General features: G+C 44.2%; 1 protein-coding gene across 4 annotated transcripts; it reads right to left on the bottom strand.

The window, feature by feature from the left end:
- Positions 1-43,537: 43,537 nt before the first annotated feature.
- On the bottom strand, positions 43,538-123,768 carry actr3b (actin related protein 3B). 4 transcript variants are annotated; one of them, XM_085987512.1, is made up of 12 exons: positions 123,583-123,767; positions 109,262-109,317; positions 100,362-100,486; positions 98,398-98,508; positions 92,087-92,182; positions 89,084-89,191; positions 68,596-68,739; positions 66,580-66,753; positions 50,547-50,639; positions 46,466-46,591; positions 45,232-45,315; positions 43,538-44,423 (listed from the first exon to the last, which is right to left on the bottom strand). In XM_085987512.1, the coding sequence occupies exons 1-12, from the start codon at positions 123,624-123,626 to the stop codon at positions 44,328-44,330; spliced, it is 1,257 nt and encodes a 418-aa protein (XP_085843638.1). In that variant the 5' UTR covers positions 123,627-123,767; the 3' UTR covers positions 43,538-44,327. The 4 variants fall into 4 exon arrangements, with proteins under 4 accessions (XP_085843638.1, XP_085843641.1, XP_085843639.1 ...); XM_085987515.1 differs by lacking the exon at positions 123,583-123,767 and adding an exon at positions 109,498-109,581; XM_085987513.1 differs by lacking the exon at positions 68,596-68,739 and having other exon boundaries at positions 123,583-123,768.
- Positions 123,769-144,179: the final 20,411 nt, after the last annotated feature.

The following is a 144,179-nucleotide window of genomic DNA, read 5'->3' as shown; positions in this document are numbered from 1 at the left end:
CAGTTTACTATTTCAGTGGATTAATTTGTCAAGAGTGTAAGGCTCGCAAAATTCTACAGATTCCCCCAAACCAAGAAAAGAAGAGATTTTGGACTGTTTCAAAAGAATATTGGACCAAAAGGGGGCTTAAAATCAAAACCCCAGGATTTTGGCTATTTTAAAAGGCATGTCCAGGCCTGTGGAAGGCTGCGACAAAGGAATTGGGATGGGCACTGTAGGACAAACAGTTTGAGTATTGGCAAAAGCCAGATTGTCTGGGAATGTTCTGGACCGTCTCAGTCATTCATACATAAAGACAATAGGCCTACGGTAGGACAGTTCCCACCAAAACCTACAGGGCCATCAAGAACATGAATAATACAGTACATGCCACTAATCAACAAAAGGGACCCTGACCCCAGCAGGAAAAGACAATCAAACAACAGTTTAAACTACTCACAGAGGAACATCCAAAACCACTTCACACACTTAAACTGATTTCGAAGCAATCCCAAAACTAGTTAAAAGTCAATCAAAAGTAGATGGGACCAGCCAGGAACCCATTAAAGAATTTAAAACTATTAAAGTTAACGAGCCCACCAAAATTAACAATGAGCCAGAGAAGATTTGGTGGGCAGATAAGTAAGGCCTCAAAACAGTATAATTGAGGCCTGCTTTTACACAGAAACAGCCAGAGAATTGAAACAGCAGTCAGAGAATTGAAGTCAGCAGTACAGTTCGGACAGACACAGAAAGAGGCACAGCTCATTCGAAAGACATCAGCCTCGGGACAATCAATCGGCGGAAGGACAACAGAAGGAGAACGGAAAGGAATCGCGGCAACCAAGGGCCCCAAGAAACAAACAACCAACAATATTACCAACAACTAGGTAATATTGGGCCACCGCGACCAACAAGAAACCAACCTGGAAGAAACCGAACATTTGCAAGTTTGTTTCCACTCTACAAACTATCCTGACTTACCCCTGGGTAAGATTTGACGAAAAAGACGGAAAACCCAACGCAGGTGCAGTCTTCTACCACGTCTGGGGTACGGCAGGCTCCAACCGCCACACCTAAGAGAACCCTGAAATCGCGAACCTCTACAACTGTCAAGAAAGTCGTTTGGTGAGTGTCGTGTCGGTACCTTTCTACCTAGACACAATTTAGGACTCAGAACTCAGAGATTCAAACATGAAGTGCTTTATTAGAAGGAAAGGAAGTTCTGGCAAGTTCCGAACAAAGAGAGCTAAACTTAACCGAGAGAAAACCAACCATTTATCTCCTGTGACAGCGCCACCACAGGTGGGAGGAGAACACACAATACATAACATTTCCTCCCCTCTTAAATGGAAGGTCCACATTATTCCTCAATAGGTAAGTTACTTTCAATACACTCAACTAACCTAGGGTAGAGGTAGACTGCCTCAAACCCTGACTTTACCCTGGGGTTTATTCTGCCCCAGTCTTGTGGGTAAGTCACTAAGCCTACAGATCCAAGCGTCTTGGAGGCCGCCGCTCTCTGACAGGATACCGGCGGTCATCACTGGCTTCCACAGCAGTAGGCATTGACACAGGCCTGGATGGAGAAGGTGCCTGTGTCAGTCAAAAGTCAGGAGTTTGCACAGGTGGAACAGTCTCTTTGACTTCCTGTGTTGGAGAAGAGCACTGTGGCAAAGGATGCTGGTTTGCGGTATCATTCGGAAACAGTTCAGGCCAACCAGCCGTTGGAGCCTCTGTGGCTGTCTCTGCTCCTAGCAACAGTTGATCTGTGTGTTTTCTCCAGACGACGTCCTCAGCAGTCTCAACCGTGTAAGACACAGGGCCCGTCTGCGTGATCACCGTAGCAGGAACCCATTTCGGTCCAGTGTTGTAGCTTTGAGCTAGGACGTGCTCTCCCGGATGAAACCGTCTCTCCTTGGCTCTTTTCTCTCTCTTTTCAACTTGAGCTTGTTGTTGATGATGGACAACCTGCTCTGCCCTTGGAGGTTTGAGTAAGTCAAAACTTGTCCGCAACTGCCTCTTCATCATGAGCGAAGCGGAGGAAGTTTTGGTTGTGGCATGCGGCTCGTTCCTGTAGGACAACAGGAAGCTGTTCAGACGTTGGTGGATTGAGCCCTGACCTTGCGATGCCTTCAAGGCGTGCTTCAAAGTTTGCACAAACCTTTCTGCCTGGCCGTTAGTAGAGGGATGATAGGGCGCAGACCTGATGTGTTGGACACCATTCACATGCAGGAAGGTTGCAAACTCCTGAGATACAAATTGTGGACCGTTGTCACTTACGAGTTGTTCCGGTGAGCCATAACAGCTGAACATCTCACCAAGTTTCTCAATTGTTTTCTCTGCCATGGTAGACCTCATCACAGCGACCTCTGGCCACTTGCTACGAGCGTCCATAACCACCATAAACATCTTCCCTTCGAAAGGACCGGCGAAGTCCACATGTACTCGCTGCCACACTTCTGCAGGCCAATCCCAGGGGTGTAGGGTTGCCAGCTGTGGAACATTCTGGACCCTTTGACATGGGGAACATGTTTTGGCTTTCTCCTCAATATTCCCATCGAGACCTGGCCACCAGAAGTAGCTTCTTGCCATTTCCTTCATCCGAACCATCCCACTGTGGCCTGTATGAAGTTGTTGCAGTATAGGTTCCCTCAGAGGTGGCGGAATGATGACACGGCGTCCACAAAGAAGACAACCTGCCTGGACGGAGAGCTCATTTCTTTTTGAAACGTAAGGTTTCAAACTAGGAGAATCTCCTATCGCTCTCCCTCGAATGACATCGTCCATTACCTCAGACAGGACTGGATCGTTGCGGGTGTACCTTCGCACCTGAACTGCAGTGACAGGTGCTCCCTCCACTTGTCTAAAGTAGAAGATGTCTATCTGACGAGGCTCTGGGGGAGTAACAGGCAAGGGTAGCCTCGAGAGACCGTCTGCGTTGCCGTGCAAGTCTGATTTGCGATATTTGATGTCGTATGTGTGTCCTGACAACAGTAAAGCCCACCTTTGCATCCTGCTTGCAGCGAGAGACGGAATTCCGGTGTGGGGCCCGAAGATTGAAGTCAATGGACGGTGGTCTGTCAGGAGTGTGAACCTTCTCCCAAACAGGTACTGATGAAATTTTCGAATTCCAAAAACGATTCCCAAGGCCTCGCGCTCGATCTGCGCATAGTTACTCTCGGCCTTGTTCAAGGTGCATGATGCGAAGGCGATAAGTTTCTCTTCACCCGAAGGCATGATGTGGGATATGGCTGCTCCCACACCATATGGTGATGCATCACATGCTAGCTGCACGGGTAGCTTTGGGTCGAAGTGTGTCAGGACCTCCGAATTCAGCAATGCTTTCTTTGCTTGGGCGAAAGCTTCGTTGCACAATTCAGTCCATTTCCATGTTTTGCCTTGACATAGCAACATTGCTGAAGCCGTTACATCAGTTGCTAAGTCTGGAATAAACTTCCCATAGTAGTTAAGTAGCCCCAGAAATGAACGTAACTGGCTCACATTCTGGGGTGCTGGGCCCTCCACGATCGCCTTGACCTTTGGCGGCGCCTTATGCAGGCCAGTAACGTCAATCACATGCCCCAGGTACTCAACTGAAGACTGAAAGAATTCACATTTGTCTTTACGAACTCTGAGTCCGTACTCTTTCAGTCATTGTAGTGTCGCATCCAAGTTCAGAAGATGATCCTCCTCATTTGTCCCAGTGACAAGGATGTCGTCCAGGTAGCACTGGACTCCTAGCAGTCCACTCAAAATCTGATCCATTGCCCTTTGGAATAGAGCAGGGGCCGACATAATTCCAAACGGAAGGCAGCAGTACCTGTATAGCCCCTTATGTGTCACAATTGTCAGCAGCTCCTTTGATTTGTCATCGACATGCATTTGTAGATAAGCCTGGCATAAGTCTATTTTGCTGAACTTTTGCCCTCCGGCCAGGCCCGTAAAAAGATCATCAATGAGGGGAAGAGGGTACTGTTCCACAGACAGCACCGGGTTAATAGTCACTTTAAAATCCCCGCAGATTCGAACAGATCCATCCTTTTTCAGGACAGGAACAATGGGTGTGGCCCATTTGCTCACGCTCACAGGCTCCAGGACTCCATTCTCGACTAAGGCCTCCAAGTTAGCCTCAACTTTTGGCCTAATTGCATAGGGTACAGGTCGGGCTTTGTGAAACTTTGGCTTGCTGTCAGGTTTAATGTCCAGTCTCACGCTGATCTTTTTCATGCTCCCAAGTTCCCCATTGAAGAGTTCTGCATGTTTGTTTAACACTGCAGTCAGACCTGACTCCCCTTTTGACATCATGCGGACTGCAGGCCAGTCCAGCGTGATTTTCTCTAGCCACGCACGTCCCAGTAGCGATGGGTAATTTCCCTTTACCACATATAGTGGCAGTTTTGCAGTCTGTCCGTTCAATTTAACTGTCACCTCAATGACGCCTCTCATGGCCACAGGTTCACCGGTATAAGTCTTTAGCACAATGTTTGTTGGCTGAAGGGTAAGATGCTTTAGCATTTTGTTGTAGACTGTGTCTGAAACAAGGGACACAGCCACGCCTGTGTCCACCTCCATCCGCACTGATTGTCCCTCCACCAGTGGTGACACCCAGTAGCCATTTGAACCACCTGCAACCGTCAGTATATGCACCTCTTCCTCCTCAGAGGTGTCGCTCCCCTCTGTTTTGCTTGTTCCATCATACTGCACTGAATGAACACTCTTTTTCCTCTCTTGTCCAAATACAGACATTTTGCTTCCATGCTTCCCAGCTCTGTCTGTTCTTTTTTTACCTCTACAGGCGCGTTCAATGTGACCCTTTTTGCCACAATTTCGGCATTCCAGCTCCGTACACCAGCAGTTATTAGCGTGATGGCCCGTTTTCCCACTCCCATTAGTGGGAGTGGTATATAGACCTCCCAACAGTAAGGCGAAGGTTGGGGATGGCATTAAAAGGGAAATTAAAGAAGCGTGCAATAAGGGCACAGCAGTCATCATGGGTGACTTTAATCTATATATAGATTGGGCCAACCAAATTAGTAACAATACTGTGGAGGAGGAATTCCTGGAGTGTTTACGGGATGGTTTCCTGGACCAATATGTCGAGGAACCAACCAGAGATCAGGCCATCTTAGACTGGGTGTTATGTAATGACAAAGGATTAATTAGCAATCTTGTTGTACGAGGCCCCTTGGGTCTGAGCGATCATAATATGATCGAAATCTTCATTAAGATGGAGAATGAAGTAGTTGACTCAGAGACTAGGGTCCTCAATTTAAATAAAGGAAACTATGATGGTCTGAGGAGCGAGTTGGGTAGGATTGATTGGGGAATGGCACTCAAAGGGTTGACGGTGGATAGGCAATGGCAAACATTCAAAGACCGAATGGATGAGCGACAGGATTTGTTCATCCCAGTTTGGCATAAAAATAAAACAAAAAAGGTGACTCAACCGTGGCTAACAAGGGAAATTAGGGATAGCATAAGATTCAAGGAGATGACATATAAATTGGCCAGAAAAAGCAATAATCCTGAGGATTGGGAGCAGTTTAGGATTCAACAAAGGAGGACAAAGGGATTAATTAAGAAAGGGAAAATAGAATATGAGAGTAAGCTTTCAGGGAACATAAAAACTGACTGTAAAAGCTTTTATAGATATGTGAAGAGAAAAAGATTGGTGAAGTTAAGCGTAGGTCCCTTACAGTCAGAATCAGGGGAATTTATAATGGGAAACAAAGAAATGGCAGACCAACTAAATTCATACTTTGGTTCTGTCTTCACAAAGGAGGACACAAGTAATCTCCCAGAGATGCTGGGGAACATAGGGCCTGATGAAAGGGTGGAACTGAAAGAAATCAGTATTTGTAGGGAAATGGTGTTAGGAAAATTGATGGGACTAAAGGCCGATAAATCTCCAGGGCCTGATAATCTACATCCCAGGGTACTTAAGGAAGTGGCCCTAGAAATAGTAGATGCATTGCTGGTCATCTTCCAGAACTCGATAGACTCTGGAACAGTACCCATGGATTGGAGGGTAGCTAATGTTACCCCACTATTCAAAAAAGGTGGTCGAGAAAAAGCGGGGAATTATAGACCGGTAAGCCTGACATCGGTAGTGGGGAAAATGCTAGAATCTATTATAAAAGATGTAATAGCAGAGCACTTGGTAAGCAGTGACAGGATCGGACAAAGTCAACATGGATTTACAAAAGGTAAATCATGCTTGACTAATCTACTGGAATTTTTTGAGGATGTAACTGGTAAAATAGATAAGGGAGAACCAGTGGGTGTGGTGTATTTGGACTTTCAGAAGGCTTTTGATAAGGTCCCACATAAGAGATTAGCGGGCAAAATTAAGGCACATGGGATTGGGGGCAAGGTATTGACTTGGATAGAGAACTGGTTGGCGGACAGAAAGCAAAGAGTTGGAATAAACGGGTCGTTTTCCGAGTGGCAGGCAGTGACTAGTGGGGTACCGCAAGGGTCGGTCCTAGGACCCCAGCTGTTCACAATATATATTAATGATCTGGACGAGGGAATTGGATGTAATATCTCCAAATTTGCAGACAGCACAAAGCTGGGTGGGAGGGTAAGCTGTGAGGAGGATGTCGTGAAACTCCAGTACGATTTGGACAGATTGGGTGATTGGGCAGAAACATGGCAAATGCACTATAATGTGGATAAATGTGAGGTTATCCACTTTGGTGGCAAAAACATGAAGGCAGATTACTATTTGAATGGCAATAGATTGGGAGAAGGGGAAGTGCAAAGAGACCTGGGTGTTCTTGTGCACCAGTCGCTGAAGGTAAGCATGCAGGTGCAGCAGGTGGTTAAGAAGGCAAATGGTATGTTGGCCTTCGTAGCAAGAGGGTTCGAGTACAGGAACAAGGATGTCTTGCTACAGTTGTACAGGGCCTTGGTGAGACCACACCTTGAGTATTGTGTGCAGTTTTGGTCGCCTTACCTGAGGAAGGACGTTCTTGCCATGGAAGGAGTGCAGCGAAGATTCACCAGGCTGATACCTGGGATGGCAGGAATGACGTATGAGGAGAGATTGTGTCGATTGGGCTTATACTCACTGGAGTTTAGAAGATTGAGAGGGGATCTCATCGAAACTTATAAAATTCTGTCAGGCCTGGACAGACTAGATGCAGGAAGGATGTTTCTGATGGCTGGGGAGTCCAGAACCAGGTGTCATAGTCTAAGGATAAGGGGTAAGCCATTTAGGACTGAAATGAGGAGGAATTTCTTCACCCAGAGAGTGGTGAACCTGTGGAATTCTCTGCCACAGAGGGCGGCGGAGGCCAGTTCATTTAATATATTCAAAAAAGATTTGGATGTATTTCTTAAGGCTAAAGGGATCAAGGGATATGGGGAGAAGGCAGGGACAGGGTACTGAATTTGGATGATCAGCCATGATCTCATTGAATGGCGGAGCAGGCTCGAAGGGCCGAATGGCCTACTCCTGCTCCTATCTTCTATGTTTCTATGTTTCTACGTGCCGTTCCGCGCACCTTTAGGCTCAGACGACACCTTGTGAACTCTCCCTGTTGAACTCAACTGGTGAGCCTCCTTTTCTGCCATCTCCATGGAGACACTAACTTCAATGGCCTTTTCAAGAGTAAGGTTGTCCTCAGTAAGAAGGCGCTTCAGTGTGGCTGTACTTTGCAGACCACACACAAGTCTGTCTCTAATGGTGTCATTCAGCACCTCCTTGAACTGGCAGTGTTCCGACAACCTTTTTAAAGCAGCAATAAACATCGTCACTGATTCCCCCTCCTCTTGATTCCGTTTGTGAAATCTAAATCTCTCAGCAATAACCAGAGGTGTTGGTGAAAAATGTGCTCCCAGAATTTCCACTCGTTGCTTATATGTTTTAGTTCCTGGCTTATCTGACTGCACGAGGCTGCGAAGTGAATTGAAAGTCTTCGGCCCGATTACACTCAAAAAGTTAGGCATGACCTTTTCATTTGCCACCGCATTCGCCAATACAAAATAGTCAAAACGTTCCGTATATGCGCTCCATTGCTCCACATTTTCATCAAAATCACCGATGTTTCCTAATATAGTAGCCATCGCACGTTTCAAATTAAATTTTCTGTTTACTCACTGCACCCGTAACGTACGCAGATTCATCCGCTCCTCGTTGCCACTTGTTGTGTTGGTACCTTTCTACCTAGACACAATTTAGGACTCAGAACTCAGAGAGTCAAACATGAAGTGCTTTATTGGAAGGAAAGGAAGTTCTGGCAAGTTCCGAACAAAGAGAGCTAAACTTAACCGAGAGAATACCCAACCATTTATCTCCTGTGACAGCGCCACCACAGGTGGGAGGAGAACACACAATAGAACACACAATACATAACAGTGAGCATTTCCTGGTCCTCTGGAATCCAACCTAGTTAGTGTAGTGGGATTGGGAGGGGTGAAGTATTCTGTCTATTGTTATTCTCCCTCTTATATTCCGAAGTGTTCCCCCTTTTAGAGTAATAAGATTATTGTGTTGTATATATTTTCTTGTCTCAAAAAAACCCCAAAGTTCTTGTATCAAATTCAGTTGTTTGCTGCAATTTCATTACAACGCCCAAATAAGTTCAGGTCTAGAACCAAGGGAGTGGGAGCGATTCGAACCGCTCAGGAGTCAGAGGCAAAGCTGACCACACACACCACCCCTTACAAGAGAAAGACAGACTTGCATTTAAATAGTGCCTTTCATGACCACCGGACGCCTCAAAGCGCTTTACAGCCAATGAAATACTTTTTGAAGTTGAGTCACTGTTGCAATGTGGGAAACGCGGCAGCCAATTTGCACACAGCAAGGTGATAATGACCAGATAATCTGTTTTTGTTATGTTGGTTGAGTGATAAATATCGGTCAGGACACCGGGGAGAACTCCCCTGCTCTTGTTCAAAATAGTGCCATGGCAGACTACTCCTGGGTCGCACTAAAGAATACTAGGATGGATCGACTCCTAAAACCAGAGCGTCTGGACTTGGATCCACATTCTGCTGAAGCATCAAATCAATTTGGACACTGGCTCAAATGTTTTGAACTCTTCGCGGGGGCCTCATCCGCTAGCGAGGTAGATAAACTGAGTCTACTGACTACTCGCGTAAATCATCGGATTTATTCGTTCATCCGGGACGCCACCTCTTACACGGAGACCATCACTATCCTGAAGGCCCAATACCAGAGGCCGGTAAACGAAGTGTACGCCAGACATCTGCTGGCTACACGCAGGCAGCGACCAGAGGAATCAATGGACGATTTCTTACAGGGCCTAAAGGACCTGGTCCGGGACTGTAACTGCAAGGCCGTGATGGCCAACGCGTACTCTGACGAATTGGTCCGCGATTCCTTCATCACGGGCCTCAAATCGAATTATATCCGGCAGAGACTGCTGGAGAAGGAGGTCCTGGACTTAAAAAAGGCAGTGGCCACTGCGCGATCGCTGGACGTAGCCCAGAAAAACTCTGACTCTTATTCTTCCGGCCATGCGGCCCTCACCGCCTCGTGCGCGCCGAGGGGGCCGCCATCTTGGAATCAGCCATCTTCCCCATCCAGGTCTCAGACCAGCTCTACGCCGCCGGAGTCCCCACACAGAAGTTCACCCAGGAGTCCTACTACAGCGGCAATGTCTCGAGGCCCGAAATGCTACTTCTGCGGCCAGGCCAAGCACCCCAGACAACGATACCCAGCGAAGGACGCTACATGCTTCAAATGTAAGAAAAAGGGGCATTTTAGCAAAGTCTGCAGGGGGAATCCGATTTCCAACTCTGTCACCGCCATCTTTTCCTGACTCAACGGCCGCCCAGGGCCCAACAGTGGCTTCGATCACGGTGGATCAATCCAGGCCACACCCGTTGACAAAATCCATGATGGACACACAGGTAAATGGGAATTTAACGAAATGTTTAATTGACTGTGGGAGTACCGAGAGTTTTATCCACCCTAGCCTGGTAGGGCGGCACTCATTAACGGTAACCCCTACACGGAGCAGAATTGCTATGGTTGCTAAGCCGCACACTTCGGACATTTTGGGCTACTGTGTGGTAACACTGACTGTAAAAGGCACGGACTACAAGGATTTTAAACTCCTCGTGATGCCAGAACTCTGTGTTAATTTAATCTTGGGCCTGGACTTCCAGTGCCACCACAAAAGTATCACGCTAGCATATGGCGGGTCCCAGCCGCCACTCACAGTCTGTGGCCTATCAACCTTAAAAATCAGCCCGCCCTCTTTATTCGCTAATCTCGCTCCGAACTGTAGGCCCATAGCGACCAAAAGTAGACGGTACAGTCTGGAAGACAGACACTTTATCAAGGCGGAAGTGGACAGACTCCTGCGGGAAGGCATTATTGAATGCAGTACCAGCCCGTGGCGTGCCCAAGTAGTCATAGTTAAAAATAGCGAAAAGAAACAGATGGTAATTGACTACAGCCAGACTGTTAATATTTATACCCAGCTGGACGCCTACCCTTTACCCCGCATATCAGAAATGGTCAACCAGATTGCGCAATACAGAGTCTTCTCGACTATCGACCTCAAATCCGCGTATCACCAGCTCCCCATTAGAACGGAGGACCGCCCATACACCACCTTCGAGGCGAACGGGCGCCTCTACCATTTTCTCAGAGTGCCCTTCGGAGTAACAAATGGGGTCTCGGTCTTCCAACGTGAGATGGACCGCATGGTTGACGAGAATAAACTACAAGCTACCTACCCCTATCTGGACAATGTCACTATCTGCGGGCACAACCAGCAAGACCACGATCTAAACCTTGTGAGATTTTTAAAAACTGCCCTAAAGCTGAATCTAACCTACAACGAAGACAAATGTGTCTTCAACACAACCCGTCTCTGTATCCTCGGCTGTGTGGTGGAAGATGGGGTAATTGGACCGGACCCGGACCGATTACGCCCCCTAAAGGAACTGCCCCTGCCACACAATCCCAAAGCTTTAAAAAGGTGCCTGGGATTTTTTTCGTATTATGCCCAATGGGTGCCCAATTACTCTGATAAGGCCCGACCCCTCATTAAATCGACGTCCTTCCCACTATCAGCTGAAGCTCGGGAGGCTTTCACCAGTATTAAACAGGACATTGAAAGGGCTGCAGTGTGTGCAGTGGACGAATGCATTCCCTTTCAAGTCGAAAGCGATGCGTCAGACTTTGCCTTAGCTGCGACCCTCAATCAGGCTGGGAGACCTGTGGCCTTCTTCTCCCGAACCCTTCAGGGACCTGAAATCAGGCACTCTTCTGTCGAGAAGGAGGCACAGGCTATAGTGGAGGCAGTGCGGCACTGGAGACACTACCTAGCCGGCAAACGTTTCACCCTGCTCACCGACGAGCGGTCGGTGGCTTTCATGTTTAATAACAAACAAAGGGGGAAAATCAAGAATGACAAAATACTCAGGTGGAGGATCGAACTATCCACGTTCGACTATGATATTATGTACAGGCCGGGAGCCCTTAATGAACCCCCAGACACCTTATCACGGGGAATGTGTGCCAGCATTCATACGGACAAATTACAGGGTCTCCACAACGACCTCTGTCACCCAGGGGTCACCCGACTATACCATTTTATAAAGTCCCACAATCTGCCCCACTCCATCGAGGAGGTCAGGGCAATGACCAGAGCCTGCCGCATCTGTGCGGAATGCAAGCCTCGTTTCTACAGGCCTGACCGTGCACACCTTATCAAAGCCACACAGCCATTCGAGCGCCTAAATCTGGACTTCAAGGGACCCCTTCCCTCTGCCGACCGTAACGTATACTTCCTCAATATCATTGATGAATATTCCCGCTTCCCCTTCGCCATTCCCTGCCCAGACATGACCAGTGCCACGGTTATCAAGTGTCTCTGTAATCTATTCTGCATGTTTGGCATGCCGAACTACATACACAGCGATAGGGGGACGTCATTCATGAGTGACGAGCTGCGCCAGTTCTTGCTCTCGAAGGGGATAGCCACTAGCAGAACCACTAGCTACAACCCCCGGGGTAATGGGCAAGTGGAAAGGGAGAATGCTACTGTTTGGAAGGCTGTCACGTTAGCCTTAAAGTCAAAAGGCCTTCCGACCTCCCGCTGGCAGGAAGTCCTCCCAGACGTGCTCCACTCCATAAGGTCTCTGTTATGTACTGCCACTAACGCTACCCCTCACGAAAAGATGTTAGTTTTCCCCCGGAAATCCACCTCGGGCATATCTCTACCCGCGTGGCTGATGTCTCCGGGGACAGTACTATTGCGGAAACACGTGAGAGGCTATAAAACGGACCCCCTTGTGGAAGAGGTACAGCTCCTCCATGCAAACCCTCAGTACGCCTATATCGAATACTCTGACGGGCGAGAGGACACTGTTTCCATAAAAGACCTCGCTCCCTCGGGGAGCGGAGAGAACGATGGGAGACTACCCGATGAAGACCTACACTACAAAGAGACAGGACGCCCAGAGGTATCAATACCCAACTTTAACCTGGAGGACACTGCAGATAACCTGGAAGATACTGCGGAGGCCCGGACAGCGGAGGAACCAGAATCCACTCCCCTGGAGGCACCCCAACCGGCTTTGCGCCAATCACGGAGAACTGCAAAACCTCCTGACAGACTCACTTATACCAACTTTTAAGAAACATCACCCCAATGGACTAAATCTATAGAAGGGGTGAATGTAATGAAATCTGTTTGTCTTGATCCTGTATTCATTTTGCACTCATGTATATTACCCTCCCCCACTGTGTATAGTTTCACTTCCTCTTTCCCGACTAACCTGGGAGGTTCCAGGTCTTGGCTCTTGGCTCCGCCCCTGACTTCTCTTACATAAAGATCCCAGGATCTGTATGACTCATTCCTGTGAACCAGTCGGCGTGTTGAGATGTTAGCTCTGATCTTAGTGATTAAAAGCCAACTTGTTTAAGTCTATAACTTCTAGTTTTGTGGTTATTGAAGGCCCATCATGTATCTTTTACTGTTTCTTCTGCTATTTGCTTTGATTTTGTGTCTGACACAGGCAGCGCAGCAGTGACCATACTCACATGAACATCCACGTCTTCTTCAGTAGAGCTCACATGACTCATTGTGGGTGCTCGGGATAGTGCATCTGCTAACACTATGTATTTGCCTGGTGTGTAGATCAGTTCAAAGTCATATCTTTGCAGCTTCATCATGAGTCATTGAATCCTTGGAGACATCTCATTCAGGTTCTTTTTTATGATGGCAACCAGTGGGCTGTGGTCTGTCTCAACTTTGAAGGTGGGAAGTCCATATATGTAGCCATGAAACTTTTCTAGTCCAACTACCAAGCCTAGACATTCCTTTTCAATCTGGGCGTATCGACACTCAGTATCAGTCATAGACCTGGAGGCATAGGCAACAGGCTTCCAATCTTCACCCTCTGCTTGTAGCAAGACCGCACCTAGGCCATCTTTTGATGCATCCGTTGACACTTTGATTCTTTTTGTTGGGTCAAAGAAGGTGAGTACAGGTGTGGCTGTCAGCACTGTTTTGAAGTTTATCCACACTTGTTCATGTCTTTCTGTCAATGCAAACTCATTTGTTTTACGTAGCAGGTCTCGCAGACAGGCTGTCAAGTTAGGAATGAACTTTCCAATGAAGTTTATCATCCCCATGATGCGTAGCACTCCTTTTTTGTCAGTGGGTCGGGGCATTTTGAGTATGGCGTTTACTTTTTCCATATCTGGCTCTATTCCTTTACCAGGTAGATTATCTCCTAGGAAAGTGACTTCCTGGATGCCAAACTGACACTTGGCTTTGTTGAGCTTCAGTCCATTCCGGCGTATGCTCTGTAGCACTTTAGTCAGTCTCTCATTGTGTTCACTCAGTGTGGAGCCCCAGATGATGATGTCATCAACATAGACCCGAACTCCTTCCAGACCTTCAATTATGTGTTCCATCGCTCTATGAAAGATTTCAGATGCAGATATTATCCCGAAAGGCATTCTGAGGAAACAATACCTGCCAAATGGTGTGTTGAAGGTACAGTATTTGGTGCTCTCTTCATCCAGTTTTAGTTGCCAAAATCCTTGTGAGGCATCGAGCTTTGTAAAGTATCTGGCACCTGACATTTCACTGGTGATTTCTTCTCGCTTGGGAATCTGGTAGTGTTCACGTTTTATGTTTGCATTTAAGTCCTTTGGATCCATGCATATTCTTAGATCATTGTTCTTTTTCTTTACACATACCATGGAGTTAACCCAGTCTGTTGGCTCTTCGACTTTCCTGATGACTCCTAGTGTGGTCATTCTGTCCAGTTCTTTCTTGAGCCGGTCACGCAGGGGTGCTGGAACTCTTCGTGGAGCATGTACCACTGGCTGAGCATTCTCCTTTAGCTGGATCTTGTAAGTGAATGGTAGAACTCCAAATCCTTTGAACACATCCTGTAAATTATTTACTACAGAATCCACCGAGTCATCTGGTCTGCTTATGGCACAGTTTATACGGTAGACTCTCTTGACTAGTTCTAAGTCTTCACAAGCTTTGTCACCTAGTAGTGAATCAAGTCTTTCAGCCACAACAGAAAACATGAGATGATGCACTTTGTCTTTGACTGTCACTTTAAGTCTGCATACACCTAAGCTATCTATTTTCTGACCATTATAGTTCTTCAGTAGTACTGACTTTTTCTGTATTTTGGGCTTTTCTTTCATGTTTTTAATGTCACTCATACTGATTAAATTTGCTTTTGCCCCAGTGTCCAGTTTCAATGTAACTAATGCTCCATTTATCTGCAGTGGGATCATCCATTTGTCCTCTTTTACTGCATTAACTTTATGTTCAGCATTGTCCATATCTGAGGGCTGCACATTTTCTGTATTCTTTTCTATATTGTCACATGACACCATTCCTACAAAAAATGTCTCACTTAAATCAGTGTCCTCAATTACATTAACTCGTTGCCCTTTCTTAGTTTTTACTTTTGAAAAGCATTGTTTGGCAAAGTGATTCTTTCCATGACATTTTGTGCACATTTTTCCAAATGCTGAACATTGTTTTAACTGGTGTTTGTAACCACAGCGTTTACAATTAAAAATTCCTTCCTCCGATTGCTTTTCACTTCTGTTCTGCCCATGTTTCTTCCCCTTGTAGGACACAGCACCGACAGCAGCACTTACTGCAATCGCATCATCATTGATTTCACTGAAAGTCTTGGCATGCTTTTGAGCTAGCTCGCTAGCTTGGCATATTTTCACAGCAATTTCCAATGTTAGTTCGGTTTCTCTCAACAGACGTTCCCTGACTTTTTTTATCATGAATACCAAACACAATCTGGTCACAAATCATGGATGCTTTCAGCTCAGAGAAATTACATGTCTGTGCTTTCAGTTTCAGATCAGTCAAAAAGCTATCAAAAGTCTCATTTTGCTGCTGTGTCTGAGAACGGAAGATGTACCTCTCATAGGTTTCATTCTTTTTGGGAGAACAATGTGTATCAAACTTCTTTAGCACATCGTCTAATTTTTCTCTGTTCTCCTCTGGATTAAATACAAATGTATTAAATACCTCTATCACCTGTGGGCCTGCAACCGTGAGCAGCAATGCTATTTTCCTTGCGTCTGGCTTCGTACCGTACCCGATGGCAGCAATGTAGAGTTCGAATTGTTGTTTAAAAGTCTGCCAATTGTAGTCGACATTTCCTGTGAGTTTCAAATGCTCTGGTGGCTTCAAATTCTCCATGTCGCGTTGCACAATATTCAGCAGATCTTACCAATCCTGGTACCATGTTATGTTCATTAATAACTAGTCGTTTTTATTAAGAACAGCTAGCTTTTGCTAGACACTTTATTGAGCACATGTGGACTAGGTACACTATCTGTAGAGGCCTCCATCTTCACTGCTGCCTTGTGGGTAGCCTAATGCATCATGGGTAGCCCACTCTTATATACATACAGCACCACCTAGTGTACCATTCCAGAATGACAGGTTATTGATCATTACAACTCCTCAGCCTTCTCTTTTCTAGAGAATAGAGCCCCAGCCTGTTCAACCTTTCCTGATAGTTATAACCTCTCAGTTCTGGTATCATTTTGTTTTGCACCTTCTCCAGTACCTCAATATCATTTTTGTAATATGGAGACCAAAAATATGCACAGTACTCAAAGTGTGGTTCATACCAGCCCGAGTCACTGGATAGCCCGATCCCTCGCTGTTTTACCCCTCCCTAGCCCGAGTGATGAGACCAATTGTTCTACTTTGGCAGAGATCAACCTCAGCATAAAATGGCGACAAAACCCGGTAGTTCTGTTTTTACAGCTCAGTTCCACATGAACCAGTGCACTCACTTACTGAGCCTTCAGGGCTGTGGCTACAATGGCTCTGAATTAAGAGTGATAAAATGTCCCATTCTCTTTCAAACTTAGATATAAAGTAACGTGTACATTTAGGTTCCTTTGCAAGTCTACTTGCATTGGGAGCAATATAGGCTATATTGAAGTTAAACATAGAAACATAGAAGATAGGAGCAGGCCATTCGGCCCCTCGAGCCTGCTCCGCCATTCAATGAGATCATGGCTGATCATCCAAATTCAGTACCCTGTCCCTGCCTTCTCCCCATATCCCTTGATCCCTTTAGCCTTAAGAAATATATCCAACTCCTTCTTGAATATATTTAATGAATTGGCCTCCACTGCCTTCTGTGGCAGGGAATTCCACAGGTTCACCACTCTCTAGGTGAAGAAATTCCTCCTCATCTCAGTCCTAAATGGCTTACCCCTTATCCTTAGACTATGACCCCTAGTTCTGGACTCCCCCGCCATCGGGAACATCCTTCCTGCATCTAGTCTGTCCAGACCTGACAGAATTTTATAGTTTTATAGGTTTAAGGCAACTTGTTCTTTCTTTGCTGGGAATCATTGCAGTGACCTGCCCACTGACGATGAAAAAACAATGGCCCCCAACCTAACATTGCCCTTAGTAAGCAGGAACCCTTCTCCTCCGCAGGCCATTCCAGGCTCAACCCATCCCCAGAGACCAAGAACAAACAAGTTTTCTCAACCACTTGACGCACGTTACTCGTAGTACAAGTAAGCACGGCCATGCCAAAAGCCCTGGACTCCCCCCGCAAGCACCAGGAAATCAAAATGCACAATAGCTTCATAAAATGGATGTCAACTTACACTTGATGAACTCATAAAAAAGTTATACAATAACATAAGAGCATAAGAAGTAGGCGCAGGAGTAGGCCATTCGGCCCCTTGAGCCTGATGTTGGCCTCAGCTCCACTTTCCCGCCCGCTCCCCATAACCCTTGACTCCCCCCGTAGCTCAAATATCTGTCAATCTCTGCCTGGAATATATTCAATGACTCCGTCTCCACAGCTCTCTGGGGTAGAGAATTCCAAAGATTCACGACCCTCTGAGAGAAGAAATTCCTCCTCATCTCTGTCTTAAATGAGTGACCCCTTATCCTGAAACTATGCCCCCTCGTTCTAGATTCCCCCACGAGGGGAAACATCCTCTCAGCATCCACCCTGTCAAGTAACCAGAGTTAAATCTATCGATTGTTCTTTAGACGAGCGCTAGAGGTCTGTGCTTGTAAATTGTAATTCTTAGCCATAGAATCATAGAATGATACAGCACATTCAGCCCATCGTGCCTGTGCCGGCTCTTTGGTAGAGCTATCCAATTAGTCCCACTCCCCTGCTCTTTCCCCATTGCTCTTTTTTCCCTTCAAGTACCTATCCAATTCTCTTTTGACTGTTACTATTGAATCTGCTTCCACCGCCCTTTTAGGCAGTGCGTTCTAGATCGCAACAACTCGCTGAGTTTTAAAAAATGTTTCCTCAAGTCACCTCTGGTTCTTCTGCCAATCACCTTAAGTCTGTGTTCTCTGGTTACCAACCCTTCTGCCACTGGAAACACTTTCTCTTTATTTACTCTATCAAAACCCTTCATGATTTTGAACACCTCTATCAAATCCCCTCTTAACCTTCTCTGCTCTAAGGAGAACAACCCCAGCTTCTCCAGTCTCTCCACATAACTGAAGTCCCTCATTCCTGGTACCATTCTTGTAAATCTCTTCTGCACCCTCTCTAAGGTCTTGGCAGCATTCCTAAAGTGTGGTGCCCAGAATTGAACACAACACTCCAGCTGAGGCCTAACCAGTGATTTATTAAGGTTTAGCATAACTTTCCTTTGTTGTTCAATCCTTTATTTCGGAAGCTATGCTGAAGCTAAACAATAATCTACCTCTCTCTCAAGACCGTGGCAAAAATAAGGCCCATCGAAGTGAAGAAGAATAAAGTGCTGTAGCTGTTCCAGGTACAAAGCTTAGCCTGCATCACACCATGCAGAATGGACACTTTTGACTGTGTCTCTTGCCTCTGACTCAAAAGGTTGTGTGTTCAAACCCCACTCCAGTGCTTAATCTAGGCTGACCCTTCTACACAGAATTCACAGAAATCACAGAAACCCCACAGTGCAGATAGAGGCCATTTCGGCCCATCGAGCCTGCACCGACACATATCCCACCCGATCCCCGTAACCCCTACACCAACACATATCCCACACCTATCCCCGTAACCCCACGTATTTAATCCCCCTAACACTAAGGGTCAATTTATCATAGCCAATCATCCTAACCCGCACATCTTTGGACTGTGGGAGGAAACCGGAGCACCCGGAGGAAACCCACGCAAACACGGGGAGAATGTGCAAACTCCACACAGACAGTCACCCGAGGCCAGATTCGAACCCGGGTCCCTGGCGCTGTGAGGCAACAGTGCTAACCACTATGCCACCATGCTGTCAGGGGAGTTGTCACTCAGATGAGCCACGTCTGCCCGATCAGATCGAATTTAAATCGGACAGAAGTACATGAAATGTGGTAGGAAGTTGCCCTGGCCAACATTCTTCCTTTAGCTAATATCGCAAGAAAAGCAGGTTAACTTGGTTAATTCAGAGTTAACGTTTCAGGTCGATGACCCTTCGTCAGAACTCTGTTTCTCTCTCCACAGGTGCTGCCTGACCTGCTGAGTATTTCCAGCATTTTCTGTTTTTATTTCAGATTTCCAGCAGCCACAGTATCTTGCATTTGGAACTTGGTTAATTCGTGATTGGTGCAGAACGACTGCCACGCTTGTCTGCACAACTCACAGCAAGCCAAGCATTTGGCTAGTTTTGGATGACATGATAAAAGTGCTGTAAAATCTCTCATTTCCTTCCTTTCTATTTCACAGTGAGTGAGCTGAAGAGCCTGACCAGGGAGTGCAGAATTCCTGGGAGACTGCAGTGCTGCAAGGGTTAATTTAGTTTAGAAACGCGTGCAGGTCGATTTAAATTTTGGTAAAAAAAAATAACTGGATTTAATTGAAATTTGATACCGCTCAGCACACTTGTGCAGAACAAATGTACCCTAATAGGATAACAGGATCATGATTCTGTAAAATGAAATTCAATACCTGCAGTAACTCAAAATAAGTGTTTTCCATTATAAAAGTGCAGAGAGCCATCAGAGCATTTCAGCACACATTTACGGAATAGTCACGTTGCAAGAAAGATTTTAACCCCGTACCAGAGAACAAGGACGCTCATTCGCTCCTCTTGAAGCAACCTCGTGATGTTACATCCTCTATCGAGCCACGATGCTGAGGCCTCTACATTCTAGACTGCAGAAGTGAAATGCAACCAGCCATTTAACAGTCGGAGGAAATTCACCACTGCTCAATAAATTCTTTCAATTCAGTCACTGAAATTGAAATTCACCCACTGAAAGTAGATGTTAAAAAAAAGAAAACTGTAATTGCTGGAGATACACTGCAGGTCACTTTGCATCTGAAAGAGAAAGGTGGGTAATATTTCAGATGTGAGCTCCGTCAATAGGCCCCCACCTCAAACATTAACTTGGATTTCACTTTCAGACTCTTAGTGACCTGTTGTGCATTTTCGGTACTTTTACCACTGAAGATAAAAACCAGATTCGTGATTGATAGTAATTTTCCATACATTACAACACTTCAAAAAGTACTTCATTGACTGTAGGGTGCCTTGGAACGTCCTGAGGTTCTGAAAGGCGCTACATAAATACAAGTCTCTTTTTTTAAACTGATCATGGTGCAGGTGTTCGTGCCCTTTTGTTTAAAGAACAAAAAAAAAGCCATGCAGCCCATCAACCTATTCCTTCTGCACATCACGGGCAGGATTTTCATTGGGCCGCGGAGGCGGGATTGGAGGCATGTGGGGGGTTAAAATCCCAAAATCGGGGGTCCCGAACCCATCCCACCCCCAACCCGCCTCCATGCCAGTTTCAAAGGAGGCGGGTACTCGCCCCGCACTGGGACCCGCCTCCCCGAGGCAGGAAGGGGATTAGTGCCAATTAACTGCCTGTTAACAGGTAGTTAACAGGCAGTTTTTAGCCTAATCCCTATTTTTAATGTTGAAGTGTGGGATTCCCAACGGTTCCAAACCACGCCAAGTTAGAAGAGGCGGACCGTCGGGATGAAGGGCTTGGAGGGGTCGCGATGTCCGGTGTTCAGGTGAGTGATGGGTGCATGAGTGCAAAGGTAAGTGAGTTAGGTGCGTGTAAAGTGTTTAAAGAAGTTCTACTAACCTTTACTTACCTTTACAGCCTTTCTTCCTTTAGGTCTCGGGAGTCCCTCATCTCACCGGCACAGAAAGCAGAATGGCTGCGAGCTGTCAAAAATTGCAGCATTCAGCTTTCTGTTCTGGGGAGATCTCTAAATCACCCTGAGAGGAAGGAATTAACTTAGAGTACAGATTGTCAGTGTTTGACAGCTTCAAACAGCTGTGAAACACTGATATTTCATCTGTCAAAAGGTCTTGACAGATGAAATTTCAATCTGTGACATCACCTGTTGCCAGGTGGCCCTTAATTGGCCTGCTGAGCCCGCTGGGTGGGCTCAACAAGGTCAATCAAGTCAAAATCACGTGGGTTGGCTAGAACTCGATGGAGGCGGGACTACAACCCCGAAAGTTGTAGTCCCGCCTCCTACCCGACTCCTCAATGAAAATCCAGCCCCATGTGTAATCTGCATTATCGAGGACTTTAACCAAGTTGTTTAATTTTCTGAGGGAAAGTCCTGCAAAAATGTCTCCCTGACCTCCAAAGGTGATTGTGCAACACACTGTAACATCTGTCTTTGACCTTGCAACTCACCAGCCCTGGTCAGTTGCCTTTCATGGTCCCAGCAGGGCAAGAACCATTAAATTCCATGGAGTAAACGATCATCTCAGTCTATACTCCTGACTGTGATGTCAAACCCTCCCTTGTTAAGGTCCTCCCCCTTGCCACATGTTGCCCCAGCAACAGTAGCCTCCTTAAATTCTATCTCTTCAACTGCACCTTCAGTCTTCAGGGAGCTAACCATAGGTAAAACGCTCAAGAAGGCAATGCTGTTAAATTTCTCCAACCTCTAAAGCAATCGTGCAAAAACATCACGACCCTGGCCAGTCGCATTTTACAGATAGTATTTCCTCAGTTGCAGTAACACCGGAGTCATCATGCTCTAAAGGGTATTTGCTTGTGTTCTTAATGATCTTTTAGGAGCTTTGAACCCATTGTTAAGCAGATATTTATCTTACTCCTTTTAAAAAGGAGTTAACAGAACATAATTAGTTTTGCTGAGAATCTGTTCCTGATCTCTACACAACTCCAAGCAGAAATAAAAAATATCCTAATCTCCAGTAACACTTTAGGCGTGTGTTAATTTTGTGCTCTTGTCCCTTAGGTCTGTAATCAGTCTAAGTTACACAATCTAATTATATCTGCATTATCTGCACCTCTCTGAATTTTCAATTCAATTCAATTCAATTTTATTTGTCATATATGCAGCAGACGTGTGTACTGCACAATGAAATGTTGATTTTTACGAGTCCTCCCAACATTGGAATAAATATGGCATAACAATGATAAAATACTAATAGAAATACAGTAATAATAAATAAAACAGTAATAAATAATAATAAATTATACGTTCATGAGTCTTATGGCCTGGGGGTAGAAGCTGTTTCGAAACCTGCTGGTACAAGACCGTATGCTTCGGTATCTCTTACTGGACGGGAGCAGGGCGAAGAGGTTGTGGCTGGGGTGGCTCGCGTCTTTAATGATTCTCAGGGCCTTCCCCCGGCACCTCTCGGGGTAGATATCCTGGACAGCAGGTAGTTTAATTCCTATAGTATGTTGTGCAGCTTTCACCACCATCTGTAGAGCCTTGCGGTCTGTGGCGATGCAGTTGCCATACCAGGTAGTGATGCAGCCGGACAGGATATTTTAAAGAGTCGGATTATGTCTCCTTTCCATCAGCTGTTCTCCAAAAAAAAACAAATTCACTTTTGTTGTACATCATCTGGGTTACTACTCTCAACAATGTTTTTACATTTATACACCACCTTTACCATGGAAAAAACATCACAGGGCAAAAGCAGATGGGGAGTCGTGTCCAGAAGCATGCTCAAAATGGGAGGTTTGGAGGAGCCTTTCGAGCAAGAGAGCCAGCAGAGGTGGAAGGGTTTGGGAAGACCCTGCCAGATTGTGGGACAAAGATGGCTGAAGGCTCCGCCACCGAAGGAGGAGAGGGTGCGGGACGCAAAAGAGGCTAGAGTCTGAACGCTGGATGGGTTTGCAGAGCTAAGGAGGGGCAAGGCAGTGGAGGGGTTTGTAAACTAGAACAAACATTTTGAATTCAATACTTTGGGAAATGGGAAGCCAATGCTGATGGAGTCATAGGGGATTGGGACTTGGTGTGAGAATGCAGGTGCCAGAGTTTTGGATGAGTTACAGAGTTTATCCAGATGGAACTCTTGAGGTTGATGAAGACGACATTGTACCTGAAGGTGGCAAAGGCATGGATGAGGGTTCCAGGGACAAGTGCAGGTGAGATAAGGCACAAAAGGCAGATGATGTTACAAAAGTGGAAATATGATCTTGATGGGGTTTGATAGGTCGCTCAGAATACTAAGGATACGTATAATTGGGTTCGGCCAAAGTGACCAGCCAGGGAGGGGATGGTTTTGGATTGGGGTGTGGAGTTCGTGACGAGAGCTAGATGGGATGCCTTTGGTCTAGCTGCTGCTAAATTGGACAATTTCTTGCTATCCATGACGACGTCAGACAAGCAGCACAATGGTGATCATGGCATAGACAAGTGTGATTTTATCTATATAAAACTTACAGCACTAGCTATTAATCACAGTCCTGAGCTAATGACACCAAAAAATTTTTACGAGACTCATTAATTAATTTGAAAATTCTACCCTAGCGGGGAATGAAATTGCTCTTTTGGAACTTGCTTTATTATGAGTGTGAACACTTCTTTGCTGGTACAATATGTGCCTTCATTAAGTGGGTCTTTATATGCTTCTATTGCAATTAACTTGCCTACTTTTGGGAAAGTCTAAAGAATTATAGTTTATGTGACAGTACATTTACTTATTAAATGATTTCAGTCACGTATGCTTGCAAAGGTGTTTACAGTATTAGAGCTGCGAGATAATATATTTAAATATACTAACATTGCTTTATGTCTACTTTCAACTTGATTTAAAATGGTTAATAGGTCATTCAGTTCAATAAAAATAAGTGTCTTTTTCAGAAGTATTTTCCGTACTTCACACTTTGCCAGAACTGTAGATGATTCTTCAGAGCTGAAATCTTGCAGCTTGTAATTTTGATTATGATCTACATCCACACCCGTCCCAAAATACATCCTTTCACTGCAATTAACTCGAATAGCAGTAAAGGACCTATTTGATTTGAAGGCGTGCCATTAAGTTCACATTCTCTTCTACCTAATTATTTCTGTCACTGTTAAAATTCTTGCAACTCCTTTTTGGCTATTAAACTAATTTCATGGTAAATTCTCCATCGATCTTACCTGAAAGCACTTATCCAACTATTATACTCGTGATTCTCCTTTCACAGCCTGATACTGAAGCTATTCCTTGTCTCGTTGGATCTTGAGTTGCAACATCTTCCTAGTAGCTAGTGTCTATTTACACTGGGGGGAGGGTAACACAGCGCAGAATTAGATGCTTCTACCCATAGTCAGAAGACAGCCATCTCCGAGGAAGTTGCTGAAATCTCCTGTTAGTATGATGCATAGCTGGGCATTGAATTTGTTGAGCTGCTGCTCAACTTCTGCAAGTTGCTTTCATTTAAAAAGAATCACGGAATTTTAGAGTACAGAAGGAGCCATTCGGCCCATCATGCTGCGCCTGTTCTCTTAAAGAGCTAGCCGCTTACTCCCTCTGCCCACAAAACTTTCTTTTTCGATATTTACCCCACCTTCCTTTTAATAGCTGCCATGGCTTCTAGCAGGACATTCCGGGTGGACTTTCTCAGGGGGGAAACTGCCTGCTTATGGACAGTCCCTGGGTAGACAATGTAAGGAAATGGGGTGGGGAGGCTTTCCACCAAATTCCCACCCCTAAAAATGCTCGCAGATATCTTCTTCTATTAGTTCCCCCCTCGCCCCACACCCCAGCCCCCACATTGCTCACTCTGCCATGTGCAATTGACAGTGAGTAGGCGGCGCCTAGGGCTCATCATATTCAACTCCCAACCCATCACTGCTCTGCCTCCATTCACCCCGCGAGCCTCTTCCGCCAAGAGGTGATAGGACTTCTTTTGAGGTAGGAAGCCAAGCTTTGCAGCCCATTAGAATCTCTCAGCGATGTGCTGCGTTCGGTCTGGAGTACTGCTCACACTCTGCCCCCACCCCAAAACGAAAGTTTCCCAGGTTCCTGCTCATTGATTGGCCTCTGCCATTTTAAGAGGCACTGCTGGCCGGTCACGTGAAGCCGCTGGAAGGCAGCAGCACAGAACAGCACTTTCCTCCCCCCAGAACATTTCATTGACACCCACCCCACCCCCAGCCCAGGAAAATGCACCAGGGAACACCGCCACCTCCAAGTTCCCCTCCAAGTCACACACCATCCTGACTTGGAAGTATATCGCCGATCCTTCATCGTCGCTGGATCAAAATCCTGGAACTCCCTCCCTAACAGCACTGTGGGAGTACCTTCACCACACGGACTGCAGCGGTTCAAGGCGGCAGCTCACCACCACCTTCTCGAGGGCAATTAGGGATGGGCAATAAATGCTGGCCTTGCCAGCGACGCCCACATCCCATAAACCATTTTTTTTTTTTTTTTTTTAAATGAGCCACGCTGCAGAAGACCCACTCGCATTTTGCATTTTCTTTTCTGAAAAGCAACACTCTACCGAATGATCATATGCAATGCCGGTTTCTGAATTTATTTCAAGCAGACATTGGTTTAAATTAAATTCGTCAAAACACCACTAGATGAAGAGTACAGCCAGGATCAGGCATAAACTTTCTTCAAATAGGAAGCTCATATTTATCAGTATTGTTGTTTTGAAATAATCACATTTTTAAAAAAAGATTGTATGTGAAGCCGTTTAACTAAAAAATGTTTTAAAATAGATTGAAATCATAAGCCACTCACAAACAAATAGACAAATAAACAAATAGGATCAATTTTCTCATTTTTTTTTTTTAAAGTTTGTAAAAAAAAAAATCAATTTTCAGCCTAAATATATTCTACCTTCATCATCATCACAATAAATTGTAGAAAGGTGGCTGGTTAACATTGGCTCTTAATCAAAACCCATCTGACTGCAGTAGATTTAAACCGCACAGGGATACAGTGTATTTATCTTCCATACGACCAGAGAGGATTACACTCCCATAATCTAAATCTTTCAGACAGTCACTGCTGTGTTTTCAGACGTGACTTACACTATCTGATTATCTTGCCCCTGCAGTGGATGTGTGCGCTGCAGGACTTTCTCTTTGTGCTAGGATTTTAAACACCGCATTCCTGCAGACAACGCTGTAATTTGTTTGTATTGGTCATCCACTGCTGAAATAATAAAAAAAAGCAAGGCACCGTTCTCACGTACCGAGCAATTAACCCTTTTCATACACGATCTCTACTGAATCCCGCTGCAGCTCTGCAGGAACTGAAGAATTGGACTTTGGCTGTTCCGATGCCGAAGTAGATATTTCTCTTCCAACTTGCCCATGTACTAATGGTCACTGTACTGCCAACAGAATCAAGCGTAATGTAAAAAGCACGGAGACATTTCTAAGTGAAAGGCGGTATATAAATGCAAGTATAATTCTGCGACTCTAATACCAGATCTGCACCAATTGTTCTTCACTATAAACCCCTGTTGGTCTATATTTAGGGGGAGAAAGCAAGTTGCATTATAATGTACCATGACTGGAGATTGCTGCAATGTGTGTGGTCACTTTTGGGATGGGATAGTCAACACCAATATAATTTGCATATATATTTTTAGAAGACCAGTGGCTCGCCTGTGGTCTTGCACATGGTAAGTACCCCTTACTGTTGGAATGACATTCTTGCTCCGAACACCTCTTCAGGTTCTTAGCAGCTCATTGTCACTTACTGATGGTTGGCTGCCAGGACGTTTCTGTGGTGGAGGATTTTTTTTTTAATGATGTTGGCAGTGTGGTGAAAAGAGTAGAGCCGGGTAGTGCTGGGCAGCAGGGCTGCAAAGAGGTTCAAACGGCAGTAGTAGCTCCTCTCGGCCAGGCCACGAAGAGCAAACGGAAGAGATAGAGTGATAGGATTTGAGCCGCGTGAGGCCAAGCAAAAGAGGCCTAGCAATGAGGGGGCAGAGCAGGGAGAGGGGTCCTGTCAGGTAGAGCAGGCAGGAGGCAGCAGAGAGACAGTCCAACAGAGTGTCAGCCTAGTGGGACAAGGCAGAGGAGGCCGAGAGGTGACACCGCAGAGCAGGGAGAAGAGTAAATAAATGACAAGACCACCAAATTTCAGCAGAATGGTGGGAGAATGACCTTTCCTCCAACATAAGATCAGAAATGGGGATGTTCGCTGATGACTGCACAGTGCTCAGCACCATTCACGCCTCAGATAATGAAGCAGTCTATGCCCGCAAGCAACAAGACCTGGACGACATTCAGGCTTGGGCGGATAAGTGGCAGGTAACATTCACGCCACACAAGTGCCAGGCAATGACTATCTCCAACAAGCGAGAATCTAACCACCTCCCCTTGACATTCAATGGCATTACCATCGCCGAATCCCCACCATCAACATCCTGGGGGTCACCATTGACCAGAAACTTAACTGGACCAGCCACATAAATACTGTGGCAACAAGAGCAGGTCAGAGGCTAGGTATTCTGCGGCGACTGTCTCACCTCCTTACTCCCCAAAGCCTTTCCACCATCCGTGGTTAACTAAAAAAGTTAAAGATAGTATCAAGCTTAAAGAAAAAGCATATAATTGCACAAAAATGGGTGGCAGGTTAGAAGATTGGACAGCAAAGAATGACTAAAAGATTAATGAGAGAAAGCTAGCATGAAATATAAAAACAGATAGTAAGAGTTTCTATAGATATTTTAAAAAGAGTTAACAAAGTGAGCGTTGGTCCTATAGAAAGTGAGTCTGGAGAATTAATAATGGAAAATAAGGAGATGACAGTTGAATTGAACAGGTATTTTGCATTGGTCTTCACTATAGAGGATACAAGTAACGTCCCAGAAATAGCTGTAAATCAGGAAATGGGAGGAACTCAAGAAAATTACAATCACCAGGGCAGTGGTGTTGTGTTCGTGTGTTGATAGAGACACTGAAGACAGGAGTTGGTTTCACATGTGTTTACTAAACAAAGTCTGGAGGGGAACTAACTGATACAACACAAAATACAGGCTTATATAGCCCGAGTGGCCATTACCGGCATTACAGTACACATGGGGCTCTTAAAGGCACATACACTACAATTCCTCCCCTTTTAGCCAACCAGTACATAATATTTTTAAGTAATCATTAATTACATGTTACAAGAAAAATAATCTACACATTGCTGTAGTTAATTAATTATAAGTCAGTCTCTCTGGAGGCTTCCTGACTCGGTCCGGATAATGCCTCGGTGGTGTAGTAGTTTCTGGTGGTGTAGTAGGTTCTTTTGGCAAGGCTGCTTCGGCTTGAATGCCAGTGTCGGGTTCATCGGGTTCCAGTATCACCGGATCGGAGGCAGATATGGGTATCTCTACTTCATCATTAGGCATATAGAGTTGTGGTGTAGGTTGTCCCTTTTCGGATGACTCTATGATCTGGTCAGCATGGCGCCTTATTATGCTTTCTCCGATGTCCACGGTATACATCAGCAGTCCTAGTCGTGTGCAGATAGTTCCAGGCTGCCATTTCTCGGTACGGTAGTCCCGGGCCAAACCTTGTTGACCTATCTGGAAGGTTCTAGTTGGCCTTTCATTCATGCCTTGAAATTGCCGGTTCTCCACGTCCCTTCTGATGTTGGGCTTGATCAAATCCAGCCGGCATCTTAGGCTTCTATTGAAAAACATCATGGCGGGAGTTTGGTTTGTAATCATATGTGTTGCATTCCTGTATGCGAACAAGAAGTTATCCACCTTGTGCTGAAGTTTTATGTCTTCATTACCCATGGCCTTTATGGCCTTCTTGAAGGTCTGGACAAACCTTTCAGCCAATCCATTGATGGCAGGATGGTATGGGCCGGACGTGTAGTGCTTAACCCCATTGTTTAAGAACTTCCTGAATTCTTCAGACACAAATTGCGGTCCATTATCAGAACAGATCTGTTCCGGCAGCCCATTCCTGGCAAATATGGTCCTTAATACTGTGATGGTTTTTTCCGTGGTGGTGGAGGACATCTTTATTACCTCCGGCCACTTGGAGTGTGCATCAACCGCGATTAAGAACATTGAGTCCATAAATGGACCAGCAAAGTCGATGTGTACCCTTTGCCAGGGAGATGAGGGCCACTCCCATGGATGTAGAGGGGCTGGTGGTGGAGCGTTTTGGACCTTCTGGCATCCTAGGCAGCTCTTGGTCATTTCTTCGATGTCTCCATTGATACCTGGCCACCATACAAACGCCCTGGCTAGGTTCTTCATTTTCACTCCACCCAGATGCCCCTCGTGAAGCTCCTTTAGCACTTTATCCTGGAGTTTGGGTGGAATCACCACCACTCTGGATCCACACATCAAGGTTCCTCGGCACACTGACAGCTGTTCTCTTCTTTGCAAGAATGCTGGCCATCCCTTCACTGTTAAATCGTAGACTCGAGAGAGAGTCGGGTCATTTCTAGTTTCCCTTTCAATGGCAGAATTTGTTACTGGTAGACATTCGACTATGGTAGAGTGGAAAATCTCCACTTGTCTACGGTAGGTGCTTCTTCTACCATTGGCAACTGTAGGCGCGATAACCCGCCAGCATTCCCATGCTGTTTTGATCCTTTGTATTCTATGTTGTATTGGTGTGCCCCTAGAAAAAGGGACCACCTCTGTAGCCTTTGCGCTGTCATAATGGGAACACCCTTTTTAGGGTTGAATATGGAGATGAGGGGTTGATGGTCAGTCAACAAGGTACATTTTTGTCCGTGTAGGTAATGGTTGAATTTCTTCACTCCCCATACCAGGCCGAGTGCTTCCCTGTCGATTTGGGCATAGTTACGCTCAGCTGAGTTCAATGAGCGTGACGCAAAAGCTATCGGCCGTTCCGAGCCATCAGGGAATTTATGTGATAATACTGCTCCTATGCCGTAAGGGGATGCATCGCACGCCAGTCTGATTGGCAGTGATGGGTTGTAATGAGCCAAAACTTCTCTGGACGTGATTAAGTCTTTGCATTTATGGAAGGCACATTTACAGTCTTCGCTCCATTTCCAAATTACTCCTGTTTGTAGCAGTTCATTAAGAGGGTGTAGAAGAGTTGATAACTTCGGTAAAAATTTATGATAGTAATTTATGAATCCCAGGAACGACCTTAATTGTGAAACATTTTCAGGTGCTGCGGCTTTTATGACCGCTTCAATTTTTTCAGGTGACTTATGCAACCCTTCCTTATTAATTTTGTGGCCACAATATGATATTTGATTTTGGAAAAATTCGCACTTGGGGCGATTTGCTCGTAGGCCCCGTTCTCTCAGCCTAGTGAGCACCTGCTCCAAATTGGCAAGGTGCTCGTTGTCGTTTTCTCCTGTTACAAGGATGTCGTCTAGGTAGCATTGAGTCCCCGGAATCCCTTGGAGGACTTGCTCCGTAGCTCTTTGCCAGATAGCTGGAGCGGATGCTACTCCGAAAACCAGGCGATTGTACTGGTACAGACCTTTGTGTGTATTTATCGTGAGATATTTTTTTAGAGGCCTCCTCAACCTCCATCTGTAGATATGCCTGTGCCAAGTCAATTTTGGTGAAACGTTTCCCTCCGGATAGTGAGGCGAAAATATCTTCTATCCTCGGAAGAGGATACTGTACCGTGTGAAGGACCGGGTTTACAGTCACCTTGAAGTCTCCACAGATGCGAATTTTTCTCTGTTCTTCAGATTTATCATTATTCAATGCTTTCTTCATGACTGGGACGATGGGTGTTGCCCACTCGCTCCAATCTCTCTTGGATAATACACCTGCCTTTTCCAAATTCTCAGCTCTGCCTCGACTGCTGGACAAATTGCGTATGGCACCGGTCTTGCCTTAAAAAACTTGGGAATTGCTGCATCTTCCACTTTTATTGAGGTGGTGATGCCTTTCAAGGTTCCTAGTTTCTCTTGAAACACTTCTTTGGCGTTGGCCAAGATGTCTTTTAATCGTTCAGGTATGACGTCATCATCGTTTTTTTTCTTACTGGTCACCGTCAGTGCCTGAATGGAGTGCCAGTCTAAACGTATTTTCCTGATGCATTCACGTCCCAACAGCGGTGGACCACCATCTTGTAGAATGTATAAATACAACTTTTGTATTTCCTTGCCGTTGTATACAACAGGCACCCTTATTTTTCCTTTGGGGTATACTTTCTGCCCCGTATATGTTTTCAAGATAATGGATGTGTCTTTCAAAGGCATATGCGGAAATAGCCGCTCGTAATCCCGTCGATTTATGACGGTCAGAGCTGATCCTGTATCTAGCTCCATTTTAACTGGGGACCCTGCTATCGTGAGGGTAACCCAAATGGTCTGGTAATCATCTTTGGCAATTACATTATGTAATTTGAGACAGCTTAGTCTCTCGTTTTCGGAGTCGCTATTGCTCTTCTGCTCTTCGGAGCTACTATCCATCATCATTTGTACCTTTCTGTACTTTATTGATTTTTTTTTTTTCCTGTCCGTGGATTTTTTTTGTCCAGATCGGCATACTCGTGCAATGTGTCCAATCTTTCTGCATTGCCTGCATGCTTTGTCCTTGAACCAGCAGTCCCTCTGGTCATGGGTGGATCTGCCGCAGCGATAACATCTCTCGAAACCCTGTGTCATTTCATGGGTGCCGAAGTCCTGTGTCTTTTGTTGTATCTCTGCAGCTCCTCTTGCAGCTGCTTCGTATGATACAACCATACTGAAAGCCTTGTCCAGTGTTAAATCTTTTTCAGAAAGCAGCCTTTTCTGTGTTCCTTCACTTAGGAGACCGCAGACGAATTTGTCTCGAAGATAATCTGCCAGTCCTGCCCCGAATTGGCAGTGTTTTGATAGCTTTCTTAATTCGGTGAGGTAATCAACGTTACTTTCATTCTTGTGTTGATTTCTCTTGAAGAATTTGAATCGTTCCGCTATCAGCAGCGGTGTTGGGTTTAAGTGCTCCTGTAGGGTATCAACAATTTCTTTAAAATTCTTGTCCTTTGGTTTGGCTGGAGTGATTAAATTTTGTAACAGCCCGTATGTCTTTGTGCCCATTAGATTTAGCAGTACTGAAGCTTTTTTTTCATCTTCTATTCCATTTGCGGTGCAATATACCTCCACTCTTTCCACATATGTGGTCCAATCCTCTATCTCGTTATCAAAAGCATCAATATTGCCAGACTTACGCAATCCTAGAAAAAAAATGGCGCTTCCCGCGCTTTTCTTTCTTTTCTGCAGAAAAGATATGGCGCTTCCCCGCCGCTGCTTTTTATTTATTTATTTACAGGTGGAGACTGGTTCCCGCCGGGCTCTCTCTCTCGGTCTGAACGCTGACCTGCTTGCAGCGCCGGCCGTCTCCAGAGTGCTCCCTCCCCGTCTGTTACTGCCTGCCTCCGCCTTCGCTGCTTGGCCTAGCTGCAGAGCCAGCCGCTGGAGCCCCAGTCCGACACCCAGGAAGGATTATTGCAGTACCTGCCACCAGCTTGGCTAGCTGGTGAAACCACAGCTTTTTCTTTTTCTTGATTTTTCTTCAACTTTGGACGCCAGAGGAATCGATGTCCTTGAGGTGCTGCCGAATTGCAGGCAAGTACGTTTCCAATTCGTCGCCCCTGTTGTGTCCGTGTGTTGATAGAGACACTGAAGACAGGAGTTGGTTTCACAGGTGTTTACTAAACAAAGTCTGGAGGGGAACTAACTGATACAGCACAATATACAGGCTTATATAGCCCGAGTGGCCATTACCGGCATTACAGTACACATGGGGCTCTTAAAGGCACATACACTACAAGTGGTACTGAGCAAATTGTTGGAGCTGCAGGCTGACAAGTCCCCGGGTCCTGATGGACTTCATCCTAGGGTCTTAAAAGTGGCTAGTGAGATAGTTGATGCGTTTAATTTTCCAAAATTCTAGATTCGGGGAAGGCTCCTTTAGATTGGAAAATAGCAAATGTAACTCCTTTATTCAATTGGGAAACAGAAAGCAGGAAACTACAGGCCAGTTAGCTTAACATCTGTCATAAGGAAAATGTTAGAAGCCATTATTAAAGATGTTATAGCAGGGCACTTAAAGTTCAAGGTAATCAGGCAGAGTCAACATGGTTTTGTGAAAGGGAAATCATGTTTAACCAATTTATTGGAGTTTTTTGAATGGCGGAGCAGGCGCGAGGGGCCGATTGGCCTACTCCTGCTCCTATTTCTTATGTTCTTATGTTAAGTAACAGGTGCTGTGGATAAAGGAGAACCGGTGGATGTACTGTACTTAGATTTCCAGAAGGCATTTGATAAGGTGCTACATCAAAGGTTATTGCGAAAAATAAAAGCTCATGGTGTAGGGGTAACATATTGGCATGGTTAGAAGATTGGCTAGCTAACAGGAAACAGCATAAGCATAAATGGGTCATTTTCTGGAACGAGTGGTGTGCCACAGGAATCAGTGCTGAGGCCTCAACTTTTACAGTTTATATAAATGACTTGGATGAAGGGACCGAAGGTATGGTTGTTAAATTTGCTGATGACATAAAGATAGATAGGAAAGTAAATTGTGAAGAGGGCATAAGGAGGCTACAAAGGGATATAGATCGGTTAAGTGAGTGGGCAAAGATCTGGCAAATGGAGTATAATGTGGTAAAATGCGAAATTGTCCATTTTGGCAGGAAGAATAAAAAAGCATATTGGCCCAGTAATTCCAGTCCCAACGCGTGAGTACGGACGGGGTACTCACGCATGGGCCCGTTGGAAGTGCCGGATTTCAGCATGCACAGCGCATGCGCGGAAAACCGGCATTTCCTCTCTTCTGAACCAAGGGGTTAAGAGGCGGTTCCCGTGCGACGTTTCAGGCAGCGCGTACGCGTTGAACTTCGTTTTTTTTGACAGGTTTGTCTGTGCGTGAAGGCCTCCACTTTTTACGAATGTAAAAAGCAGATGTAAGGACTTTGTTTTAAAAAGGTAAGTGGTCTAATAATTAAAGTTAGAAATTTTTTTCCACAGGTTTATTATTTTTAAAGAATTTACAGTAAGGTAAGTGTATTTTTGGACCCGATTTCTTGAAAAAAAAATTTTGGCAGAAATTTGAATAATTGTTTAAAATACTTTTTTAAAGTTATTAATAGTTAATTTAATTAGTGGGTTTTTTAAAAAACTTTTATTTAAAGTTTAAGTACTGTTTTGGGTGCCCGGAGTTTATGAGTTTGACAGGTCTTATGTCTAACTCATGAATGGACTTTTGTAAACTCCCATTGGTTGCCCAGTGCTCACGTGCTCCCAGCTGGCTCATCGCACTAAGTACGCCGCTGGATCACGCACACACAGCGCGCCGGGAGCTGAACCGAGCCACAGACCGGAAATCCACGCAGGCCCAGTCTTCAAATGTCAGCGCAATATGCAAGTGTTGGTCAGGGGCTTGCACCCGCGGGAAGCCCCCAACCCGAATTTCTGGGCCATCTAAATGGTGAGAGATTGCAGATTTCGGAGATGCAGAGGGATCTGGGTGTCCTAGTGCATGAATCGCAAAAGGTTAGTATGCAAGTACAGCAAGTAATTAGGAAAGCTCATAGAATGTTATCATTTATTGAGAGCCAAGCACCGCCTGCCCCACCTGTGACAGAGACTGTAGGTCCCGCATTGGACTCATCAGTCACCTGAGAACTCATTTTTAGTGCGGAAGCAAGTCATCCTCAGCTCCGAGGGACTGCCTAAGAAGATCATCGTTTATTGTGAGGGGAATTGAATACAAAAGTAGGGAAGTTATGCTTCAGTTATACAGGACATTGGTGAGACCACATCTGGAGTTCTGTGTACAGTATTGGTCTCCTTATTTAGGGAAGGATGTAAATGCGTTGGAAGCAGTTCAGAGGTGGTTTACTAGACTAATACCTGGAATGGGTGGATTGTCTTACGAGGAAAGGTTGGACAGGCTAGACCTGTATCCGCTGGACTTTAGATTATTGGAAAAAATTCTGAGGGACAAAATTAGTCTCCACTTGGAGAGGCAAGGATTAATCGGGGATAGTCAGCATGGCTTTGTCAAGGGTAAATCATGTCTGACAAATCTGATTGAATTTTTCGAGGGGGTGACTAGGTGTGTGGATGAGGGAAATGCTGTGGATGTGGTTTACATGGACTTCAGTAAGGCTTTTGACAAGGTCCCGCATAGGAGACTGGTCAAGAAGGTAAGAGCCCATGGGATCCAGGGGGCCTTGGTGCGTTGGATCCTAAACTGGCTGAGTGGCAGGAAGCAGAGGGTGATGGTCGAAGGTTGCTTTTGTGACTGGAAGCCTGTGTCCAGTGGGGTACCTCAGGGATCGGTGCTGGGTCCCTTGCTGTTTGTGATCTACATTAATGATTTGGATGAGAATGTAAAGGGTATGATCAGTAAGTTCGCGGATGACACGAAAATTGGTGGGGTGGTAAATTGCGAGGAGGAAAGCCTCAGGCTACAGGACGATATTAACGGGTTGGTCAGATGGGCGGAAAAGTGGCAAATGGAATTTAACCCGGAAAAGTGCGAGGTGATGCATTTTGGACGGGCAAATAAGGCAAGGGAATACACAATGAGTGGTAGGACCCTAGGAAGTACAGAGGGATCTTGGTGTACATGTACATAGATCCCTGAAGGCAGCGGAACAGGTAGATAAGGTGGTTAAAAAGGCTTATGGGATACTTGCCTTCATTAGCAGAGGCATAGAATATAAGAGCAGGGAGGTTATGATGGAGCTGTACAAAACGCTGGTGAGGCCACAGCTGGAGTACTGTGTGCAGTTCTGGTCGCCTCACTATAGGAAGGATGTGATTGCTTTGGAGAGGGTGCAGAGAAGATTCACCAGGATGTTACCTGGGATGGAGCGCCTCAGCTATGAAGAAAGACTCGACAGGCTGGGGTTGTTTTCCTTGGAGCAAAGGAGGCTGAGGGGGGACCTGATTGAGGTGTACAAAATGATGAGGGGCATAGATAGGGTAGATAAAGAGGAACTTTTCCCCTTAGTAGGGGGGTCAATAACAAGGGGGCACAGATTCAGGGTAAGGGGCAGGAGATTTAGGGGGGATTTGAGGAGGAACTTTTTCACCCAGAGGGTGGTTGGAAGCTGGAACTCACTGCCTGAAAGGGTGGTAGAGGCAGGAACCCTCACAACATTCAAGAAGCATTTGGATGAGCACTTGAAATGCCATTGCATACAAGGCTATGGACCAAATGCTGGAAAATGGGATTAGACTGGACAGGGAGGGATGGGCGGCGCAGACACGATGGGCTGAAGGGCCTCTTTCTGTGCTGTAAAACTCTATGACTCTAGAAGAGTAAGAGGTGACTTGATTAAAACATAAGATCCTGGGGGGGGTCTGGACAGGGTGGATGTGGAGAGGATGTTTCCTCTTGTGGGAGAATCTAGAACTAGACGTCACTGTTTAAAAATAAGGGGTCGCCCATTTAAGACAGATGAGGAGAAATTCTCTGAGGGTCGTGAGTCTTTGGCACACTCTTCCTCAGAGGGCGGTGGAAGCGGAGTCTTTGAATATTTTTAAAGGCAGAGGTAGATAGATTCTTGATAAGCAAGGAGGTGAAAGGTTATGGGGGAGGGGGGTAGGCGGGAATGTGGAGTAATCAGATCAGCCATGATCTTATTGAATGGCGGAGCAGGCTCGAGGGGCCGAGTGGCCTACTCCTGCTCCTAATTCGTATGCAAGTAAGGAGTGTGATGGAATACTCTCCACTTGCCTGGATGAGTGCAGCTCCAACAACACTCAAGCAGCTCGATACCATCCAGGACAAAGCAGCCCGCTTGATTGGCACCCCATCCACCACCTTAAACATTCATTCCCTCCACCACCGGCGTACCGTGGCTGCAGTGTGTACAACTACAAGATGCACTGCAGCAACTCACCAAGGCTCCTTCGGCAGCACCTCCCAAACCCGCGACCTCTTCTACCTAGAAGGACAAGGGCAGCAGGCGCATGGGAACACTACCACCTCCAAGCCACACACCATCCTGACTTCGGAGTATATCGCCGATCCTTCATCGTCGCTGGGTCAAAATCCTGGAACTCCCTCCCTAACAGCACTGTGGGAGTACCTTCACCACACGGACTGCAGCGGTTCAAGGCGGCGGCTCACCACCACCTTCTCAAGGGCAATTAGAGATGGGTAATAAATGCTGGCCTAGCCAGCAACGCCCACATCCCATAAATGGAAAAAAAAGGAAGCAAGGTATGGTAGAGCATGGAAGAGAGATCAAGGCCACAGTGGGCAGAAGGATAGGTGAAAAGGATGAAAGTTTGCAGGAATAAAGTTCAAAAAAAGTTAAGAAAATAAATTAAACTTACCTACAGAGAAGGTAATATGGGATAAAGAAAAATGGGAGCCTGAGCGTAGCCACGTGCAGGGCGGACTGAATAGCAGGCATTACAGTGTCAACTATTAGAAGTAATACATAAGAATAGGAGCAGGAGGTGGTCATTTGGTACCTCGAGCTTGCTCCGCCATTCAATAAGATCACAGCTGACCTAATCTTGGCCTCAACTCCATTTTTCTCCATGTTCCCCATAACCCTAGTTTTTGAACGCCTGTCGTTCAAAAATCTGTCTATCTCAGCCTTGAATATATTCAATGAGTCAGCCTCCACAGCTCTCTTGGGTAGAGAATTCCAATGATGCACAACCCTCAGAAGCAATTCCTCCACATCTCCGTCTTAAATGGGTGCTCCCTTATTCTGAAACTATGCCCCCTAGTTCTAGATTCCCCCATGAGAGGAAACATCCTCTCTGCATCTACCCTGTCAAGCCCCCTCAGAATCTTGTATGTTTCAATAAGATCACCTCTCTTCTAAACTTCAATGAGTATAGGTCCAACCTTTCCTCACAAGACAACCCCTTCATCCCAGGAATCAACCAAGTAAACCTTCTCTGAACTGCCTCCAATGTAAGTATATCCTTCCTTAAATAAGGTGACCAAAACTGTACGCAGTACTCTAGGTGTGGGCTCACCAATGCCATGTACAGTTGTAGCAAGACTTCCTTACTTTAATATTCCAACCCCCTTGCAATAAAGGCCAACATTCCATTTGCCTTCCTAATTACTTGCTGTACCTGCATGCTAAATTTTTGTGTTTCACGTACAAGGACACCCAGATCCCTCTGTACCGCTGCATTCTGGCAACTGTTGCCACGGGCATTAGCAATATTACAAAAGCATTACTAAATTGTAACAAAATCTTGCCATCACAAAAAGAACTATATATATATTTTTTTTTTTTTTTAATAAACGAGGTGCGTGGCAGCTGTTGAAATTTAATAAATCATATATCCACAGTTGCCACTTTACCAACGTGCCTCGTCAGTTCACCAGAACTATTCAACTCTGCAAAGAAAGAAATGGCCTCAAATAGTGCCCAAGATTAAAGTGGTAATTTCCTCCAAATACAAAAAGAAAAACTGGGCAGTAAGTCAATTTAATCAAAGCTTTCTATGAGGACAGAACGGACAGGTAAACAAAATGAATGAATGGACAAAATGAATAGTAGAATTGCGCCACTTCCATTGCTCCAAGGTGGCAGAATGGGAACCAGGGCGTTAATATATGTTAATGTTCCCAACATCGTGCACAGCTTGCTGGATTAACAGAGCCCATCTTTTCCATGAGAAAATGGCACAAAGCTCACCACTGTGCCATGTACTAGACATTAGATTTTCTGCCAACATAAGCCGACAAGGTCTGGTTCCACTTAATGGCTTCATTGCTTGAGGTATCAAATCTATTGCATGGAAATTAAAGTCATATATTTCACTGTCCAGAACTGAGTAGTTACATTTACTTCTGGAATTAATATGTTTTTTACTCAATGTGTACCGAGAGAGTTAGAAGGGACCATTTACTTGTAATGATTTGAACAGGACAAATATTAAAGCTGTTATGAACTGTTGGACAGCGCTCTTTATTAATAGTTTTATAAAGGGCTGAGTTATCAATCTTAGAAGCCTTTAGGGTTCCAGTTCATTAAAACCTCTTATGGATCATTTGCTGAAGTTCACGATTGCTGCAAGACATTCTTAAAGAAATTGGCCCAAACAGCAAAAGGTCCGACTAATCAATTTTTTTTTTTTTTTTTTTTTTTTTTTTTTTTTTTTTTTTTTTTTTTTTGAGGGGCTGAAATCAATTACCTGAATATTGCAAACGCTTCATATAAAATTTGAACAGAAAGTGAGGGGGACAGGGAGAAAGCATAAATTATTCATCATCGGCAGTGTCATTCTTGCCATCCTTAATAAATGGGAGATAACTTGTCAGCAGTCCCTGTGGAATAAGTGAAACAAAAGTAGTCCATCTGCGTGGCAAGATAATCCAACACCATGAAAGGCAGAATACTTCAGGAAAAAGAAAATGGTGTAGAAAAAAAACAGTTAAATAGTTTGCAATTTTATTCCCTGGATAATTCTGATATTCAGCATTCTGTAACATTACTTTCCGAGATAGCCTCTCGATGGCCCGCAAACATCTGCATAACTGTTGAAGATTAACTGATAGACATAGAAGTCAGCTCACCGGAGGATGTATATATTCACTAAATTGCAACACCGTCTCCGTATTAGAACAGAAAACAAAAACCTGGCAACTAATCCTTGGCACGTACCTGTTTCGTAATAAAACTTCAATCCCAGTTTTGAATACTTCAAAAGTTTCACAAATTTGAGTTTCACACTTTATTTTCTTTAAGTTGCCCACTTTTACTCCCTGCCGCCTGCACAGCTCCTTTGCACCAGAGATCTAGTCTCTTCCCACAACTTACTATAATATTTTAGGGAGGTAAGCAAGCAGTAAGCAGGCCAGCCAAAATGTCAATTCACATCCTCCTATTCTCTCTCTTGTAAGAATGGCAGCTGTCTCTCATTCTGCCAGCGGATTTCACACCTAATCTAGAGCCGTCTTTTGTTTCTTTACTAGTCCCATCACCATCTCGTCTGGTTTTGAATACCTCTTAATGTCTCTTCACTTCTCTTTTGTTCTTTCACCCCCATTTCCCAGCCCCCAAACTGGCCTTTTAATCTGTTTAATTTCTTGTGTTTTCAGTCCTGACGAAGGGTTTCGACCTAAAACGTTGACTCTATTTCTCTCTCCACGGATGTTGCCTGGCCTGCTGAGTTTTTCCAGCATTTTCTGTTGTTATTTCGGATTTCCAGCATCTGCAGTATTTTGCTATCGTACGAGTGAAATGACCTGTATATTGATTGGCGCGTTGGACCTCTAGTCTGCACTGGGATCAGGAAGTACATCACTTTTGGGTAAGCTCTTTACCTACCACTGTCATCGACCGTCAAAGTATGCTCCAATTTAAAGAGCTTTCAATCATGTGTAAAATCCAAATATATGGCACCAACCACAAATCCTAGTAGTCAAGCCAGAAAAATAGGAGTGCCAAGAAATCCATTTCTCAGGAGTCCAAACATCACCTGTTTGTCCCTGGCAGTAAAACAGCCCAATTTATTAAACTTGCAGGTGGCTGGAAGCCAAATAAATACTGAAGTATATTATTTTGTTTAAGATATTTAAGTAATAAGTAGTAGGGTACTGAAATGGTTTACAGTCGGCTCCTGTTAATTCAAAGTCAATTAATTCAAGTTATTGGATAATTCAACATTTTTAGCACTAATATATCCTTGTGCTGTTTTAATTAAGATCCTTAATTAGAATCACGTCAGATATTTTCAGAGCAAAAACAGTACTAGACTGTAAATATCCACTAAAGACAAGACCTTATAGAAACATAGAAACATAGAGATAGGAACAGGAGTAGGCCATTCGGCCCTTCGAGCCTGCTCCGCCATTCAATGAGATCATGGCTGATCTTCGTCTGAGATCATAGCTGATCTTACCAGTTCAGTACCCCGTCCCCGCCTTTTCTCCGTAACCCTTAATCCCCTTAGCCTTCAGAAATATATCCAATTCTCTCTTGAAAATATTTATTGAATTAGCCTTCACAGCCCTCTGTGGCAGGGAATTCCACAGGCTCACCACTCTTTGAGTGAAGAAATTCTTCCTCATCTCTGTTTTAAATGATTTGCCCGCTATTTTTAGACTGTGGCCCCTGGTTCTGTGCTCCCCTGCCATTGGAAACATTCTCTCTGAATTCAGCCTGTCCAGGCCTGCCATAATTTTATATGTTTCGATGAGATCCCCTCTCAATCTTCTAAACTCCAGTGAGTACAAGCCCAAACTATTCAATCTCTCCTCGTAGGTCATTCCCGCCATTCCAGGTATCAGCCTGGTGAATCGCCGCTGCACTCTTTCCATGGCAAGAACATCCTTCCGCAGATGGGGCGACCAAAACTGTACACAATACTCCAGATGCGGTCTCACCAGCACCTTGTACAGCTGTAGTAAGGTATCCCTATTCCTATACTCGAACCCCCTTGATATGAAGGCCAACATACCATTTGCCTTCTTAATCGCCTGTTGCACCTGCATGCTCTCCTTCAGTGACTGGTGCACAAGAACACCCAGGTCCCTCTGCACTTCCCCATCTCCCAATCTATTGCCATTTAGATAATAATCCACCCTCCTGTTTTTACCCCCAAAGTGGATAACCTCGCATTTATCCACATTATAGTGCATCTGCCACGTATCCGCCCATTCCCCCAACCTGTCCAAATCGCACTGTAGCCTCCTGACATCCTCATCAGAGCCCACCCCTCCTCCTAGTTTAGTGTCGTCAGCGAATTTGGAAATATTGCATCCAATTCCCTGATCCAGATCATTTATATATATTGTGAACAGCTGGGGTCCCAGGACAGATCCTTGCGGCACCCCGCTGGTCACTGCCTGCCACTCCGAAAACGAGCCGTTTATTCCAACTCTCTGTTTTCTATCCGCCAGCCAGTTCTCTATCCACGTTAATACTTTGCCCCCAATCCCATGAGCCTTAATTTTGCATGATAATCTTTTGTGTGGAACCTTATCGAAGGCTTTCTGGAAGTCAAGGTACACCACATCCACTGGCTCTCCCCCATCTATTTTACCAGTTACTTCCTCAAAAAATTCCAGCAGATTAGTCAAACACGATTTACCCTTTGTAAATCCATGTTGACTCTGTCCGATCCTTTCCCCATTTGTCAAGTGCTCCGCTATTTTATCCTTAATAATGGACTCTAGCATTTTGCCCACAACCGATGTAAGGCTTACTGGTCTATAATTCCCTGCTTTCTCTCTACCCCCCTTTTTAAATATTGGGGTAACATTAGCTACCCTCCAATCCACGGGTACTGTTCCCGAGTCAATGGAGTTCCGGAAGATGATCCTTAGAGCATCTGCTATCTCCAGGGCCACCTCCTTAAGTACCCTAGGATGTAGTTTATCAGGCCCCGGGGATTTGTCGGCCTTCAGTCCCCTCAACTTACCCAACACCATATCCCTAGAGATACTAATTTCTGTCAGCTCCTCCCTCTCATTAGTCCCTATGTTTGCCGATATTCCTGGGAGGTTATTTGTGTCCTCCTTTGTGAATACAGAACCAAAGTATGAGTTTAATTGGTCTGCCATTTCCTTATTCTCCATTATATATTCTCCCGAATCGGACTGCAAGGGACCGACTTGGGATTTTACCAGTCTTTTCCTCCTGATATACCGATAAAAGCTTTTGCAGTCTGTCTTTATGTTTGCTGCAAGTTTACTTTCGTATTCTATTTTCCCCTTCCTGATTAATCCCTTTGTCCTCTTTTGCTGTATCCTGTACTGCCCCCAATCTTCCGGTCTGGTGCTTTTTTTTGCCAGTTGATATGCCCTTTTTTTTTATTTTATGCTGTCCCTAATTTCCCTCGTTATCCACGGTTGAGTCACCTTTTTAGGTTTATTTTTATGCCAAACCGGTATAAACATGTTCTGGAATTCTTCCATTCTATCTTTGAATGCTTGCCATTGTCTATCCACTGTCAATCCCCCCAGAAACACCACCCAATCAATCTTACCCAATTCCCGTCTCATACCCTCGTAATTCCCTTTATTTAAGTTCTGGACCTTAGTCTCTGATTCAATTTCCTCACTCTCCATCTCGACTGAGAGCTCGATCATATTATGATCGCTCTGACCCAAGGGGCCTCGTACAAGAAGATTGCTGATAAGTCCCTTCTCATTGCACAATACCCAGTCTAAAATGGCCTGATCTCGAGTCGGCTCCTCGACATATTGGTCCAGATAACCGTCCCGAAAACATTCCAGGAATTCCTCCTCCTCAGAATTTTTACTAATTTGGGTAGTCCAATCAATATGTAAATTAAAGTCACCCATGATGACAGCTGTGCTCTTATCGCACGCTTCTCTAATTTCCCTTTTTATGCCTTCCCTCACCTCCATATTACTATTTGGAGGCCTATATATCACACCCACTAACGTTTTCCTCCCCTTGCTATTTCTCATTTCTACCCATACAGATTCCGTTTCATCCGAGTTAATATCCTTCCTTTCCATTGCATTAATCCCCTCCTTTACCAGCAATGCTACCCCACCTCCCCTACCTTTTTGCCGATCCTTCCTAAATATTGTATATCCCTGGATGTTAAGTTCCCAGCCTTGCCCACCCTGCAGCCACGTTTCTGTAATCCCAATCAAATCATACTTGTTTACCTCTATTTCCACAACTAATTCATCCACCTTGTTCCTAATGCTTCTAGCATTAAGATACAAAGCCTTCAGGCTTGCTTTTTTCACACTCTCATTATGAATTAGTTTGGCCCTTTGTGTTTCTCTCCTTTGCTTATTGCTTCTCACCTTTCTACCATCTATTTCTAACTTCATATGACTTCCCTCTTTTCCACTACCTAGGTTCCCATCCCCCTGCCAAATTAGTTTAAATCCTCCCGAACCGCCCTAGAAAATATTACCCCGAGGACATCGGCTCCCTCACAGTTCAGGTGTTTTATGAAAGATGAAACAAAGTCCTGGAACATATGGATTGTGAAGTGCCTTTATTAGAATGGTGCATGGTAGCATTTCATCCATCTATTAAAATCTCAAAATATTTAACATTTCTCTCTCTTCCTGGCTCAAAAAAACACAACCCTGAAACACTGGTAATAAATAAATAACTATACAAGAAGCACCAACGTTTATAAGACATATTATAACCAATACTATCAACTGAAAACAGAATAATGGATTTAAGGGTAACTGTATTCCAAAAAAAGGTCCCAAGAGAAAACTTTCATATTTTTTTAAACAAATGGTAGATGCTAAGGAGTTCCATATTTCCAAGTCCAATTGCAAATATTAATACACATATCAGTATTGTGCTGAGAAACAGTTTCAGTCTTAGAATACAAAAAATTATTAAATATAAACATAACTCTGTCACATGATCTGCAATATATCTTTCCATATGTACAAAGGGAAACAAATCCCTTTAATTGAACCTTTTCATTCCTTCACTAGAGGGAGGATTAATGCTGCCAGCATTGCTTTTCAAAAACTACTTGAGTGTTTTGGATTTGAGGTATAGTACACTAATCTGTCCAGTAAGCTTAAATAAAGGGAATAAAGGGAAGTTGTGAGAACATAAATAGCTGGCACATGGTGAGCTTAGTAGAAATGACTCTAGACAGTGTCCAACCCTATAGTATAAGCATCCCAGGTACAAGTGTCCAGATTTCGATGCAGCAGTGATACAAACTTGTCAGTTGTTACACCCATCCTGTTCTGTAGCAGGCCCTTGGATTCCTATGCTGTAGTTACACACAGCTGCCATTATGACATGACGCCAAAAACCGGGTTGTGCCGACAGATACTGGGACCAAATTCTTCGTAATCTTTTTTTGTATGACACACTTGGTAAAACTCAGGCTGTTGAGGGGGGAGGAGAAAGGAAAATATGCAAGCATGATGGTGAATTATGACGTTAAAATATATTTTTTTAATTTTTATTTCTATCCCCTAATGTTTTCTTTCCCATCCCATCACCTCCAGGGGCTTCACACTCACAAATCATATAGTCCCAATTCTGGTTCACTTATTTCTCTAATCAGCCTCCAGCAAGAACAATCAATGACATCAGTTCTTTCTCCCCTCAACCCACTCCCCCCACCCCAATTTATTTTGTTGGGCAGGGACTAAAAAAAAAACCTCCCAAGGCAATTTTCATCTCTTGAAGAAATGTAGTTCCTCAATTTTTTTAAATAAAATTGCATGCTATGGAACTACGCATTTCTAAGGATGCGGCGATACCTCAGCACCCAGCTCAAAGCAGTATCTGTGATACCATCAATACTGGATAGTTAGTTTTTAATGCCAGGAGAACAGGAGTGCTTGCTACGCCTGCCTATATAATATTTTTTTTAAAGTCAAATATAGCTTTGCATCAGGCACAAGTTGTTGGGAATTATATTACACTGAAACTGTTTTGCATCAACTTGAACCTGGCACTGTAACTGAAGCCTAAAATGTTCAGTTGCACATTGGCCATATAAGATTATGACACAATATGTGTCCAGTGCAATGGCTTAGAGACAGTTAAGCATCCGGTCAGTACGGCAGCATTTAAAACATCAATATGACTTTGCTAAAAATGAAGCTGCTATACAGAAGCGATATAAAACATCCGAAACACAAAACTTTCTTACAAGCTTCAGTAAGAATTGTTTTGTCCACTTACCGTTGACGCAAGCATGGAGCCGCCGAACCAAACTGCATACCGCTGCATATGGTGGGTTACCGCCTGAACCTCAATTGGCTTAGGCTTATTGAATAAAATAAAAATCAAAAATCAGTCTTTAAAAGCATCAATTACAAGATTTCACTGTCATTACTGTAGGGTAACAGGGGAAAAAAATTGTTCAGTCGCATTTTTTGAACTCCCCCCCCATTTAACATTTGTTTCATCCAGCTTGCCAGTTTAATCAATGCAATTACATTTTGAACATTTGAAAAATTGGAGCTTTTTATTCGCAAAATTATCCTCCGTTCATTATACGGTCGCAGATTTCTGGACGATACGGTAGAAGTATTTCAAATTATGAATGGTTGGGACAGGGTAGATAGAAGCAGACTGGTTCCAGTAGTTGAGGGGTTAAGAATGAGGAGCCATAGATACAAGATTATACGTAAGAGATTTAGAACAGAAAGGAAGATAAACATCTCGAAACAGTTGGGAGGCTGCGGAATTCAATTTGAGTTAATGGTTGAGGCAGAAACGGTCAACATTCTAGATTATTAGATTAGATAAATGGATGAAGGAAAAGGGAACGAAGGGCTATGGGAACAGGGTGGGTAAATGTGAATTGAACTATTTCCTCAAGCAGAGGGCAAACGCAGATATGGACTGGTTGGGCCGAATGGCCTGTTTCCATATTGAAACTGTGTGTTTCTATGTATGTAGCAAAAGAAAACTGAAAATACTGACACCATAATACAAATTGGTCACGTTTTCATCACAGCCAGTTTGCCTCAACATATTTGAATGCTATTTCTTAAAATGAAATATACACACACACAAAGAATAAAATTAAATCGGAGGGAATCACTCAACTAGAAGATTAAACTTGCTCTTTTTTAAATAACTAATCTGTTCTTAAGCCAACTAAAATTCTCTTTTACAAACCAATAATGTGGATTTTAAAATAAGTCTGACAAAAGTACATATTAAATATCTCAAAGTTGAAAGTATTGTTTTAATTGACATCAATACACAGGAGTTGATTAATACATTTTTCTACAAGGCATGCCCATTTTAGTATCTGTAGTGTGTGTTTAATCGACTGACAGCTAATAAATCAGGCATTTAAAAAAAGGGGTTAAAAATATATATAAAAAGAATTATATTTATAGTTGGATTTTCTAAATTAATTAAACTTGTTAGAGGAAAACAATAGGATTAGACGTCAACTCACCTTTATTCGACCAGCGCTAAGTTCTTCACTAATTTTCAATCTTGCATCCACTACTCTTTTTAGATCTCTTTGCAGACGACGTCCAAAATCTCTAAACATTGTCGAACCTCCAGAAAGGACTATATTCTGCAAAAAATATTTAATTAAAAAAAAAAATTGAAGGGCTTTTATTTTTATGTGCGGCAAGTCATACAGCTCTTCACAAGCCCCTGACATACCCATGCATATAAAGAGAACACTAACAGTATACAACTGAAATGTCTGTATTTAAACCATATTAGCGAAAAGAAAAAACAAAATTGTAAATGATAAACTTTGCAATATTCTATTAAGGAGTTCACCAATAGTGCAGCAGTGCCACCTAGCTTTTGCATCACAAACCTGAAACAGTAGATAGGGAAAACAATCCACATAAAAGCCTTTCCTGAAGAGTAAGTGCACATTAGGCAATGTCCTTCACTTACTGGGCTGCTGCTGCTCTCAAGTCAAATTGCTTAATAAAATAAACCTTGCGGAAGCTCTTGTCTCTAGAAAAGTGAAGGCTGATAGAGATCTTTGAAATTATGAAAGGGTTTGATAGGGTAGATGTAGGGAAAATATTTTCCCTTGTGGGAGATTCCAAAACTAGGGGTCATAAATATAAGATAGGCACTAATAAATCCAATAGGGAATTCAGTACATGATTCTTTACCCAGAGAGTGGTTACAATGTGGAACTCGCTACCACAAGGAGTAGTTGAGGCAAATAGCATAGATGCCTTTAAGGGGAGGTTAGATAAATACATGAGGGAGGAAGGAATAGAAGGATATGTTGATAGGGTCAGAAGAAATAGAGTGGGAGGAGGCTTGTGTGGCGCATAAACACCGGCATTGACCAGTTGGGCCTAATGGTCTGCTTCTGCACGGTAAATTCTATGTAACGTCATTGGATCTGATGATCAGAATGCAGACCTACTTCAGGAATTAAATCCCAATGGCACAGCTAATATTGGTTTAAATACAAAAAGGTACGGTTTCTTTGTTTTAAATCTACTTAGTTTTACAATTCTGTCTAGCAGTGCTTATGCAGCCAGTAGTGGGTGGCAGAGCACCTGTATTTCAACACAAGGTGGTGTGTGTGTTCTGGTCCAGGACTGCCTGTCACACAAAAGTTTGTTCCCCAAAGCCTGCAAGTTCCAGCAACTTTTGACTGGGTTGTTGCATGAAGGGGCTCATGGGATTGGGGGTAATATATTAGCATGGGATTGAGGATTGGTTAACGGACAGAAAACAGAGAGTAGGAATCAACGGGTCATTTTTGGGTTGGCAGGCTGTAACTAGTGAGGTACCGCAAGGATCAGTGCTTGGGCCTCAGCTATTTACAATCTATATCAATGACTTAAAAGAGGGGACCGAGTATAATGTATCCAAGTTTGCTGATGATACAATGTTAGGTGGGAAAGTAAGCTGAGGAGGATGCAGAGGCTGCAAAAGGATATAGACTGGTTAAGTGAGTGGGCAAGAATATGGCAGATGGAATATAAATGTGGAGAAGTGTGAAGTTATCCACTTTGGTAGGAAAAATAGAAAAGCAGAATATTTTATTTAATGGAGAGAGACTGGGAAATGTTGGTATTCAGAGGGACCTGGGTGTCCTTGTACACAAATCACAGAAAGTTAACATGCAGGTACAGCAAGCAATTAGGAAAGCAAATGATATGTTAGCCTTTATTACAAACGGATTGGAGTGCAAGAGTAAAGAAGTCTTATTGCAACTATACAGGGCCCTGGTGAGGCTACACCTTGAGTACTGTGTACAGTTTTGGTCTCCTTTGCCTTAGAGGGAGTGCAACGAAAGTGCACTAGACCAATTCCTGGGATGAGGGGATTATCCTATGAGGAGAGATTAAGTAGACTAGGTCTATATTCTCTAGCGTTTAGAAGAATGAGAGGTGATCTCATTGAAACATATACAATTCTTAAAGGGCTTGGACAGGGTAGATGCAGGGAGGATGTTTCACCTGGCTGAGGAATCTAGAACTACGGGTCACAGTCTAAGAATATGGGGTCGGCCATTTAAAACTGAGATGAGGAGAAATTTCTTCACTCAAAGGGTGGTGAATCTTTGGAATTCTCTACCCCAGAGGGCTGTGGAGGCTCAATCATTGAGTATATTCAAGACTGAGAGCGATAGATTTTTGGATACCAAGGGAATCGAGGGATATGGGGATAGTGTGGGAAGGTGGAGTTGAGGTCAAAGAGCAGTCATGATCTTATTGAATGGCGGAGCAGGTTTGAAGGGCCAAATAGCCTACTCCTGTTCCTATTTCTTATGCTCTTAATAAGCATATTTTTTCCCTCTGGGAAAGGGAAAAGAACAGAGTTCCAATAAATTCCACACACATTTCCATTTACTAGAAATGAGAGCACAATAAGGCAGGGCGAAATGCACTGTGCAGGAGGACATTTGCATGCGCAGTCATGCGGGTTTTACAGCAGGAAAGAAAGTACCGACTCAAACCACCTCCACAAATTGATGACTTAAAGCCAAGTGTTTTATAAAGGGAAATGATCCGTGCATTTTTCCCCCCATTTATGCAGCCAGAATCTTCAATATAAAAAATGACTTGCAAATTGTAGTTTCAGCAACACAGCAGATTGTGCAAAGAACTTACTGAGCACAGTCTTTACACATAAAATTCACTTGGTTCAAAAACCCAAACTCAGTCAATAGGTTAGCGGAAAGGGCAGACAGGTGAAATTTAATGTGGATAAGTGTGAGGGCACACATTTTGGGAGGAAAAACAAGGAATGAGTATACACCGAGCAGGAAGACTCTGAATGCGGGGATGACCAGACACACCTAGGGGTTCAAGTACTTAATCTCCTGAAAGCCTTTTTTTATGGCTTTATCTACCTAAAAACACACCAACAGCATTTTGTGTTTTATAAATAGGGGTATAGAGTACAACAGTAAAGAAGTAATGATAAATTGTTTTAGAGCAATGGTTAGAGTACTGGGTGCTGTTTTGGGCACTTTTTATAGAAAGGACCTTATAGTCAAATACAGCATAGAAATCACCAGGATGATGCCAGAAATGGGAAACAAGTTACGGGAAGAGATCTGTTGTACCAAAACGAGATTTAATTGAGGCTTTTAAAATTCTGAAGGATTTTGATCAAGTGAAGAGAGAAATACTATTTCCTCTGGTTGGGGAGTCAGTGACGAGAGATCATCAATTTAAAATGGTTACCAAAAGTGGGGAGATAGTTAAAAGAAACTTCTTTACGCAATATGTTGTTGGAGTATGGAATGGCTGAGGCAGAGACTACGGCATCTTTTAAGGGCCAATTGGTAAATATTTGAAGCAGAGGAAGAAACAGGGAAATGGGGAGAGTGCAGGTTAGTAGGATTAGTTTTGGATTGCTCTAGCAAAGAGCCGGCACACACACAATGGGTCGATTGGCCTCCTTCTGTGCTGTTAACTTCGATGGCGCTACAAAATGCTGACTTCCCCAATGACCTGACAAGTTAATCTGGTGAATAACTGTCATGTATACCAGGTGTGATCAGTCTGTATCGAGTATGCTAATCTCAGTGCCCCCGAGCTAAGGAAGTGGAAATTCTGCCAATGTTCTTGCTCCTTGGTGTTAACTTGTGAACCATGCTGGAAATGTATATGCGCAGTTATCAGGGTAGCATCGGGCACAGATGTCATGGCCCTCTCCCCCAGTCAAACAGTCTACTGACATACACCATCCAAGCTCACACATGAATAATGGAAGAGGTACTGGGCACTGATTGGAAAGTTGCCAACTCCTTCAGGAAAGACGAACAGTGGTGGAAACTGGCAAGAAAAACAAAAATAGGAACCCAATGTTGATTTCTAGTATTTTATTGGCATCTTAAAAGAAAAAGATGAATTTCATGTGGGACTCTTCATTCAAACAGGCTTCTATTGTATGAAGTTATTCCAAGATTGCAATTTGTACATGTTGTCGGGCAATACATGAGGATCCAAGCTTTGCACTTGCCCTATGAAGTGCTTAGCAGAGGCACTGCAAAAAAGCATTTTTTTTTTAGGAAACAGTAATTTTATTACCTTATACAATGGACGTCTAACATCTATGGGACAGTTTTGTATTACTTCATCAACAACATCTGAAATCGGTTGCATAAAGTCCGGATTTGCAAACTGTGAAAGCAAAACACAATTTTAAGTTTTCATTTTTTACAAAAAACAGTGCATGAAACATCAACTGCAGTCACAATTAACTTCCAAACCAAAATATGGCATCTCTCTCTTTGGCAAAAGAAAAAGTATATGGGATACTAGATTTTATAAATACGGGTGCAGCACTGGATACCATAGGTAGCACTCCACTGCCTATTGTGGCTTCACCCCTCGGTTAGTACCATTACTCCCTCTCTGCAGCTAAATTCTATATTACTCTGGGGTCATCCTGTAGAACAACCACCCCCTTCATCATTAAACCTTCCCACTCTGTATCTTACATCTTTGTCTTGAATACTAAATGCGAGGAACTCATGGGCTTGGTTTCTAACACTGGGCTGGAAAAACAACAGCATGTTAGCAACTCACACCTTCATTAATGGGCAAATCAGCCAGCAAGTTCAGGAGATTAAGAGATATGCCACGAGTTGCGAATCTTCAGAACTTGCAGGTCGATTTCCACCACGCCACCATTTGCTTCGCACAAACAGCATCTCACCCTTAACCTCCCTGTTATTTTTAAGAACTTGATGGATTTGCACATTAATTGCTCATTAAACTCACCACAGATGTAAGGTTCGCAAGAATTTCGGAAAATTTCTACAGCCCCCGAAGATTATTTTTGATTAAAGAAAACCTGGGTGGAATGTACCTTAAAAACCCAGGGTATCAAAATGGCTGTCAGGCCTCGTGGCAGAAGACAAAGACAGCCTGCCTGTATCTCCCATTACTGGCTGACAAAGGATTTGAAAAAAATACCAGCCTGTGTGAATTTGTTGAAGTACTTGAAACTGTCAATCAACTGCGGTTTAGGAAGTTTCACTCATAGGACAAAGGGTTTGTTTGTTTACAAGCCCTCTACAATGTTGACTCAAGGGCTTAAGTACTTAAAGCTGTCAATCAGTTGCGGTTGGGCGGTGACCGCAGGACAATGGATTGTTTACAAACCACTTGAGTGCTGTTGACTGAACACTTAAAGGATTCAGTGAGACATTTCAAACTGGTCGCAAACCAGTCAAATGAATGGGTAACACATTCAAACCCATTAGTCAATGGGGACAGATCGATCCCTTCTGTATAGCCCAGATACATCCAGATTTGGGCGCGAAGACAACGGCTCCCAATGGGGTATAGAGATAGCCCCTCAGGAAGCCATTCTCTCTCTCTCTCTCTCTCTCTGCTGCCTCGCCTCCATGCCCTGCCTACAAGAGGAACAGCTCAGCAGCCCGCCCAAAGAAGTGGAATACCAGCAGTTACTTTTGAATTACTGGGGTATCTCTACTTCGGGGCGGTGAAGAATCCAAGACAGGACCGCAGGGGCACGGAGCAGGCGTTTACTGGTGAGCATAAGACTTTCTGGCCCATTACAAGGCAACCTAGATAGGTATAAGGGGTGGAAACAAATTGTAATTTTAGTCAATTTTCCCTCGATGTGTCCGTTTCTCCTCCCATTAAGCAAAAGTGTGCTGTATTAAGCAAAGGTGTGCTGTATTCATAATTATTTTACTGTATAGCAATTTATTCTTTATTTCAATAAATACTGGTCTTCTATGCACCCAACCACGAGTCTCATTTTGTCTATATCGCTACTGAAATAAGTCCGGCGGTCAGAACCAGAAAGGGGAACGATTCGAAACCGCACGGGGCCTGGAGCAGCTCAGATACGCCTGACTGGCCAGACAATAACCCCACACCAAAAAAAAACCTGTTTCTACACAGAAAGTTAGGTCTGGCAATTAAGAGCGCAGGTATCCTTTTAAAATTATAAAGTCTTGCATTTATATAGCACCTTTTAGGACCACCGGATGTCTCAAAGCACTTTACAGCCAATGAAGTACTTTGAGTGTAGTCACTGCTGTAATGTGGGAAACATGGCAGCCAATTTGCACACAGCAAGCTCCCACAAACAGCAGTGTGGTAATGACCAGATAATCTGTTTTTTTGTTATGTTGCTTGAGGGATAAATATTGGCCAGGACATCGGGGATAACTCCGCTGCTCTTCTTTGAAATAGTACCTTGGGATCTTTTACGTCCACGTGAGCGCAGACGGGGCCTCAGTTTAACATCTCATCCAAAAGACGGCACCTCCGACAATACAGCACTCCACTGGAGTGTCAGCCTAGAATTATGTGCTCAAGTCCCTGGAGTGGGACTTGAACCCACAACCTTCTGACTCAGAGGCAAGTGTGCTACCCACTGAGCCACAGCTGACAATTAATGACGTATAATTGTTAATGCAATGTCAATCAACCTTGCTGGCCCAGAAAGGGAATCATTTAAAGTGTTCAATCTCATTCCATGCATGTATTAAATTCTTAGAGATTTTTTAAATATTTACATTTTAAATTTTTAAATTTTTTCTTACTTTTCCTTTCAGTCTCTTTTTCTTCTCTCTCAATCCAATCTTTTGTTCCCTCTCCATTTCTCTTTCTGTACCTGATTTGACTCTAATTCACCCTCCTCTTCAGTCGTCCTGCTGTTTCTCTCCATCCTTAAATTATTGGTTAAGGAGATACACGGTTGGTCCCCGCTGTTCGTCAAGTTCCCAGATGGCCCATTGCCCTCTTGCTGTTATCAGCTCGTACTTCCAGCAAATTAAGACGCAAAAAAAATTGAGTTGAAAGGTGCAAGAAAATGTCTAACTAATGGCAAACGCCCGGAGATGCCCAGCTCCAGCAAGACTCGGCCCATTAAGTTCATCCACAGTTATCTTTTTCTGCTCCAGGGAGACCTCCTTCACATTTCATCCTCTTATCCCCCAGCTCTCATGAAAACCATCCCTTTCTCGAAATCCACCAACTGTTCCCTTGATCCTCCCCCAACCAAGCTCCCGAATACCCAACTTTCATTTTGTATCCCATGCTCGTTGACATAGTCAACTTCTCCTTATCCTCTGAAACTGTCCCAACCTCTTATAATGCCATCACCCCACTTTTCAAAAGCTGCCCCTTCTTGCTTATCCTTCCGCTCTCCAAGGTTCCCACCCAACTACACACTCACTTCTCTCTCTTCCAAGACCCCCCAATCCAGTCTCCAAATCACCAAAATGGAGATGGTCAGTGAAAATAAATTAATGATATTCTGTGGGATTGAACTTGATTTGATTTTCCTCCTCTAAATTTTTGCTGCTCCGACATCATTAAATACTACATTCTCCTCCACAGTCCATCTCCGGAGACTGATCACTTGTGGACCATGCTGTGATTATGTCACGACACAGCCATTGCTGCATCTCCCAAAAGATTTCTCCTCATAACGATTTCTCCTCTCGTAACTTTGCTGTCTAATTCATTCACATACTAATCTTGAGCAATCAAGTCCAAGGCTGTCGCTATACTTTCCAATTACCTATCCAAAATTTCCTTCAGTGCAAGGTCTGAAAAAAACTGAAGCCAACCTTTAAGCTCCCGTTGGCACCCATTTGTATCTGGCCCAAACTCCAACAACTTTCCCAGGCTAAATCCAGTGATATACAACCTCTGCGTCTAATTCCATCCGAGTTGAACTTTCCAACTCGCATCCAGTGCATCACCAACACTGCACTCTTCCACCTCTAGAACACTATCGAAGTCCTACCCCAACCCTCCCACACTGCTGCTGAATACTAAGACGTGCTGTCATCATCTAGAAGATTGACTTCTCTAATAATCTCATTAGCCCACCTCCACAAATTTCAGCTGGTCCACAGCTCCGTTACCCATAGCCTCACCGACACAAAACCCCACACACCCATCCTCTCCATCCTTGGGAGACTCCACATGCACCCTGTGCCCGAACAAATCAACTTCCAGACTATTGTCCTCAAGTCCTGCCATGGCCTGGTTTCATCCTTAGTGACGTTTTCTGGCTGTACTTCCCCACCGCACCGCTGACCCTTGATTACTGCTTATTCCAAATGCCGTCCTCTCCACCATTGCAGGGTGTTTATTCAATCATTACACTCTGCCCTCCAACTCTTTCCAAAAAGCAGGAAGAGTAACATCCCTCACTGCGTCTTCCTCATTCTTCAAATGAAAAGCACTTTTCACATACGTTTCCTATATTACAGCAGTGACTACACTTCAAAATGTACTTCTTTACCTGTAAAGTGCTTTGGGACGTCTGGTGGTCGTGAAAAGTGCTATATAAATGCAAGTCTTTCTTTCTTACTACAGAGATCTGACACATCACTGCTCAGCAGGAAGGTATCTCTTAGTTTAGACTTTCATTCAGAACAGAACGGTCAAACTGCAGGTCACCTCTGTCTGACATCCAAACAATGATAATATTTGGTAAAAATATGAAGAATTCACAGAGGTTGTCGACAGCAGCCTTTTATAAGTAGCCACAGCCCCAGTGGAAATAAACATTTCACTCTTTTAGGATGAATGCTTTCATCTGTCACTAACATTTATCTATTTTCCCTCTCCACTTTCATCGGAGTGAAGTTAAGGAAGGCAGAGCTTGACAAGTATACTCAAAGGCACGTGCACAGTGCTGCTTACTGCCTCCAAGTGCCAGTGATATTTTTAATGACTGGAAGGTGCTGACAGGCTACTCAGTTGCTCCCAAACATTGAAAAGCGAATCATGGTACAATCAAGCTGTCAAGAGTTTATTTTCACTTTTAAAAGCTTACCTTTTTTCTGGCGGAGCGCACACCAACTACTTTTATACTGCCCTTGTTGCACTCTCAGTGACATGAAATGTTGCTGCTCTACCCATTTACTGCGTACCACTGATGCCATTTCATCATGACCCAGCTGGCCATCATGCAGACACCAAAAGGCACTGTAGAAACAGAGTGAGCATTCTTGCAATCTCCATTTGGAAACACCCCAGTGCTTGTGTCCCATGTGAAAACTGCCTGGAATTCAGGCGTGACCTAGTTCTGTCATTGTAATCAAGATAAAAGTTCTTTTCACATTCACAGAATGGAATTTGCACTTTACTTCCAATTCGTCAAAATATGGAATAGGAATTTTGTTGCAGATTAAATTCAAGATTTAATTTGGACAAGAATTTAAGGCGAGGTCTAAAAAATACTAGTCCTCATGACAGATCAAAGATGCCCAATTAACCAGAGGTGACTGGAATTCATGAACTTCCCCAGGTGAAACCATGACTATCAAGATCTTGGTTTTCATGAATTCATTACATGAATTCATTAAGTACATTGTGGCGGAGCCACTAAGAGACTCAGAACATTTGAGAATAATCTCTAACTGCATTGTAGTGTAGCCACGTACTGCACCTTTAAACTGTTTGTTAACTATACTGTATGTACCTTCCTATACTCTGCATGATGACGTCATGACGCCGATCACGTGACCGCCAGTGGCGCGAAGAACGCGATGTCATGACGTCGGTTTCCAGAACCTTCCAGTAGTCTTCGAGTGCCTCGCAGCCTGAACAGACCTGTATACATCTTCTCCTGTAGCTTACTAGTTAACTTCGTTGTTATTAAACTTTGTTGTTTTGATTTACTGAGTCGAACTGCAATTATTCATAGGAACTACCGTTCCTACAACATACAAAATGCTATTGGGGAGCAGAAGGAATAATGGCTAAAAGGTGTTTCCCAAAGAAACCACTGTTCAGAGATATGTAAAAAATTATATACCCCTTCAGAGCGATGTTTCTAAACCCTAAAGCCCCAATTTTAACTCCGGAGGGGGTGGGGTGCGGTGGTGGTGGCAAGTGCAGCGTCTGAATTAAACTATTGTACCCAGACTTTTGAACATTTACGAGACCATTGCCTGCAGCAAGCACGGCATATGCCTCCTGAAACCTGGGAGTTAAACTGGCAATGGGTGCAGCGCAGCGTGAACGGGGCGATAAGTTCGCTACCCCTATTTCAATGGGGGGGGGGGGGGGGGTGTGGCGAGGTTAAAAATCAGTGCTTAATTTCAGAAAGTATTAGAAATACTTAAAAATCAAGATACTTCACAAGACAGCAACGTTAAGGGAAAAAGCACCCCATGACCATCAAGATCTTAGTTTTCCGTGCAAGAAATTCCATTTCTCAAGAATGCAATTGCTTAATTTTCCATGCGCTCTGTTTATAAACACCAGTCGTGTTACAACTTACTTTCAATTAGCAGCACTCTTGCCTCAGTCAGATCTTGAGGATATAATGGAACTTGGAAGAAGCACTGTGAGCACAGAATACACTCTGGGTGGGGGACTTCAATATCCATCACCAAGAGTGGCTCGGCAGCACCACTACTGACCAAGTTGGCCGAGTCCTGAAGGACATAGCTGCCAGACTGGACCTGCGGCAGGCGATAAGAGAACTAACAGGAGAGGAAAAACCTACTTGACCTCGTCCTCACCAATCTACCCGTCACAGATGCATCTGTCCGTGACAGCACTGGCAGCAGTGACCACTGTACAGTCATTGTGGAGACAAAGACCTGTCTTCACACGGAGGACACCCTCCATCGTGTTGTGTGGCACTGCCACCGTGCTAAATGGGATAGAATCAGAACAGATCTAGCAGCTCAAAACTGTCATTCATGAGGCGCTGTGGGCCATCAGCAGCAGCAATGTATTCCACCACAATCTGTAACCTCTTGCCCAGCATATCCCTCACTCTACCATTACCATCAAGACAGGGGACCAACTCTGGTTCAATGAGGAGTGCAGAAGAGCATACCAGGAGCAGCACCTAAAAATGAGGTGCCAACCTGGGGAAGCAGCAACACAGGACTACATACATGCTAAACAGCAGAAGCAGCATGCTAGACAGAGCTAAGCGATCCCACAATCAACGGATCCGTTCAAAGCTCTGCAGTCCTGCCACATCCAGTTGTGAACAGTTAAACAATTAACGGGAGGAGGTGGCTCGATGAATATCCCCACCCTCAATGATGGCAGAGCCAGCACGCGAGAGCAAAAGACAAGGCTGAAGCGTTTGCAACCATCTTCAGCCACAAGTGCCGAGTGGATCATATACATCGACCTCCTCCCGAGGTCCCCACCATCACAGAAGCCAGTCTTCAGCCAATTCAATTCACTCCATGTGGTATCAAAAAACAGCTGAGTGCACTGGATACAGCAAAGGCTATGGGCCCAGACAACATCCCGGCTGTCATGAAGACTTGTGCTCCAGAACTAGCCACGCCTCTAGCCAAGCTGCTCCAGTACATCTACCTGACAATATGGAAAACTGCCCAGGTATGTCCTGTCTACAAAACACAGGATAAATCCAATCCAGCCAATTACCACCCCATCAGTCTACTTTCAATCAGCAAAGTGATAGAAGGTGTCGTCGACAGTGCTATCAAGCAGCACTTACCCACTAATAACCTGCTCACCGATGCTTAGTTTGGGTTCCGCCAGGACCACTCGGCTCGAGACTGTAACGATCAATAACATGTCATTCTATAGTGGACACTAGGTGGAGCCGTAGAGCTGTATATAGCTGTATGTAAAATCAAATCAAATTTTATTGTCATTGTTAGTGCACAAGTGCAGTACAACGAAATGTAGGCTTGCGGCTCCCGAGAGTGTACAATTTGGATTAGGACACTTAAACATTTCAACATACATTTGTACATATATATTAGCATAAATATGACCATAATAAAGTGCATCGGCAGATGTGCAGGCTTTAGTGTTTATTTGTGGAGTTCAGTAGGATGACAGCCCTGGGAAAGAAGCTGTTCCTAAATCTGGTCGTACGGGTGCGAATGCATCTGTAGCGTCTTCCAGATGGTAGGAGGGCGAACAGACTGTGGCTGGGGTGGGTAGGGTCTTTGATGATGGACCGTGCCCTCCGTAGGCAGCGTTTCTGATATATATGTTCTATGGTCGGTAGCCGGGTGCCGGTAATGTTTTGGGCAGTTTTGACTACCCGCTGCAGGGCTTTCCGGTCATGGGAGCTACAGCTGCCGTACCATACCGTGATACAGTTTGTCAGGATGCTCTCTATAGTGCAGCGGTAGAAGTTAGAGAGGATCGGGGGTGACAGATTACATCCCTTCAGCCTCCTCAAGAAATATAGGTGCTGCTGGGCCTTCTTCACCAGAGAGGAGGTGTTGAGGGACCAGGAGAGGTCTTCCGTGATGTGGACTCCGAGGAACTTAAAGCTGGCCACCCTTTCCACCTCCGCCCCATTGATGTGGATGGGGGTGTGACTTCCGCCTTTGGACTTCCTGAAGTCCACGATTATTTCCTTTGTTTTCTTGGTGTTAAGGGCCAGGTTGTTGTCGGCGCACCACTTCACGAGGTGCTGGACCTCCTCCCTGTAGGCTGACTCATCGTTGTTGGTGATCTGGCCTACTACCGTGGTGTCATCTGCAAACTTGATGATGGTGTTGGAACCATTAACAGCCACACAGTCGTGGGTGAAGAGGGAGTAGAGGAGGGGGCTCAGCACACATCCTTGTGGGGCCCCCGTGTTCAGGGTCGGGGGGGGGGGGGGGGGGGGGGAGGTGTGGTTACCTAATTTAACAGACTGGGGTCTGTTTGTTAGGAAGTCCAGGGTCCAGTTGCAGAGGGAAGTGTTCAGGCCAAGAGTTTGGAGGCCAGCTTGTTGGGGACGATAGTATTGAATGCTGAGCTGTAGTCTATGAACAACATTCTGATGTAGGTCTCCTTACCATCTAGGTGATTCAGTGCAGAGTGTAGAGCAGTTGTGATTGCATCCTCCGTTGATCTGTTTGCCCGATAGGCAAACTGGTGTTGGTCAAGGGAGGCAGGAACACTGGCTTTGATGTGGACTAAGACCAGTCTCTCGAAACACTTCATTATGATGGGTGTGAGTGCGACAGGTCGATAAGTCGTTCAGACACGTCACAGCCGCTTGTTTAGGCACAGGAATGATGGTGGCGGTCTTGAAGCATGTAGGGACTACTGCCTGGGCCAATGACAGGTTGAAGATGGCGGTGAAGACATCAGCCAGCTGATCAGCACATTCCTCGAGTACCCGTCCAGGGATGCTATCCGGTCCAGTAGCCTTTCGTGTGTTCACTCTGCGTAGAGCGCCCCTTACGTCGGAGGTCGACAGAGTGAGCACCTGGTCTTCCGGGGGTGGCAAGGCTTTGGTAGCCGGCTCCTTGTTGTCCCTGTCGAAGCGAGCGTAGAAGTTGTTAAGCTCCTCCGGAAGGGAGGCGTCGCTGACCGGGGGACTGGTGTTTTTGCCCTTGTAGTCAGTGATGGACTGGGTGCCTTGCCACATGCGCCGGGGGTCCGAGTTGTTGCGGAAGTGATCCTCTATCCGCAGTGTCTGTTTCCATTTGGCAGTCCTGATACCCTTTTTTAGGTTGGTCCTAGCTGCTCTGTAAGCCGCCGCGTCGCCAGATTTAAATGCTGCGTCGCATGCTTTCAACAGTGAGCGGACCTCTCCGTTCATCCAGGGTTTCTAGTTGGGGTATGACCTGATATTTTTGTGGGTCGTGACGACCTCGACGCAGCTGTTGATGTAGAATAGCACTGTGGATGCGTATTCCTCGATGTCATTGTGGGCAAACATGCCCCAATCAGTGCGTTCGAAGCAATCCTGAAGCTCCGATACTGCCCCCTCTGGCCATACTTTCACTGCTCTCATTGATGTTCTCTCTCTTTTGATGAGCGGTTTGTATGCCGGGGCTAGAAACAGGGAGAGGTGGTCAGACTTCCCAAGGTGGGGGCAGGGAATGGCCTTGTAAGCATCTACAATGCTCATGTAGACTTGATCCAGTGTGTTCTCCCCTCTTGTGGGGCAGGAGACATTCTGGTGGAATTTCGGTAGTACAGTTTTTAGGTTTGTGTGATTGAAGTCCCCCGCGACGATAAAAGCTCCGTCTGGGTGCGCAGTTTGTTGTTCGCTGATGGCCCTGTAGAGGTCCTTCAGTGCTAGTTTGGCATTAGCGTGTGGTGGGATGTAGACCGCAGTGATGATAACATTCGTGAATTCCCAAGGCAGGTAGAAGGGTCTGCACCTTACCATGAGGAATTCCAAATCAGCCGAGCAGGATCTATCAATTATATCACTGTTGGTGCACCAGGCATTGTTGGTGTAAATGCACAAACCGCCTCCCTTGCTCTTACCGGAGTCTGCAGTTCTGTCGGCGCGGAAGACCGTGCGTCCTTCTAGTTGTATGGTGGTGTCAGGGATGCCATTGTTCAGCCAGGTTTCTGTGAAGATCATGGCACAGCATTCCTTTGTCCTTTTCTGTGTGGTGACTACACTACCCAGCTATATATTATATTAAGACTACACTACCCAGCTATATATTATATTAAGACTACATTACCCATGAGACTAGGGTACCCACAAGGCAACAGTCAAGATGGAAGCCTCTACAGATACTGTACCAGTCCACATGTGCTCAATAAAGTAACTAGCAAAAGCTAGTGGTGTTCATAATAAGAATGTCTATTTATTAATGAACATAACATGGTACCAGGGTGGTGAAAATCTGCTGAAAATTGTGAAAAGCAACATGGAGAATTTGAAGCCACCAGAGTGTTTGAATCTCACAGAAAAAATCGACTACAACTGTCAGACTTTTAAACAACAATTCGAACTCTACATTGCAGCCATCGGATTCGGTACGAAGCCAGACGCAAGGAAGATAGCGTTGCTGCTTACGGTTGCAGGCCCACAGGCGATAGGGGTATTTAATACATTTTTTATTTAATCCAGCGGAGAACAGAGAAAAATTAGAAGATGTGCTAAAAAAATTTGATGCACATTGCTCTCCCAAAAAGAATGAGACGTATGAAAGATACATCTTCTGTTCTCGGACACAGCAACAAAATGAGACTTTTGTTAGCTTTATAACTGATCTGAAACTGAAAGCACAGACATGTAATTTCTCTGAGCTCAAAGCATCCATGATTCGTGACCAGGTTGTGTTTAGTATTCATGATAAAAAAGTCAGGGAACGTCTGTTGAGAGAAACCGAACTAAATTTGGAAAATGCAGTGAAAATATGCCAAGCCAGCACGCTAGCTCGAAATCACGCGAAGACTTTCAGTGAAATCAATAATGATGCGAATGTAATGAGTGATAATGCTGCTGTCGGTGCTGTGTCCTACAAGGGGAAGAAACATGGGCAGAACAGAAATGAAAAGCAATCGGAGGATGAAATTTTTAATTGTAAACGCTGTGGTTACAAACACCAGTTAAGACAATGCCCAGCGTTTGGAAAAATGTGCACAAAGTATAATGGAAAGAGTCACTTTGCCAAACAATGCTTTTCAAAAAGTAAAAACAACGAAAGGGCAACGAGTTAATGTGATTGAGGACACTGATTTAAGTGAGACATTTTTGTAGGAATGGTGTCATGTGACGATATCAAAAAAGATACAGAAAATGTGCAGCCCTCAGAAATAGACAATGCTGAACATAAAGTTAATGCAGTAAAAGAGGACAAATGGATGATCCCACTGCAGATAAATGGAGCATTAGTTACATTGAAACTGGACACTGGGGCAAAAGCAAACTTAATCAGTATGAGTGACATTAACAATATGAAAGAAAAGCCCAAAATACAGAAAAAGTCAGTACTACTGAAGGACTATAATGGACAGAAAATAGATAGCTTAGGTGTATGCAGACTTAAAGTGACAGTCAAAGACAAAGTGCATCATCTCATGTTTTCTGTTGTGGCTGAAAGACTTGATTCGATACTAGGTGACAAAGCTTGTGAAGACTTAGAACTGGTCAAGTCTACCGTATAAACTGTGCCATAAGCAGACCAGATGACTCAGGTGATGAAGCAGAGAGCCCATCAAGGATGAAAAGGCCAAAGGATATCCATGTCTTCAAAAAGCCTAGTTTCTCCAAGAAGAAAGAAAAAGACTTTAAGGTCAAAGAGAAGCCAAAGGAAGAAAAGCACAAAGAGGAAAAACACAAGGAGAAAAAGTCCAAAGACATAACCGCAGCAGGTGTTGTTAAGCAGTGGAAAGAGAAAAAGAAAAAGAAGCCTGCACCAGAGCAGGAAGCAGTTCCGGTGGATGCTCCTTCTTCCCTCAGGCCAATCTTTGGTGTTCCATTAGCCAAGGCTACCGAGAGGACTATGCTGTATGATGGGATCCAGCTGCCAGCAGTTTTTCGAGAGTGCATTGACTACATTGAGAGTTATGGCATGAAGAGTGAAGGAAACACTGAAACCCTCTCTAAGCAAAGATCGCAAGGAGACCTCGATCTATACAAGAGCAGATTGATGACAATGCCGCAACTGCATCTTGTCATTCACCGCCAGAACAATCTCATGAAGACACATCAGACTTACCCGTTGAGAAGATCCACACGTGAAGTAAAAGAGCCCGATTGTACTCAAAGATTAAGTCTATGTAAAGCTTTGAAAATGTGTTGACTGTTTTGAAAATGTTTATGTTTATAGAGCTCTAACAAAAGTGTTACTGATATTATCTTTATTGTTTTCTTGAAAGTTGATTGATATTGATTTTGTTAAACCTCAAAGAAAGGGGGATGTAACGATCAATAACATGTCATTCTATAGTGGACACTAGGTGGAGCCGTAGAGCTGTATATAGCTGTATGTAAAAGACTACACTACCCAGCTATATATTATATTAAGACATTACCCATGAGACTAGGGTACCCACAAGGCAACAGTCAAGATGGAAGCCTCTACAGATACTGTACCAGTCCACATGTGCTCAATAAAGTAACTAGCAAAAGCTAGCTGTGTTCATAATAAGAATGTCTATTTATTAAATGAACATAAGAGAGACCTCATTACAGCCTTGGTCCAAACATGGACAAAAGAGCTGAATTCCAGAGGTGAGGTGAGAGCGACTGCCCTTGCATCAAGGCAGCATTTGACAGAGTGTGGCATCAAGGAGCCCTGCCAAAACCGAAGTCAGTGGGAATCAGGGGGTAAACTCTCCACTGGCTGGAGTCATACCTAGCACAAAGGAAGATGGTTGTGGTTGTTGGAGGTCAATCATCACAGCCCCAGGATATCGCTACAGGAGTTCCTCAGGGCAGAGTCCTAGGCCCAACCATCTTCAGCTGCTTCACCAATGACCTTCCCTCCATCATAAGGTCAGAAGTGGGGATGTTCACTGATGACTCAGTGTTCAATTCCATTCGCAACTCCTCGGACAATGAAGCAGTCTGTGCCCGCATGCAGCAAGACCTGGACGAAATTCAGGCTTGGGCTGATAAGTGGCAAGTAACATTTGCGCCACAAAAGTGACAGGCAATGACCATCTCCAACAAGCGAGAGTCTAACCACCACCCCTTGACATTCAACGCCAATACCATCGCCGAATGCCCCACTATCAACATCCTGGGGTCACCATTGACCAGAAACTTAACTGGACCAGCCACATAAATACTGTGGCTACAAGAGCAGGTCAGAGGCTGGGTATTTTGCAGTGAGTGTCTCACCTCTTGACTCCCCCAAAGCCTTTCCACCATCTACAAGGCACAAGTGAGGAGTGTGATGGAATACTCTCCACTTGCCTGGATGAGTGCAGCTCCAACAACACTCAAGAAGCTCGACACCATCCATGACAAAGCCGCTCACTTGATTGGCACTCCATCCACCACCTTAAACATTCACTCCCTCCATCACCAGCGTACCGTGGCTACAGTGTGTACCATCTACAAGATGCACTGCAGCAACCCACCAAGGCTTCTTCGGCAGCACCTCCCAAACCCACGACCTCTACCACCTAGAAGGACAAGGGCAGCAGGCGCATGGGAACACCATCACCTGAAAGTTCCCCTCCAAATCACACACCATGCTGACTTGGAAATATATCGCCGTTCCTTCATCATCGCTAGGTCAAAATCCTGGAACTCCCTCCCTAACAGCACTGTGGGAGTACCTTCACCACACGGACTGCAGCGGTTCAAGAAGGCAGCTCATCACCACCTCAAGGGCAATTAGGGATAGGCAATAAATGCTGGTCTTGCCAGCGACGTCCATATCTCATGAACAAATAAAAAAAAAAAACTAGGCTGACACTTCAGTGCAGTACTTGAGTGCTGTATTGTCAGGAGGTAGATTCTCAAATTACATTTTAAATCAAGGCCCAAATTACACATCGAGGTGAAAGTTAAAAGAACCTATGGCATTATTTGAAAAGCAGGGAGTTCTCACAGTGTCCTGACCAACATTCTTCCCTCATCCTCCTGCCCTTACCCAGTCTGTCCTATGTGACTCCAGTACCACACCAATGTGGTTGACTCAATACAGCCCTCTGAAATGACCCAACAAGCCACTCAGTTGTATCAAATCGCTACTGTAGCAGTTCAAGGCAGCAGCGGCTCACCACCACCTTCTCAGCGCAACTAGGGATGGACAATAAACGCTGGGCTTGCCAATGATGCCCGACATGAATCAGCCATTCGTGTGGAAATGACTTATGAAATAATACTGGGCGGCCTGCTGGTGGCGCTGCCCAGGGAGAGTATAAATACTCGGGCATGGGCCCACTTGCTCAGGACATTCTTTTACAGGAACTAGTGAAGGACACAACTAGATCTCCATGTTGAAAAACAGTCGATTAAAGCCTTGTTTAATACTTAGACCAAGTGCCTAGTAGTTTTCTTACGTCAATGCCCACATTCAAAGAATAATAAAAACCAACACCAAATAAATTTACTGGTCATTTATCTCATTACTGTTTCTGGGATCTTGCTGTGCACAAAATGGCTAATTGCTCCCCTACACAGCAACAGTGGCTGCTCTTCAAAGTAATACGGTATTTGAAATGCTTTCAGGTGCCTCAATAGACATGATTATATAAATGCAAGTTATTTTTTGCTTTCTCTAGACTCAAAGCTGCTAGTAAAGATTTGCCACCCAGCATTGCAAGGGGACTGCTCTGGGACAGAAAGACTGATCTTAGACATTACCATGTTGGGCTTCAGCAGTAGCTACTGCAAGCACCATGAAGGTCTGGCTGCATGTAACGTGTGCTCAAGCCCCAACATTTTGTAAAATCTCGAAAGGATAAATGCAAGCATCGAAATCAAAAAGCTTTCTGGGGGGAAAAAATGCATTTGACCACATAGCAACTGTAGTGGGAGTGATCCAACAATGGGCAAAGAACCAATAGATCAGCCCATGGAGAGCCATCTCTGCACAGTACAGAAGAGTCAAATGGGTACATTGCCAGCACTGTAATTTCAGACTAAAGAACAATTTTTCCTTACTGGGACTAGGTCAATGTTGCTACTCCTTAGGAACCCATTACATCAGGTTGTTTTGCTGCAATGGTAAGTGCAAGATAGGGAATGAGGAATGTGGGCTATATCTAGATGGATCACTGTATTTACTCAAGAGACTGTACATTAGGAAAATGATCATTCAGGAATTTCCATCCACAGATCAAGCACACATCTAGATCATGGCCTAAAAAGACATGCTAATCCAGGCCAACTTGAACAACCTACCACCAACCCATCTCAAATCTAGAAAGCCATTTTGGACCGTCGCCGAAGCCCTTCAGTGATCTCCCCTCAGCCTTGATGATCAATGGCGAAATACTTGGAAGAACTGTGACATACAGAATGGATTCCTTATAAGACGACCCCACAGTACAACCTGAAGGATCAAACCTTCCTCGCAAACAGTGGACAACTATCACCCGCCTCAGAACCGGTCATGGTAAATGCTGCCACCTTCTCGATAGATGGAAGATTAAAGCATCCCCATCATACGACTGTGGAGCCCCTGATCAGACCCTGGAGCCCATCATTGAGCACTGCCCTCGGAGAAAATTCGCAGGCAGCCTACAAGATATCCACGCTGTTGCACCGGAAGATTTGACCCGGATATCTGACCTAGATATTGACATCTGATTTGCTACCATACGAAAGATGATGATGATGGCTTAAAATTTGATTTCTACTTTTCTGTCAAATATGTAGTGGAATCATCAACAACATACAGAACCCAAAAAAACAAAAATAAATTCGGAACTATGGTAGATACTTTTCAATCACCTCAGGATGGAAGAAAATTTCAGGTCCCAGGAACCTCTCATAGCCCACATCGACAGCAAATTGTCGTTTGCTGATAGCATTGATACCGATGTACGGCTTGATCCATTTCCCAGGATCAGTATCATATTTAGTGAATTCCTTAACTATATCGGGGCAGATATAACAGTATCTCTCCTACAAAAAAAAATACAAAAGTTGATCAGAAAGTGTGAGCAAAATAAAGATTAAACACAAAATACCGATCACAACTGGGTATTCTGACTATATTCTATGACTGACGTGACATTGGTAAAAGTGCCTCATGACAAAGAGCAAGATTAATCTTGGTTCTAGCTAACTGACCAAATTGCTTGGAAGTTTCAATAAAAGTCTTTGTTTGTGCACAGAATCATCATCATGTACAATAAATTACTGAAACAAAAAATAATGTAAAATCAGGCATGAATTAAAAATAAAACTACCCCGGATAGCATTGTTGGGGAAGCTTTCCACTTTGACAATCCTGGTACATATTGGAAATGCATATCGGGAAATTGCGCACCCCAAAACTAGTGAATTTCCATCCATTCATTTCCTAATAAGGGTTCCCCAGCATGTGCCAGAATACTAAAGCTGAAATTCTCCCCCTATATAAGTGGTTCATCAAACCACTTCCATTGTGATATTGAAAGAAATAAACTGCCTACTTTTCAGGCCTCATTACAGTATTACAATTAAACAGATACAACAATTTAAATTTGAAAATAAAATCAGTTTTCTATCTTCTACTTATAATATATGGTCAGTGATTTTGGTTACATAAATGTCAGCAAGTAAGAAAATAAAAATGGGACTAAAACAGAAAATGCTGGGAAATACTCAGCAGGTCAGGCAGCATCTGAGGAGAGAGAAACAGAGTTAGTGTTTCAGGTCGGTGATCTTTCATCAGAACTGGAAGAAATGAGAGATTTAACAGTTTATAAGCAAGTACAGAGCCAGAAAAAAAGGGGGAGGGGGGTGTGAAGAACAAAATGGAAGGTCTGTGATAGGAGTGATTAAATGACTAAAGGGATGATGGTGCAAGGCAAAAGGAGACGGTAATTGGATAATAAAGAAACAAAAGATGGAGGTGTAAATGGTTCCAGTAGAACCATTACCATTACCAGCACCTGCTGTCTGAGAAAATGGGAGTGGTTGAACGCAAGTGCTGCGGCCAGAAGGCTGTACAGTGCCTAATAGAAAGATAAGGTGCTGTTCCTTGAGCTTGCATTGAGCTTCATTGGATCAGTGTAGGAGGCCAAGGACAGAGAGGCCAGAGTGGGAGAGGGGCAGAGAATTAAAATGACAAGTGACCGGAGCTCAGGGTCACGCTTGTGGACTGAACAGAGGTGTTCAGCAGAGCGATCACCCAATCTGTATTTGGTCTCCCCCGTGCAGTGGAGACCACACCGTGAGCAGTGAATACAGTATACCAAGTTGGAAGTAGCACGGTGGCATAGTGGTTAGCACTGTTGCCTCACAGCGCCAGGGACCCGGGTTCGAATCTGGCCTCGGGTGACTGTCTGTGTGGAGTTTGCACATTCTCCCCGTGTTTGCGTGGGTTTCCTCCGGGTGCTCCGGTTTCCTCCCACAGTCCAAAGATGTGCGGGTTAGGTTGATTGGCTATGATAAATTGACCCTTAGTGTTAGGGGGGATTAAATACGTGGGGTTACGGGGATAGGGTGGGATATGTGTTGGTGTAGGGGTTACGGGGATCGGGGATCGGGTGGGATATGTGTCGGTGCAGGCTCGATGAGCCGAAATGGCCTCTATCTGCACTGTGGGGTTTCTGTGATTTCTGAAGTAAATTGCTGTTTCACCTGGAAGGAGTGTGTAGGGCCCTCAACGGGAGAAGATTAAAAGGGCAGGTGTTGCATCTCCTGCACTTACACCTGGGAAGGTGTCAGGGGAAGGGGAGCAGGTGTTGGGGGTGATGGAAGAGTGGACCAAGATGTCGTGGAGGGAAATAAAAAGGGGCGTTTGTTCTGGATTCCTACCTTGATGGCCTTGGCCGTCTCCAGGGATTGTTCAGGTGGTATTCCTATTTCCCTTTCCCTTAAGAGCTGTTGAATGAAAAAGGTAATATCTCTACCTGCAACAGGGATGTGTTTAATACAACTTCCAATGACATAACCTTCAGCCTATGGTGTTTTTGTGAAAAAAAAGGGAAGAAAAATATAAGAAACATTAGAGAAATTTGCTTTGAAGTGAAAAAGATAATGTTACAATTAAATCTCATTGGCGCATATCACAATATGAAACCACTGGACAGTTCATTTGTTCTGATTATTAGATAAATAATTCCTTGTTAGTTAAGTTTTAGAAAAACCTGGGACCAACTAGATCATTATAGCGATCAAGGAACTGGCTTCAAATGTGAGCTACTGGCCATGAGACAGTTATTAAAACTCAATTGTTAGGAGTTTCCGAACATAAGACAGCATGTGGGAAGAAAAGCCCATTAAGTTGCTTCTTTTTGCAGGCTGTATATAATCTACCCTGTCATGGACTCTATCCCTCCTGTTTAACCTCCTTAGAGATAGTTCTTCACAAAGACTTGACCAAAGTAATCAAGTAAAATTCCAATATATTCATCCATCCTCACATTCCATTGACACCTCTGCCTCTTCAACCCCATATCCTCCCCCACCCCACAGAAAATCTTCACCTCAGGTTTTAGTTAGTTTGCTGATGGAGTACTATGCAATGGCGAAATATATCAGAAGAAAACTAGAGGGGGGAGATTTATAACAAGACACAGTCCAGTTTGCCCTTTCCTGAATTGTGCCCCTTGTTCGGGGAACACCGTGCAGCATTTATGCGATCAAAAGGGTTTATATGCAGGTAGCAGCCGACAAGAAAAGGGGCAGAAACAGGTTCCGAACATATCCCAATGAAATAGTGGCATTGTTGGCTTTGGCACAGCAACATAAACACATATGCTCACAACATGGCGGTGGACATTTCCGCGTTTTTCACTGAGAAACTGAAGTGGAGGGTCAAGGCCAAATAAAACCAGGTTAAAAAAAAAACTCAGCACCAAGGTTTAAAACAAAATAGGAGCGAGCGATGCCATGCTTTGGTTTTAAGTCTGATGCTTGTAGGATGAGGATGAAGGACTGAGGGAAATAAAGGAATCCTCAGTTCAAGAGTCTTGGGAAAGATTGAATTAGAGTACAAGACAGAGCGATGAGTCAGTAACAGGCAACAGTTTCAGGCAGGAAAACTTTGGTCCATTGAGCCCACCATATTCCCTTGATGCATTTCTAAATAACCCGGACTCCCATTTGACAAGTCTGGTTCCTTTTAGTAAATAGTTCATTTCCTATTTTCTTTTATTATCCTTAATTTGTATACATGACCCCCGCTGCTTAAATTCTGCACACGGCAGAAAAGCTTATTTGGATCGAATTTGTCCAAACCTTTCATGATCTTGAAACATGGGGGAATGCGAGTATATTTGGAATTCAAGAGGAAGAGGGGGGCAATGAGCACACTAAAATAGATCAAATGGATGTGGTTACAAGTGAGGGTGTGTTTGTGTGGAGGTTAGAGAAAGAGATTGATTAGTGGTGAGAGAGAGGCTGGTGATTGGAGGGTTAGAGATGAGAAGGATCACCTCCCAGATTGGCAGAACCTCAATGAGACAGAAATCAGCAGCAGTAACTAGCCAGTAGTTCTCTTATTTGTTTATTAGCCTGTGTCACATGATTTAATTACAAGGTTACAACACTTTTTAAAATCTAAATCTATACAGATTAACAGGCAAGAGGAGACTTCCAGTGCTTTATTTTCCATTAAATAAAACCTCCCTTGTGGGGTAACCCAACGTAATCAATTTAAAGAAAAGGCACTTCCTGCAAAATCTGAGTGCAACTGTTAAAATATTTCACGAGGCTCAAAGGCCACAGTCATGCTTTTTTAATAAAGTACATTAGAAATTGGATATCCCTGCTGGATAAATTTAATTTAGAACCTCAGGTATATAATAAACTAGAAACCAAAACACTTTACACCATAATCAATAAACCAAAACATATGTAATAATAACATTGGCTGAAAACAAGCGACGTGACTCAATACTTCAGTAAGAAATACTGGCAATTAGAGAAGAGCAGCGCCCCCTGGTGCAAACCCATGCAATTAGCTTCTTACTGGTTTCGAAATTCGTTTTCCATCGAGACTATTCTGTATGTGCCCTGCAATTTGGCCATAATCTACCGCAAATTACTTGTTGCAATTAGTCCATCATGTACATCACAGTCGCCCCACCATCAACATCCTGAGGATCACCAGTGACCAAAAGCTTAACTTGGCATAGGAACAGGAGTAGGCCATTCAGCCCCTCGGGCCTGCTCCGCTATTCAATTAGATCACTGCTGATCTGTATCTCAATTAAGTTTACCCACCTTAGCTCTATGTCCCTTGATACACTTACCCAACAAAAATCTATCAATCTCAGTCCTGAAAGCTCCAATTGTCCTGGAGTTGACAACTCTGGTTGGAGATTTTGTCGCATGTCCTTGCCCACATCCAGAGAACAATTTTTTTTTTTTTTTTTTTTTTTTTTTTAATATAAAAACAGGATTGGCGTAAGTAAAGGAAATGGCAACAGCTGGGAAACGAACAAAAGGGATCAACAGAAATTTCACCAGATAATAAAACTGATGTAAACAAGATGAGTTGAGAAGCAAGGTGGTGCAATTGTTGAAACATTGACTTCCTGATCTGGTCAAAGCAAGACTGTAGCACCCTATAATGCAGACATAAAACTATCCTTTAAGAGAAGTGTTCTCTACAGATTTTGTGCAGGATAGGATGCAAGCAGCACAGTTCATGTAGGGTGAATCCGGAGAGGCCAGCAAGGACGGTATTGGATACGTCAAGTATGGGAGGTGATGGAGACATTTATGAGGGTTTAAGTGGAGGTAAGGTGGGAACAGAAATAGGTGGTATTTCAAACTTGGAAGTAGACAGTCTTGGTGTTGGACTGGATATTGAGTTTGTAGCTCAGATCAGGGTTGAGCATTAAAGCAAAGTTGCACAAACATCGGCTGAGCTTGAGTGGGTATCCAGGAAGCATGAAGGATGAGGGGCACAGAGTTCTTGTTGGGGTGGAAGAGGATGGCTTCAGTTTTGCCCATGTTCAGATGCATGTAGTTCTGACTCATTCACAACTTGATGACAGACAGGCATATTTGTGGAATCATGCAAGACAGTCCAGAATTGAAACTGGGTAACATTAGCATACATAGGAAATCTGAGCCCATGCTTAGGGATAATGTCAGCACTGGGCAACATATAGTTGAGGAATAAGAGGGGACCAAGTGTAAAATCTTGGAGCACACCAAAGGTAACCATGCAACAACAACTTGCATTCATATAGCGCCTTTAAGGTAGTAAAACACCCCAGAACGCTTCACAGGAGTTTTATCAAACAAAATGACATTGAGCCACATAAGGGGATATTAGGACAGCTTGGTCACAGTGGTAGGTTTTAGGAAGCAACATAAAAGGAGAGGTAGAGAGGCAGAGAGGTTTAAGGAGGGAATTCCAGAACTTAAGGACGCGGCAACTGAAGGCACGGTCGTCAATGGTGAAGTGTTAAAAATCGGAGATGCGCAAGAGGCCAGAATTGGCAAAGCAATGCTGGCAAAGCCATTGTAGGAGAAATAATGCACAATTATTCTAAGATGCAACTGTGTCTCTTTAAAGCCACAAAGTCTAATTGGTGTTAAATAAACATAGCCTCAGATCAATCAGAAGTAGACAGACCGACCAATTTAATGGAATGCACTTTATATTATACTGTCTGCAATGGTGTATATAATGCAAAGGTAGGTACAGGAAACTCTTTTTCATCCGGCACCGGCGTGTTGCCGGTTTATTAACATTTCCGGATGACGGAGAGGGTTACCTACCAAGGTTATTTTTAACAAAGTAAAAAAAATCAAGAAATGTGCAGTATACAGTAATTGGGTACTCACCTACAGAATGTTGTGTTAAATGGATGGTGGAAGATGCTTGATTAAGTACAGTACTGCCAGTTGAGGGTAATGCAATGCCAAGACTACCAGCAGCGTGGGAGACACAGTACCCCTGTAAAATGGTGGATCAGAAGAGACTACCGGCAGCGCGGGAGAGTCAAACTCCTGTTACAGGGGTTTTGAGGTGTTCCGACTCCCGACAGCGCCAAGAAGCCGAGTAGTGGCAGTTTGGAGAACTACCCCCACTGACTAACTCGGCCACCGCAAGAGACTCGGACTCTGCAACATTGCCGGTTATTGAGGTGTTCTTTTCTGAGCGAGAATTTTGCCGGTTAATAGAGAATTCCGGATATTTAGGTGCCGTTTAAACGAGAGTTTCCTGTACTACATCAGTACACTAACATGTTTGACCTTAATCAGATTGCTGAAAGTACAAAAAAAGTACGTACGGTGAGTTACGATCCAACTTTGGTAAACTGAAAACACAAAGCAACTCACCAGCTTCTAAATAAATTGATGTGCTTATGACTCCATTGCAATCATAGTTTGAAATAACAACAGAAAATGCTGGAAGCACTCCGCTGCCAGGCAGCATCCGTGGAGAGAGAAACAGAGTTAGCGTTTCAGGTCTGGGACCCTTCATCAGAATTGGAAAAAGCTGAAGGTGTAACAGATATTAAGCAGGTGCAGAGGGGGGCGGAGGAAGGAACTGAAGGAACATTCTGTGCTAAGGTAGGGGGCAGGAAAGATAAAATGTTGCAAATGGGGATGGCAAAATCATAGCGCCTGAAAAATGGGGGCAAGGGTTATAGTCTGAAATTGTTGAACTCAATGTTGAGTCCAGAAGGCTGTAAAGTGCCTAATCGAAAGATGAGGTGCTGTTCTTCGAGCTTACGTTGAGTTTCATTGGAACAATGTAAGAGACCGAGGACAGAGGTCAGAGTGGGAGTGAAGCGGAGAAGTAAAGTGACAGGTGACCGGAAGCTCAGGGTCACCCCTACGAACTGAACGGAGGTGTTCTGCAAAGCGGTCGCCCAATCTGAGTTTGGTCTCCCCAATGTAGAGGAGACCACATCGTGAGCAGCAAATACAGTATACTAAATTGCAAGAAGTACAAGTAAATCGCTGTTTCACCTGGAAGGGGTGTTTTCAGCCATGGACAGTGGGAAGGGAGGAGGTAAAAGGGCAGGTGTTACATCTCCTGCGCTTGCATGGGAAGGTGCCGGGCGAAGGGCAGGGCTGTTAGGGGTGCTTGAGGAGTGGACCAGGGTGTCACGGAGGGAGCGGTCCCTTCGGAATGCTGAAAGGGGAGGTGAGGGGAAGATGCATTTGGTGGTGGGATCACATTGGAGGTGGCGAAAGTGGCGGAGAATGATCCGTTGAATGTGGAGGCTGGTGGGGTGAAAGGTGAGGACAAGGGGAACACTATCGTGGTTCTGGGAGGGAGGGGCAGGGGCAAGAGCAGGAGCAGAAGTGCGGGAAATGGAACGGACACGGTCAAGGGCCGTGTCAACCACAGTAGAGGGGAATCCTCGGTTGAGGAAAAAGGAAGACATGTCGGAAGCACTGGTATGGAAGGTGGCATCGTCAGAACAGACGCGGCGGAGACGGTGAAACTGGGAGAATGGAATAGAGTCCTTACAGGAAGCGGGGTGGGAGGAAGTGTAGTCCAGGTAGCTGTGGGAGTCAGGGCTTGTAGTGGAAGTTTCTCCGCCGCGACTGTTCCGACGATGCCATCTTCCATACCAGTGCTTCTGACATGTCTTCCTTTTTCCTGGTGTGGAGATGCCGGTGTTGGGCTGGGGTGGACAAATGTAAGAAGTCACACAACACCAGGTTATAGTCCAACAGTTTTATTTGAAATCACAAGCTTTCGGAGCGCTGCTCCTTCATCAGGTGAAGTGGAGAGATGCATAAAGACACAGCTTATATAGTCAGAGAATAATGCCAGATGATTACAGGTAATCTTTCTAACTGCCATTTATCACACCTCGGCAGAGAGATAATCACAGCAATCAAAGGTGTGAATGGTGTCCAAACAGGTCAGTCAGGAAAACATTACATCAAAGAACAATGAGGTGGGGTCACAAGGGGTCAAATGTTGCAGATGCTGGGGTCTGTATGAAAAACAAAAAACAGAGACAAAAACACTTTTTTTTGCTGGAAATCACAGCAGGTCCGGCCGCATCTGTGTAGAGAGAACAAGCCAATGACGACTCGAGTCTGGATGACCCTATGTCAGGTGGGGTTACATGTAGCGTGACATGAACCCAAGATCCCGGTTGAGGCTGTCCTCATGAGTGCGGAACTTGATTATCAGTTTCTGCTCTACGATTTTGCGTTGTCGTGTGTCTCGAAGGCCGCCTTGGAGAATGCTTACCTGAAGATCGGAGGCTGAATGTCCTTGACTGCTGAAGTGTTCCCCGACTGGGAGGGAACACTCCTGCCTGGTGATTGTTGCGCAGTGTCCGTTCATCCGTTGTCGCAGTGTCTGCATGGTCTCGCCGATGTACCATGCTCTGGGGCATCCTTTCCTGCAACGTATGAGGTAGACAACTTTGGCCGAGTCACATGAGTATGTACCATGTACCTGGTGGGTGGTGTCCTCACGTGTGATGATGGTATCTGTGTTGATGATCTGGCATGTCTTGCAGAGGTTGCCGTGGCAGGGTTGTGAGGTGTCGTGGTCGCTGTTCTCCTGAAAGCTGGGTAACTTGCTGCGAACAATGGTCTGTTTGAGGTTAGGCGGCTGTTTGAAAGCAAGTAGTGGAGGCGTGGGGATGGCCTTAGTGAGGTGTTCATCGTCATCGATGACATGTTGAAGGCTGCGAAGAACATGGCGTAGTTTCTCCGCTCCGGGGAAGTACTGGACGATGAAGGGTACTCTGTTGGTTGTGTCCCGTGTTTGTCTTCTGAGGAGGTCTATGCGATTTTTTGCTGTGGCCCGTCGGAACTGTCGATCGACGAGTCGAGCGTCATATCCCGTTCTTACGAGGGCGTCTTTCAGCGCCTGTAATGTTTTCCTGACTGACCTGTTTGGACACCATTCACACCTTTGATTGCTGTGATTATCTCTCTGCCGAGGTGTGATAAATGGCAGTTAGAAAGATTACCTGTAATCATCTGGTATTATTCTGACTATATAAGCTGTGTCTTTATGCATCTCTCCACTTCACCTGATGAAGGAGCAGCACTCCGAAAGCTTGTGATTTCAAATAAAACTGTTGGACTATAACCTGGTGTTGTGTGACTTCTTACATTTGTCCTTTTTCCTCAACTGAGGATTCCCCTCTACTGTGGTTGACACGGCCCTTGACCGTGTCCGTTCCATTTCCCACACTTCTGCTCTCATCCCTTCCCCTTCCTCCCAGAACCACAATAGGGTTCCCCTTATCCTCACCTTTCACCCCACCAGTCTCCACATTCAACGGATCATCCTTCGCCATTTCCCCCACCTCCAACGTGATCCCACCACCAAATGCATCTTCCCGTCACCTCCCCTTTCAGCATTCCGAAGGGACCGCTCCCTCCTCGACACCCTGGTCGGTCCACTCCTCGATCGCCCCTAACAGCCCTTCCCCTTTGCCCGACACCTTCCCGTGCAAGCGCAGGAGATGCAACCCCTGTCCTTTTAACTCCTCCCTTCCCACTGTCCATGGCCCCAAACACCCCTTTCAGGTGAAACAGCGATTTACTTCTTGTACTTGCAATTCAATATACTGTATTCGCTGCTCACAATGCGGTCTCCTCTACATTGGGGAGACGAAACGCAGATTGGTCGACCGCTTTGCGGAACACCTCCGTTCAGTCCGTAAGGGTGACCCTGAGCTTTCGGTCGCCTGTCACTTTAATTCTCCGCTTCACTCCCACTCTGATCTCTGTCCTCGGCCTTTTACACTGTTCCAATGAAGCTCAACGTAAGCTCGAAGAACAGCACCTCATCTTTCGATTAGGCACTTTACAGCCTTCTGGACTCAACATTGAGTTCAACAATTTCAGCCTATAACCCTTGCCCCCATTTTTCAGGCTATATATTTGCCATCCCCATTTGCAACATTTTATCTTTCCTGCCTCCTACCTTAGCACAGAATGTTCCTTCCTCCCCTCCACCACCCACCCCACTGCACCTGCTTAAAATCGGTTAAATCTCCAGCTTTTTCCAGTTCTGATGAAGGGCCCCAGACCTGAAACATTAACTCTGTTTCTCTCTCCACAGATGCTGCCTGGCCTGTTGAGTGTTTCCTGCATTTTCTGTTGTTATTTCCGATTTCCAGCATCCGCAGTATTTTACTACTGCAATCATAGTTTGCTTCACTGCTTTAGTGGTGCATCTAATCCCGCTACTGTTTGGTCTACTCTACTGGGTAGCTGCTTACTTGTACAAAAAGGTGCATTTTATTCCATTTTGAATTAGTTTTCTTCGATTATTAAAGTAGCAGGATGGAATCACAGTTGTCAGTGTAAAATACTATAATTCTTATGGTGGTGTAAATATTGTTAAATGGGGACTTCAATTTTGTATTTTTCTAAATTGACTATGCAATTATTTTTGAAACAATTGATTTGCATATTAGATTTTAAAGCGTGCCATGCTCAAGGAAACCTCATTACTTGCCCCTAAAATTGGATTCTGGTGAGCACAAAAACCCATCACCATGTTGAAGACTCACTAAGCCAAGTGACTGAAACATAGAAGATAGGAGCAGGAGTAGGCCATTCGGCCCCTTGGGCCTGTTCCGCCATTTAATATGAGATCATGGCTGATCATCCAAACTCAGTACCCTGTCCCTGCCTTCTCCCCATATCCCTTGATCCCTTTAGCCTTAAGAAATATATCTAACTCCTTCTTGAATATATTTAATGAATTGGCCTCAACTGCCTTCTGTGGTAGAGAATTCCACAGGTTCACCACTCTCTGGGTGAAGAAATTCCTCATCTCTGTCCTAAATGGCTTACCCCTTATCCTTAGACTGTGACCCCTGGTTCTGGACTCCCCCGCCATCGGGAACATCCTTCCTGCATCTAGTCTGTCTAGTCCTGTTAGAATTTTGTAAGTTTCAATGAGATCCCCTCTCATTCTTCTAATCGACCCAATCTCTTTTCATAAGTCATTCCTGCCATCCCAGGTATCAGTCTGGTGAATCTTCGCTGCACTCTCTCCATGGCAAGAACATCCTTCCTCAGATAAGGCAACCAAAACTGCACACAATACTCAAGATGTGGTCTCACCAAGGCCCTGTACAACTGCAGCAAGACATCATTGCTCCTGTACTCGAATCCTCTCGCTATGAAGGCAGCACGGTGGCATAGTGGTTAGCACTGTTGCCTCACAGCGCCAGGGACCCGGGTTCGAATCCGGCCTCGGGTGACTGTCTGTGTGGAGTTTGCACATTCTCCCCGTGTTTGCGTGGGTTTCCTCCGGGTGCTCCGGTTTCCTCCCACAGTCCAAAGATGTGCGGGTTAGGATGATTGGCTATGATAAAATTGACCCTTAGTGTTAGGGAGATTAAATACGTGGGGTTACGGGGATAGGGTGGGATATGTGTTGGTGTAGGGGTTACGGGGATCGGGTGGGATATGTGTCGGTGCAGGCTCGATGGGCCGAAATGGCCTCTATCTGCACTGTGGGGTTTCTGTGATTCTGTGATACCATTTGCCTTCTTAACTGCCTGCTGCACCTGCATGCTTACCTTCAGTGACTGGTGCACAAGGACACCCAGGTCTCGTTACACTTCCCCTTTTCCCAATCTATTGCCGTTCAGATAATAATGTCTTCCTGTTTTTGCCACCAAAGTGGATAACCTCACATTTATCCACATTATACTGCATCTGCCATGCATCTGCCCAATCACCCAACTGTCCAAATCATACTGGAGTTTCTCTGCATCCTCCTCACAGCACACACGCCCACCCAGCTTTGTGTCATATGCAAACTTGGAGATATTACATCTAGTTCCCTCGTCTAGATAATTAAATATATATTGTGAATAGCTGGGGTCCTAGCACCAATCCCCGCAGTACCCCACTAGTAACTGCCTGCCACTCGAAAAAGACCCGTTTATTCCAACTCTTTGCTCCCTGTCTGCCAACCAGTTCTCTATCCAAGTCAGTACCTTACCCCCAATCCCATGTGCTGTAACTTTGCACGCTAATCTCTTACGCGGGATCTTATCGAAGGCCTTTCGAAAGTCCAAATACACCACATCCACTGGTTCTCCCTTATCTATCCTACCAGTTACATCCTCAAAAAATTCCAGTAGATTAGTCAAGCAGGATTTACCTTTTGTAAATCCACGTTGACTTTGTCCGATCCTGTCACTGTTTTCCAAGTGCTCTGCTTTTACATCTTTTATAATGGACTCTAGCATTTTCCCCACTACTGATATCAGGCTTACTCTCTACCACCTTTTTTTAAATAGTGGGGTTACATTAGCTACCCTCCAATCCATGGGAACTGTTCCAGAGTCTATAGAATTTTGGAAGATGACCAGCAATGCATCTACTATTTCTAGGGCCACTTCCTTAAGTACCCTAGGATGTAGATTATCAGGCCCTGGGGATTTATCGGCCTTCAATCCCGTCAATTTCCCCAACACCATTTCCCTACAAATACGGATTTCATTCAGTTCCTCCCTCTCATTAGACCCTATGTTCCCCGACATCTCTGGGAGGTTATTTGTGTCCTCCTTTGTGAAGACAGAACCAAAGTATGTATTTAATTGGTCTGCCATTTCTTTGTTCCCCATTAGAAATTCCCCTGATTCTGACTGCAAGGGACCTACGCTTGACTTCACCAATCTTTTTCTCTTCACATATCTGTAGAAGCTTTTACAGTTAGTTTTTATGTTCCCTGCAAGCTTACTCTCATTCTATTTTCCCCCTCTTAATTAATCCCTTTGTCCTTCTTTGCTGAATCATAAACTGCTCCCAATCCTCAGGTTTGCTGCTTTTTCTGGCCAATTTATATGTCCTCTCCTTGGATCTTATGCTATCCCTAATTTCCCTCATTAGCCACGGTTGAGTCACCTTTTTTTATTTTTATGTCAAACAAGGATGAACAAATCCATGCGATCTTTAAATATTTGCCATTGCCTATCCACCATCAACCCTTTAAGTAACGTTCCCCAATCCATCCTAGCCAACTCGCACCTCATACCATCATAGTTTCCTTTATTTAAATTCAGGACCCTAGTCTCTGAGTCAACTACTTCACGCTCCATCTTAATGAAGAATTCGATCATATTATGATCGCTCCTCCCCAAGGGGCTTCGCACAACAAGATTGCTAATTAATCCTCTCTCATTACATAATACCCAGTCTAAGGTGGCCTGATCTTGAGTTGGTTCCTCGACATACTGGTCCAGGAAAATTTCTATTGTGTTATACAGGGCACTCTTCTCTTCTTCCCTTCTTTTACCACCACCCCCCCCCCCGCCCACTCCCAAATTCCCACACCTCCAGCAGAGAGGCACCTCACTTACCCAAATGGAGGTTGGCAAGCACAAAGGGATAGGAATCCTGCTGGAGATTAACCAGCTAAAAACCGCAGTTTACCAGCATAGTGCACAGGTAAGGTTCCCAGTGTTAGGATTCAAAAACAATTGTTAACTTATACGCGGGCAGAGCATTCATATTCAAATCAAGTCACCCTATTCTTGTTTGCATTTTTAAATTACATTTTCCTTTTAAACTACTACCTAATTAATTTTAAAAGGTGTCCATTAGAGACCTACAAACACAGAGCAACTCAACTCCTAATCAGTATTAACTTAATGTAAATGTGGGCTGCTTTGGAGAAATTAATGGAACGCCTACCTAAGGTTTGTTTGTTTTTTAAGCAAGGATATAGTGCACTAAAAAGGAACAAAGTCAGTGCAATTTTGAACAATAAATAATTGTAGAAAGGAACACACATTTTGTGATGCCAATACGTACTGTAACCTCATCAGCTACCACTCCGCCTACTCTGAAACTAACACCGAGTTTGGTCTTACACACGGAGTTTTGGAAATATACTTGTCACTATCAGAAGGGTTACAAATGAAACCGTAGACTATCTTTCTCTCGGGTGCTGTGTGACCTGCTATGCTTTTCTACAATTTCCTATTTTTATTTCAGAATTCCAGTATTCAGTCTTTTTAACTCCAAGTAATTCTAATGTTTCTAAATTGTTTCATATATATTAAATCAAGCACTAAAAATGTGAAGCCTACTTATCATCCTTCTCTGTGCTGTCAAACTTTTATCATACAATTAAAATTTTACACAAAATTACAAAGTGGGATTATAACAGAATTCACATCATGTAAGTAACTGTTTTACCAACAATAAATAATGGCTTCAACCTTGGTTAGGGAACCCTCAGATTGAAATATTATATTCCATCCACTAACAAGTTGGGAGGTAAATGGCTACAAGATGACATGCCTGGTGATGGTAGTTCAGAACCAAGTTCACCTGCTGAGGCATATTCAGTAGTTCAGAGCACTGTGGACCAGTCAGTCCAGTTACCAAACTGTACCTGGAGGGGTAGGCCTGTCACTAACATTCTTCCCCTTGCTCCAGATAACACTAAGCCAATAACCTAATGGCTAGGGTGGTCCTGGTTGAACAAGGAGCAGGAAACTTACCAGTGCTCTGCGCTGGTTAAACTCCAGCAATAGCCCTGCGCACACATTGGGGTCCCGAAGCCTTGGCTTGGCCCAAGCTCCTTAGACGTTGGCAAGTAGGATCTCTCTCTCCTCGGGAAGAGTGTGTGCACTCCGTATCAAGCAAACAGAAACTAGCGGTAGCTTGGTTTTGAGACTCAACATGGTGACGTGTTTCCACATGTCAGATTCAGGTAATCAAATAAAAACTAGCTAGTTACAAGTTTCTTTCTAAAGGCCTTTTACATTTCCACTTTACTCCCATGTGCCACATTCCCCTTTTATGCTTGTTCGACAGCCATCAGGCAACTGGTTTCCTGAGCCCCGATTACAATTTAGAGGTAGAATGGCAATAAAGTAGAATTCATTGTTATTTTTAAGGAAAAAATTATAAGCATTTTCAGGGTTATGAGGTAAGAGTGGGATGTGGGGCAAATTGGAGAGCTCTTGTAAAAGAGCCAGCATAGGCACGACGGGCCGAATGACGACCTTCTGTGCTGTAAGATTCTATGATTCTATGAAACATGATAGAAGTTGGCACTAAAGGAAATTATGCATTCAACAAAAAACACGGTCGCTGAGAGTAAATTGTGTCAGTTGTTAGGGTCAGGAGTGCAATGCCCAGCTTCCTGTATTTACTTTGCTTGAAGAGAAGGCCTTAGCTGAACGGCAGTTACCTAGACCATCATTTTTGTTGGTTTACAATGGCACTGGTTCCCTGCAGGTCAGGTGATTTACACCAAGGCGGAAGAACTGTGTGTCCACCACTCCTCTAATGTAAAAGAGCTTTCCTGAGCAAATCACCACCTTGGTGTCACCTTAAATGTCGTTCTCCCAATTTTATTTATTTTTTTTTTTTTTTTTAAAAACACCTTCATTTCCTTCACTTTGGTTTTTTTTAAACTTTATTTTGTACTAATTCTCATACTTTCTCAAGATATGATTTGATGCACAGTACATGCTATAATACAAGTTTCACAATGCTTACCAGTACATGGAATGTGGGTCAGTTAGTTATACAGTTCTATGCATTAGTGTGAGGGGTGCTCAGGTGACGGGGCTGGGTCAATTCTACTCGGGGGAAGAGAGGGAGAGGAGAAAAAGCAGGCAGAAATGGTGTCATACTTGGATCAGGTAGGAGCAGGTTCCTGTTGGAATTCAGCAGAGTGCTGGTAGTAGTGGGGCTAGTAAGGCTGGGGAGACTTCAGATGGGTGGGAGACTAGCCCACAGTAAAAGCCCATAAATGCTCTCGTTTTCCCAGCTCCGTGCAGATACTGTACTTTATTTGCTTTGATTGGCAACTGTCGCACACGTGGTGTTCCCACATTTGTTGTAGGGCACATTGATTTCTTGTTACCAGAAGCAAGATCTGCAAGTGGAGTTGGTTTTTGGGCATAACTAGACCAGTCATTGCTTCAGTGGCCTCCAGGACCTCTGTCCAGAAGGGGTGGAGGCTGAGAATGACAAAATAGTGTGCAAGAACATATCCTTGTGGCTACAATTTTTTCAATTACACATCTGCACAGATCATGTGAATGTTTCTAAATCTGTGCTGGGCAAATGATGGGAGTTGAGGGTACCGAATTGACCTTCTCTCATTCTGGTCAAACTAACGGTTGTGAAGATCAGTCTCCAAACTTCTTCTAGTCCAAGTCACTCTCCCAGGAGCTACATAGGTTTTTGATGCCATCTGGTACAGAAGTAGATTAATATTTGTTGGGGGGGGGGGGGGGGGGGGGGGCGGGCGCTGAGGTCTGCATGTTGTTTCACAATAATATGGTCACGTTATGTTGGGACTTTATAGAGGATTGACGGGGGGGGGGGGGCATGTCCTAGGTAGCATACCTGAAATTAGAAGCTAGGTAACTCCCCAAGGTTGTAGCAGAGTACGGTCTGTGGTTGTGGAACTTTGGCCTGGAGGTTCCCTTTCTTCTCCCAGCCCGGTTATTCCCCTCCGTACTGACTCCTTAACCCCCTACTGGTTTGCCAGATAGCTCAGCAATTGCTGGCAAGTTTTCAATTCCAAGATAGCATAGTTGATGCCCATCCCCTCCTTACCCATGCCTCACTGAGACATGTGGCTACAGTTTTGGCAAGAAATCTCTTCCTCGGCATTGGGAAAAATGAAGTGACCAAAATCCTCTCTTTCTCCCCTCTGCGCATTCTGATTCAGCGGACATACAGCAGCATGCAGGGGGATTCAAGATGGCTAATAATGTGCAACATCCCTAGTCACTGACATATGTGTTGAGGTACTGAGTGCTGCAGTATTAGATTTGCTATGCCAGGAGTGCTTCAATGCATCTGGGTGGCTTGTGCAGGTACCTCCTTGGATCTTGAATAGGAGTGGCTTGATTTTACCTCGACTTTCATCTATTGATTGTTGCCAGCTTGGAATGGCATTCCTCTGGGCATCACAGTTGCCATGTCTTGCAGGAAGGAGCTGGCGACCTTGGGGGTTCTCAAAGGGAATGGGAATCTGACGGGGTGCAATTATTCAATACTCTTGCTTCAGAGGGTTGTTTTAATACCAAAGGTCTTGCACCTTCATTAAAAATGTAAAGCCAGTTGAAATAGAGCCACCTGGTGGGCTACTGATGTATAATAATAATAAAGCCATGTGCAGTTGTGGAAATGCATTTGGCTCTTGGATAGACCATGATGATTTATTTTCCTTGGACGTTGCAGATTCCAAACTACTTTGGTGTGTTTCAGATTCAATGACATGTGGGCAAGTGCCCTGAGGACTCTAGATCAAGTGAGTTGACAAGGTCCAGTACAGATCATAGGGTTTCCTGGATGAAGGGAATAGGTCACTTTTTCCAAAGGTTCTCAGGGATCAAAGATGCAGATGTTGTTCCAATGTCCTTAGTTATCAAAGATAATTTTTGCAGTTAGCTTCTGTTCCATAAGTAGGTCACTTGGATGCTGATTTCTGCAAGGTCTCTATCTCCTTCCCTAGCACCTCCAAGGAGGTCCTGTGCTAGGGTGTTTACAGTGTTGAGTTTGTGGAATTCCATATGTATTGTGTTGAGAGGATTTGTAAAGTGGTCATCCAGTGAATAGGTCTGTATAGCTGGTTGGCCCCTACCTGGATCTCTCCTGGTTTCCAGGAGTACACTTTGTTGTAAGCGCTGTCTCTTTAACCTGAAGATGCGGAGAAGGGAGGGAGTGGCTGGCAAATGGCTACCGCAGGTGGGAGTCAAGAGCAATAGCTCGATGCTGCAGCAGCTTCACTCAACAGAGAACTACTGGCTGGATCTGCTTGGGGAGGAGAGGGAGGAATTGTTCATCTCCCCTGCCCTCAGAAGCAAGTACAGTTGGGGACAGGGGACTTCAGCAATAGTGCCTTTTGCCCGTGCACTGTGTCTCCTAGTCATGTGGCACCCATTTTTACACTTATTGCACTTTTAAACCTTTTGTTGGTAGATTAGCTGGGTTTCCACCCTGAACAGGAGGCGAGTGGGGCAGGGGATGCCGACCCTCCAGGTCACAATCTCTTTTTTTCGGTTCCATAGTGTTATTTCTTTTTTTTTTTGGCGCAGAGTGTTTGCTACAACCTAACTGTCTGACATTTTGCTGCTTTGTTCCATTTCTGGTATAGATTTGGGGGAAGCTAGAAGGAGCTCTCTCCTCAATCTGCTCTACTCCTAATGACACCGGAGGTCCCCCTCCCAATTTATCTAGCCTTTCAATGATTTGCTCGCTTTCCTTGCTGCATTTGATTTATTCTGGCTCAGTGGAGCTCTACCCTACCCAACAACTAGCTTTCTTAATGGCTAAAAGGGACATTTCATTCCTTTTAGCAATTTATTTCCTGTAATTAAACTAAATGCTTTCTCAAGTGAAAAATGAATTTAGGTAAGCAAAAGTGTCCTACTCACCAGCGAATAATTTAAAAACATCTTTCCAGCACTCTGTCCTATGAAAGAACTCCTTTATCTTCACTGACCTATATACATTTAGATTCCATTTACACATCATTAGTTCTCATCCAACACCTCCTCCACTCATTCTCAAATCACTTACCATTTACGCAACACTACTATAAATCTTGAAGTTTTAACACACTTTACTTTAACTCCTTAATGCACATCTTCCTTTTCTCTAGATTCCCTTGTTCTATTTTTACCTTTTGCAAAAAGGTATCCATGGAGACATGATAGTTAGACATGAGGACGCCAATTCAGCCCTTCTCAATTCTCCCATTGCTGCATCTAACTGATTCCAGGGTTTTTGCCTTCAGCGCTCTGCCTGGAAACCCATTCCAAGTGTTCATTACTCTCTGCGTGAAGAAGAACCTCCAGATATTTTTTTTGTTTATGGGATGTAAGCGTCTCTGGCAAGACCAGCATTCATTGTCCATCCCCTAGTTGCCCTTGAGAAGGTGGTGGTGAGCCGCCTTCTTGAACCGCTGCAGTCCGTGTGGTGAGGGTACTCCCACAGTGCTGTTAGGGAGGGATTGCCAGGATTTTGACCCAGTGACGATGAAGGAACGGTGATATATTTCTAAGTCAGGATGGTGTGTGACTTGGAGGTGGTGGTGTTCCCATGCGCCTGCTGCTCTTGTTCTAGGTGGAAGAGGTCGCGGGTTTGGGAGGTGCTGCCGAAGAAGCCTTGGCGAGTTGTTGCAGTGCATCTTGTAGATGGTACACACTGCAGCCATGGTACACCGGTGATGGAGGGTGTGAATGTTTAAGGTGGTGGATGGGGTGCCAATCAAGCTGGCTGCTTTGTCCTGGATGGTGTCGAGCTTCTTGAGTTTTGTTGGACCTGCACTCATCCAGGCAAGTGGAGAGTATTCTATCACATTCCTTACTTGCGCCTTGTAGATGGTGGAAAGGCTTTGGGGAGTCAGGTGAGACACTTGTCGCAGAATACCTAGCCTCTGACCTGCACTTGTTGCCACAGTATTTATGTGGCTGGTCCAGTTAAGTTTCTGGTCAATGGTGACCCCCCCCAGGATGTTGATGGTGGGGGATTCGGGGCAATGGTAATGCCGTTGAATGTCAAGGGGCGGTGGTTAGACTCTCGCTTGTTGGAGAGAGTCATTGCCTAGCACTTCTGTGGCATGAATGTAACCTGCTATCAGTCCTAAAATTACCTTTTACTATTATCTTATACACACGGAAAGACATAATTTTAGCCAGCAAATACGATGCAACAAAAGAACTCCACTTGACTAAAACTAGGTCACAACACATCCACAAGCTGATTTCCCAAGGTGTAAACATTCATTAAAGATCGATGTCGCTCATGCTTCATCATATTGCATTGCAATAGGAATAAATTGAGATTCTAATTTGTACTCTGAGGAAAAATCCACTTCCGTTTGCTACAAGCAAAAAGAGAATTGGTAGTCTTTAGTGCAGGTATGAATGCAGTTACTATAATATCAATCGCCCTGCTACAGTAAAGGACAAGAAATTATTTATTATTTCATCCAAGGCATCTTCCAAGCCTGGCTCTCAATCCAATTTATTTTTTGAATTAGGTCTTCAAAGTGGAGTGATTTAGCTGGATGGGGAATGGAATATTTTCAAGATTTTGCAAATAGTATTACCTCGAGCAGATTAGGTGCATTCTCTCTCTAGGCTGGTCAAAGAGTACAGCTTAACTTCTGCCTCACTCACTTACTGCACCAACAGAATACTTCCCACATCAACCTAAAAACTGACCTCTCCAAAACTGACAACTTCAGTGCTAAATTTAGGAAGTTTGTACTGTGAACTCACATCCACAAAGAAATGGGTTGTGACTGATTATATCCCCAAGGATAGTTGGTATTTATCCCACAGTGCTAAAAGAAACTAAGGAAAAGATTTGTGAAGCACTCACTATTATGAGGATGTACCAGAAGATTAAAAACATGCTAATGTGTTGCTCAAATTTAAAAGGGTAACTAAACAGGTACAGACAACTGCAGACCCATTAGTCTTAGCTCCATAAAACCCCAAGATTTTAGAATGGTCCCGGCGAATTGGAAGGTATCAAACATAATCCCGTTATTAAAGAAAGGAGGGAGAGAGAAAACAGGGAACTATAGGCCAGTTATCCTGACATCAGTAGTCGGGAAAATGCGAGAATCTATTATTTAGGGACGTGGTAACAGGGCACTTAGAAAATCATAACATGATTAGGCAGAGTCAACACAGATTCATGAAAAGGGAAATAGTGTTTGACAAATCTAAGAGTTTTTTGAAGTTGTAACTAGTAGGGTAGATAAGGAGGAACCAGTGGAAGTAGTGTATTTGGATTTTCAAAAATCATTCGATAAGTTGCCATACAAAAGGTTATTACACAAAATTAGGGCTCATGGGATTGGGGGCAATATATCAGGACGGATTGAGGATTGGTTAACGGACAGAAAACAGAAAGTGGGAATAAACGAGTCAATTTTGGGTTGGCAGGCTGTAACTAGTGGGGTGCTGCAAGGATCAGTGCTTGGGCCTCAGCTGTTTACAATCCATGTCAATTACTTAGATGAGGACAGAGTGCAATGTATCCAAGTTTGCTGATGATACAAAGCTAGGTGGGAAAGTAAGCAGTGAGGAGGATGCAAAGAGACTGCAAAGGGTTATAGACAGGTTAAGCGAGTGGGCAAGAAAGTGGCAGGTGAAATAAAATGTGGAGAAATGTGAAGTTATCCACTTTGATAGAAAAATAGAAAAGCAACATTTTTTTTTTTTTATAAAAAGGTTTGAGACTAGGAAATGTTGGTATTCAGAAGGACCTGGGTATCCTTGTACATGAACCATGGAAAGTTAACATGCAGGTACAGCAAGCAATTAGGAAAGCAGATGGTATGTTATACTCCATTCCTCTTGCAATAAAGGCTAAGAGTAAAGACGTCTTACTGCAATTACATAGGGCTTTGGTGAAACCACACCTGGAGTACGGTGTACAGTTTTGGTCTCCTTACCCAAGGAAGGATCTACTTGCCTTAGAGAGAGTGCCACAAAGGTTCACTAGATCGATTCCTGGGATGAGGGGATTGTCCTTGGAGGAGAGATTGAGTAGACTAGGCCTATATTCCCTAGGGTTCAGAAGAATGAGAGGTGATCTCATTGAAACATGTAAAATTCTTAAGGGGCTTGACATAGTAGATGCTGGGAGGGTGTTTCCCCTGGCTGGAGAGTCTAGAACCTGGGGGGGCGGTGGGTGGGGGGGGGTCACAGTCTCAGAATAAAGGGGTTTCCATTTAAGACTGAGATGAAGAGAAATTTCTTCACGCAAAGGGTTGTGAATCTTTGGAATTCTCGACCCCAGAGAGTCATTGAGTATATTCAAGACAGAGATCGATAGAGTTTTGGATCCTAAGGGAATTAGGGCATCTAGGGATATGGCGGGAAAGTGGAGTTGAGGTAGAAGATTAACCATGATCTTATTGAAAGGCGGTGCAGGCTCGAATGGAGTGTACGATCGTGTTTTTTTTTTTTTTAATTCATTCACGGGATGTGGCCGTTGTGGGCAAGGCCAGCATTTATTGCCCATCCCTAATTGCCCTCGAGGTGGTGGTGCGGAGCCACATTCTTGAACCTCTGCAATCTCAATTTTGAACACCTCCATCACATATCCTCTTAGCCTTCTTGTTCTAATAAAGAGTTCCCGTTTCTCTGGTCTCTCCATTATAACTAAAGCCTTGACCACCTTGTATCATCTAAAATTATACAATTTGTTGTATTTATATTGGGTTTTAATACTGATCTTTAGTCCTTAAATATTTTATAATCTTTAATTACCCAGTTGTAACATGTGTCGGATACAGCCTAAACCTCAAACTGGACCAAACCTTTTTCCTTTTACAGCAGGTATGATAAATATTTGTGTGTTCAAGTGTTATACTCACCACTGGAATACAATGGGTCACTCCATCACCACTGTCTATCACTATGCCCGTTAGTGTGCGTTTTCCCACCTGCCGTGAGGTCCAGGAAGCAGCTAAGGCTAGCACAGCCTGCAATTTAAAGTGAATCCTAAAAAATTACACATTGTTATAATATATGCAATACAATTATTCCATTTATTCGAGTAGTATTTTAGTAACTTTCTAAAAAATATAACTATGCCACGTTCGATTTTGTAATTCTAAAGTACTACATCAGAGAGAACACACCTTGTACTGAATTGTCCAACAATGCGGAGAGAAAGACTTGCATTTATATTGCCCCTTTCACATCCTCAGCAAGACCCAAGGCACTTCACAACAAACAAATTATTTTTTGAAATGCAGCCACTGCTTTATAGGCAAACGCAACAGACAATTTACACACAGCAAAGTTCAACAAACAGCAATGAAGTGAATGGCCAGTTAATTTGTTTTTGGAGGGATTGGTTGAGGGATGAATGTTCGCCAGGACAACAGGAGAACTTCCTACTTGTCTTTGGAAAAAATGCCATGGGATCTTTTCATCCACCTGAAAAGGCAGACGGGACCTTGGTTTCACATGTCATCCAAAAGACAGGTTTAACAGGGAAATTTCTGTCCTATTGTATACTTCAGAAACGTTCGTCAGAGGCAGCCTGGGAGGAGATTTTTTAATACAACTCTTGCTCCTGTAACACCATGAAGCTTTTCCCACTATTCCTTCACTGGGGATGGTGATTATCAATAGATTTGATTTTCTCCACTTGTCAGGAGGTAAATGTATACACAAAATGCCCACTTGCAAGCTGCATGCAATCAGCAGCTCTACAGCATGGAACAGAGGTGCCAAACAGCCCTACGATAGTCTTTATTTTAATTAGGATTAGGAGCAACTCAGTAGAATGTACTTCGTGACAACTTAATGAAATCAACTGAAGTATTTCAATCTGTCCTAGACGTGTAGCAGATCATTGCAACCCCAGACCAAAGAAAATATTTTTATTTTGCAAGAGATTGCATACTGTTTATTATGAGTATTTCAACTGAATCTGGATAATTAATTTCTTTCACATGAGTTGTGGATAACATTTCCAGTTTAAATAATGGATACTACTGTTTGAGTAGAAAATTTGATTGGGCTATTTTAAAACTTTTCATTTAAATATCTGTCAAGATCATATTCCTTGAACATCTTTAGCGACCCTCAAATAATTACTGACGCCTCTTTTTATTACTTTGCCTCAGTATCTTTTATTTACCAATTCATAACTGACCTATTTTCAGAGTAACACTTTAAAAAAAATAATTTCAGTAATCAATATTAAATGGCACGTGAACAATGTATATTATGGATCGCTGAAAGCAATAACACACAAGTATTCTTACATTTAGCATGGGTTTCATTTTTCAGCGATGTTCACCATTAATTGTTGTAAATATTAAATGCAGTAATTATGGCTTTCATAGAATTTACAGCACTGACACAGGCCATTTGGCCCAACTGCTCTGTGCCAGTGTTTATGCTCCACACGAGCCTCCTCCCAACTCTTCGTCATCTAACCCCATCAACATATCCTTCTATTCCTTTCTCCCCTCATCCGCTCATCTAGCTTCCCCCTTAAATCCATCTAAGCTATTCGCCTCAACTACTCCCTGTGGTAGCAAGTTCTACATTCTAACCACTCTCTGGGTAAGCAGGAGACTGAATTTTAAAATCTTGTGAACTCATTTTAAGACACTGGCAAATGTCAATTCAAAGCCCTATCCAACAATTTTTTTTAAATAATGCATTTGTAATAGCATTCTCTAAAAGATGTTTCAAGGAAAATCTACTAATTAGAAAGATGTGGGAGTACAGTTTGTGTCACTGCACTAGAATACTGCATTTCAGTTTCCATGGTTACAGGAGAAATCACTAAACTGGATAAAGGAACATTTCTCCATTCTGCTCGCCTCATTCCATCACACACTCAGATCAAGAACAAAAAAAAATAGGGAATATATGGTAAAGGCGAAGGCCACTCAAACCAACAGACTTAACAACAGCTAGATCACATCTGTAGTCCTCAAAGTCCCAACCTCAACATTCAAACTAACTAATCTGTTGAGCTCAGTTTTGAACCAATCCAGTTTCCATGTTCCTCATGCTAACTTCTAATTTAAATGAAGAAAACAAAATCATCTTTGGTATGGTATCTTTGACGTCATGCCCCTCTTCCATGTTTCAGTCATTTCAAAGAATTTAATTCTATTTTAGTAAGTATGGGGTACAGTGGTCATCATCCTTCAAAATTAGAATATCCAAGTGTCAGGAGTAAGGCAAGTCATGCACACAAAAAAAAATCAGGGACTTTCCAACTACCATCCAAGTGGTCCTTTCCTTACTCTGTCCAATATACCTATTTCAGCAGAAGCCTCACAAAGTGTAGAAGTGCACGAAAACTGTCCCTTCTGTTACTCTGAAGTAAATCGGCTCATAATAACAAAATTGTATGATGTGCCTAATTACTAAACAGCAATCCTTTACTACACCATCTCACTCTATGCATTTTTGTAGGCTTGCTTCAGTGACATAAACCTAAATTTGAGGACAGGTTGATGTTGTGAATGTGTGTGCTCCAAGGATTCAATTTAGCCTGCCAAAGTTTATTAATGTTAACTTCTGACCCGTAACAACCACTGGAGAAAAAAAGTCCATCACCCCATCTGCGCAAGCCAGATTTGACTAAATAGTGGAAGGACATATTCTAATACAATGATACAATGTACCTCTTGATTTTTAACAGTTTTAATTTTTTTCCATTACTTGATTGCTTAGGCAAAAAAAATCAAAAATGTACAGACACAGACACACAGAGACACACACAAGAATTTGCTGGGGTGGGGGAACTCTAGGCTGGCGCCCATATTGTTACAGTAACACACTCTGCCACTGTATCGCTCTCAAATACCAAAGTAACTTCTGCTATTTGCGAGCTCTTTTACCTGGACGGCAATGTAGAGCCCTGGGACATTAAAGGACTCAAACATGATTTCAGCGAGGTACTCTCGGTTCTCTGGTGTGTTGAGAGGTGGTTCTGTCTACAACAAAAGAGTAACAATTTTACACACAAGACAGTTCTTCAACAACACAGGCTTTGGAGAGAGGGTGAATTGTAACAACTACTTCATCCTGCTTTTGATAACTCCAGGTTTAGTACTTCATCCGTTAATATTTTTAACCTCATTATCTCCTCTGACCTCAGATAGAAGTCCCAGATTTCATCCGTTGCTAAAGCTGCCTCCAAAATGCTCGTTCCTTTCTTGCGCCAAACACTTCTCTTTTCTACAACTGACTTCTATAAATTCCAAGTCCCTCCTAAATTCAAACATGCTCCCATATCTGGGAAGGTTCTTCTTGCGCTTTAAAAAAAAAAGTAATGGCACCAAAAATCTCCTCTGAATTTTACTTGTGTTCCTTCTAAGCCCCACAGACATCGTTGCACACACTCTTATCCCTGCCTACATCTCCACTGTGCTGAATCAATACTCACCTAAGTTGAATCAAAGGCCAACTCATTCTTTCCCACAGCTTCAAAACTAGAACTTAACTTCTGCTGTCTTGCCTTCTAAAATCTTAAGGCTTTTAACAACAACCACCTTGCATATATATAGCGCCTTTATCATAGTAGAACGTCCCAAGGCGCTTCACAGGAGCATTAATAAAATTTTATACCAAAGCCACATAAGGAGATATTAAGACAGGTGAGGTAGGTTTTAGGGAGTGTCTCAAAAGGATGAGGAGGGAGGGAATGAGGCAGAGAGGTTTAGGGAGGGAATTCCAGAGCTTGGGGCCCAGGCAGCTGAAGGCACGGCTGCCAAGGGTGGAGCAATTAAAAATCGGGACTGCGCAAGAGGCTAGAATTGGAGGAGCGCAGAGATCTCGGAGGGTTGTGGGCTACAAGTTTGGTGTAAATTGATCACTAACTCTAGGTTTATCTAGTCTTTCCTCTTTAACCTCTGTCAATGGACCTTGGCCTTTCCCTTTGGTTTCTCAAAAAAAAAAAATCACATATTTGCCATCATTGGGACTAAAACAGAAATTCTGGAAATATAAAATGGATCCGTAAACATCTATAAAGAAAGGACAGTTCAACATTTCAGGTCTAATTCTTCCATCAGAACTGTCTTTTCTCCTAAAGATACTTACTGAACTACTGTGTATTTCAAGCAGCTTTGTTTTAGATTTGCAGCATCTTCAGGCTTTTTTACTTTTTTGTTAGTGTTTTAACAGGCAAGTTTCAAAGTTACAGCCAAGGTGTTCATGGTTTCCTTTTGCTTATTTAATTATCTTGATACCACAATTATTTAACTACACAAACTATAGAAAAGTAAAAAGGAATACATTAATTCTTGGGTTAATCTGATTTCAAAAATGTTCTGTGCTCTTTATTTCTGAAGTGTATGGTGATAACGACTCTTACACTTTATACGGGTTGAGTGCAATCTGTCTTCACCTGGCCAAGAAAAGCCAATTTAGCACAGGAAATAAAGGAGGTTTTCCTGATGTGTTTTAAGTAAAACATTTTCTGTTCTAGGTGCACAAATGTTCACAGAAAATTGATTTTATGGTGAGCAGTTTTTAAAAAGACATATTTTACTGTGTAATGCTTAAGTCAATTCATTAGGAAGGGATGATGTAGAATAACCGCAGCAACTACAGGCTCGTCACAGTCACAATAGCAAAATGGTTTTAAGTAGACTTATCATCATTCGGTCTGAAATACAAGGTGTACTAGTATGTGTACATCCTTTTTCAAAACAACAAGGTCTACAAAAAAATTTCTAGGGCACATTTATTTTTATATTCTGTCATATAAACAGAGAAATTGGATTCACAAATCCTGATTCATGCCACAACACAACCTATAAGCAACAAATGCAGTCCATGATTGACATCTAGAAAAGATGAATACATATCACACAAGTGTAAACACCATAGCAACAGTTATTACACAGTTCCCACCTATATCACATGTTTTACTACTAAAATAGTATATATATTTTTCACTACCAGCCCACATAATTACCACCTTCTGCTATTCCCTTTGCATTTTTCCGTTAGTTCTATTATTTTCTACTATCTTTCTTTAGTTCCTCTTCTCTTCCATGCTACACCAACAGCGCAATTCCCTGACCTTCCACCCTGCTACATTCTCCATCTCATACATTCAATTCCTACATTATCAGGGAAAAGAAGAAATAATGATTGATTATAATTATCAATTTGCATCACCCTCATCCTCTATGCATTTGCACCACAATCCAATTTCAAAACTGACAAGACATTTCACACCAATTATGCCATTTAATTGAATAATTGCATCCTGTACAAATGTTAGTGGTGAATTAGTCTGTACTCATCCAATAAAATCATGCGTTGAAAACTGAAGTTAAATAGATTTCTACCAACACTTCCAGAAATTAAAGTAAATTAAAATATTTATCTAACTATCTTCGAAATTTAGTCAAGGTTTAGCAAACCTCCCGAGAAAAAAAGTTTCAAGCTTTAAGCAACCACAAGGATTCCTGAACACTGTTCCAGTAAGATCTGTTTATTTGTTTTTGCCAATTTTTCCCCTCCCTTTCTTTAAGCCAACTCCACCTGGCATACAGTTCCATGGGCATCTAAGTGCCCATTCTTCATGTGTCGAGTCCAGGCAGCACCTGTCAGCAGACTATTCAATCACAAAAGGGCATTACAATTCAGCCCATTTCTGCCCTTGCTCGAAGTCAATACAACCTGCAGCTAGAGCTGCTAAACCGGGTTAAATAGGAACCCTGGTTATTTCCCACCCCCACCCCCACCCTCTCAGCCCAGAGAAGAGCCAACTGTAGATCCCAGCCAAAATCAATTAATTCAGCGTAGACTGGCAGTTAAATTTGGGACCTTTGGGTCTGTATGGCATAGGTGGGTAGTGTCTTTACCCACTAGACCATCATTATACTCCACAGCCTCAGGATAAAGGGTAGGCCATTTAGGACTGAGATGAGAAGAAATTTCTTCACACAGGGTGGTGAATCTTTGGCATTCTCTACCCCAGAGGGCTGTGGAGGCTCAGTCACTGGGTATATTCAAAACAGAAGTCGATAGATTTCTGACTAGTAAAGGCATCAAGGGATATGGCGATAGGGCCGGTGAATGGAGTTGAGGCAGAAGATCAGACATGATCTCATTGAATGGCAGAGCGGGCTCGAAGGGCCGAATGGCCGACTCCTGCTCCTATTTCTTATGTTCTTATTCTATGGTGAAAGGATATCGAGACACACATTCAAAACTGAATCAAATTAGGACTAGCAAATCAACTAGGGAAAATTTAGAATCAAAAGGGAAAACATTTGGAAGTTATTTTTTAATGAAGGTTTGTTTACAGAACAATACTGTGACAGAAGCAAGTGCATATCATACAATATACTGTGTAAGGCATTTCCAGGTTATCTGCTACAAAATTACTTTCCACATAAACCCAACAATTGTACTGCCAGATGACCAGACCACTGAATCCTATCCTACATCAAATGACAATGCCCTTCCACAGTTTCAAGCATCCATTTACCCCACTCAGTTTACAAAACATGAGAGAAAACTTATTGTACACAGTTATTAAACCTGCAGAAATTTCATCCCATGGCAGATGCGTGAAGCGCCTTCACTACTAGGGCATTCACACAAATGGAGTTGGGCGGTACAAAGTTAATGAAAAGAAAAAATGAATATCGTGTAAAGCCTCTTCCAGTCGTTCGTAATCAGGATAGTATGTTCCATAATAGTCCAACCCATCCAATTACCAAACCACACCAAAAAGGAACAATTCTTCTGGAAAACCTGTTGCTAAACATTCAGGAGAAGTGATAGAAGTATGCGTGTACACAGCCTTCAGAACCGCAAGCAAACCTCCGTTGCAAAAGAGCCAAGTGACGCGATGTAGCCCACCCGCCCCCCGCCACCCCCATCTGGGCCCGGTAAAAAATCGATGAGAAGCAATTCGAGAAGTAACTCGAGCCTCCCTACCCACTCATCTCCCCCCGCCCCCCCCCCACCCACCAACACCCTGTTCTCAATCCATCACCCTCCTCCTCCCCCGCCCCGCATCCTTGTCCTTCTATCATCTCTCTCTCTCTCTCCTCACCTCCTCTCTTGACTTGGTCCAGTTATTCCTATCCCTGCTTAATTCGAATACTGCAGTTGGTCTCAACTCCCCGTGTGCAATACAACCGAAGAGCAACTATTTATAGTTAAATATCAAAACTTGTGGCAATTTGGAAAGCAGAGAAATAATGGACAGGTACAAAGAACAATCAAAAAGGCTAATGGAATGCTGGCCTTTATCTCTAGGGGACAGGAATACAAAGGGGAGGATGTTAAGCTCCATTAGTAGAGCCTTGATCAGGCCACATATGGAGTACTGTGTTCAGTTCTGGGCACCACACATCCGGAAGGATATATTGACATTGGAGGGGGTGCAGCGCGAATTCACCACAATGATACCTGGGCTTCAAGGCCTAAATTATGAGGACAGGTTGCATAAACTTGTCTTATATTCCCTGGTGTAGTGAAGAATGAGCGGTGGTCTAATATAAGCATTAAAAATGATAAAAGGATTCAATGGAGTAGATAAAGAGAATCTCTTTCCTCGGGTGATGGAATCCAGAACAAAAGGGCAAAGCCTTAGAATTAGAGTCAGGCCATTCAGGGGTGCAATAGGGAGGCACTTCTTCATACAAAATGTCTGGAACACTCCCCACCCCCAAAGGCTGTAGATGCTGGGTCAATTGTAGCTTTCAAGACGGGGAAATCGATAAGATTTTTGTTAGGTAAGGGTATAAATGAATATGGATCAAAGGCAAGTAAATGGGGTTGAGATACAGATCAGCCATGAACCAATTGAATGGCTGAACAGGCTTGAGGCGCTGAATGGCCGCCTCCTGTTCCTATTTTTCTATAGAGCTATTTGGAGCAGAGTGGTTTCTTTGCAAACAGTGAGGATGATACCAATCAAATGCAGCAGGACATAGAAAGGCTAGCAGAACGGGCAGATGGAATTTAATACAGAGAAGTGTGAGGTGATGCATTTTGGCAGAAGGAACAGGGAGAGGCAATGTACACTTAATGGCACAGTTTTAGAGTGTGCAGGGATGGAGGGACCTGGGAGTTAATGTGCATAGGACCCTGAAGGTGGCAGGACATATTGAGAGAGAGTGGTTAGCAAAGCATATGGGATCTTGGGTTTCATAAATAGAGGTATTGAGTACAAAAGTAGAGAGTTATGCTGAATATCTTTATAAAAGCGCTGGTTAGGCCACAACTGGAGTATTGCGTCCAGTTCTGGTCACCACACTTTAGGAAGGATGTGAAGGCCCTTGAGAGGGTGCAGAGGAGATTTGCCAGAATGGTTCCGGGCATGGGGGATCTTAGCTACAAGGACAGGTTGGAGAAGCTGGATTTGTTTTCATTAGAGCAAAGGAGGTTGAGGGGTGATTTGATAGAGGTGTACAAGATTCTGATGGGTTTGGATAGGCTAGACGGGGAAAGACTGTTCCCACTAGTTGATGGTACAAGGACGAGGGGACACAGATTTAAGGTTTTGGGCAAGAGATTCAGGGGGGATGTGAGGGAAAACTTTTTTACGCAGCGAGTGGTGAGGACCTGGAACTTGTTGCTGACGGAAGTGGTGGAAGAGGAGATACTCAATGTTTTCAAGGGGAGACTGGATAGGCACTTGAAGGAAATAAACTTGCAGGGCTACAGGGATAGAGCAGGGGACTGACTGGATTGCTCTACAGAGAGCTGGCACGGACTCGATGGGCCTAATGGCCTCCTTCTGTGCCGTTATGACTGACAGGCTGAGGAGCTGGGACACATAAAACTGAAGCGCTGCATTTCCACCACTGGCTGGTGGTGTAATTAGTGCGTGGTAAGTTTATATACGCAGTTTCTGTTATAAATGTGGAAACTGGATTTTATACTGGAAAAAAATGTATGCAAAATTGAGACATAAACATAACAGGAAGTGAGTGCAGATGCAAGATTATGAATACATTATAGAGATTTCTGACATTTTCAATAGCTTGCTTGTCTCAGGACTACTGTAATTTAGATTGCATCAGGCATGAGTATTTGCAACTTAGGTAATACTCCGAATAATTGTTTGATAAAAATTGTGTAGAATACGCATAAGACACAGCCAACCTCAAATGAACAGAACGATTATGATTGGCTATTAAATACCATTAAAATGAGATATGGCAATAAGTACCATTAAAAAGTGATGATCTTCAGGTTCTGCTCGTAGATACTTGAATATCACATGTTCCATAAATCTCTCCATTAGATCCCAGTCTTCAACTATACCATGTCGAATGGGCCACTAGAAATAAAAACAAAAATCCAATGTCAGAAACAGATATTGCGCCTTTTGTAGCAATATAATTTTTTTGTTCTTTAATTTTCCTTGTAATTTCTAGATCATATAGCTTTACAATATACAGGAAACTTTGAGCTATCCGGAAGTTGAATGTCCGGCAACTTTGATCTAACGGCAGAAATCAGCAGCCGTTTTGGTTAGGTGTTTTTTTTTCCTCCTAGCATTCTTTTCACAGGCAGGCTCTGGAAAGCGTCTTTGTCACTTAGCAACAGCTTCAGAGACGCTGCCAAGCTACTGGGCCGAGTGTTTACAAGCTGTTGCTGAGCAACAGTGTTTGTGGTCAGATACTGCGATGAAAAGCTCCTATCTGATAACATTGACGCTGGTCTATCCGGAGCTTTTAAAAAAACGGCAGTAGCTCGGTCCCATGGGTGCCGGATAGCACAAAGTTTCCTGTATGCTGAACAGAAACAAAATTAATTCCCTTTGAAGCAGGATATGCACTCAAGCGATAAAAATCAAACAAGGGATTTTAAACACCTCTAATGCATTATTTGCCTTGGTGCTTTCTTACAAATGGTCAGCCTTGCTTCAGTTAATTACTTATTTGAATAGGAACTTTGGTCATGAAAATAATAAATGTATGTTATTGAGGGTACAACTACACTACAAAAAGAGGTAGATTATTCACCTTTGTATGTGTAATGGTCTTTCCTGTCAAAATAATGGTATACTTCACATACCAAGGGGGCAACACAAACAGAAAATAAAATAGCTGAAATGGTATTATCCCATTACGCTTCAAGGAGGGCCTGTGACTTTTACTTCCTCCTTTCATTTGTGCATCCAAAAAAAATCCTCAGGTCATCACGTTTACTTCTTCCAAAGGCACAGGGAATGTCTTGAAAAACCCTTCAGGAATCCTCTATCTCCATATACATATATACAGAGTGAGGACTAAGCCAATACAGATGTGGAGCCAAAGATTTTTATTTATACCCGTCAGCAGACTATCCATTAGGAAATGGCAGTCTGCCAGTTTAGGAGAGTTTCCAGGATTCCTCAACCTATGAAATAGAAAAGGAGATTCCTAGTCACATCATCAGGGCTGGACTTGTTTTGATGCTCCAGCACTTTCACCTTCCAACTACAAGCATCCAGTATTTAAAACCACATTCTCGAGTTTTAGAACCACCAGAATTCTTTCTGCATTTAATCGGATTACAGATTTCAGGATCCCCATGGGAAGAGGGTAGAGACACACAGATGGCACAGGTGAAATCAGACACAATGCAAAGCACGGGACATTCTCCAATGGGCGAGAGTCTCGGCCTTTACCACAATGTTAGCTTTGCTCCTGTGGGAATGATAAATCAGCAAGATAAAAACATTAGGAAATTCAGTAGGCTGAAATGATTAAAGTAGAAGTACCTAAACAGACAGATGTGCATTTTTTCATTCGGACATATTCACTTATCGATCTCCTGTTGCAGGATTTGTATGTAGCCTCTCTCGCTCTATATGATCTTGTCGCGCATTGTGGCAGCACTCATGCTCCCAGGTCTCTAAAATTGTGTTTTTTAATCAGCTTTGGGATACAAGTGAGAGAGGCTTGGACGGCCAGCCCTGTGGCGAAAATAGCTCATCACTGCTTGCCACACCGTCCTCACAGATCCGCCGCAATCATCATGGATATAAAGCATAGAGAAAAGAAATGAACACACCGAGGATTTTCTGACATTGTACCAGATTTGTATTGGTCTTTAGTAGCTTTTTGTCTTGCAACTTAAAAACAGGATATTTAGTTTGTCTCCCGCCATGTAATGACAGCAAGGAAAGTAAAATTTAAAAATTACCTTTGTGGCATACGTCGGTTTATCTACAGCTTCATCCCCTATATAAAAGTCTAGGTCATCCACTCCCCGCACCAATCTTCGTTGTGCGTGGTCACCTACCTTGGCTGACTCTTTGATAGCTATACCTGGTGAGATACAACATGCGGGAGGTCAATAAAAACCTGCATGCAATCAATTACACCCACTTAAATACAGTTAATGTGTTACCGTTATTGCAATTTGGCAGCCTCTTAAAAAGCTAATGGTTCAAGGTAACCATGGCAACTAATGTACATGACTGCTGGAAGCCAGCAGTAACTACTTGATATCTTGTTTGTTCAGTTTAGGAAGAACAAAATTAGATTTCATTAAATGGGCAAGATTTTCTACAAAAAGCAACTGGGGAGGAGAAAAGCCATGTCACTGCACATACTGAAACTCATCAGTAACAATATAATGTTCGTCGAAATGATCTGTCATAGCGCTTTACGCATGCAAGTTAGATTTGCCAAACAAGTTGATTGGCACCCCATCCACCACCTTAAGCATTCATTCCCTTGACCAATGGTGCACCGTGGCTGCAGTGTGTACCATCTACAAGATGCATGGCAGCAACTCGACAAGGCTTCTTCGGCAGCGCCTCCCAAACCCGCAACCTCTACGACCTAGAAGGACAAGAGCAGCAGGCGCATGGGAACACCACCACCTCCAAGTCACACACTATCATGACTTGGAAATATATTGTCCTTCCTTCATCGTCACTGGGTCAAAATCCTAGAACTTCTCCCCAACAGCACTGTGGGAGTATTTCACCTCACGGACTACAGCGGTTCAAGGCGACGGCTCACCACCACCTTCTCAAGGGCGAATTAGGGATGGGCAATTAATGCCAGCCTTGCCATCCATATCCCATGAATGAATAAATAAATAAAAGTATGAGATGGACCTCCTTTAAGTAAAATGAAAATTTCTCAGCCCTTCGTGTGAAAACCAGTACAATAAATTTAAACCGTTACTGTAAATGCCCTAATAAATGTCATAAAATTGTCACTGAATCTTAGAATAATACCGTACAGAAGGAGGCCATTCAACCCATCGTGCCTGTGCCAGCTCTTTGAAACAGCTATCCAATTAGTCCCACACCACAGCTCTGTCCCCATCGCCCAGTAAATAGTTTCCCTTCAAGTATTTATCCAATACCCTTTTGAAAGTTGTAGGAAGTCACACAACACCAGGTTATAGTCCAACAGCTTTATTTGAAATCACAAGCTTTCGGAGCGCTGCTCCTTCGTCAGGTGAAGTGAAGAGAAGCATACAGGCACTGCATATATAGTCAGAAAAAACTACCAGATGATTACAGGTAATCTTTCTAACTGCCCTTTATCACACCTCGGCAGAAAGATAATCACAGCAATCAATGGTGTGAATGGTGTCCAAACAGATCAGTCAGGAAAACATTACATCAAAGAACAATGAGGCGGGGTCAAATGTTGCAGATGCTGGGGTCTGTATGAAAAACAGAAAAAAACCCAAAAAACTTTGCTGGAAATCACAGCAGGTCTGGCCGCATCTGTGCAGAGAGAACAAGCCAATGACGACTCGAGTCTGGATGACTCTACGTCAGGTGGGGTTACATGTAGCGTGACATGAACCCAAGATCCCAGTTGAGGCCGAGGTGTGATAAAGGGCAGTTAGAAAGATTTTGGATCCAACTTGCCACTTTCCCTTAGAACCCATGGACCTTTACTTTTTTGACCAACTTGCCATGTTGGACCTCGTCAAAGGCCTTGCTAAAATCCATGTAGACTACATCAAATGCACTACCCTCATTGAATTTTTTGAGGAGGTAACAAGGAGGGTCAATCAAGTTAGTCAGACACGACCTTCCCTTAATAAATCCATGCTGACTGTCCTTGATTAATCCATTACTTTCTAAATGATGATTTATACTGTCCCTCAGAATTTTTTCTGATAATTTTCCTACCACCGAGTTTAGGCTGACTAGCTGAAATTACTCGGTCTATCCTTTTCTCCCTTTTTAAGCAATGGCACAACGTTAGCAACCCTCCAGTCCTCTGGCACCACGCCTGTAACCAGAGAGGATTGGAAAATGATGGTCAGAGCCTTTGCTATTTCCTCCCTTGCCTCTCAATAGCCTGGGATACATTTCATCCGGGCCTGGCGATTTATCTGCTTTCAAAGGTGCTAAACCTCTTAATACTGCCTCTCTTTCCATGTTTATCCCATCTAATATTTCACACTGCTCCTCAACTACAATCATCCCTCTCTTCAGACGCAAAGTATTCATTAAGAACCATACCCATGTCTTCCGTCTCCCCATAGAAGTTACCTTTTTTGTCTCTTTCCTTAGTTATTCTCTTGCTCTTCATATATTTATAAAGCATCTTAGGGCTTTCCTTGATTTTACTTGCCAATATTTTTTCATGCCCACGCTTTGCTTTCCTCATTTCCTTTTTAATTTCACCCCTGCACTTTCAATGCTCCTCCAGGCTCAATGCTCCTCCAGGCTTTCTGTAGTATTGAGCACTTGGTATCTGACAAAAGCTTCCTTATTTCTTATCCTACCCTGTATGCTCCTTGACATCCAGGGGGTTCTAGATTTGGGAGCCCCACCCTTTTTCTTTGTGGGGACATATTTGTACTGGATCCTCACTCTCCCCCTCAAATGCCTCCCACTGATTTACCTTCAAGTAGCTGTTCCAGTCCACTTTTGCTAAATCACATCTCAGCTTAGTAAATTTGGCCTTTCCCCAATCAAGAACATTTACACCTGGTCTATCTTTGTCCTTTTCCATAACGATGCTAAATCTAACTGAATTATGATCATTACCACCAAAATGCTCTCCCACTGATGCCCCTTCCACCTGCCCAGCTTCAAAATTAAGTCCAGAACTGCCCCTTCTCTTGTTGGGCTTGTTACGTACTGGCTAAAAAAGTTCTCCTGAATGCATTTTAAGAATTCTGCACCCTCTATTCCTTTTACACTAATTCTATCCCACTTAATATTAGGGTAGTTGAAATCCCCTACTATTACTGCCCTATTATTTTTGCACTACTCAGAAATTTGCCAACATATGTGCTCTTCTATCTCCGACTGTTTGGGGTTCTATAGTACACTCCCAGCCCCATTTTTGTTCTTCAGTTCAACCCACAGGGCCTCATTTGATGATCTTTCTAACTTATCATTCCTCCTCACAGCTGTAATTGTTTCTTTAACCAATAATGCGACCCCTCCCCCTCCCTTTTTATCCCCCTCTCTACCTCGTTTGAAAATCCTGTAACCAGGAATGTTGAGCTGCCATTCCTGCCCCACTTTAAGCCATGTTTCAGTAATAGCTATATCATACTTCCACGTGTCTATCTGTGCCTTCAGCTCATCTGCCCTGTTCACTAGACTCCTTGCAGTGAAGTATATACCATTATTAAGCACTGCCAAACTCTTTGGTTGTCTATTTTCTAGCCTTTGCTTCCTCTGCCTTCCAAGCTCACTTACTAATTTACTGCCTTCCATTTCCAGCTTTGCTTCTCTCTCTACTAAATCTTCGTTCAGATTCCCATCCCCCTGCCAAGCTAGTTTAAACCTTTCCCAACAGCACTGGCAACTGCGCATCCCCCCACAAGGATATTAGTCCCAGCCCTGTTAAAGTGCAACCCGTCTGCTTTGTACAAGTCCCACCTCCCCCAGAACTGGTCCCAACACCTCAGGAAAAGGCATTTTTATAATATATAAACTTATAAAACGATTCAACACAGCAGTTAACCTTGTACGTCTTGGTGACAAGAACAGCTGAACACAGACGCTCAACAACGGTCTGCCACAGGGATCAGAGCTCACACCGGCCTTCTTCAACATGCCCTGCACCAAATCCCAGAAGTTCGTCTATGCCGATGACATAGCACTGCTGACACAGACATCATCAACGCTAGAGAAAGCAAGTTGATCGCTCACAGGTGACTTGCACTTCCTGAAATGCTACTTCTGGACCTGGCACCTCTGCCCCAATCCAGAGAAGACAGTTGTGTCGGCGTTTCATCCGAATAACAGCAACGGGAAAGAACTCCACGTTTTCTTCTGTGGGAGGTGACTTACCCATGAACCCCACCCAAAATACCTGGGCATTACCCTGGATAGGACTCTCGCCCATCAGCCTCATCTCACCAACACTGGCCAAAAAGTAAAAACCACGGTGAACCTGGTCAGAAACTCATTGGAACGTCATAGGGGAGCACAACCAGAACACTTCGCACCACAATAGTGGCCTAGTCTACTCTGCTGCAGAATACTGCTCTACCTCATGTTCCTGCAGCTGCCACACAAAGACTGTGGATGTGCAGCTAAATGCCACCAAGAGGACAGTATCAAGGACACTCAAGTCCATTCCAACTGAGTGGCTCCCGGTGCTGTCCCATAATGCCCCGCCTGCCATTCGCCGCAACACCACCATGCTCTGAGAGATGGAAAAAATCATGAGCAACATCGACCTTCCCATTCACGAAGACTTGAAAAACCCACCACGAAAGCGTTTAAATCGGCCACTATGGGAAACAGCTGGTATCATCCGGCTATCCAGATGGACAAATCATGAGACGCTGGAAGCATGCAACATAAAGATCCAACACCTGACCCAACAGCAGAGGTCCCCGGCTTCGACCTCCCTCGAAGACATTGGACAGAGCTCAACCGAATTCGCACAGGGCGTGGACGATGCGGCCACCTGCTCCACAAGTGGAAGATGAGGGACGACCCGAAGTGCAACGGTGGCCATGAGTCCCAGACCATGGAACACATCACATCAACCTGTCCGCCAAGATCTGTTGCGGGAGGCACCTTATTTCTCCACTTGGCATCCGAGGAGGCCATCGAATGGATAACCAAACTAGACAACCCATTAAGCTTTTCCCATCATACGAAAGTAGTAGTACAGCCAATAACATACAAAGTCCTGAGAGCCTGCATTTGTGTATTTTTGCTAGTAATAAATAAGTATTTCCATCTATGCAGTGGTCACCTCAACAGCACACAGTTAAAACCTAAAATAAGTTGTCCTAGAAGAGCTTTCAACTGACTTGGCTTGTGGTGTGCATCCCTGCATCATGGATGGAAAATAAAATGATCTAGTTTGACTTGCAACATTGATAAATCATGGATTTTTATATTTACACAATAGAATTTTGCATGAACTCCAGCCACACCTGATTTGTTTGGTTACCTGGTATAATCCTACTGACCAAAGCCAACTTCCTGACATAACACTCAGTAGCCAGCATGAGTCACCAGCACTGAGTAAACTGGAATGGCGTCGATACCCGATTGTGAATTGATGCAAATGTGGTCAGAAATAAAAAGGGAAGAGGCCAAGAATAATGGAGAAAAGAAGAAATGGAAGGTAAAATGGAATAAACTCAAAAAAGCAAAAGGATACAACAAAGCAATACAAAGGACTGAAACAGAACAAAAATCAAAGAAAAAGGTAAAGTTAAAAAAATGGTCTTTTCTATGACGTTTATTATGTAGAGAGAGAGATGTTTCAGGCCGTTTTGAAGTGCCGTGGGTAGTGAAGTAGGAAAGGAGGGAGCAAGGAAAGTGGATTAGGTGGACGCAAGAAAAGAGGATCAGGAGGAAGCAAAAGCATTGTTGGAGAGAAGGATCTGGGGGCTGAGCTAGGGAGCTCCAGAAGCCAGGGGCATAACGTAGGTCTACTCAACCACATTTTGATTACTAGATACCTTCAAAAAAATATTGCTAATTCCTATTTGCATTAACATCGTGTTACATTGACAAACATAACTAATTAGAACCATTGCTGCTTCTCTATAAACCCAGCACAAATCATCAGAAAGGAGTAGATACCATGATGTAATATCAATGCTACCACTCAATCCGAGGGCACAGCAGACCAATGGACCAATCACACCTTCTGCACTGGTTCACTACTATTCCCTGCAGTGCCAGCTCGGTCACCTCTTCCACACGCTGAACTTAACCACCATTTTGTCATCTGGCAATTCCAAGCCCTCCAAACAACCTTCATACCAAGCTTGCTATGAAATGTCTGTAGCTCTCCTCAACTAAAGCAGCTCACATTTCCTGAGCTGATCCTGGCACTTAGTGCTCAACCCCACATATTTCAGCAGTGTCCCTTTAAACATCTCCTCTATATTGTAGACTTGCATAATACCACCAAGCTTGCATTTGTCTCTGCTGTTGTGACCACAGAACAATACTTGGCTTCCAAAGGACATTTTCCTATTTCATCTGGCACGCTTGCTTGTCTGTCATTAAGAGCTAAAAAGTTCCAGTCGGTCACACATTCGGATTCATCATACTGTCTTTTTAACCTTTATCCGAACTGACAAACTTGACAGGGACCAAATTCATTCTCCTTCACTGCCTTGGCAGCCTCCACTCAAATAACCTCTTCCAGTGCACACAGCACTTGACTGTGACACCGTGTCTATTTACTCTGGCCAGAGGAATATCGTGCATGCTGACGGTACATATTCCAAACTCCTTTGCCAGAAGTTCATATGCCTTGGCTTGACTTCCTCAGGTGTTGATGCAACGTGCAGTACCACTGTGCTGCCAAAGAAACACAGCTCTTTTACGGCAGCACAAGAAACTACGTGATCAATACCTTACACTTGGTGATTATATCAAAGCCAGTAAATTCACTCACAGCTTGTACTTTTTTTTTAATAATCGCAGCAAGTAAACACAGAGATTCAACTAAGTAGGTACTACCTTTATTTTACTTTCTCAGTAAATGATTGTACAAGGGAGAAAATTGTACTGGAAAGATAAACTTTCTGGCCCACATCTAAAACCTTGCTTATGGTCCTTTTAAAGCAATATGGTCCGAATTATCTACTAGATCACAAATTGCTGTAGATTGTATAGTATTTATTATGGCTATATTCCAGGGGGAGTTGTCACCAGCTAACTGTTGCATCTTTCCCAGCGGTTAACTGAAGAACAGCATTACTTTGAAGGGGAAGGTTTAAAGAAGAGGAATTTGATTAGGCCAAATGTCAATACTTTGAGAATACAAGGCAATCATATACTACTACAACTACAACACCAACTTGTATTTGTATAGCACCTTTAAAATAGTACAACATCCCAAAGCGTTTCACAGGAGCGTTATCAAACAAAACTTGAGACCGAGCCACACAAGGAGGTATTGGGGCAGAGAGGTAGGTTTTAAGGAACGTCTTAAAAGAAGGAAACAGAGGTAGAGAGGCAGAGGGGCTTAGGGAGGCCAGCCAAGAGTGCGTTGGAATACTCAGGTCGAGAGGTAACAAAGGCATGGATGAGGGTTTCAGCAGCAGATGAGCTGCGGCAGGGGCGAGTCGGGCGATGTTACCGAGGTGGAAATAGGCGGTCTTAGTGATGGCGCGGATAAGTGGTCGGATGTGCATCTCGGCATCAAAGGTTGCGAACAGCCTCAGACAGTTGTCAGGGAGAGGGATAGAGTCGGTGGCTAAGGAACGGAGTTTGTGGCGGGGACCAATGGCTTCAGTCTTCCCAATACTTCGTTGGAGGAAATTTCTGCTCATCCAGTACTGGATGTTGGACAAACAGTCTAACAATTTAGAGACAGTGGAGGGGTTGAGAGAGGTGGTGGTGAGGTAGAGCCGTCGTCAGCATGTGTGGAAATGGACGCTGTGTTTTCGGATGATGTCGCCAAGGGGCAGCATGTAGATGAGAAATAGGAGGGGGCCAAGGATAGATCCTTGAGGGACACCAGAGGTAACAGTGCGGGAGCGGGAAGAGAAGCCATTGCAGGTGATTCTCTGGCTACGACTGGATAGTGCAGTCCCACCCAGCTGGACGACAGTGGAGAGGTGTTGGAGGAAGATGGTGTGGTCAACCGGGTCACAGGCTGCAGACAGGTCAAGAAGGATGAAGAGAGATATACCTTTGTCACAGTCACACAGGATGTCATTTGTGACTTTGAGAAGAGCCGTTTTGATACTGTGGCAGGGGCGGAAACCTGATTGGAGAGATTCAAGCATGGAGTTCGGGGGAAAATGGCACTTATTTGGGAGGCGACAGCACTTTCAAGGACTTGAGAGGAGAGAGGTTGGAGATGGGGCAGCAGTTTGCAAGGACAGAAGGGTCAAGGGTTGTTTTTTTGAGAGGGGTGATGACGGCAGATTTGAAGGAGAGGGGAACAGTACCTGAGGAGAGAGAACTGTTAACAATATCAGCCAACATGGGAGCAGGAAGGGAAGTTGGGTGGTCAGCAGTTTAATGGGAATAGGATCGCGGGAGCAGGAGGTGGGTCTCATGGACAAGATGAGCTCGGAGAGGGCATGAGGGAAGATAGTCCATTGCCGTGTCAGTAGAGCAGAGTTGTGAACTAGAGTGTGGGACGAGGAGGTGGGGGAAAACAGGGGAAGCAGATTTGTAACCCGAGTGCCATGGAATAGCCTGTTATTATTCCAACGTTCTGGGAACCATGCCACAGACACATTACGTTGTACTATCATTTCATAGTAAAGGAGTTCTCCCAAAACGTTTTTACTGGTGCAAAGTCACATTTAGATTTAAAGAAGATAGCTCCTGGAGATTATATACACAAGGAGCTGAGCAGGGGCTAGATGGATAAGAGAGATCATAATGGGTCAGACTTTCTCTAAACAGCGACGACGAGAACCTAATCATATTGGTAGCAACAAGCCAACTCAGATATTCTACAGTGCAACTGCTTCTCTGAAAGGAAAGACACCAGGGCTCTAGAAACATTATTTCAGGTAAATAGCATTTCCCCTACACTATATTTCCCCTCTATATTAAAAAATGCTCCAATACCATCTCATTACAGTAGAATAAAATTGTGCAAAACGGGTCTTAAAAAGTAGCATTGGAGATAATAAAAAGGACATATAGTACTTACATGAAGGAATGATAAACTGCGGTTCTGTGTTACCGGCATACCCAAGCTTTGTATATCTGAGGGGTGAAAAAACTGTACTTAGACTTTTTTTTCTTATACAGCTGTACTCACAAATAGTTAAGGAGGGAATGTTTTCCTTTACTGTGTTTAAGTGAAAACTCAAAGTGTCAACAGCGAAGGCTTTAAAACCGTATTCAAAAAGCAGATGCAAGTTCAAAACTTAACAGAACACTCACCTCAGCAAATGGTCATTGCAAACCGCTCCTTGATCCTCAAGTCTTTGAGATTTTGTACAGAATGAAAGTTTTTTTTTTAATTGCAACAGAAGAATACTATATAGTTTTATAGCTAAAAAAACACATTCCCTTGTGACTATAACATGTAACGATTGCTAATTATTAAACAATATTAAATTTTTTATGCTCGCACGGTTAATTCTATACTTGGACCAAGAGTTGAGGATTTTGCCATACTGGCTTTTTGTCACAGATTGCTGAAATTATACCACTTTAAAAATAAGGCGGAAAAACAATGGCCCGTGTTAAGTATGTGTATTGCATTGAACAATTAACACAAAGACTTAAACGTATAACTCAAACAGGTCTTTACTGGTTGGAGGTAGGGACTATACATAGGTCTTTACTTCATGCCCACAGGCGGGAACTGAGGGGGATCAGTACCCACAGTACTATTTATACCCCTATGGCCAGGAGTGGTACTGCGTATCACTACGCCCAACAAGTAGTGCAGTCCTGTCCATAGGTTCAAAGTAGCACACATATTACATACACAACATTCCTCCCTTCCTAGCTTTACAGTCATCTCCCCATTTAACATAACGTAATAACATATATACATATATAACTTCAGGTTTACATAACAGAATAACATAGATAACTTCATGTCAAAACAGATCACAGGTTCAGTCTCTGCGGAAAACAGTTCACAGATTCAATCTCTGTGGTGGAGTCGGTTCACGTTGCTGGAGTGACTCATTCAATAGTCCTTCCATGGATTTAACAGTTTGAACTTCCGAACTGAATTGGCTCCGTTCGGAGGGACCACGTGTGAGATCTGGTAGAGGTAATAATGGTTCAGATGGGTCATCTTCTGTTTCGACTTTTCCTTTTCTGCTTCTTGGAGACTCTCTGGGCTCCACTGTCAGCTGCCAGCTGCATGCGCAGTCCCTCCTTCTCTCCCTCCTTTTTCCGTAGTAGAGCCACCTTCTCCCGATGTTCCGTAGACTTTCGGTGCTCCTCCATGATTTCTGTATGGTGGGAGTCGAAGTTACAAGTTGGGCAGGACAGGACATAGTAATATTCGGTGTCGTCCTGATCTAGGCCAGCGAGAGGGTCTTCTATTTCCTCCATACCCAGCTGGGCGTTAGCCAGCTTTTGTTCCAAGTCCAGACATCTTTCCTGAAGAGACTTCTTCATGCGTACCTCTTCATCCAGCTTTTTCTGGGCTTTCAGCAAGTCGTTTACTAATGACCTCATTTGAGATTTTACTACTTCAACTTCTTTTGGAGATTGATTGATCGGACTATTCAATCCCTCTACCGGAGCAGCTGTTTCAGCGGTCTGTTGTTCTACGTTGACGTGAGTCAGCGTACTTTTGGCATCCAAGGGCTGCTCTGTTGCAGTCATCTCAGTCTGTGTTGCCACCTCAGCTCTTCCAATAACCTTTGAGAGCTCCGAACCCCTTTCGTTTGAATATTGAAGTTCATGTTCAAGTTTTTCCCATTTCAGAGTCCTGTCCTTCAGCATATGTAGGAGTTGGCTGACCGTTAACTCCTCTGACATCAGACGTTTTGTGTGCTCCTGCTCCATTTTCTCCATCAGCTGCTTCTGTTGTCATTCCAGATTCTCCAACTCTATATCAAAGAACTCTTCCGTTGCATTCAACTCTTGCTCAAAACGGCGAAGCATTTGTTCTAATTGCTGTTGTAGTTTGAAATGGAGTTGAGTTCGAGCCCGGTGTCCCTCAGAAATGGGCACATCAGTAGACTTGCCAGACTCAGAATCCACAGTTAAACTATGTTGTTGTTGCTCAGTGGAATTCTGTGCTGAAACTTTGTCTTTTGCACCTGAGTTGGGCTTACCATCATCCGTTCCAGAGTCTGGGCCGACTATCTTCACCGAGTTCTCACTCGTTATTGTTTGTAGGAAATGCCAGTCCATATTCATTTTCCTAATCCACTCCCGTCCTGGTAGTGGAGGACCTCCTTCAGATATCACATATAAGTCCATTATTTGACTGTCTTCGCCCTTGTGGACCACTGCAACCTCTATTTTCCCGATGGGGTACACTCTTTGCCCCGTGTATGTTTTCAATCTAATCCCCGTATCCTGTAGGGGAATATGTTGGAATAACTTTCCGTAATCTTTCTTATTTATGACCGTCAATGCCGATCCAGTGTCCAATTCCAGTTTTACTTGGACTCCTTCTATCTGAAGAGTGACCCAAATTGTCTGGAGGTCTGCACCCTTACCAGCGTTGAGTACTCTTAAGCTAGCCAGTTCATTACAGCTTAAGCTAGCCAGTTCATTACTGCTAGCGTCTGAATCGGACTCCTGTTCGGCCACCTTGTGTACCTTTGCGTATTTTCCTTGCGGTGACTTCTTGTTGCTGGTCTTCTTCGCTGACCTGCATACTCTAGCTATATGTCCAAGCCTACCACAAGTTCTACATTCTTGGTTTTTAAACCAACACTGGTTCTGATCATGCGTTGTCTTTCCACAACGATAACATTTGCCAGAACTCACACCCAATTTGTGTGCACTGAGCTCCGGTGACCGTAGCTGCATTACTGCCGTGCCTCTCGCTGCGGCTTCGTGTGCTGCTGCCATAGTGACCGCCTTCTCAAGCGTCAGCTCATTCTCCTCGAGCAGTCGCTTTTGTGTATCCTGTTTAAATAAACCACGCACAAATTTGTCTCGTAGTGCCTCTGTCAGTCCCGTTCCAAACTGGCAATATTTCGCTAATTTACGCAATTCCAGCAAATAATCAGCATTGCTTTCATGCTGTAGCTGCCTTCTGTCGTAAAATTTAAATCGTTCCGCTAGCATCAGCGGCGTGGGGTTTAGATGATCTTTCAGGACAGTAACAATCTCATCGAACGTCTTATCCGCCGGTTCATCTGGCGATAACAGGTGTTTCAATTGCCCGTATGTCTTCGCACCCATTAAATTTAATAATGTTAGTGCTTTATCAGCCTCACGAATTTTATTGGCCTTACAATAATTTTTAACTCGTTCAACATATATGGCCCAATCTTCGATGTCACTATCAAAGTTGCTAATATTCCCGTGTTTCGGCATTGTAGTACTTTATCAGATTTGCAATTTCTCAGATTTTTTTTTTTTTTTTACTGCTATCCAAGATGGCGGCTTCCCGCTCTTGCCGTCGTCCTCCGCCCACAAAATGGCGGTTTTCCCGCGCTTGGCGGTCTTCACCCGTCCCCCGACGCCGTCTCCCTTCAGCCCCGAGTGCGGCCCTTATCTTTGGTCCCGATCGCTGGCCCGCGCTTTTCACCGCGGCTCTCGCGCCTTCAGTGTCTGCCGACGCTGCGCCTTCCAGCCCGAGTGCGGCCCTTATCAGGGATTTCGATCGATCGCCCTTCTACCTCCGACTTCCCCCAGCCCTGTCTTTGCAGCCAACGCTGCTTGGCTTACCCACCACCGAGGTTGAAAAAGCTGCAGGATGTCTTCTGTCCTCCCGTTTTCAGTCGCTGATGGAGGCTTCAGGGTCCTAATGCCTGTCGCTTCCAGTGGGGTGGTGTGATTTGAAACCTCTCTTCAACGTCCTGTCTGTGGACGAAGCCGCCGTGGAATAACTGCCGCAGGGTAAGAACCTGACTCGTCGCCAGTGTTAAGTATGTGTATTGTATTGAACAATTAACACAAAGACTTAAACGTATAACTCAAACAGGTCTTTACTGGTTGGAGGTAGGGACTATACATAGGTCTTTACTTCATGCCCACAGGCAGGAACTGAGGGGAGATCAGTACCCACAGTACTATTTATACCCCTATGGCCAGGAGTGGTACTGCGTATCACTACGCCCAACAAGTAGTGCAGTCCTGTCCATTGGTTCAAAGTAGCACACATATTACATACACAACAGCCCTGAAATTGCGGTCGAAGGCATACCTCTGGAGTACGTCTCCAACCAGCGAAAGAATTACAAATCTACCTGTTGGCGGCGAGGATGTGAAAACTTGCAGTCTCGGGCCTCGAGGCGGAGGGCAGCGTAATGACCCACGGATCCCAGGCGGTGTGGAAGCGTACCTGGGATCACGTGGGCCAGGTCCTCCAATCACAAAGCAGAATTCCATGTTAATCATTTACGAAGGGAATCCCCCTAATGAGATGTAATGGAATCCCGAAATCTAATCCAATTACAATTTACAGAATTGGAATTTTATTCGTAATTACCTTTATTCCACCAACCTCACTAAAAATTTAATTTTTTTGATAATTTTAGGCACAATTCAAACTGTAATCCATGATGCCTGTTTGCATCAACCGTAACACTTACGTGCACAATTGCTGGCCAGTCGGCCAACTCTGCACCAGCGATAGCTTTTTCGTGGCTCTTGCAGATTGCCTGTCAACGCATGCGGAAATCCCTCCGAGAGTACACACAGTCATACACACCACAATTTCAGGGACAATGCTTCTAGAATCTTGCAAAGAATGCAAACTTTCTCAAATTACAATTGTATAGCGCTCATCTCACAGTGGCTTACATGGTGGTGGACACAAGAGTGGGCATGCAACAGAAGGATGGAAGAGGGTTGGGTGGGTTCTTTGAGGCTTTTGAAAGCCAAGAGGAAGGTGACAAAATGGAGCCGTTGAGGTAGTGGCACAGAGGCCGTAGAAATGACTGCCAATTGTGGAGTAGATTAGGGGACAAGGAGCAAGCTGGCAACAGAAAAGCAGAAGGTGCTCACAGGGCTGGAAGAGATTGCTACAGTAGGGTGGGACAAGTTCATGGAGAGATTCAAGGGCAAGAATCTTAAAAGCCAACTTCCTGGGGCATGAAAAGCCCACAGATAGCTTGGCAAGAATGAGGGTGATGAGGTGCAGGGATTTGTGTGGCTGCAGCATCCTGGAGGAGTTGAAGCTTGTGGAGGGTTTCCAAAGAATTAAGTCTCAAAATGGTGAAGGTGTGGATTAGGGTTTTGATAGTAGATGGGGAAAAATGAGGGCAGAGGGGGAAATATGAGGGCAGAGGGGAGTGTTATTTCAGAGGGAGAAGCTGGTGGGTTTGGAAACAGATAAGATGCCGAGATCTCTGGTTTATGCGGTATACCAAATTTTTGCACCACCAAAGATGATTTTTTTAAAAACACACTATGAACCCAAAGCAAAAGGTTTACACAAATGCAAGGGAAAGTGCAAATCCTGCAGACTGAGAGAAGTAGGAAAAGCAACAAAAGGATACAAAGCTAGTGATGAGGTGCAAAAACAAAATATGGGGGGGGAAATATTACAAGGGATATCAAAGCCAACAGCAAAAGCTTTTATAAATATATTGAGGGGAGAAAAAAAAAGTGGTAATGGAGAATGTGGGCCCATTAAAGGCAGTTGCAGATGATACCATAATGGATAAGAAGAAAATGGCAGGCTTGTTAAATGAATATTTTGTATCCGTTTACACGGTAGAGAAAGACAAAATAACAGCAGTGCAAGGGCACCTAAAAATAAGTCAATGGGAGGAGCTTAGTGGATTTAATACAAGTTTTTAAAAAATGGTAGTGGAGAAAATAATGGGACTCAAGATAGACAAATATCTAGAACGTGATGGTTTCCATCCTAGAGTATTAAAAGAGAGAAGGAAATTGCAGATGCATTAGTCATAATTTTCCAAAGCTGTCTAGATTCAGGAATTGTGCCTTTAGATTGGAAAATTATAAATGTCACTCCATCATTTGAAAAGGGAGGGAGAGGGAAACCGGGTAACTACAGAACTGTCAGTTTAAGCTCAATTGTGGGGAAGTTACTGGAACCTATCAATAACAGAGTGACAGAGTACTTGGACAAGTATCAGTTGATCAAAGAGAGTCAGCATGTCTGACTAATCTAGCTGAATTTTTTGAGGAGCATGGTGGACAGGGGAGGGTCTATGGCTTTTGTCCACATGGAATTCCCGAAGACATTTGATAAGGTTCCGCAGAAGAGTTATTAGCAAAAATGAGAGCTCACAGCATTGGAGTTATCCTTGTAACATGGGTCAGTAATTGGTTGGAAGAGATGAGATAGAGCACCAGGATAAGGAGTTCATCCTAGGGATCTGTACTGGGGCCTCAACTTTTCACTAGATATAAATAAATTACTTGGACGAAGGAAGAGAGAGTTGTATATCCAAGTTAGCAGCTAACACTAGGTTTGGAGACACAGCAAGTTGTGTGGATGGAAGCAGGAAGTTACAAAAAGGGACATAGACAGACTAAGTGAGCAGGCAAACTATGGCAGATGGAGTTCAATGTGGGGGATCTGAGAAAGATAAATTGGAATATATTCTTAACGGTGAGAGACTTGGGAGCTATGGATGAGCAAAGCGATTTAGGTGTCCATATACACAAAATCGCTAAAAGCTGGTGTACAGGTCAAAAAGGCTCATGGAATGTTGGCCTTTGTCCCAATGGAATTAGAATTCAAAAAAGTGAGGAAGTGATGATTCAGTTGTACAGAGCCTTGGTCAGAACCCAATCTGGAGTAGTGTTCAGTTTTGGGCACCAAACCTCAGGAAAGATATATTAGCCTTGGAGGGGTACAGCATAGATTTGCCAGAATGATACCAGGGCTAAAAGGGTTAAATGATGACAAGCTGCATCAACTTAGCTTGTATTCCCTCGAGTTTAGAAGATTGAGGGTGGTCTAATCAAAGTGTTTAAAGTGATCAAAGGATTCTGACAGGATCGATAATATTTCCTCTGGTGGAGGAATCCAGAATGAGAGAAAAATCTTAAAGTTAGACCCAGGCCTTTCAGAAGTGAAATCGGGAAGCACTTTCTCTGCACAAAGGGTAGTGACAAATCTGGAACTCATTTCCCAAAAGGCTTTGAATGCTAGGTCAATTAAAATTTTCCAAGACTGAGATTGATAGATTTTTGTTAGGCAAAGATATCAAGAGATATGGATCAATGGTGGGGTAAATGGAGTCGAGGTACAGATCAGCCATGATTGAACTGAATGACGGAACAGGCGATTGGGACTGAATGGCCCACTCTTGTTGCTATGTTTACAAAATTAAATACTTGTGGGGCAATGGGTAACAAGGGCACATACTGACGATTAGTACTCGAAACCATGAAAGGAGAAGGTCAATCGTATTTTTTACCCCCCACGACGTTATTAGATGTGGTACACATTATTACAAGTGGCTTTTGAAACAATATTTAAGCAGGAATTTGATAGCCACTTGAAAAATAAACATTAAGCAGTATGTAGAAAGAACAGAGAAATTATATCAAGGATATTAAGACATTTAATATAGAAATAAAAAATGTCATTAGAAAAGGGAAGTGCGCCAGAGAACAGCTAATGTTATCCCTACATTCGAAAAGGGAGATCGAACAAATCCAGGGAACTACAGACCAGTTAGCTTAACGTCAGTAGTAGGAAAGATGTTGAAATCTTTACTCAAAGATATAATAGAAAAACATTTAGAAACCAAAAATATAATAAAGGGTAGTCAATATGGGTTTCAAAATGGAATACCATGTTTGGCCAACTTTATTGAATTCTTGAATAACAGAAAGAGTACACAAGAGTAATGGAGTGAATGTAATATAAATTGACTTTCAAACAGGCATTTGATAAGGTTCCACATAATAGACTCAAGGTTGTGTAATAGACTCATGATGAAGATCAGAGCATGTGGAGTCAGGGGACAAGTAGCAAACTGGCTACAAAAGAGGAGAGAGAGTGTAGGGGTTAACGGTAGTTACTCAGACTAGCAGAAGGTGGGAAGTGGTGTTCCACAAGGATCGGTGCTGGGACTCATGTTCCTTATTTACAGAAATGATTTGGGCTCAGGAATCGGAAGTAGTACATCAAAATTTGCAGACGCCGCCACACGGGTATAGTTAACACTGAGGAAGACTGCAGCAAATTGTAAGAAGACATTGACAAACTTGCAGAATGGTCGTATAAATAGCAAATTAATTTCAGTATAGTTAAGTGCATGTTGGTAGGAGGAATAAGGAGATAACCTACTCCTTAGAAAATAGGAGTCTAAATGGGAAAAAGGTCAAAGGGATTTAAGAGTACAGATTCACAAATTATTAAAAGTGCACCGCAGGTTAACAGAGCGATAAAAATGCAAGCAAAGCATTGGGCTTCATTGTTAAAGCAATACAATTCAGAAGCAGAAGAGAGATAGAGATAGAGATAGAGATATACCTTGGTTGAATCACTATACTGTGTGCAGCTCTGGTCTCCATATTACAAAAAGGATATAAAAGCACTGGAGAAAGTGCAAGAAAGATTTACAAGGCTGGTACAACGATCGGGAAAGACTGAATAGGCTGGGGCTCCGATAGAGATCTTTAAAATGATCAAAGGGTTTGATAGGGTAGACGTAGAGAAGATGTTTCCATTTGTGGGGAGACAGGAACTAGGGGCCATAAATATAAGATAGTCACTAATAAATTCAATAAGGAATTCAGGATAAACTTCTTCACTCAGAGTAGCGAGAATGTGGAACTCGCTACCACATGGAGTGGTTGAAGTGAATAGCAAAGATGCATTTAAGGGGAAGCTAGATAAGTACATGAGGGAGAAAGAAATAGAAGGATATGTTGATGGGGTTTGATGAGGCTCATGTGGAGCACTAAAAACTGGCAGAGAGCTGTTGGGCCGAATGGCCTGTTTCGGTGCTGTAAATTCTATGTAATGTAATTCTAGGTTTTGTAAATGGAATTTAGATGGATAGCTGATGGGGAGCAGGCAGTGGCACAATGGACAAAGTGGCTGTAGCAAAATTCCTATGATTCTAATTCTGCATTGATAAAGCTTCCATTTAATATTTTTTAAAATTACTTTTTATCCTTGCTTAACATGATATCCAGTCTGTATCAATGCTATTTCACCACAACCACCAGTTTTTAACTTTGTGGACTCTGAATGGAATCACCAAGTAATTCGATTTCTGAGCAAATCTTTACTGAAATCATAATTACACGAATACCCAAGAATACCTAGTTAAATACATCAGGGTATTAAATTCAGTGACTGAAGGGGGTTATTATTGTTGTTCATTTCTTGCATGGCAATGAAAAATGACACTACAGGCATACATAGTAGCAGGAGGATGAGCAATGTTACAAGGACATTTATTCCACATTCAGGTATCCTTGACATTCACTGTGCAGTTTGTTCACGTAGGGAGGGGATACCGGCTGAGAAAAAGTACTGCTGCCCTAATTTTTGTCAGTAGCAACAGCACAAATTATTCATTTGAAGATTTTCCTTTTAAATTATCCATTCTCGGGATATGGCCGTCACTGACGAGGCCGGCATTTATTGCCCATCACGAGTTGCCCATGAGAAGGTGGTGATGGGCCGCCTTTTTGAACCGCTGCAGTCTGTGGCGAAGGCACTCCTGCAGTGCTTAGAAAATTCCAGGATTTTGATCTAGCGACAATGAGGGAACGGCGATGTGTCCAAGTCTGAATGGTGTGCGACTTGGAGGTGGAGGCGACGGTATTCCCATTCGCCTGCTGCCCTTGTCCTTCTAGGTGGCGGAGGTGGAGTGTTTGGGAGGTCTTGCCGATTTGCTGCAGCGCATTTTGTAGATAGTACACACAGCAACCACAGTATGCAGGTGGTGGAGTGAGTGGATGTTTAAGCTGGTGGTCGGGTACTGATCAAGCAAACTACTTTGTCTGGGATGGCGTCGAGCTTCGAGTGTTGTTGCAGCTGCACCCATCCAGACAAATGGAGAGTATTCCATCGCACTCCTAACTTGTGCCTTGTAGGTGGAGGAGAGGCTTTGGGGAAAGATGAGCAACCCACCGCAGAATACCTGGAGTCTGAACTGTGCTAGTCACCACAGCATTTACATGGTTGAGTTTCTGGTCAGTAGTGACCCCCAGGACCCCTGGTGATGGTATTGAATGTCATGGGAAGATGGTTATGCTACTCTTGTTGGAGATGGTCATTGCCTGGCACTTAAGTGGCAAGTAACATCAGCCCAGGCCTGGATGGTTGGCCTCCAACAACCACAACCATCTTCTTTTGTGGTAGATATAACTCGAGCCACCAGAGATTTTTTCCATCTGATCCATATTGACTTCACTTTTAGGGCTCCTTGGTACCACACTCGGTTGAATGCTACATTGATGTCAAGGGCAGTCACGCTCATCTCAGCTAGTGTCCATGTTTGGACCAAGGCTGTAATGAGGTCTGGAGCCAAGTAGTCCTGGAGGAATCCAAACTGAGCATCGGTGAGAAGGTTATTGAGTAAGCGCTGCTTGACAGCACGGTCGACAACTCCTTCCAACACTTTGCTGATGATTGAGAGTATACCGATAGCACATTAATTGGCCAGGTTGGATTGACCTGCTTTTTATGAACAGGACGTACCTGGGCAATTTTCCACATTATCGGATATATGTCAGTGTTGTAACTGTACTAGAACAGCTTGGCTAGAGGGACGGCTAATTCTGGATCACAGATTTAACAGCCAGGATGTTGTCGGGGCTCGTAGCCACTGCTATGATCAGTTCAATCAGCTGTTTCTTAATGTCACGTGGAGTGAATTGAATTGGCTAAAGACTGGTATCTGTGATAGTGGGGTCCTCAGTGGGGTGAAGGATCAGCCACTCAGCACTTCTGGCTGAAGATTGTTTTGAACGCCTCACCCTTGACTATTGCTCTCATGTGCTGGGCTCCGCCATTGTTGAGGATGGGGATGGTCATGGAGACTCCCCCTCATGTTAGTTGTTTAATTGTCCACCACGATTGGACGTGGCAGGACTAGAGCTTTGATCGTCGATTGTGGGATTGCTTGGCTCTTTCTATCGCATGCTGCTTTCGGTGTTTAGCACACATGTAGTCCAGTGCTGTAGCTTCACCAGGTTGGCACGTCATTTTCAGGTGTGCCTCACGCTGCTCTCAGCATGCTGTTCTACACGCCTCATTGAACTGGAGTTGATCTGGCTTAATGGTGATGGTAGAGTGAGGGACATGACAGGCCATGAGGTCAGAGGTTGTGGTGGAATACAATTCTACTACTGCTGATGGCCCACAGCGCCTCTTGGATGCCCAGTCTTGAGCTGTGAGATTTGTTCTTACCTTCAAATTCATTATCAGCCATCAGCAGCATTGTTACGCTCCTTCCACCCCCAGATGCCTATCGCACAGAAGGAGGCCATTCCGCCCATCATGCCTGCCAACACTTTGCTTGGGCAATCAAAAACTTAAACTGCCCCAATCTCTCCCCATAGCCCGATATTTTCTTCAGCTTCAAATATTTATCCAATTATCACAGAAAAGTTGTAATACGCAAGATAAACATACAAAAAATTTGAACTAGCAGCTGATATTAAAAAGGAATTAATCGATCACTATCCATTTCATCTGGCTTGTGTACTTACAATGCTGCCTCTTCAGAATAGATTCAGCCTTTCTGCCCCACGAACGAGGAGGCAGCACAGTGAATACGCATCAATGCAAGGTACCACACCAGATTTGGGATACACGTTTAAAGCCCCAGCCTTCTGAGTTCTTGTTTTCATTACACTGCTCTCTCAACACCAAGCAGAGAAAGGTCAAAAAGGAAGATGTACCCCAGACCACTCATGTGTTTCCAACTGCCCAGATCACTCCAGGCCAGCCTCAGCAGAGGCCAGAACATAGATCACCCAAGCAAAAAGCAAAATACTTCAGATGCTGGAAATTTGAAATAAAATCAGAACATGCTAAAAACACTCAGCAGATCAGGCAGCATCTATGGAGAGAGAAACATAAGGTTCATGTTTCAGGTCAAAAAGACCTTTTGCTGACTATGGTCATTGACACATAGATCACCCACATGCCTTCTCAGCTACAGCTAGTGCATGGTGCAGAGAGCAAAATAAGAGACAAATTTACTCCCAGAACAAAAAGTACACACAAATTACTGCAGCTTTTGGAAATGAATCCCTGCTAAAAGAATAATCTTCTAAACAAATAGTGAATATAAGGAAAATATTTTTAAAAGATAGGCTTCTTTATTTCTTGCTTGTACAGCAACGACAGTTACTATATTGTAGCAGGTACAGGGGACTGCAGCTTTAAATACACCAGATTCACTTGTCCTCAGCCCAGCCATCTTCAGCTGCTTCATCAATGACCTTCCTTCCATCATAGTCAGAAATGGGGATGTTCGCTGATGACTGCAGTGTTCAGTGCCATTCGCAACTCCTCAGATAAGGAAGCAGTCCATGCCCACATGCAGCAAGACCCGGACGACATTCAGGCCTGGGCTGATAATTGGCAAGTAACATTTGCGCCACACAAGTGCCAGGCATTGACTATCTCCAACAAGCGAGCGTCTAACCACCGCCCCTTGACATTCAACAGCATTACCATCGCCGAATCCCCCACCATCAACATCCTGGGGGTCACCATTGACCAGAAACTTAACTGGACCAGCCACATAAATACTGTGGGGCAACAAGAGCAGGTCAGAGGCTAGGAATTCAGCAGCAAGTGTCTCACCTCCTGACTCCCCAAAGCCTTTCCACCATCTACAAGGCACAAGTCAGGAGTGTGATGGAATACTCTCCACTTGCCTGGATGAGTGCAGCTCCAACAACACTCAAGAAGCTCGACACCATCTACAAGATACACTGCAGCAACTCACCAAAGCTTCTTCGGCAACACCTCCCAAACCCGCGATCTCTACCACCTAGAAGAACAAGGGCAGCAGGCACATGGGAACACCACCAGCTCGAAGTTCCCCTCCAAGTCACACACCCATCCTGACTTGGAAGCATATCGCCATTCCTTCATCATTGCTGGGTCGAAATCCTGGAACTCCCTCCCTAGCTGCAGGGTGAGAGTACCTTCACCACACGGACTGCAGCGGTTCAAGGCAACGGCTCACCACCACCTTCTCAAGGGCAATTCGGGGATGGGCAATAAATGCTGACCTTGCCAGCAACGCCCACATCCCATGAACAAATAAAAAAAATTGCATGTCCACAACACTTTTATTTGAAGACAAAAAATAAGCAGATGCTGTTTCAAATGAAGTGGCAGATTTGATTGCTTGTACACAATAAAACTAAGGGCAGCTGAAATATTCTCTCAAAAAGACATTTACCTTTCTGCAAGTGACATCATATACATTGTCATTATCAGATCTCATTCATAGACTCTTCTGATATAATTGCCAAATTTCACAATTTAAAAAAACACAGCTTATCTCACTAATTCAAAGTCACTCAAATTGAATTACCAGATAATCAAAATATTTTAGCACAACAAACTATGTTAAATTAACAGGAGTAGATTGCAACAGTTCAGTTTGCATATAAAAGCTGCAAATATCATCCTGTTCCAACAACAACCTGCTGAAAATGTCAAATCAAGTTAATGAGGACTTTAGGGGCTGGTTTGTAGAAATTAATGCAACAATCAAGGTAGCAAAAAAAAAGCAGCTTTTATATAAATAAATATTAAAAGAACTTATAAAAATATTGGCCATATATATCAATGTTAAATACCATAAATAATGCTAGGTATAATACAAATAATAATAAATATAACAAAGTTCATATAATTAACAAATAATGTTGGGTAGAATACAAAACATTAAATGTAATAAAGTTCATATAGTTAACAAACAAATAATGCTGGATTAACATTAAATGTAATAAAGTTCATAATTAACAAATACCATAAATAATGCTGGGTACAATTAAATGTAAGAAAGTTTATATAATTAACAAATAATGCTGGGTTATAACACAAATTAAGTATAATAAAGTTCATACAACATAAAACTTAATAACCAAAAATACTCATAAATAAGACAAGTTCGAAAATACAGTATTATTTTAAAATTACAAATGCATTAATAGTTACCATGGTTAATAATCACAAATGTAACCAGCTGAGTTGCTTTAGTTTGACTGCATGTTGTTGGAAGAGACACACAGAGAACTGCAGCTGTTTTCTGTTCTGCACAACAGCCAGCCAGCCCCACCCCCACACACACAAACAGCTGGCGGCGGCCGTAACCAAGGCAACCGCTGTGACACAGGCGGCTCGGGGCCCTCCGTGCAACGCACCGGCAAAATATCCACAAGACACCGACTCACCCTGTCCCACAGTCAACGACACAAGGAGGTAAATAGCCGGCCATACTGTCAAGTTTGTCAAATCAATGCGAAACTTTTTTTTGTTGAGTATATATATATATATATATGAACGGCGATTATAAAGCATGGAGCCTCCGCCTCCGTCGTCACCACCAACTGCCGCCGCGTCTCTGCAGTAACCATGCGCCGAGCACTTCCGGGGTCACCGCCGCCAGAGGGCGCGGCCTACCCGGATCTGGCCCCTCCCCCTACAATTCAGCCAACAGTTTGCTGGTAGGGATTGTGCCCATCCCAATATTGGTATCCAGAGGAGGTCATTCGGCCCCGATTGCCTGCCTCTCTTCCGCGGCTATGTTCGCGCCTGGGTGGCTCTGGAGATGGAGCACGCGGTGTCCGCCACGCGCGCTTGAGGCCTTCCAAGACTGGTGGGCGCCGCGGGGACTGGAGTGCCTCATCACCCCGGCCAATGTGATTTTAGTTTAATTTGAAATGTCTTAAAATTAATTTTAAGTTCCCTTACAGTTCGTTTGTTCGGCCGGGAGAGCGGGAGGCTCCGCTCGGCGATGCAGAGAGCTCTGCAGATGGAGAAGAATGTCAACCAGAGTCTGCTGGATCTGCACAAACTCTCAACTGGGAGCGCCGACCCTCATTTGTGTGAATTCCTGGAGACCCACTATCTGGATGAACAAGTGAAGACAGAAGGCAGTAGAGGCCAATTCATTAAATATATTCAAGAAGGAGTTGGATATATTTCTTAAGGCTAAAGAGATCAAGGGGTATGGGGAGAAAGCAGGGACCGGGTACTGAATTTGGATGATCAGCCATGATCGCATTGAATGGCAGAGCAGGCTCAAGGGGCCGAATGGCCTACTCCTGCTCCTATCTTCTATGTTTCTATGTAAGACAACCAAGAAGCCTGGAGATCACATCACCAACTTGAAGAGACTGGGACCCCTGCCTTGTAGGCAATGATGGCTTGTGACTTTGTACAAAGAGCTGAAAAGCTCTGTAATGTCATTAACTGTAAATAAAATGTTCACATTTTATAATTTAAAAAAATATTGGTGTCCACTTGACACCTTTCATCCCACTCCACTCAGTCATCACCACTCCCAGCCCAAACTAGGATCATCCAAAGAGGAAAGTTCAAAGAACAGTTCAGATATACTGCAACTGCTTGACACAGCAACAACAACAACTTGTATTTATACAGCGCCTTTAACATAGTAAAATCGTCCCCAAGGCGCTTCGTGGGAGCGTTACTGGATGGAAAAAAAATTGGACGCCGAGCCACATAAGGAGAAATGAGGGCAGATGGCCAAAAGCTTGGTCGAAGAGGTAGGTTTTAAGGAGCGTCTTAAAAGAGGAAAAAAGAGGTAGAGAGGCGGAGAGGTTTAGGCAAGGAATTCCAGAGCTTAGGGCCCAGGCAACAGAAGTAACGGCCACCGGTGGTTGAGCAATTCTAATCAGGGATCCTCAAGAAGGCAGAATTAGAGGAGCACGGATATCTCGTGGGATGTTGTAGGGCTGAAGGAGATTACAGAGATAGGGAGGGGCGAGGCCATGGAGGGATTTCAAAACAAGGATGAGAATTTTGAAAACGAGGTGTTGCTTAATGTAGGTCAGCAAGCACAGGGGTGTTGGATGCAAGTTAGGACATGGGCTGCCGAGTTTTGGATCATCTCAAGTTTACGTAGGTGGTGAACTTTTGGAATGGATTCTCCATAAACCAAGCTGATAACATCAGTAATTCTATGATAGATTAGGAAGGGCATTTGACACCAATTGAGGGATATAATGTTGCATTCTGTGCTCTAGGGCTTCAGATTCAGATTCAGATTCAGATTAGATTTATTTGCCATATGTAACAAGTACAATGGAATGCTTGTTCCCCGTAGGGACGCGTCAGCTATACATACAGTGCCGCGTTCAGAGTCAATACAATGGCTTCCCGTGGCAGTGGGAGCACAATGTCCCTCAGCCGCTCCGTCCTCCTCTTCACCGCGGCCTCCTCCTCACTGTTGCCGGCTCCACGTGTGGTGGCCTGCCTCTCCCGCTCTGGCCACCATGCCCGGCTCCCCTCCTCCCATCCGGACTGTGAGTTACCCGAAATGGAGCTGCCGGCCGACGTGCTGCAGCGTGTCGTGAGTCTGCTGCTGCTGCTCGTTGCGCTGCGCTCCTCTGCCCGACTCGCCGAACACATCGTCGGGATGTGAATGCTCCAATTCAGCCTCCTCTTCACTGTCGCCGGCTCCACGCTCCACGGCCCGGGGCCTACTTAGTGATTCAATCGCCCACCCACTGGCTTCCTGAACTTAATTGCACCACATTGTTGTGAGGAGATGTAGAACAGAGGACTTTCCACCAGGAAAGCCAAATATGAAGCCAGAATTGGCAGAGATAGGTACAGGAGTAGGCCATTCAGCCCCTCAAGCTTGTTCCTTCATTCAATTAAAGGGCGTTCTGTGCTCTAGGGCTAACCAGGTGGGCCAAAATTTATTTTTTTCCAGTCCTGAATATCCATGTGTTCCTCTGGTTTGAGTTCTAGTGTTTGTTTTGCTGCCAATGACAATTGATTAAAAATGTTAAATTGAGGCTTCTACTTCAAGAGACAGACAGATTTTGGTGGGTGTCCCAAAGCCATCAAAAACAGATTCAGAAGCTGACAACTTGGTAACGCAGATGCAGCGTGGTGGAGGTGTAACGTGGTTCTGTGTTGGGATTCGTTAACTCTTTCAGCAACTTGTTGTGGCTAAGAAAAGTAACTGGGCAACGCAACAGGTGATGTAGTGCAGCACCACAAAGTGGCAGGATAGTGATTCAATCGCCCACCCACTGGCTTCCTGAACTTAAATGCACCACATTGTTGTGAGGAGATGTAGAACAGAGGACTTTCCATCGGGAAAGCCAAATATGAAGCCAGAATTGGCAGAGATAGGTGCAGGAGTAGGCCATTCAGCCCCTCAAGCTTGTTCCTTCATTCAATTAAATCATGGCAGATCTGCATCTTAACTCCATCTACCCGCCTTGGTTCCAATAACCCTTAATGCCCTTGTCTAATAAAAATCGATCAATTTTAGTTTTGAAATTTTCAATTGACCAAGCCTTAACAGCTTTTTGGAGGAGCGAGTTCCAGATTTCCATTACCCTTTGTGTGAAGAAGTACTTCCAGATTTCACCCCTTGAACGGCCTAGCTCTAATTTTAAAGTTACGGCCCCTTGTTCTGTACTTCCCCCACCAAATAGTTTCGCTCGATCTACCCTATCAAATCCTTTAATCATCTTAAACACCTCAATTAGATCTCCTCTTAATCTTCGATACTCATGGTCTGAGAACAGAGCCCAACGTTTCCACTACAGTTGGTGTATGGATTGGTAAGACCAGAGGAACATCATGAGAAAGTTAACCTAGAAAAAAGAATGGGCTTCAGCCTCACTTGTCGAAAAGTTAATGCTTAATATACTATTACACGGGGTGACTCATTAAATGCTGTGTCATTTCAGCAGCAATTCCCATCAATTAAAGATCTGTTCTCCTAAAATCAATGAGCTTGACCCAGCTGAAAAGCTGATGTTTGCTTGTTAAATCCTTGTTAAGGTGATTAATGATGAACTTGTGTATTGCTCTGTAGCTGTAAACCAGATTGGATAGTATGTCACGCCAAGTCCGGCCTAACATCGGAGGTCCCGAAATTTCAATCCAGAGCCATTGTTTGAAGCAGACCTAGGGCCAGAATTTGGGGTACAACCGGTTCCTGGGCCTGGCCAAAGTGGCCATTAATAGGTCCAGGCAGCGGGCGATCGAGGGGGTCGTCTGGCCCGATTGCCTGCCTCTCTTCCGCGGCTATGTTCGCGCCCGGGTGGCCCTGGAGATGGAGCACGCGGTGTCCGCCGGCACACTTGAGGCCTTCTGAGACCGGTGGGCGCCGCGGGGACTGGCGTGCATCGTCACCCCGGCAAACCAAATTTTAGTTTAATTTGTTAAGTTTTAGTTAAAGTTTTATTAAGTTACAGTTAATTTGGTTCAACAAAAAGAGGACCAAGATACTGCCCTGTTTCTTCCACCTTGCCATTTGCCGGTGGGGGTAGCAGCAGATTTACCCCCCACCTGCCCAATGTCAACAGGGCATATCTGGGGGAAGTTCCCGCGCTATCCTAAGAACTATACCCATTCTGCCCTTATAAGGCCTCAAGTGGTCCTCTTGCCAGCTGAGAGTTAGCATGAGTACTGCTGATGACCTTTACAGAGCCTTTAAACCTTTACCAGGAAAGGGAAATTGATCCCAGTGGGAATTGATTACCTTCGACAAGAGGCCCACTGGGAGCACAAGACTTGAAAAAGATTTCCACTGGGTCCTGCCTGAATTTCCTGTCCATCATTAGAGCATCATGACACCGCGCCCACATTCTGGCTGCCAGTTCAGATGGGCACTGCCGCAGCGGCCTTAGCAGCACCATGTCCCCACACTGTGTAACCAAATGGCTCGTCCCCATTATTTGGGACAGTTCTGGGCCTGTCCGCTCAGACAATCTTATGGTCTGCTACACCAGTGGAGCAGTGCCACAGGAATTTTAGGCCCACTGACTTTAATGAACGGAAAGATTTTAAAGTATCACAGAAAATGACTTCAAATCATGAGTAGTTTGAAAGAAAGAAAGTCTTGCATTTATATACAGTGTAGTACAGTGGAGGTTTGTCATAGAGTCATAGAGTAATACAGCACGGATAGAGGCCCTTCAGCCCATCGTGTCCGCGCCGGCCATCAAGCCCTGTCTAATCTAATCCCATATTCCAGCATTTGGCCCGTAGCCTTGTATGCTATGGCATTTCAAGTGCACATCCAAATGCTTCTTAAATGTTGTGAGGGTTTCTGCCTCCACAACCCTTTCAGGCAGTGAGTTCCAGACTCCAACCACCCTCTGGGTGAAAAAGTTCTTTCTCAAAACCCCTCTAAACCTCCCGCCCTTTACCTTGAATCTATGCCCCCTAGTTATTGACCCCTCTACTAAGGGAAAAAGCTCCTCAGCATCCATCCTATCTATGCCCCTCATAATTTTGTACACCTCAATCATGTCCCCCCTCAGCCTCCTCTGCTCCAAGGAAAACAAACCCAATCTGCCCAGTCTCTCTTCATAGCTGAAGCGCTCCAGCCCTGGTGACATCCTGGTGAACCTCCTCTGCACCCTCTCTAACGCGATCACATCCTTCCTGTAGTGTGGCGACCAGAACTGCACACAGTATTCCAGCTGTGGCCTAACCAGTGTTTTATACAGCTCCATCATAACCTCCTTGCTCTTATATTCAATGCCTCGGCTAATGAAGGCAAGTATCCCATATGCCTTTTTTACCACCTTATCCACCTGTTCCGCCGCCTTCAGGGATCTGTGTACTTGCACACCCAGATCCCTCTGACCCTCCGTCTTGCCTAGGGTCTTTCCATTCATTGTGTATTCCTTTGCCTTGTTAGTCCCCCCAAAGTGCATCACCTCGCACTTTTCCGGGTTAAATTCCATTTGCCACTGTTCCGCCCATCTGACCAACCCATCTATATCGTCCTGCAGACTGAGGCTACCCTCCTCGCTATTTACCACCCTACCAATTTTTGTATCATCCGCAAACTTACTGATCATACCCTTTACATTCATATCCAAGTCATTAATGTAGACCACAAACAGCAAGGGACCCAGCACCGATCCCTGTGGTACCCCACTGGCCACAGGCTTCCAGTCACAAAAACAACCTTCGACCATCACCCTCTGCCTTCTGCCACTAAGCCAGTTTTGTATCCAATGTGCCAAGGCACCCTGGATTCCATGGGCTCTTACCTTCTTGACCAGTCTCCTGTGCGGGACTTTATCGAAGGCCTTACTGAAATCCATGTATACCACATCCACTGCGTTACCCTCATCCACACACCTAGTCACCCCCTCAAAAAATTCAATCAAATTAGTCAGACATGATCTTCCCTTGACAAAGCCATGTTGACTATCCCTGATTAATCCTTGCCTCTCCAAGTGGAGACAAATTTTGTCCCTCAGGACTTTTTCCAATAATTTTCTGACCACTGATGTTAGGCTCACTGGCCTGTAGTTCCCCGGTTTTTCCTTACTACCCTTCTTGAATAATGGTACTACATTAGCGGTTCTCCAGTCCTCTGGCACATCCCCTGTGGCCAGAGAGGTCCTGAATATATGTGTTAGAGCCCCCGCAATCTTCTCCTTTGCCTCACACAGCAGCCTGGGATACATTTCATCCGGGCCTGGGGATTTATCCATTTTTAGGCCAGCTAAAACCGCCAATACCTCCTCCCTCTCGATGTTAATATGTTCGAGCATATCACAGTCCCCCCGCCCTATTTCTATGTCTACATCGTCCTTCTCCATAGTGAAAACAGATGCAAAAAATTCATTTAGAACCCCTCCTACATCTTCCGGCTCCACACACAGATTGCCACTTTTGTCCCTAATGGGCCCTATTTTTTCCCTAGTTATCCCCTTACCCTTAATATACTTATAAAACATCTTCGGATTTTCCTTTATTTTGCTCGCCAGTGCTATTTCATGGCCCCTCCTTGATCTCCTAATTTCTTTTTTAAGTATCCCCCTGCACTTTTTGTACTCCTCTAGGGCTTCCTCCGTCTTTAGCCTTTTGTATCTACCAAAAGCCCTCCTTTTTTTCCTAATCCATTCTCTTATATCCCCTGACATCCACGGTTCCCTGTGGTTTTTGGAACCACCCTTGACCTTTACGGGAACATGTTGCCATTGTATGATCTCAATCTCCCTTCTGAAAGCCTCCCATTGCTCCGATGCGGATTTTCCTACAAGTAGCTGATCCCAGTCCATTTTGGCCAGATCCTGCCTTATCCTATTAAAATCGGCCTTCCCCCAATTTAGAACCTTTATTTCCGGCCCATCCCTGTCCTTTTCCATGACCACCTTAAATCTTACCATATTATGGTCACTGTCACCAAAGTGCTCACCTACTAGCACTTTTTCCACTTGGCCGGCCACATTCCCTAGAATTAGGTCCAGTACCGCCCCCTCTCTTGTAGGACTTTCTACATGCTGGCTCAAAAAGCTCTCCTGGATGCACTTTAAGAATTCTACACCCTCTGAGCCTTTCACACTCTGACTATCCCAGTTAATATTGGGGAAGTTGAAATCCCCCATTATTATTACCCTATTATTTGCACATTTCTCTGAGATTTGCCTACATATCTGTTCCTCTATCTCCCCCTGACTGTTTGGAGGCCTATAGTACACTCCCAGCAAAGTGCTTGCCCCCTTTTTGTTTTTAAGCTCCACCCATATGGCCTCATTAGAGGACCCTGCTAATATATCATCCCTCCTTACTGCAGTAATTGACTCCTTAATTAATATTGCGACACCCCCTCCTCTTATACCTCCCCCTCTGTCTCGCCTGAAGATTCTGTACCCCGGAATATTGAGCTGCCAGTCTTGCCCCTCCCTCAACCATGTCTCCGTGATAGCAACAATATCACACTCCCATGTGTTTATCAACACCTTCAGTTCATCCACCTTATTTGCAAGACTCCTTGCATTAAAATAGATGCCATCCAGCCTTGCCCTTATATATTTGCCCTGTCTACCAAGCTGACTTGTTTGTGCCCAAGAACAGGAAAGATGCACCAACTAGAAGGATAAAATGGGGAATGCACAGCATGAACGGGGAGATGGGTGACACACACACTGAAGGGGGAGATAGAGGATGTACACACTGAAAGGAGGAGAGCGTGATACATGCGTTGAAGGGGCGATGGGTGACACACACACTGAAGGGGGAGATAGGGGATGCACACTGAAAGGGATCATGATAGAAAATGCACGCATTGAAAAGGGGAGATAGAGTGTGCACACTGAGGAAAGATAGTGATACATACACTGAAGGTGGAGATGGGGCATACACACACTAAAGGGAGAAAGACGAAGGATTGATGAACTGAAAATCATAGAATATATGATTAATATGGAATTTTCTTCCTGCAGTATAGTCTTTTTCCCATCAAGGCTTCTGTAATATACTTAACTACTTTTTCACTTCTGCCTTACTTGCTACTTCCTTGCTAACATTTCTCTCTGCCAATAGAAGGGTTTTCCACATACCTCTACCTTTAAAGGCCACGAATTTCCTTCATGTACATATATGTTGAATGCTGCCACTTTACAGTCATATTCAGGCAGGCCTTTTTTAACACACGCAACACTCTCCCTTACTTTCAGGCCCTCAGAGTAATTGACATCCCATTGGCTCTTAAAGTAACATATCGTCACGTTGTTTGTCTCTTGTGCATATTTGGAGGCTATCCACCCCTGCTGAAAATCTGCTCCCATTTCTCCACGGCAGAGGTCACTATCATGCGCGGGGCCTCGTCAGTAAGCCAGCTACTTCTCAGTTGGCAATGAGACGTTTTGCCTCAAAAGCTGCACACTCCAGAGCTGGACTTAACAAGCTTTCCAGCATCTATAACCAGTTCAGTGACTCGTCAGCAGGCTGAGAAGGGATAAGGGATCATGACTGCAGGTGTGTCGTGATTGAGGGCTAATGTTTCATTAAGGAAATGACATTCTCAGCCAGAGTCAGGTTTCAAAATCACAGGTTGCCATGATTTTAGTTAGAGGATCAGCAAATGACAATGAAAAATGGGCACCTCTCCTAATTTTTAATGAAGGGGGAAAATCCAGTTACAAATATAGCAGCACATCAGGCGCAAAGGATCTACAGATTTGGTATTACAATTCCAGTGGCATAGCTTTCAAAGGTCTTGATCAGGGTGACCAATTGTCATCTCACAAGCTGTGCGGGGCTCTTCAATAGCATTCTAAAAATAAACAAGTCATTAAAGATGAAATTGGCTGGTAAATAATCACGGCCTTGGAGACAGAAATGCTATTGGCTGGCCTCAGGGCACCTGATGAAGGTGACCTTGCCCTGTGGATGTGGCATTACATTGTGTCGGAGACGGTTTCTAAAAAATGAATTCTTCGGGATGTGGGTATTGTTGGCAAGGCCAATATTGGGGGGTCAATAACAAGGGGGCAAAGATTCAGGGTAAGGGGCAGGAGATTTAGAGGGGATTTGAGGAGGAACTTTTTCACCCAGAGGGTGGTTGGAATGTGGAAATCAATGCCTAAAAGGGTGGTAGAGGCAGGAACCCTCACAACATTCAAGAAGCATTTGGATGAGCACTTGAAATGCCATTGCATACAAGGCTATGGACCAAATGCTGGAAAATGGGATTAGACTGGACAGGGATGGATGGGCGGCGCAGACACGATGGGCCGAAGGGCCTCTTTCTGTGCTGTAAAACTCTATGTCTATGTCTCTATGTCTATGTCTATTTACTACCCATCCCTAGTTGGCCTTGAGAAGACGGTAGTGAACCTTCTTCTTAAACCGCTGCAGTCCGTGTGGTGAAGGTACTCCCAACAGTGCTATTAGGTAGGAAGTTCCAGGATTTTGATCCAGTGACAATGAAGGAACGGCGATATATATTCAAGTTGGGATGATGTGTGGCTTGGAGAGGAACTTGGAGGTGATGGTGCCCCCCATGCACCTGCTGCCCTTGTCCTTCTAGGTGGTGGAGGAGGAGAGTTCTCGAGAGAGAGAGAGAGAGAGAGAGAGACAGATAGAGGCAAAGTGAGAGATTGTTATTCCTCTTCCTAATCTGACTTTTTTAAATAATCCAAATAAGTTGAGTTTAAAAGCAAATAAAGCCTCTGAGGGAAACTGACATGAGGTTGAGGGTGAGAGTAAGGGGGCCTCTGACTTCTCCGCATCCACCCTTGTGGAAAGCAAGAGGGAATGAGAGGGAATGGATAGAGGGTGAAGTATGAGGTTAGTGACAGCAGAGTGAAAGGGAGTTGAGGATACAGGAGTTGAGTAGATAGTCCAAAGGAGAAGGTAGGAGTAGTAATGCAAGTCAGTGGGATAAACGGAAGAAAGAACTTGCATTTATATAGCACCTATCATAACCTCAAGAGCGTTGCTGATTATCGATAGGGTTACTGTTTCTGAAGCATTACAAGTTTGCCAAGTTGGTGGAAATTCAAATTGATAACTTTATAGCAGGTTGCTGCAATTACTTGAATTGCCTATCCTCTATTGCTATTAAGTGTGCTACCACACAGCTAAAAATAGATAAATCTATATATTTTTTTTTCGGAAATAAAAAGCTGGTATCAGTTAAAATGACCATGAAGCTGTCGGATTGTTGCAAAAACGCAACTGGTTCACTGATGTCCTTTAGGGACAGAAACCTGCCGTCCTTACCCAATCTGACCTATATGTGACTCCAGTCCCACACCAACGTGGCTGACTCTTAATTGTTCTCTGAAGTGGCCGAGCAAGGCACTCAGTTAGGAGGCTCACTGTGGTGTATGTGCCTTTAAGAGCCCCCTGTGTACTGTAATGCCGGTAATGGCCACTCGGGCTATATAAGCCTGTATATTGTCTTGTATCTGTTAGTTCACCTCCAGACTTTGTTCAGTAAACACCTGTGAAAACCAACTCCTGCCTTCCATGTCTCCATTAACACACGGATACAACAGTGGCGACGAATTGGAAACGGACTTACCTGCAATTCGGCAGCACCTCAAGGAGACCGATTCCTCAGACGAAAGTTGAAGAAAAGCAAGAAAGAATTTTTTTTTTTTAAACTGTGGTTTCACCAGCTAGCCGAGCTGGTGGCAGGTACTGCAATAATCCTTCCTGGGCGGCGGGCTGGGGCTCCATCGGCTGGCTCTGCAGCGGGGCCGAGCAGCGAAGGCGGAGGCAAACAGAGACAGAGGGGGGGAGCACTCGGGAGACGGCCGGCGCTGCAAAGCAGGTCGGCGTTCGGACCAAGCAGAGGGAGGGAAAAGTCCCAGAGAGTCCGGCGGGAACGAGTCTCCACCTGTAAATAAAAACCGCGGAAAACAGCGTTGTCAGCAGCAGCAGCGGCGGGAAAACGCGGGAAGCACCATTTTTTCTGCAGGGAAAGGAAAGCGCGGGAAGCGCCATTTTTTTTCAGGATGCCTAAGGCTGGCAATATTAATGCTTTCAATAACGATATAGAGGATTGGACCACATATGTGGAAAGAGTGGAGGTATATTGCACAGCAAATGAAATAGAAGATGATAAAAAGGCATCAGTACTTCTAAATCTAATGGGCGCAAAGACATACGGGCTGTTACGAAACTTAATCATTCCAGCCAAACCAAAGGACAAGAATTTTAAGGAGATTGTTGATACCCTACAGGAGCACTTAAACCCAACACCGCTGCTGATAGCGGAACGATTCAAATTCTTCAAGAGGAATCAGCACAAGAATGAAAGTAACGCTGATTACCTCACTGAATTAATGAAGCTATCAAAGCACTGCCAATTTGGGGCAGGACTGGCAGATTCTCTTCGAGACAAATTCGTCTGCGGTCTCCTAAGTGAAGGAACACAGAAAAGGCTACTTTCTGAGAAAGATTTGACACTGGACAAGGCTTTCAGTATGGCTGTATCATACGAAGCAGCCGCAAGAGGAGCTGCAGAGATACAGCAAAAGCCACAGGACTTCGGCACCCATGAAATGACACAGGGTTTCGAGAGATGTTATCGCTGCGGCAGATCCACCCATGACCAGAGGGACTGCTGGTTCAAGGACAAAGCATGCAGGCAATGCGGAAAGATTGGACACATTGCACATGTATGCCGATCTGGACACAAAAAATCCACGGACAGGAAAAAAATCAATAAGGAAAAGTACAGAAAGGTACAAATGATGATGGACAGTAGCTCCGAAGACCAGAAGAGCAATAGCGACTCCGGAAGCAAGAGACTAAGCTGTCTCAAATTACATAATGTAATTGCCAAAGAAGATTACCAGACCATTTGAGTTACCCTCACGATAGCGGGGTCCCCAGTTAAAATGGAGCTAGATACAGGATCAGCTCTGACCGTCGTAAGTCGACGGGATTACGAGCGGCTATTTCCGCATATACCTTTGAAAGACACATCCATTATCTTGAAAACATATACGGGGCAGAAAGTATACCCCAAAGGGAAAATAAGGGTGCCTGTTGTATACAACGGCAAGGAAATACAGAAGTTATATTTATACGTTCTGCAAGATGGTGGTCCACCGCTGTTGGGACGTGAATGGATCAGGAAGATACGTTTAGACTGGCACTCCATTCAGGCACTGACAGTGACCAGTAAGAAAAAAAATGATGACGTCATACCTGAACGATTAAAAGATATCTTGGCCAACGCCAAGGAAGTGTTTCAACAGAAACTAGGAACCTTGAAAGGCATCACCGCCTCAATAAAAGTGGAAGATGCGGCAATTCCCAAGTTTTTTAAGGCAAGGCCGGTGCCATACGCAATTCGTCCAGCAGTCGAGGCAGAGCTGGAGAATTTGGAAAAGGCAGGCGTATTATCCAAGATAGATTGGAGCGAGTGGGCAACACCCATCGTCCTGGTCATGAAGAAAACGTTGAATAATGATAAATCTGAAGAACAGAAAAAAATTCGCATCTGTGGGGACTTCAAGGTGACTGTAAACCCGGTCCTTCACATGGTACAGTATCCTCTTCCGAGGATAGAAGATATTTTCGCCTCACTATCCGGAGGGAAACGTTTCACCAAAATTGACTTGGCACAGGCATATCTATAGATGGAGGTTGAAGAGGCCTCTAAAAAGTATCTCACGATAAATACACACAAAGGCCTGTACCAGTACAATCGACTGGTTTTCGGAGTAGCATCAGCTCCAGCTATCTGGCAAAGAGCTATGGAGCAAGTCCTCCAAGGGATTCCGGGGACTCAATGCTACCTAGACGACATCCTTGTAACAGGAGAAAATGACAACGAGCACCATGCCAATTTGGAGCAGGTGCTCACTAGGCTGAGAGAATGGGGCCTACAAGCAAATCGCCCGAAGTGCGAATTTTTCCAGAAACAAATATCATATTGTGGCCACATAATTAACGAGGAAGGGTTGCATAAGTCACCTGAAAAAATTGAAGCGGTCATAAAAGCCCCAGCACCTGAAAATGTCTCACAATTAAGGTCGTTCCTGGGATTGATAAATTACTATCATAAATTTTTACCGAACTTGTCAACTCTTCTGCACCCTCTAAACGAACTGCTACAAACGGGAGTAATTTGGAAATGGAATGAAGACTGTAAACATGCCTTCCATAAATGCAAAGGCTTGATCACGTCCAAGGAAGTTTTGGCTCATTACAACCCATCACTGCCAATCAGACTGGCGTGCGATGCATCCCCTTACGGCGTAGGAGCGGTATTATCGCATAGATTCCCTGATGGCTCGGAGCGGCCGATAGCTTTTGCGTCACGCTCATTGAACTCAGCTGAGCGTAACTATGCCCAGATCGACAGAGAAGCACTCAGCCTGGTATGGGGAGTGAAGAAATTCAACCATTACCTACACGGACAGAAATTTACCTTGTTGACTGACCATCAACCCCTCGTCTCCATATTCAACCCTAAAAAGGGTGTTCCCATTATGACAGCGCAAAGGCTACAGAGGTGGTCCCTTTTCCTAGGGGCACACCAATATGACATAGAATACAAAGGATCAAAACAGCATGGGAATGCTGACGGTTTATCGCGCCTACCGTTGCCAATGGTAGAAGAGGCACCTACAGTAGACCCAGTGGAGATGTTCCACTCAACCATAGTGGAATGTCTACCAGTAACAAATTCTGCCATTGAAAAGGAAACGAGAAATGACCTGACTCTCTCATGAGTCTACGATTTAACGGTGAAGGGATGGCCAGCACATGGCGAACCACTATTGCCAGCATTCTCGCAAAGAAGAGAACAGCTGTCAGTGTGCCGAGGAACCTTGATGTGTGGATCCAGAGTGGTGATTCCACCCAAACTCCAGGATAAAGTGCTAAAGGAGCTTCACGAGGGGCATCTGGGTGGAGTGAAAATGAAGAACCTAGCCAGAGCGTTTGTGTGGTGGCCAGGTATCGATGGAGACATCGAAGAAATGACCAAGAGCTGCCTAGGATGCCAGAAGGTCCAAAACGCCCCACCACAAGCCCCTCTACATCCATGGGAGTGGCCCTCATCTCCATGGCAAAGGGTACACATCGACTTTGCTGGTCCATTTATGGACTCAATGTTCTTAATCGCGGTTGATGCACACTCCAAGTGGCCGGAGGTAATAAAGATGTCCTCCACCACCACGGAAAAAACCATCACAGTATTAAGGACCATATTTGCCAGGAATGGGCTGCCTGAACAGATCTGTTCTAAAAATGGACCGCAATTTGTGTCCGAAGAATTCAGGAAGTTCTTAAAAAACAATGGGGTTAAGCACTACACGTCCGCCCCACACCATCCCGCCACCAATGGATTGGCTGAAAGGTTTGTCCAGACCTTCAAGAAGGCCATAAAGGCCATGGGTAATGAAGACATAAAACTTCAGCATAAGGTAGATAACTTCTTGTTTGCATACAGGAATGCAACACATGTGGTTGCAAACCAAACTCCCGCCATGATGTTCTTCAATAGAAACCTAAGATGCCGGCTGGATTTGATCAAGCCAAACATCAGAAGGGACGTGGAGAACCGGCAATTTCAAGGCATGAATGAAAGGCCAACTAGAACCTTCCAGATAGGTCAACAAGTTTTGGCCCGGGACTACCGTACCGAGAAATGGCAGCCTGGAACTATTTGCACACGACTAGGACCACTGATGTATACCGTGGACATTGGAGAAAGCATAATAAGGCACCATGCTGACCAGATCATAGAGTCATCCGAAAAGGGACAACCTACACCACAACTCTATACGCCTAATGATGAAGCAGAGATACCCATAGTATCTACCTCCGATCCGGTGATACTGGAACCAGATGAACCCGACACTGGCATTCAGGCCAAATCAGCCTTGCCAAAAGAACCTACTACACCACCAGAAACTACTACACCACCGAGGCGTTATCCGGACCGAGTCAGGAAGCCTCCAGAGAGACTGACTTATAATTGATTAACTACAGCAAATGTGTAGGTTATTGTTCTTGTAACATGTTAATTAATGATTACTTAAAATATTATGTACTGGTTGTCTAAAAGGGGAGGAATTGTGGTGTATGTGCCTTTAAGAGCCCCCTGTGTACTGTAATGCTGGTAATGGCCACTCGGGCTATATAAGCCTGTATATTGTCTTGTATCTGTTAGTTCACCTCCAGACTTTGTTCAGTAAACACCTGTGAAAACCAACTCCTGCCTTCCGTGTCTCCATTAACACACGGATACAACACTCACCACCACCTTTTCATGGCAACTAAGGATGAGTAATAAATGCCGGCATTGCCAGCAATATCCACATCCCGATAAGGAATTAAACAAATATGGTCTTATCGGTCACGTGATTAGCACAGACCAATGAGATGCAAGAATACCAGCAAAGAAAACAGCCATCTTTGTGCCCATTCCAGGTTAACTCTGGATTCAGCCTCTCTGCTCCATGGTCATTTAGGGGCACAGCCGCTTCTTCTTCTTCTTCTTCTTCTTAGGCAGTCCCTCGGAACCAAGGAAGACTTGCTTCCACATTAAAAATGAGTTCTCAGGTAACTGATGAGTCCAATGCGGGACCTACAGTCTCTGTCACAGGTGGGGCAGACAGTGGTTGAAGGGGCGGGTGGGTGGGGTGCTTGGGTTGACGTGCGTTCCTTCCGCTGTTTGCACTTGGCTTCCGCTTGCTCCCGGCGAAGAGACTCGAGGTGTTCGACGCCTTCCCGGATGCTTCTCCTCCACTTTCTGCGGTCTTGGGCCAGGGATTCCCAGGTGTTGGTGGGGATGTTGCACTTTTTCAAGGCAGCTTTGAGGGTGTTGTAACGTCCGTGTGTAATTGAGACACGGACTGCAGAAGTTGGTAATAACAGGTGTTTACTGAATGGAGACAAAACTGGAACTACTATACAAAGTTACTTCACAGGCTTATATACAGGGGTGGTCACTACTGGTACTGCAGTATACAGGGGCTGCAGAATATAGTTCCTTCTTCAAGGTACATACACTACAATTCCTCCCCTTTTAGCTAAACAGTACATAACATTCGATTAATAATTAAATAACATATTTACAACTACAGTTGCTATATACATTAGCTGAAGTTAATCAATTATAAATTCAGTCTTTGAGGAGGCTTCCTGATTCTGTCCGGATAACGCCTCTTTGGGGTATCAGGTTCTTCTGGCAAAGTTGATTCGGGATCAACGTCGTTGTTTGGTTCGCCTGCTTCCAATATCACCGATTCTGAGGTAGATGCAATTGGTACTTCGGTTTCATCACCAGGTGTATAGGATCGTGGTGTAGATTTGACGTTTTCCAGTGACTCTAGAATCTGGTCAGCATGGCGTCTTACAATGCTCTCTCCAACGTCCACGGTATACATTAGAGGTCCTTGCCGTGTGCAGATCGTTCCTGGCTGCCATTTCTCTGTGCGGTAGTCCCGGGACAAAACTGGTTGACCTATCTTAAAACTCCTGGTTGGCCTTTCATTCATATTCTGAAACTGCCTGTTCTCCACATCTCTTCTGATGTTTGGCTTAACCAAATCCAAGCGGCATCTTAGTCTTCGATTGAAGAACATCATGGCTGGAGTTTGGTTGGTAACCGCATGTGTCGCATTCCGGTAGGCAAACAAGAAGTTATCCACCTTGTGTTGTAGGGGTATGTTTTCATTACACATTGCCTTGATAGCCTTCTTGAATGTTTGAACGAACCTCTCAGCCAATCCATTGGTGGCTGGATGATATGGGGCGGATGTGTAATGCTTAACACCATTGTTCTTTAAGAACCTCCGGAACTCTTCAGACACAAACTGTGGTCCATTGTCGGAGCAAATCTGTTCAGGCAGCCCATTTCTGGCGAATATGGTTCGTAAGACTGTGATGGTTTTTTCTGTGGTGGTTGAGGACATTTTTATTATCTCTGGCCACTTTGAATGTGCATCCACCGCAATTAAAAACATCGAGTCCAAGAATGGACCAGCAAAATCAATGTGTACCCTTTGCCATGGAGATGAGGGCCACTCCCATGGATGTAGAGGGGCTTGTGGTGGGGCGTTTTGGACCTTCTGGCATCCTGTACAGCTCTTGGTCATCTCTTCGATTTCTCTATCAATTCCCGGCCACCACACAAACGCTCTGGCTAAGTTCTTCATTTTTACCCCTCCCAGATGACCCTCATGAAGCTCATTGAGCACTCTATCCTTCAATTTGGGTGGAATTACTACTCTGGATCCACACATCAAGGTTCCTCTGCACACTGACAGCTGTTCTCTTCTCGGCGAGAATGCTGGCAACAATGGTTCGCCATGTGCTGGCCATCCCTTCACCGTTAAATCATAGACCCTGGAGAGTGTCGGGTCATTTCGTGTTTCCTTTTCTATGTTTGTATTCGTCACAGGTAGACATTCGACTATGGTCGAGTGGAATATCTCCACAGGATCCACTGCAGGTGCTTCTTCCACCGTCGGCAACGGTAGGTGCGACAATCCATCAGCATTCCCATGCTGTTTAGTTCCTTTGTACTCTATGTCATATTGGTGTGCCCCTAGGAAAAGGGACCACCTCTGTAGCCGTTGTGCTGTCATTATCGGGACGCCCTTCTTAGGGTTGAAAATGGAGACAAGAGGTTGATGATCAGTTAGCAGAGTAAATTTCTGTCCGTGCAGGTAGTGATTGAACTTCTTCACCCCCCACACCAGGCTGAGGGCCTCTCTGTCAATCTGGGCGTAGTTACGCTCGGCTGCAGTTAACGAGCGTGACGCAAAAGCTATCGGCCTCTCTGAACCATCAAGGGATTTATGTGACAGTACCGCTCCAACGCCGTAGGGAGACGCATCACACGCCAGTCTTATCGGTAGTGATGGGTTGTCGTGAGCCAATACTTCTCTTGAACTGATCAGTCCTTTACACTCCTGAAAGGCCCGCTTACATTCATCGCTCCATTTCCATGCTACTCCAGTTTGTAGCAGAGCGTTCAGTGGGTGCAGAATTGTGGACAAATTCGACAAAAACTTATGGTAGTAATTCACCAATCCGAGGAATGACCTCAGTTGCGACACATTTTCAGGCGCTGGAGCCTTAACTACCGCTTCAATTTTGTCAGGGGACTTATGTAACCCCTCTTCATCAATCACGTGGCCACAATACGATACTTGTTTCTTAAAAAACTCGCACTTGGGGCGATTGGCTCGTAGCCCATGTTCTCTTAGTCTAGTGAGCACCTGCTCTAGGTTGGCAAGGTGTTCACTGTCATTTTCACCCGTCACTAGGATGTCGTCCAAGTAACACTGAGTCCCCGGAATCCCTTGCAGGACTTGTTCCATCGCTCTTTGCCATATAGCCGGAGCTGATGCAACTCCGAATACCAGTCGATTATACTGGTAAAGACCTTTCTGAGTGTTTATCGTGAGATATTTCCTAGCGGATTCTTCAACCTCCATCTGCAAATATGCTTGCGCTAGGTCAATTTTTGTAAAACGTTTCCCTCCAGATAGTGAGGCGAAAATATCTTCTATCCTCGGAAGAGGATACTGTACTGTGTGAAGGACTGGGTTCACAGTCACCTTGAAGTCCCCACAGATGCGAACCTTCCTTGGCTCCTCAGACTTATTGTTTAACGTTTTCTTCATGACAGGAACGATGGGTGTCGCCCACTCGCTCCAGTCTACCTTAACACGCCTGCATTCTCCAGATTCTCCAGCTCTGCCTCGACGGCTGGGCGAATTGCATACGGTACCGGTCTTGCTTTGAAAAACTTGGGAATTGCATTCTCTTCTATTTTTATCGAGGCGGTTATGCCTTTAAGAGTTCCCAGTTCTTGTTGAAATACCTCTTTAGCGTTAGCCAACATTTTTGACAATCGTCCAGGTGTGACGTCGTCATCCTTTTTACCAGCCACCATCAGTGCCTGAATGGAGTGCCAGTTTAAACTTATCTTTCTGATCCATTCACGTCCCAATAACGGTGGTCCACCATCTTGCAGTATGTACAGATACAATTTCTGTATTTCCTTGCCGTTGTATTCGACAGGCACCCTTATTTTCCCTCTGGGGTATACTTTCTGCCCCGTATATGTCTTCAAGACAATGGATGTGTCTTTCAAGGGTATGTGTGAGAATAGCCGCTCGTAGTCTCGTCGATTCATGACGGTCAGGGCTGATCCTGTATCCGATTCCATTTTGACTTGGGACCCTGCTATCGTGAGGGTGACCCAAATGGTTCGGTGATCCTCTTTTGTGACTACGTTGTGTAGTTTGAGACAGCTTAGTCTCTTGTTCCCGGATTCACTATCGCTCTTCTGGTCTTCGGAACTACTGTCCGTCATCTTTTGTACTTTCCTGTACTTTTCCGTAGTAGTCTTTTTGTTGTCGGACCTGCAAACTCGTGCAATGTGTCCCATCTTTCCGCATTGCCTGCATGTTTTGTCCTTGGACCAGCAGTCCTTCTAGTCATGGGTTGATCTGCCGCAGCGATAACATTTTTCAAATCCCCGTGTCATTTCATGGGTGCCGTATTCCTGTGGCTTTTGTTGTATTTCCGCAGCTCCCCTTGCTGCTGCTTCGTACGATACTGCCACGCTGAAAGCCTTATCTAGCGTCAGCTCTTTCTCTGAGAGTAACCTCTTCTGGGTTCCTTCACTCAGGAGTCCACAGACAAATTTGTCCCGTAGGGTATCTGCCAGTCCTGCTCCAAACTGGCAGTGCTTTGATAGCTTGCGTAGTTCCGTAAGGTAATCAGCATTGCTCTCATCTTTATGCTGATTTCTCCTGTGGAATTTAAATCTTTCTGCTATCAGCAGCGGTGTAGGATTTAGGTGTTCCTGTAGGATATCAACAATTTCGGTAAAACTCTTCGCCATCGGTTTGACTGGAGTGATCAGGTTCCGCAATAGGCCGTACGTTCTTGCGCCCATTAAGTTTAGTAGTACCGATGCCTTTTTCTCATTGGCTACTTCATTTGCCTTGCAATATACTTCGACTCTTTCCACATACGTGGTCCAGTCTTCTATTGCATTATCGAAGGCAGTGATATTGCCAGTCTTCAGCATCTTGGAGATCTAAGATGGCGCCTGTTAAGTCTGTGAGTTGTTCAAGTAATTAATACTCAGACTTAATCAGTAACAATAAAACAGGTCTTTACTGGTTGGAGGTAGGGACTACACTGAATACAAGATTACTGCACAGTGCTTATATACTGGTGTGTTCACCCCCGGTATTACGTCTACAGCAGCCTGAGAAAGTAGTACATCTCTTAAGGTGGAACAGGCTTAAGCTCTCTTAAGGTGGAACAGGTTACATACACAACACTCCTCCCTTCTTAGCTTTATAGTCATCCCCCCATTTAACATAACGTAATAACATATATACATATATAACTTCATGTTTAACGTAACATATCACAGATTCAGTCTCTGCGGAAAACAGTTCACAGATTCAATCTCTGTGGTGTAGTCGGTTCACGTTACTCATTCAATAGTCCTTTCATGGATTTAACAGCTTGAACTTCCGAACTGATTTGGCTCCGTTCGGAGGGACCACGTGTGTGATCT

The sequence above is a fragment of the Somniosus microcephalus genome, chromosome 5, assembly GCF_052327205.1.
Source record: "Somniosus microcephalus isolate GS21.2 chromosome 5, FLI_Smic_1.0, whole genome shotgun sequence".
In the NCBI taxonomy this organism is placed as follows: domain Eukaryota; kingdom Metazoa; phylum Chordata; class Chondrichthyes; order Squaliformes; family Somniosidae; genus Somniosus; species Somniosus microcephalus.
This window is presented reverse-complemented; position numbering and strand designations above follow the sequence as displayed.

Excerpts from the sequence above, each read along its gene's own strand:
- actr3b (XM_085987512.1), bottom strand. The coding sequence starts at position 123,626 with ATGGCCGGCTATTTACCTCCTTGTGTCGTTGACTGTGGGACAGG. Across the intron at positions 98,509-100,361 it reads AACCGACGTATGCCACAAAG|TGGCCCATTCGACATGGTAT; the intron begins GTAATTTTTAAA and ends TTTTATTTCTAG. Across the intron at positions 50,640-66,579 it reads AAATTTTCTTCCATCCTGAG|TTTGCAAATCCGGACTTTAT; the intron begins GTGATTGAAAAG and ends TTGCTTTCACAG.